Source organism: Moschus berezovskii, chromosome 15 (genome assembly GCF_049115385.1).
Source record: "Moschus berezovskii isolate FMDL1 chromosome 15, NW_MosBer_1.0, whole genome shotgun sequence".
NCBI classification, from domain to species: Eukaryota; Metazoa; Chordata; class Mammalia; order Artiodactyla; family Moschidae; genus Moschus; species Moschus berezovskii.
Genome location: NC_142474.1, coordinates 24,845,670 through 24,989,256, shown reverse-complemented (window position 1 = coordinate 24,989,256; position 143,587 = coordinate 24,845,670). Strand labels below are relative to the sequence as shown.

The window sequence follows — 143,587 nt, the reverse complement described above, 5'->3', positions numbered from 1 at the left end:
GGTCAAGGGAGAGAGCCGGGGGCAGCCATGGCTTCAGGGGCGCTGCGGGCTGCTTGGGGTTCCCCAGCCACGTCTGGTCCTACTGCCCTTGGCGGGTGTGTCCTGTGGCCGTGGTGTCCATAAGACCGTTTCAGAGGGTCATGAGAGCATGGCTATTTCATAACAGTGTACGATGTCATTTGCTTCACTCGGTCAGTATGCTGGAATTTTCCAGAGGCTATGTGATGGCCTATCGCAGCAGATAGGAGAACCCAGTTGTCTCCTATTACGCCAGGCATTAAAGGGAGCTGTAAAAAGGATAAACAAGCCGACCAACAAACAAATCCCAACCACCGTTCTCACGACGTTTCTTCTTTAGTTTTAGAAAATATGGTTACTTTTTTCATAAAATATGCTTTTAGGTTGATATGTAGTGGGTGTATTATTGTTACTTTCAAATACATGTTTTAAATGACTCAGTAATTTCTGATACAGTAATTATTGATAACCCACATAACCAATTTCAGGTTTTTTTCAATGTGAAGAGGTCCTTAGACGGAAACTTTGAGAATCTCTACCCTTTGGTGACCTTGGTCTGTCACCACCAAGCGAGTGCTCATTTACTGCATGATTAAATAGATATATGGAGGGATAAATAAATTGATAAGTACTTGAGTGAAGAATTGTGTTTTTGAAATATCTATACCCCTACGTTCACTGCAGCATTATTTACAATTGCCAAGATATGGAAACAGCCTAAATGTCCATCAACAGATGAATGGAAATATATATATATATCTCTCTCCACACATGTGTCTACATGCATATAAACAATGGAATACTATTCTGCTACAAAAAAGACTGAAGTCCTTCCATATGCAACAACATGGATGGACCTTGAAGGCATTATGTTGGGTGAAACGAATCAGGCAGAGAAAGACAAATTCCATATGATCTTATTTATATGAGGAATCTGAAACAAAAGTGAAATCAAAACACCAAGCTTAAACATACAAAAACAGACTGATGGTTGACAGCGGTGTGGGGCAAGCAAAATGGGTAAGGAAAGTCAGATTTTCCAGTTATAAAATAAATAAGTCATGGGGATGCAATATACTGCGTGACAACTGTAATTAATAAGACTGCATTGCATATTTGAAAGCTGCTAAGAGAGTAGATCTTAAAAGTTCTCATCATCAGGAAAAAAAAATAATTCTGTAACATGTCTGGTGATGGGTGTTAACTGGACTTCTTGCAGTGATCATTTTGCAATATATACAAATCATCATGCTGTACTCTGGAAGCCAATATAATGTATGTCAATTACACATCAATTTAAAAATCAATAAATTCATTTTTTAAAAGAATTAGATTTTGGATACATTAGAGGATACAAGATATACTGCTCTGAACATCCACAGAAGGAATGGGGGAGGCGAGCAAGGACAGCCCCCTCCCTCTTGACAGCTAGAGTTTCCTCTTTTATAAATGGGACAGTAAAGGGTCCCCCTAAGAATGCTATGCTTAGGTTCCCTTAGTCAGAGAAGTCAGCAAAGGGCCTGGCGTAGGGAAGGAAGGGTGGGTTATGAATACAATAGAAACCTCGATTATTTGTTACTTTACATCTACTGTGGGTACCTCCCTTCCCACCCTCAGTGCCATCTCACTTCTAGATTTATTTGCCTTTCTCCTTCTGTCTGAATGAAGGGGAACAGACGGTTCAGGGACAGTCTCTTGCGAGGTCAACGAGTCTGCCTCTGTACCTCTAAGAAGGCTGGCAGTGGTGGGAGGAGTGAGTGGGCAAGGGGAGGAATCGGGGTCAGCCGTCCAGCGCCAGCATGATGCTGGTGGCCAGCATCCCAGTGCTAAAACCCAGCACTACAGACCTTGCAGCACATCCTGTATCCTTCAAGAAACTTTTAAAATCTCCACTGACCAGACACCCCCGAGTTTTCCCAGTTGACGGAGTTGGGTGGGCAAGCACAGGACACAGTGCTCATTTCTAAGCACTAGGAGTTGGTGGAGCCCCAGAACCAAGGAGTTTGGGTGCTAAATTCCACCAAATCTTAAACCAGACCCCAGAGGAGGGAGGGGGGCGGACAGAGCAGAAACATCTGCCAGGCCAGGCATTCCCAAGCTCTTGGGGTTTGTTTGGGGCAAGAGGAGCGAGAAGCAGTATCTGGACTCCAAAGTGGGAGCTTTGACCTTAAAAGGTCACTTGGTGGTGCGCTCAGCGTCCCTGTGCTCCTGGGGCATTGGCACCTAAGAAGGCCTGATTAACTGGTCCCCTCCTGGACCAGGGTTGAGTCACCTTCTCAAACCAGCCTCTCCCCTGTCACCCGGCTCCACAGTGTCCCTCCACCCTGCGATTCCCTATCTCTGTCCAGAGTTGTCTCTTTCCATCTTTCATTCCACAGATGTTTATGGAGCGCCTACACAGTCCCAGGCCTTGTGCTGGGAAGCTCAGAGGGAACGAAAGAGGCTCCAGCCCCTGGCTTCGGGGCTTCCCGTCGCTGGTGGGAGACAACATCTTGACAAACAACCACACAGCTCATCACTTTACCGAGGCGTCAATGCCCCAGAGAGACAGGGCTGCCGAGGGGATAAGGCAGCCCAGCCTATCCTGGAGGTGAAGCAGGCGCTCAAAGGAGTCAGTGCTGAAACCGAGAGGGGTCAGAAGGACAGAGAGCCCATCTTCAGAGGAAGCAGGGGGAACGGAAGGTGGGCAAGCCCTGGGGCAGCGCACACTGGGCCTAGGACTCGGGAGCCGCTAATACGGAGTCAGAAGCTCTGTGGTTCAGTCCACACACATGCTTCCTGTTATCTCCAGACCCCACTGAGCACCATCCTACCAGAGGCAGCTTTGTAAATGAGATGCTTTTCTGAGGCTGCCCGGGTGGTGGATGAGCAGGTCCCTCCATCTTACAACAGATGCACCTTGAGTACCTCTGGGTACCAGGGGATGGTAGGGAAGGGAAGCCTCAGAGTTTCCCATGGAGACCACCATGAACCCCACACCTAAGGCAGGTCAGACATCAGGAGGAAAGGCAGAAATAGGAAGTGAAGGGGAGTGTGCCTTAGTGTGTATATGTGTCGGGGGGGACCTGCAACTGTGGAGGTGACTCCCTGGCACTGAGGAGGGACCCCAGGCACACAGAGGTTCAAGACTTATCCTTCCCAGCCCAGGCAGATAGCTCAAGGATGAGACTCTAATACCAGGTGCCAAACCACTTACCTGATGGAATCACCTTTTCAAAGAGCCAATGACTACAACCAAAGCCACTCAAAGGCTGTGGAAGGTCTGGGTGCCATGAAGTTGTGGGAGACTCTGCTGTAGAATGTAATGGAGCAAGAGCCCATAGAATCTATGGGGTTTGCGGGAAGACTCTGCAACTAATGTATGTTTAGTTTCTAAGATGCTACGGCTGGGACTTCCTGGTTGCAGGAAGGACTACTAATCCAGTGGTTAGGACTCAGCACTTTCACTACCATGAGCCCACATTCAATCCCTGGTCAGGGAACTAAGATCTCACAAGTCACAGGGCACCTCCAAAAAATTAAAAAATAGAATAAAAGGCTGCAATCAATTTCATCACACACTCCCACCATGTAGAGAAGGCCACATCCTCACAAGGTCACATTTGTACTTTAGGATAAGTATGAACGTCCTAGCCTCTCCCCACCAGTAACCTGATTAAGAAGTTTGGGAAGGGTCCTTTGAGTCATTTTTCTAGTTAAACCCGTTTTCTGCACACAATCTATAAAGGAGAGCTTATTCTTTCCTACTTGACCTGAGTTTTCCACGTGGCAATATTCTGCTATTCTTCTTCACCGCTATCTGGAGCTCCATCTCATTTTGTAGCTTCTGCACAATCCAAGGGTGGAGACAGTTTGGTGATGACTAATCTTTCCCATGTTGACTGGATTTCATGCTATTTGCCCGAGCTTCCATCACACTATCTTTTTACCTGTCTTATGTCAAGAATCCTCGGAGAATTTGTGTTTGAGGTTTCCGTTCCGTTCGGTCGCTCAGTCGTGTCCGACTCTATGCAACCCCGTGGACTGTAGCCTACCAGGCTTCTCCGTCCATGGGATTCTCCAGGCAAGAATACTAGAGTGGGTTACCGTTTCCTTCTCCAGGGGATCTTCCTGACCCAGGGATCGAACCCGGGTCTCCCGCATTGGAGGCAGACGCTTTAACCTCTGAGCCACCAGGGAAGCCCGTTTGAGGTTTGGCTATATGGAATTGTGGTGTGTACATTTGTGTGTGTTTGAGTTTGGAGGGAGAAGACTCATGTTACAGTTTGCAAATGGAGAGACATATCCATCAGCATTGATTTTTACATTCCCCCCATTTGAAGTGCTACCGCCGTCACTTCCTAGATTCCCTTATAGGCATGGGGCTGTCGCTGTCCTGCCTGTTGGTTAAATCCTCCATTCCTACCCCTGTTTCAAGACAGAGGGCAAAATCTCTCAGACTTGATCCCACACCTGCCTCATCTTATTTCCTTCATCCTCCTTGAGAGCTTCATAATCTGTCTGCTCTGCTCCAGCTCTCATCCTACACTCTTCTCTCCTCCTCCCAAAAATCTTGCTTTATGTAGAATTGCTGTAAATGTACAGACAGGTCTTGAGACACCTGAGCTCTTTATACTGATGAAGCTGAGATTAGGTCCCTTTTATGTCTAGGAAGGACAATAAAACACCAGCCTCCTGATGCAGAGCCCTCGGGTGAGAAAAATAAAAATCTGGATGGGTGACCCAGAGGATGGCCACAAGGGCATAGAGCCCTCAGTGACCCACCTGCGCTCTGGCCTCTGGCGGGCTTCCTGGATTTCTTCCAAAGGACACAACCCCGGGCAAGGGTGTGCCGGCAGGGCTCCCAGCCCTGAGGGGACGCACCCACCGCAGGGTCCCGTGCAAGTTATTTTCAGTAGCTGTTGTTTGTATCAACCTCTATCCTCATAGGAACTCTTCCTGTGGGTAGAGATGAAATAGACTTTTTTAAAAATAGCTGATTCATATATTGATCACTTGGGTTCAGGGCTTCCCTGATAGCTCAGTTGGTAAAGAATCCACCTGCAATTCAAGAAAACCCAGTTCCATTCCTGGGCCAGGAAGATTCGCTGGAGAAGGGATGGGCTACCCACTCCAGGATTCTTAGGCTTCCCTTGTGGCTGAGCCGGTAAAGAATCTGCCTGCAATGCAGGAGACCTGGGTTCAATCCCTGGGTTGGGAAGATCCCCTGGAGAAGGGAAAGGCCACTCACTCCAGAATTCTGGCCTGGAGAATTCCACGGACTGTATAGTCCATGGGGTCACAAAGAGCCGGAACGACTGAGTGACTTTCACTTTCATATTTATCACTAGTAAGTGCTTTCTTTCATTGTTCAAAAACTTTGAGTAGACTTTCATTCAGTAAATATTTATTCTATACCTCATGTCCTAGCCAAAGAAAAAAGCTATGAACACATCCAACATCTGGAGGCGAGGACCACTGCATGAAACGAAGAAAGAGGAGGAAGGCAGGTGGGGCGCTGGGGTGGTGGGGACAAGGCCTCAGGAGCCAGTGCAATTTAAACAGGGTGTCATAATGGAACAGAACATGTAAAAGAATGTGTGCATGTGTAACTGAGTCACTTTGCTGTATAGCAGAAATTAACACAACATTGTAAACCAATTATATACTTCAATAAAAAATAAGTAATAAAACAAAGAGAGAGAATGGATACATGTACATGTATGGCTAAGTCCCTTTGCTGTTCAGCTGAAACTATCACAACATTGTTTGTTGTTCTACTATACTCCAAAACAAAAGAAAAAAATTTTAAATAAATAAAACAGAGTCTCAGAAGAGAATTCACCCAGCTTATATATATAAATAATCACAACTTGCCATTATTTTGTTTAATTATAAATTTTCTATCCATCTCTTCCACAAGAGTGGGAGCTTTAGAATAGTGGGGTCCTCTCTGTGCCCAAGAACCTGGTTGATGCCTGTGGCATGTCAAACTCTCACTGTGGGTGTAATCCTTAAAGGAGACGCGTAGCTAAGCAAGATCCAGGTCTCAGGGAGAAAGTGGATTAATCCAGAGTGGGCTGGATATGTTAGTGCGGTATACATTCAATCACTTGTGGTTTTCCTTGAAATGGAGGTTTGGTTTCCATGGGTCTGGGTCTGGGATTTTGCATTTCTAACAAGATCCTGGGGATGTGGTGGCCCTAATTCTCAGATATCACTCGCTGTTTGCTTAAATGCCTTACAGTGTTGGGCAACTTTAGGTCTTCCCCTGGCCTGACTAAAAAACACAGTATGAAAGAGGGACTGGTTATTATTTTTTTTTAAGAGGGACTGGTTATTAGATGGCAAGAAATGGTTACTAATTTCTATCGGGAATAATAACCATGTTGGGGTTAGGTGATTAGAATAACAATAAACAAGCAAACAATCTTTATCTGTTTATTTTTAGGTAAAATGATACAAAGTCTGGGTTCCTTTTAAAATAATGATGGGGGAGTGGAGGAGATGGACGGGAAGGAAGTGGCAGGAAGTAGTGATGAGACTGAGGGAGGGGTGGGTCGCTGTACAATTCTCTTTACTTTGGGATGGGTTTGAAAAGTTCTCCAATAATAACAAATAAAATGGAAATAAGATGTGAGCTCCATTTTCAAGAGAAGGCAACTGAGCTAGAGTTGAAACAGGGTCGCACAAACAATAGCTGCTAGTATAAATCTAATTAACATCATTCTTATTTAAAAGACTGGAGTTCCACAAAGTCAGTGTCTCAGTAACCTGCATAACAGATCAGATTCAGAAAGAAGTGTTTCATCTGTGGATTCTTCTTTTCCTTTTTGTGGGAGGTGTGGTCTAATTCCTTTCTCCTCCTGGGGCCACACCCAACGCATAACCATCCAACTTCACGAAAACTGCTATTAACATTTTCTTTTAAAACAGATTATTCACTCACAAAGGAACGATTACAGATCTAAGGAACCACTGTTTATGCTGGCTACCTGGGAGGGCAAGAGGACATGCCTGGGTGGGAACACGGATTTGTATTCCCACTTTATAACTTTCTGTTGATTTTGTTTGCTTTAATGTATTTTTTTAAGTTACCCACTAATGCATGAATATATTTTGGTTATAAAACATTTATGAAACATATATAAATGTACAGCTACAGACATATGAATGTCCATCTCCTTGGCTTTCTCCTAGAAGTCAATCTTACTCTTAAGTTTAATCCCCAGATAACTGATATATCCTTGGAATCCTTTATCTTTATGTTGTTGTTTAGTCGCTCAGTCATGTCCAACTCTTCTGTGACCCCATGGACTGTAGTCTGCCAGGCTCCTCTGTCCATAGAATTTCCCAGGCAAGAATACTGGGGTGGGTTGCCATTTCCTTCTGCTGGGGATCTTCCTGACCCAGGGGTCGAACCTGAGTCTCCTGCATTGGCAGATGGATTCTTTACCACTGAGACCCAGGGAAGCCCTTTTTCTATATATTGAAGTATATATCTCTGTGAGCAGCTTTTATAAAGATTTCACTCTTTGCTATTTTACACAGATTTACCACCCAGTAATATAGTTGGCCATGCTTCCTCATTATTAGCTATCAACATGTTTCATTTTTAAAAATACCTGCAAAAAAATGGATTTCAAATTATTCAATAAAAACAACCAATATTTCTTTCCTGGGGTAGAGGCGTCCTGCTGGGTGACCTGAACTTGAAGGGTTTGTTGTTTAGTAACTGAGAAAATATGTAGAAGAATCTAGAACTGTCATCGTATCAGAGGGCAGTGAATCTCTGAGGCACCCCCCTCCTTGTAGTGTGGTGATGAAGGGAAGACCTGGATGGCCCAACGGGAGACAGAACCAAATGGCCTCAGCACAGGAGCGTGGTCTGAGAGAGCCCAGTGGATGACCATGATTTCTCTGCACTTCCCAGGTTCAGCTGACTGTGAAAGATGGTTTGTTACCAAGTTTAGATAAAAGCAGCCAAAATGTTGCAGGCTCTGCTCACTCACAGGCTGTGTTACTCAAAGAAACAGCACTGATGCACCACACACATGCGTAGTGGAACAGGCTTGTCTGTTACTGAAATGCTGGAATTCTGAGCAGCCTGAGAAGACTCTGCTCTGGCCACTTGGAGATAGTGCCTGTTAGCAGGCAAATGCCCTCCAGCATGTAATTATTAGCATGTCTTAAGCCTTCCCTAAGGGCTTCCCTGATGGCTCAGACGGTAAAGCGTCTGCCTGCAATGTGGGAGACTGGGGTTCGATCCCTGGGTCGGGAAGATCCCCTGGAGAAGGAAATGTCAACCCACTCCAGTATTCTTGCCTGGAGAATCCCAAGGACAGAGGAGCCTGGTAGGGTACAGTCCATGGCGTCGCAGAGTCAGACATGACTGAGCGACTTCACTTTCACTTTCAAGCCCTTCCTAGGCTCCAGGCAGTAGGCTAAATGTTACAATGCCGATCCACAAACCCTGGGAGATCCACGCATCTCCCAGGATTACAGGCATTGGGCATAGAGCAGTGAACCCAACAGACCTTGTGTCTGCCTCAGGCTTGTGGTCTCAGTCCAACATACAGAATCACAAAGTGTGAAAGCCTGATGAGGAGAGATTCCAGGCAAAAGAAACAGCCCATGTCCTGCTATGCAGCTCTACCCTGAAAATGTTCACCTATCAATTGGCTGCCTGAATTTAGAAAGACAATTAATGGCTTGAGACATCATTTTCGTCACTGGTAAATTACAGGGGAATCTTCCTGACCCAGCGATTGAACCCAGGTCTCCTACATTGCAGGCAGATTCTTTACCATCTGAGCCACCAGGGAAGCAAAAGTGCAATAGTCACAGATCATCATACTGCTAGCCCCAGAGGGGCACCCTTTCCATTCATATATAAGGACCCCTGAGAATCTTGGTGAAAGACTGGAACCCCACAGCCCCCCGCTGATCAGGGGCTGGGAAGGGCTGCCTTTGAAGTGCAGGCACCCCGTCTGGGCTCTGGTCCCTAATCCTGCCAGGAACCCTAACCCAGATGGAGGTGGGGTTAGGGGTGATGGGAAATTATCCTCCTCCTGTGTTGTGCCAACATCATTGACCATGAACACATGCTCTTCTGACAAAAATACCAATTTAATTGTGTATTAAATGATCTAGTCTTGGTACAAGGGCAATCAGAAAAGCTAATGGAATTGAATAAAGCCCTTCATACCCTATTCACGTATATATGGGGCTTTGTTGTTACTGTTGTTTAGTCATGTCCGACTCTTTGTGGCCCCGTGGACTCTAGCCCACCAGGCTCCTCTGTCCATGAAATTCTCCAGGCAAGAATACTGGAGTGGGTAGTCATTTCCTTCTCCAGGGGATCTTCCCGACCCAGAGATTGAACCTGAGTCTCCTGCTTGGCAGGCAGATTCTTTACCACAGAGCCACCACATGGGAATTTGGTAAACAGCAAAAGGTGTCATTTCACACAGTGGAAAAAGAACCTGTTATTCAATAGTGACATTAAGCAGAGCATTTGGGGGAAATTTTTAATTCCTTGTTTCAAAAATGAGTACACTGATAGGAAAGAATTAAATGTACAAAGTGTTAAAGGGGCGGGAAAAAGTTTAGTAATGGATGTGACTTTAACACCAAGACATAAAGAAAAAACACTGATGAAACTTACCACCTAAAAATTTCAACTGATATATTTTAGAGACTAAGAAATGGAAGCAAAACTCCTGTGTGTTCCCCTCCCAGTGTAGGAAGGAAAACAATATAGTAGTTACCACCCCAGGAAAACAGAAGTTGGAGTATTTCCTTCTTTGCCAGGTTTTATTCTTGAATTTCCTATACAGGCATCTATGGATCAAATCCAGGTATAAAACTCTGTATCCTTCTGCAACCTGCATTTTCCCTCACAAGGGTATATCTGGGAGCTCCACCTGTGTTGATACAGGAAGCTCGGCTGCATTAAAATGCAAAACAGCAACAGTAGCCGAGGATGGTTGCATGTTCCATGCCCAGCTCTGGGGTGTGGTCCCTTCAGTGTTACCCTTGTTGGGAGTTCAGTTTATTCCCATTTAACAGAGGCGGTAACTGAGGCCAGGGTCTAGGCAGAGGGACTCTGGAGAGCCCACAGGAAGAGGTCCTCCATGCCCCCTGGCCCACACCCTGTCCTCAGCAGCGCGGGCTCCCCAGGGAGCAGCTGAACATGCAGGTCCCTGTGGGGATGACAGTGGCCACTGCAGCCCAGAACAGAGCTGAGATGCAGCTGTGTCTCTGGAATGGTCCCTCCCCCGTCCTGCTGGAATTCAGCCCATTTGCCCCAATTGCCAACTTCCTAAACTCTAGAACCGTGGTTCTCAAAGCCTGGTTTCCCCCCAGGCAGCACCTGTAGGACCTGAGAACACATTAGAAATGCAAATTCCTGGACCCCACCCCAGAACTCCTGAAAGGAAACTGGAGGCAGGTCTCAGGGATCCCCCAACAGGTGCTGATGTGAGGTCAAGGTCACAGACCTCTGTCTGGAGTGTGAGACCAGGTTCCCTTTTAGCCTTGGCTCAGCTGTGAGTGAGCCTCATGGACTCTTAATAAAGCAGTCGTCATGAGATGAGCCAGGAGCAGGTGCTCAGTAAGTACTGCTGGTGTTGTTCAGTTGCTAAATTGTGTCTGCTGCTGCTGCTAAGTCGCGTCAGTCGTATCCGACTCTATGCGACCCTGTAGACAGCAGCCCACCAGGCTCCCCCGTCCCTGGGATTCTCCAGGCAAGAACACTGGAGTGGGTTGCCATTTCCTTCTCCAGTGCATGAAAGTGAAAAGTGAAAGTGAAGTCACTCAGTCGTGTCCGACTCTTAGTAACCCCATGGACTGCAGCCCACCAGGCTTCTTTGTCCTTCACTATCTCCCCGAGTTTGCTCAAACTCATGTCCATTGAGTCGGTGATGCCATCCAACCATCTATCTCATCCTCTGTCGCCCCCTTCTCCTCCTGCCCTCAATCTTCCCCAGCATCAGGGTCTTCTCCAGTGAGTTGGCTCTTCACATCAGGTGGCCAAAGGATCGGTGCTTCAGCATCAGTCTTTCCAAAGAATATTCAGGGTGGATTTCCTTTTTGACTGACTGGTTTGATCTTGCTGTCCAAGGGACTCTCAAAAGTCTTCTCCGGCACCACAATTCAAAGGCATCAGTTCTTCAGCGCTCAGCCTTCCTTATGGTGAGGTTCTCACATCCATACATGACTATTGCTAATGAGTCCTTAACAAACATTTCCTAAATGTTCACCCTGTGCCGGGGTCTGTGTAGGGGGCTCCTGTGCACCTAGAGGTGGGGTCCAGTGGGGACACCTATAAGCCAAGAAGCCCATTCAGGAGCCCAGTTCAGAACAAGAACCTTGACACTCACTGAATCCAACTCGGCTTTAGTGCAGGAGATGTGGGGTTGCATACGGAACCCCCCGTATCCAGTGGGAGACTGCAGATTTATATTTCCCTCTGGTCTGAAATGCCAGTGCTAATATATTTACACTTATGCATAATAAGTAGCTTTTTTTTTAATCCAAATATTTATTGAGCACTTACTATGTGTTAATCCCTGGTCAAGGTGTCTGAGATTTATCTTTGAAGTAAAGTCCTTTCTAATGATTAAAATGAAACATATGCATGTCTCAGAAAACAAATAAATAGGACAGAAGGGCAGAATATAAAGGTTAATCTCTCTATTCCCCTAGTCATTCACCTTCTAATGGTCACATATTGTTTTTAAATTCTGAAACATTTTTGTTCATTTGTAAAACAAATGGCCCACTCTTCAGAGTTTTCTGTGAATTGCCTGTTCACATCTTTTGTCTATTTTTCTACTTTCTGCTGTTGTTTTACTTGACTTTTTTCTTTTTGATTTCTAGGGTTTATATCCTGTATTCTGAAGCCCTGCACATATTATGGTCTTTTCACATCAAGTATCTTATTTTTTGCCACTTGAAATCCTCTTTAATGCAATTGACTGCATCAACCTTTTCTTTTTTAACTTTATTTCGTTTTATTCTGTTTTTTTTTTTTTTGACCACACTGTACAGCATCTAGAATCTTAATTCCCTGACCAAAAACTGAACCCACATACCCTGCATTGGAAGCACAGTCTAAACCACTGGACCCTCAGGGAAATCCCAATATTTTCTTGTAAAGTTTTGTTATTTTTTATCTTGATGAAGAATCCTCCCTCACCCTGATATCATGGTATTTTCTGTTTTCTTCTAGAAGTTTTCAGTGCTGCATTTTCATATTGAGTTATCTAATCTATCTGAATTTTATTTTGTGAATGATCTAATAACAGGAATCTAATTTATCTTCTTTTAATAGCCTGTTACACAGAACCGTTTGCCAACTAATTCACTTCCTCTCTACCAAGTTGTCACATACACATCCCCACAGAAGGGCGTTTTCCTAGTGGCTCAGATGGTAAAGAATCTGCCCTCAGTGAGGGAGCCCAGCGTTCAAGCCCTGTGTCGGGAAGATCCCCTGGAGAAGGGAATGGCAATCCCCTCCAATATTTTTGTCTGGGAAATCACGGACGGAGGAGCCTGGCAGGCTGCAAAGAGTCAGATACGACTGAATAACTAACACACACACACAGAAAGTTGGTCTTCTCTGAGTTCTATTCGAGCATATTAGTCTGATACACCTGGTGTGCTTATCACATTGCTTCTGAGGAAGTTTAAAATCTTTTAAGATGTGTTCCTTCTTGTTTTATTTTGAAAAATTGCCTTGATTCTTCCTGGCCATTTCCAAAGTAACAAAATTCCGAAATCTAAAATCCATAGAAAACATGTGCTTTTAAAATGACCCTTGCCAAGTTTAGCATATTTTTATTGGCTTCCCTTGAATTTAGACATTATTTTGAGGAAAACTGACCTTTATGTGAAATTTCTAAGTTTTGGAGCAAAGCATTATAAATTTCTCCAAAATTTTAATGTATGTTTTATTAGATTTATTCCTAGTCATTTTTTGTTGCTGTTGTATATCATTATTTTAACTATATGTTTAGTTCTTCTTTACTTTTATCTATGAACTGTATTGATTTTTAAAATATTGATCATTTTTCTAGTAATCTCACTCAACTCTTTCATTTGTTGTAGTGGTTTGTTGAATTCCCTGAATTTTTTTTACAGAGTCAGCCAAGTTATCATTGAAAAATGAAGTTTTTGTTTCTTTCCTTTTAATCCTTACAGTCTTGTTCCTTTTAATCCTTACAGTCTTGTTTCTTTTTTTTTTTCCTCAGCAGAGGATGGCTTGGTTTGGAAAAGAATATTTTAAAATGTATATAAATGTATAACTGAATCACATTACTGTACAGCAAAAATTAACATGGCATTACAAATCAACTATGGTGGTGGTGGTGGTTTAGTCACTAAGTCATGTCTGACTCTTATGACCCCATGGACTGCAGCCCACCAGGCTCCTCTGTCCATGGAATTTCCCAGACAAGAATACAGGGGTGTGTTGCCATTTCCTTCTCTAGGGGATCTTTCCGACTCAGGGACCAAACCTGCATCTCCTGTATTGCAGGCGAATTCTTTACCACTGAGCCACCAGGAAAGCCCTAAATCAATTCTATTTCAATTAAAAACTAGAGAGATGCCCGTGAACCAAATAAATCAATGTACAAGAGCACAGGAAAATGGTCTCAGGTCCCTGGGCAGGATCTTGGGTGTAGTGTTGAATACAAGTAGTAATAGGGAAATTTTTGTCATCATCCTAACTTTGGTGAAATATTTTCATCATTAAGAATGCTTTCTATAGACTTGTGGTGGATACTCTTTATCAAATTCAATTGCTCTTATAGAAACAGGTTGTTGATTTGTTTAAACTTGAAAGTATATGGAATTTTATCAAATGTCTCTTATACATCCACTGATATAATCAAAGAGCCTAAAAATATTCATCGAATGCATTGTTTTCATCTTCAAAACAGCTCAGTGAGTCGGGTATTGGCTTCCTCATCTATAAAGTGGGCAGATGAGGTGCAGAGAGGCCACCCCACCTGGTGACATCAATTTCAGAATAGTAAGCAGATCTATCGATCTTTAGATATTTTTGCCTGGGAAAATATGGTCACCAGGTAACCATGGTGACTCTCAGATCACCATGTGATATTTTTGCCTGGGAAAGTCAACAAAAACCTGGGCTTTAGTGGAGCTCCAGGTTTGTTCGGGGTGGAGAGAGGAATATTGAAAACAGCCAGAGACACTCCTGGAGGTTGGCTCCCTGCGGCAAAAAGATTTTCCAGATTAGCTTCATGGCCTCGGTCACTTCATCTGTCAAATGGGAGCCTCAAGGTGCCAGCGCCTGACACGGTCAATTCCAAGTAGTCAAGAGATCTGAAAGTCACCATCGTTACCTGGTGACCACATCTCCATCAATAACTGGTATCCAGAGAGGCCCTGCAAAGTGTACAATGGTACGTGACTTAACAAAGTTTAACAGGGTTGCTGGAAAAAAGAGGATTCCTAGTTAATTTTGAATTGTGGATAAATACAAGCCCCCTTTCTTTTTTAAGTATAAGTATTAATAGTTCTACAAATGGGCTTCCCAGGTGGCTCAGTGGTAAAGAATCTGTCTGCCAATGCAGGAGACACAAGTTCGATCCCTGGGTCGGGAAGATCCCCTGGAGAAGGGAATAGCTACCCACTCCAGTATTCTCACCTGGAGAATTCCATGGTCAGAGGACACTGGAGGGCTACAGTCTGTGGGGTTGCAAAGAGTTAGACATAACTGAGCAGCTGAAACTTTCACTTCCAATGCTAGGGCACAGGTTTGATCCTTGGTCAGAGAACTAAGATCCTACATGCTGCACAGTGTGGCAAAATATAAATAAAAATAAAAATTATTCGTTGTTCACCCAAAATATCTCTCTCTGTCAACCCTGCCTAGAAAGAATGCTTGACAAAAAGTTTAACCTGAATCTAATTAAGCCTGTAAACCCAACTTCCAGTTTGCAGAAAAGAGAAGGACTAAGTTAAAGGTACTCCATGAACTGTAGCCCTCCAGGCTCCTCTGTCTATGGGATTTTCCCTGCAAGAATACTGGATTGTGTTGCCATGCCCTCCTCTAGGGATCTTCCCGACCCACGGATCAAACATAGGCAGGCGGGTTCTTTACCACTGAACCTCCAGGTAAGCCTTCCCAGTACTACATTATTTGACTTTTTGGTCAAAAGTAGGAATAATCAGTATTATAAAAGAAAGCATTTATGTTTATGGTAAATGAAATTAAAATAACAGATAATGGGTACAATGTCCCATCCCTCTCTAACCCCACCTCCCATAGGTCTGGGGTAGGGTTCCCAGCAGGATTAGGGAACAAGAGGCAACCAACCTGAGTGCCAGCATCTCATACAGGCAGCTGTGCCCAGCCTGGGGTGCCCACAAGTCTGTGGAGCTTCTGGATGGTCCTGACCCTTTCACTGGAAATGAGGACCATCCAGCTGGCTGTGTCTGCCAATTTGAGGGCCTCACTTCCTCCTTCCCAGGCTCTGCTCTGCCGGCCGGGGTGTGGTCAGTGTCAGAGTCAGTGTCAGCAAGAGGCTGAGAGAGACTGGATCAGCCATGGCCCACTTGATGCCCGGGTCCGCTCAAAGGTGTGGGGAAGTCGGCCTGGGGGGGGTTCCATCTTCATGGACCACTAGCAAGTTCCCTAACCTCTCCAAACCTCAGTTTTCACACATCTAAAATGGAAATGAGGAACTTCCTTGGTAGTCTAGGAGCTAAGGCTCCACACTCCCAATGCAGGGGTCCCAGGTTCGATCCTTGGTCAGGGAACTAGGTCCTACATGTCATAACTAAGAGTTCACATGCTGCAACTAAAGATCCCGCATGCTACAGCCAAATAAATATAATAAATAAATAACTAAAATGGAAATGTCATTCTCAACCTCTTGGGGTTTCGGGAGTGAGAGGTAATATCTTCAGAGTCCTTAATGAGTGTCCAAAGCGGGAGCCTTGACTTTAAAAAAGGACTTGTTTTGTGGTGTGTACGGTTCTGTAGCATCAGCACCTGAGAAGCCCAGGCTGACAGGTCCCCTCTCAGATCAGGGTTGAGTCAGACATGTCATCCTCTCAAACTGCTCCCCCCTCTCCCGTTCCTCCTCCCTGTCACCTGGGGTCCACAGTGTCCCTCTGCCCTGTGATTCCCAGCACTGCCCCGAATCATCTCTTCCCCATCTTTCATTTCACAAATATATATGGAGCATGTGCCATGCTCCCCGCACTATTCTGGGCAAATAGGGAGAGCAGGCAACAAAACCGGAGAAGGCAATGGCACCCCACTCCAGTACTCTTGCCTGGGAAATCCCATGGACAGAGGAGCCTGGCAGGCTGCAGCCCATGGGGCCACCGAGGGTCGGACACGATTGAGTGACTTCACTTTCACTTTTCACTTCCATGAATTGGAGAAGGAAATGGCAACCCACTCCAGTGTTCTTGCCTGGAGAATCCCAGGGACGGGGGAGTCTGGTTGGCCGCCGTCTATGGGGTCGTACAGAGTCAGACATGACTGAAGTGACTTAGCAGCAGCAGGGAACAAAACAGACTAAAAACCCTGTCCTCTGGGGGCTTGTTCCACTGAAAGGACCTAATAAACTAATGTCAAACACAGAGAACGTCAGAAGATGCCAACGCGTCACAACCTATGAGCTGAGTTATGTTTTAGCATTAAATTCTGTGACTTGAGATACCTGATTTTCTTTAAAAGTATTCACAAAAATACTTTTGATGTTCGGACTACCTGCCCTTGGTTACAAACTTCTATATATAACCTGACTGACTCCTCCCTCCACCTCTTTGGAGCAGTTCGCTCAGGGTCACTTGAGATGCTGTCTCCTGGGCTTGAAGTCCTACAAATTCCCACCAAAGAAAACATAACTCTCCACTTTTAGGTTGTGACTTTTTTTTTTTAATCGACACCAGAGACGAGAATTATGCAGGAGGGACAAGCAGGGGGGACTTCCCAAGGGGTGTTTTAATTACGCAATTTGCAGTGCTTCACGTATCTGGCATTTTCTTATTTATTACCTGTTGGTCAATCAACCCCTCACTGCCCTGACTCTAGGATAAGAGCCCGAGGACATGGGGCACTTGTCCTTTATCCACTGCTGTATCCATAGGGGTTACCTCTGTCCCTGATGCATCCAATAACTGAGTATTTATTCAAAGAATCACAAGAACACCCATCCTCAAGCAGTGCTAAGATCTCGACAACAATAAAAATATGTTAAGGTTGGGGCTTCCCAGGTGGCACAAGTGGTAAAGAACCCACCTGCTAGTGCAGGAGACCTAGAGACACAGGTTCGATCCCTGCATCGAGAAGATCCCCTGGAGAAGGGCATGGTAACCCACTCCAGTATTCTTGCCTGGAGAATCCCTTGGAAAGAGGAGCCTGGTAGACTACAGTCCATAGGGTTGCAAAGAGTTGGGCACGACTGATGCAACTTAGCATACACATTAAGGTGGGAAAAGCTTGAACTGGCTGAAATCCTCAGAAGAACTTCATTCAAGTACCGTAACGGTACTTTGCCCATTGCTCACAGCTTCCCAGTTTTCCTTTGGCCTTAAGGAAAAGTTGAAAACTACAAGTGGACCATGAAATAAGAGCAAGGTGGCCATCTAATGGAAGATAAATGTGATTGAGGCTCACAGTCATTGTTGGTTATGAGGAAGTATTAATTCCTCTATCATTCAAAGGGACTGGGGGCTAAACGTCAGGATGGTGATGCCACAAACAGGTGCGTTTTTGGCAGGAAGGGTCAGAGCCAGCATGACCATATGATTTATCAGACAGGGTGATTTTGAGAGTGAAAGGGTTTGATATTAGGAATTCCCCCAGCTCAGGAGATACCTTTCAGGACCATCTCAAGGAAACCTAAAAACAGATCACCCATAGTCAGGCAGGCGGCTCTCAGCCAGGGGTGGGGGTGGGGCGATTTTGCCCCCAGGGAACATTGGGAAATGTCTGGACACATTTTCAGTTGTCACAACTTGTGTGTGTGTGTGTGTATGTGTGTGTGCGCGCGTGTGTGTTGGGGGGTGGGGTTTACTACAGATGTCTAGTGCTTGGAGGTCAGGGATTTGACTAAACATCCTACAGAATATAGGATGCTACCCCTCCCCCACCAGAGAATGGGGACCCCTGATGGAGTTAGACTTTTCATCTGATGCAGAATGGGGTTAGGGTTGACTTTTCAGCCTTTTTTGAAGGGGTCTGGGTGAAACTGTCACTTTAATTTAGTACTCCTAGATGGCACAACCGTCTAACTTGACCAAGGAAACATCTGAGCAGTGAACACCAGCATCCACTCACCTGCGAGGAATTTTACTGGATTAATGTCTGCTGTTACAACCTGCTCCTTCCTTGTTAGTGTCAATGCTGTGAGTTTGTTTTAAATGACCTGAGTAATATCTGAATACAATCTTTTTTTTAATTCTGAAGAGGTAACAGACTGAACTCATTTGCATTTCTAGGCTCTCCTCTGAGTGTCAATTCGCAAGCACATATGACTTAAGGCAGGCTTTGTTCTCTCCTCAGTCCCTGATGTCATCTTTGGCTTCTGCCTCATTATTTGAAGCACCTGGGAGGCATTCCATTGTATGGATCACCCTGCTGAACCCCTTCCCCCGCTAAATGGACCCTGAGGTTATTCCAGTTTTTCCTGTCGTAACAAAGAGAGATAAAAGGCACATCCTGACCTGGACTTCTGAAGATGAGGCTGCTGGGATGGAAACTGCTGAGTCACGGGGTCAGCTCCGATTTAAGTCTTGTTAAAACTCTTCTACAGGGGTTGAAATTTTAATGCCTTGATCATATATTCCCTGAATCTAAACAAATACATGCTGGACTGGCCCCAAATGTCCCCTGTGAAAAGGACTTTTTTTCTTGTAATGACCATACTTTGGGTTTGGCCCTCACAAAGATACTGCATTCAATCAGATGTGATTTCTAGGCTCTGATAAAACAGTCGTGTCTGACTCTTTGCAACCCCATGGACTGTAGTCTGCCAGGCTCCTCTGTTCATGGGATTTCCCAGGCAAGAATACAGGAGTGGATTGCCATTTCCTCCTCCAGGGGATCTTCCCAACCCAGGGATCGAACCCAAGTCCCTTGTGTCTCCCGCATTGGCAGGCAGATTCTTTACCCCTGAGCCAGCTGGGAAGCCCTTCTGATAAAACAGGGTCTCCTCCTAATAGTAACAGATGTCAAGGAATGCTTTATACCTTAGTCTTCCCTAGAGGGGAAGAAATGAATGATTAACACACATATATGTATTTATTTACTGTCCCCAGTATGGTAATTACAGGAAAAAAGTCCTTTTCACTGGGGACATTTGGGATCAGCCCAGCATATAAACCACACTTGAGAGAGCCCAGTGCGTGGACCCAGTTTCCCCCATTTCCTGGGTCTTACTGGACTGTGGACAGTGGATGATTCAGAGCCATTTTAGGTGGAAATACAATGAAAGCTCTGTTATCCACCAGTTCTCAGGGATCTATAGGGAGGCCCCCAGTGAACAGTGCGGGGATGATCTCTTCTGCTGCGGAGTGCCCTCTTCCTGCCCCGGTGGGTCTCCGGAAGAGAAAAGATGCCTTGCTCACAGTCACACCCTTTCTGGAACACTAACAAGGTAGCAGGCTGGTCATTTGCATGCCAAGGACAAATGGGAGGACCCACTGTGCTCCCTGGCATTCTCGGTACTGCCGTACAGTCACAAATGACACTGACCTCGATTTGGCTCCCATGGGGCTCCTGATCTACGAGGGGAGATGGAGTTAATCTAAAAAGCACACAGATGTACCATCACAAAGTGGCACTGGGCTGGGCTTGGGGTGGGGCAGTACTCCAGGCAGAAGGAGCCTTGTTCAGTCGCCAGTCAGGTCCGACTCTTTGCAACCCTATGGACTACAGCACACCAGGCCTCCCTGTCTTTCACCATCTCCTGGAATTTGCCCAAGTTCATGCCCATTGAATCAGGGATGCATCCAACCATCTCATCCTCTGTCCTCCCCTTCTCCTCCTGCCTTCCATCTTTTGCAGCATCAGGGCCTTTTCCAATGAGTCGGCTGTTCGCATCAGGTAGCCGAAGTATTGGAACTTCAGCTTCAGTAACAGTCACCTCTAAAGTGATGAATTCTGCCCACTCGGTCGAATGGCCTGGAGCTGTCACCTACCCTCTCTGAACCTCCCCCTTTCACCTACAGAGTAGAAATAATAACCATAGCTTCACTATATTGAATGGTCCCCATATAATTTATCATCTCCTGGACGCTTTTGAGAATAATAAAAGGACACTTTTAACAATGATGTTGGGAGAGCAGGCATGACCCCGGTGTACTGTGGGTGAACGAAGATGCTTGGCCCTGTTCCTGTGGGCACACGGGGTGTCCCGGCTGGAGCTACTGCATACGCACCCTCACTGGCGGAGTAGGAAGCATCATCCTGATTTCACGGTGAAGAAACTGCCCATCATCACCAGGGAAGTAGGTGCAGCAACCAGAATTTTTATGCTGCATTTTTGATTCCCAAACCCAAGAAGGGATTATTATGCTCTCCTGAGATTAGGCTGAAATATTTGCATGTATAGTTGTCATTGCCAAAATGTATTCAAGTTGTCCGACTATAGGAGGACAGTTTTGATAAATGGGAACTATTATTCTTGTATAGTGAGAACAAAAACTCAAATCATCCCAGTGTTAAGCAATACTGGGACCAGGTAAAAATCACTTGCTGTCTGCTCCAAGACATATCTGCTTCTGGAAGATAAGATTATGCCTCAGCTCTACTTTCAAAACACCACCACTTGGGCCCACCATTCCAAAGCTGCTGTGTCAGAAATAACCTGATTCCAACCAGTCCCTTGCCCTGCAAAACTGCTGTAAACTCCCCCAACCAGGGCCCTAAAACCCTATAAATACCATTCCCTAATTTTCCTAACTCTCAAGACTCTGTTGAAGTGGTGTCCTTTATTGCAGGAGGACTAATAAACCCAGCTTTGCTTGATCGACAGGTTTTTCTGGTGGAGTTAAGGTCTAGAAAGGCATTAAAAATGCTTTTTTGTTATTATTCTACAAAATGGAGTATGTCAAGGCTGTATATCGTCACCCTGCTTATTTAATTTATATGCAGACTACATCATGAGAAATGCTGGGCTGGATGAAGCACAAGCTGGAATCAAGATTGCCAGGATGAATATCAATAACCTCAGATATCCAGATGACACCACCCTTATGGCAGAAAGTGAAGAAGAACTAAAGAGCCTCTTGATGAAAGTGAAAGAGCAGAGTGAAAAAGTTGACTTAAAGCTCAGCATTCAGAAAACTAAGATCATGGCATCTAGTCCCATCACTTCATGGCAAATAGATGGGGAAACAGTGGCTGATTTTATTTTTCTGGGCTCCAAAATCACTGCATATGGTGATTGCAGTCATGAAATTAAAAGACGCTTACTCCTTGGAAGGAAAGTTATGACCAACCTAGATAGCAGAGACATTACTTTGCCAACAAAGGTCCGTCTAGTCAAGGCTGTGGTTTTTCCAGTAGTCATGTATGGATGTGAGAGTTGGACTATAAAGAAAGCTGAGTGCCGAAGAATTGATGCTTTTGAACTGTGGTGCTGGAGAAGACTCTTGAGAGTCCCTTGGACTGCAAGGAGATCCAACCAGTCCATCCTAAAGGAGATCAGTCCTGGGTGTTCATCGGAGGGACTGATGCTGAAGCTGAAACTCCAATACTTTGGCCACCTGATGCGAAGAGCTGACTCATTGGAAAAGTCCATGATGCTGGGAAAGATTGAGGGCAGGAGGAGAAGGGGACGACAGAGGATGAGACGGTTGGATGGCATCACCGACTCAATGGACATAGGTTTGGGTGGACTCCGGGAGTTGGTGATGGACAGGGAGGCCTGTGCTATACAATTCATGGGGTCGCAAAGAGTCAGACACGACTGAGCGACTGAACTGAACTGAACTGAACAAAATGGAAACAACCAAGTGTGCTAGACACAATAGTGGTCTCCAAAAGCTACCCACAAGCATACGACAAGAACCTGGGAATATGACACCTTACTCGGCAAAAGGGGCTGTGCAGACATGATGAAGCGTCTCGAAGTGGGGAATTATCCTGGATTGTCTGGGTGGACCCAGTATCATCACAAAGATCCTTACAAGAGGGGGCAGGAGATCAGAGGTAGACATGTAATGATGGAGGCAGAGGCTGGAATGATGGCTTTAAAACCTTCCTGGATGAAGGAAGGCAGGTAGTCTCTACAAGCCGGAAAGGTCAAAAGAATGGATTTTCACTTAAAACCTCGAGAAGAAACAGCTCTGCCAACCCATTTTAGACTTCTGCCCTCCAGAACTGTAAGACAATGAAAATGTATTGTTTTAGGTTACTGAGTTTATGGCAATTTGTTACAGCAGTCATGAGAAACAAATACGCCAAGCATTCAAGAGAGAGAAGCTGTGCGATAGTTGTCAGCAGAGAAGCTAGAACACAGGCCAGAGCTAGACTCCCTGGGCTTCTTATCCCTCCCCTGCCATTGCCAGGTTGGGAGATATTGACTGAGTTACTAAGCAACTCTCTGAGCTTTAGTCTTTCCAGAACAAGGATGATACAAGTAACAGCCTGGGAAAGTTACTGTGCTGATAAAAGAAAAGTTATTGTGGGATGAACCTAGCGCAGCGCCTGGCACAGAGCTGGGGTTAATGCATCTCAGCACTGAGGTCAGAAATGGAGGAACTGGGAATCGCTCCTCATTTGTTTTCTCAGGAAGGAGCAGAGGCAAGAGCATGGGTTCCTGGGATAACCAGGCGAATCTCAGGCACGCTGCTACCACCAGTCATCAGCATCCCTCCCACACTTCATGTCCTAATTCACATGGCCAGCTGTGTATCTTGCAAAAATGATTTCCAAGGATACGTTGCAGGTTCATCTGTGATCTGGCAGGTCTTGAGGGAGCTGAAGACCCTTGGGCCTGACCTTCCTCCCCTACGGTCGCTGTTTCCTCTCAGGCTCCAGACATACCTCTTATTTGATTTAGCTGTCAATGTTAAGCTGCTTTCCAAAATGGTGATAGGCGACCTTCCCAGACACCATGGAGGTAGATACTGCAGTGTGAGTGCCACCAAGTCGGTGCCGGTCCCTGGAGCCACACCAGCCCAGGAGGGGCTAATAGAGGATGGAAGAGCCCTTTCAGACCCAGGAGGTTCCACCCTCCCAAGGTAGTCAAGGTCAGGACTACCCAGAAGTTTAGGGAGAAGATGCAAACATTCCCCTTTCTGGTCTCCAGGCTGGTCACTGGGCTCTCCTTCCCTAACTCTGCTGAGAACCCTAACTCTGATATCTGCCTCAGGCCTGAGATCCAGTGGGTGAAGGGATGGGAGATTACTGGCTGTTATTTCAATGTTGTCAAACACTTTTTTCTTCCAGTTTTATTAAGACATATTTGACATTTTCAAATACTTTTGAAATAAGGCTACTCATTTTTAGCATTATTCCAAAAAAGATTTTTTTTCTGTAAGCAAAACACTGTTTTATGAAACAAATACTATGATTCTAGTTCACAGATAAAAAATTCAATATCTTCAAAGATTTAAAAATTTAAACAGGGGACACCTAAATATACACACTGGAGAAGGAAATGGCAACCCACTCCAGTACTCTTGCCTGGAAAATCCCATGGACTGAGGAACCTGGTAGGCTACAATCCATGGGGTTGCGAAGAGTCAGACAGCGACTTCACTTTCGCTTTCAAATACGCACATGGATTTGGTATGTGATAAAGGGTATTATTTTCCTATCGGTCAAAGAAGAAATGGTTATCCAATAAACCATATAAAGTCCCATTTGGAAAAATAAAAAATTTATAATGCAGAGATTTTTTTTTCATTTATTTAATTGGAGGCTAATTACTTTAAAATATTGTAGTGATTTTTGTCATACATTGACATGAATCAGCCATGGGTGTACATGTGTTCCCCATCCTGAACCCCCCTCCCTCCTCCCTCCCCATCCCATCCCTCAGGGTCATCCCAGTGCACCAGCCCTGAGCACCTTGTCTCATGCATCGAACCTGGACTGGTGATCTGTTTCACACATGATAATATTCATGTTTCAATGCTCTTCTCTCAAATCATCCCACCCTCGCCTTCTCTCACAGAGTCCAAAAGACTGTTCTACACATCTGTGTCTCTTTTGCTGTCTTGCATATAGGGTTATCGTTACCATCTTTCTAAATTCCATATATATGTATTGATATACTGTATTGGTGTTTTTCTTAATGCCTTACTTCACTCTGTATAATAGGCTCCAGTTTCATCCACCTCATAAGAACTGATTCAAATGTATTCTTTTTAATGGCTGAGTAATATTCCATTGTGTATACGTACCACAGCTTTCTTATCCATTCGTCTGCTGATGGACATCTAGGTTGCTTCCATGTCCTGGCTATTATAAACAGTGAAAGCAGAGATTTAAAATGGGAAAATCTAACATGAGCCTTGCCATCTTTGGGGGTCAGCTCCCCAGGTGGGCGGCTGGAAATGCAGATCCCTGAATGAACAATGGACCTCTGAGAAGTCTCTTCCATCTTCTTGCTGGGAATTAACCCATTTGTCTTATAATTAGCCATCTTCAAAAACTCGGAATTCAAGTGTTCTCAATGTCATTCTCCATTGTTAATATGCATCAGGGTCCCTGAAGTGATTGTTAAATGGTAGATTGCTGGGCATAACCCTCTAGTTTTTCTCTGATTCCGGGCTTCCTTGGTAGCTCAGCTGCTAAAGAATCCACCTGCAATGCAGGAGATCCCAGTTCGATTCCTGGGTCGGGAAGATCCTCTGGAAAAGGGATAGGCTACCCACTCCGGGCTTTCCTGGGGGCTCAGATAGTAAAGAATCCACCTGCGATTCAGGAGACCTGGGTTCGATCCCTGGGTTGGAGAGATCCCCTGGAGGAGGGCATGGCAACCCACTCCAGTGTCCTTGCCTGGAGAATCCGTGGGCAGAGGAGCCCTGGTGGGCTACAGTCTGAGGGGTCACAAAGGGCCGGACACAACTGAGTGACCAAGCACAGCTCTGATCCTGATTCAGTCGGCCTTGGTTAGGAGTTTGGTGGTGCTGATTCTGCTGTTCTGGGACCACACTTTGAGGACCGCTGGTCTAGAACTGGAGATCTGAGGGCTTGGGTCACTGTGCCTGACATAGTCATCACAAGCCAGCCAATGTTGGGTGCTCAGTTAATATTCAATTGACAGTCTTAAAAGCCCACTGTGTGAGGATCTCTGCCCAAGACCAAGGACCATGCTGTTGAACACCTGGAGGAAAATCAAGGATGCTCCTGGCCTCTGGGAAGTCGGAGTCCAATGGCACCTATAAGAAAAGGAACCCACACTTGAGCCCAACATAGGCAGTGGGAGCTGGCCCCACATAAGTAAGGTGGGCCAGAGGGAGGGAAGGGGAAGTGAACACTAGCAGGTAACTGACCAGGTGTATGACCTACAGAAGCGCCTAGTGACTATGGTCCAATAGTGTGAACACAAAAACCATAAGCATGCTGCTGTCTGCCAAGCCTTGAACCAGAATTCTTAGATTCATCCTAACCACAAACCCACAGGGACATGAAGTCCAGTCAAGGCAATTTAACTGCTTACCAAGCTGATCATGATATCTTCCCATTGACTTAAGCCTAAGTTTATGCCCTCTGGTCAAGTTTTACACTTTCTTTATAAAGATTTTATACGTCTTTTGCTAGATTTAGTGTGAGTATACTTTTTGTTAAGAGTTTCGCCAATCATCCTAGTAATATTTCCTTTATATTAAAAGGATCCAATCTCCAGGGAATGGTCATTGGAAGATTGGACCTCGGTGGCCATTTGGCCTCTCTTCCTCCCCCCCGCCCCCCGCTCTCCCGCTGGCAGGGAAAAGTCCCACCAGAGCTCTGACTATTGTGCTCTGTTCCCTCTCCCACTGCTGGAGTGTCCTTGATATACCGGTCCCTGGCGGAAATCAACCCTCTCCTAACCTCCCCCTCCTAACCTCCTGCCCAGAAACAGCAAGAACTATTCCACTGTGTCAGCACAACCTTGAGCAGATCGGGCAACCAACCCAGTCTTTCTCCCCTGCTAACTGACCTATGAAGGACCACCACTCCAAATCTTGCCATATTCAGGAAAAATTTCGCCGTTTCTTACTGTAAAGCTATATAAGTTGCCTCTTGCCTTTGTTCACGCGCAGACTTCCTTGACCTCACTTGCTTGGGTCCGGGAACCCCGCCCGGGAGCCCCTCGCCATTAAAGCCTGTTACACTATCCATCTGGTGCCTGGGTCGTTTTTACCTTACAGTCATCATTTGCTTGAGATAGGATAATGGTATTTAGACATATATATTTGACAGACAGCAATACATTGATGCATATACATGTAAAGTTTATTGGCAAAAATCTTAATATAGTCTATCAGTTTTTCAACTTTTCCATATGTTTGAAATCTTCAAAATAAAAAACAGAAAAATTGAAAAAGCATCCGATCTCAATCACACTTTGCCCCTAGTTGCCTTGTCTTTTCCGTCTTTTCCATTTGGAGACTTGCTCAGTCTTTTCTCAGCTCTCATGACCTTGACATCTTTGAAGATTATAGGACAAATATTTGCTGAATGAGGCTTCCCACGTGGCGCTGGTGGTGAAGAACCCGCCCACCAATGCAGGAGACCCAGGAGACGGAGGGTTTGAACCCTGGGTGGGTCAGGAAGATCCCTGGAGGAAGAAATGGCAGCCCACTCCGGTATTCTTGCCTGGAGAATTCAAAGGACAGAGGAGCCTGGCAGGCTACAGTTTCTTGGGGTCACAAGAGTCGGACACAGCTGAGCACGTATGCACATGTTTCCTGTGATGAGACTCCAGTTAAATGTCTGCCTGGAATTTCACACAGGGATGTTGTGTTCTTCTTGTCTCCTATCAGGTAGCACATGATTTCAACTTGTCCTGTGACTGCTGATGTGAGCACTGATCTCTAGATTAAGGTGTTTTGGTCAAGTTTCTCCACAGTAACGTTACTTTTCCTTGTCTGTATTTAATAAGTGTTTCAAAGGGATAGACTTAATTTTCCATCCCTAAACGACCAACCTAGATAGCATATTAAAAAGCAGAGACATAACTTTGCCAACCAAGGTCCGTCTAGTCTAGGCTATGATTTTTCCCGTGGTCATGTATGGATGTGAGAGTTGGACTGTGAAGAAAGCTGATCGCCAAAGAATTGATGCTTTTGAACTGTGGTGCTGGAGAAGACTCTTGAGAGTCCCTTGGACTGCAAGGAGATCCAACCAGTCCATTCTAAAGGAGATCAATCCTGGGTGTTCATTGGAAGGACCAAAGCTGAAACTCCAATACTTTGGCCACCTCATGTGATGAGTTGACTCACTGGAAAAGACTCTGATGCTGGGAGGGATTGGGGGCGGGAGGAGATTGGGATGACAGAATGAGATGGCTGGATGGCATCACCGACTCGATGGAGGTGGGTTTGAGTGACCTCCAGGAGTTGGTGATGGACAGGGAGGCCTGGCGTGCTGTGATTCATGGGGTCGCAAAGAGTCGGACACGACTGAGAGACTGAACTGAACTGAACTGATTCTACTTTCATTCACTAATTTTAGCATCCATGGATGCTTCTCGTCTGAATTATTCTTGTGATGACTGCCAAAGAGTAATTTTCTAATTGCATCATTCTCTTCACATTTAATTAGTTTGCATTGCACTGTTAGGAAGCGCTTCTCTTTTCCTCATTCACTTATTCATTTTAAAATTTATGTCAGTGTGAACTCAAGGATTCCTGTTTTGTTCAGTGGATTTTTTGTGAGTTTCTTTTGTTTGTGTGGTTGTGCTGCTGGCGGGATCTTAGTTCCCCCACCAGGGATCGAACCCACGCCTCCTGCAGTGGAAGTGCAGTCTTAACCTTTGGACTGCCAGGGAAGTCCCCAGAGGGTGCATTTTAAAGTGATCTCTAGTTTATGGGGTGGCACAAAGTACAGTTTTGATATTGGCTCTACAAAGACCTTCAACTGGACCCCAGAAATGTACAACCAGTCTAATATAGACACAAGGCACTGTGGGAGATAAAAGATGATCCCCAGTTCAAAAGAGTGGGGTGGGAAAGGGAGCACCTGAATCCATCGTCTTTCACCCCCTTACCTGTCCATCCCTTGGTTGGTCTGCAATCTGTGAAAGGGCTCCGGCTGATTCCGATCCCCAGTCTTCGTTAGAAATGCTCCAAAAGAAACTCAGAAACAACAGCAGAGCCAAACTGGGACTTTCCTGTCTACAGCACTGAGGACACTCTGGCAAGGATGACCCAAGGCTGCCAGCAGACGCCAGGTATATGGAATCCAGACACTCCAGGAGGGTCGACCCACAGAGCAGCTCAGGTGTGGGATCTGATGTGCTCCTTTTGGGGGTTCAGGCCAGAGGAGTCTCAGATGGCATCTGCCCCACCCCCCCAGAACTCCTGGGGCAGATTTTGTTCTTCACAAGAGAGAAGGGGTTGCCATTACCCTCAGTGAGCTGGGGTATTTCCAGCAAGGGATCTCCCTGCCCCTCTTCTCATGGGTGTACTGTTAGAGGGGGGAAGAACCCCTGGAGGCATTCACGCTTCCCTCCTTCCCATCCCTGGAGGCTTCATTCATCTGGGTTCTCCAGCAGGTAGAGGTGAGCAGCTGAGGGCTGAGGGGACCAATGGAAGAAGGTGCCTCTATCTGGGTCCCGAGTGTATGTAAAGAACTGAGGCAGAAGATTTATGCCAGTGGCTTGGTGTCTTTTATTTCATTTTTTACGAAGCGATGAGTGGGAGTAGTCGGTTTGCTCTGGGAGACAGAGAAGATGTGAGTAACTTCTGAGGACGGTCCTCCTAGGAGAAAATACTTCCTAATAACCTCTTTTTTTTTGGCCATGCCATGCGGCTTACAAGATCTCAGTTCCCCAACCAGGGATCAAACCAGGGCCACAGTAGTGAAAACCCAGAATCCTAACCAGTAGGCCACTAAGAAACACCTCCTCCATCTCTTTATATAACACCTTGCTCCCCAAAAGCGCAAAGCTTCTGGTGACACCGTATGTGTTAGTGGCTGTGAACCCAGTTCCCTGAGCTGAGCAGACAGGTTCATGCCTGGACCCTGCCAGAGAATCCCACTTGCCAGGCTGCTGGGAAGATAAAATGGGTAAAATGGAATAATAAGGCTGTGAAGTGCATGGTTCCATCTTCCCTCTAAGACAGCAGGTATTTGATCAGAATCAGCCACAGTTTGCTGAGATGGAGAAGCTCCTGAAAAGGCAGCCTGGTGGAGTGTAAAGTCCCTCCCCTCTCTCTTCTCCCTGAGTCACAGCTTCCTCTTCTGTAAAGTGATGGGGTTTGGGGCAAGATCTTCATTAAGATCCCAAATCCCACACACCGGGGTGCTTCCTGGAGCACCCAGTACCACTCCTAGTTCTCTGGGCACCTCCTTATCCTCACACTGAAGATGCAGCTGCTGTCCTCACTGCACTCCTTTCTATGCCCTCCTGGGACCTTCTGTCCACGAGGGTCCTTGCCGGTACCTAGAGCTTTCACCTCACTGCTAAACCAAGAAGCAGCAAGGCTGAGTCCATAGGAGTCTTGAAGAGTCTCGGCTTCTGCTTTCTTTTCTGCGGAGCCTCAGCCTTTCTCTGTGAAATAAGGAGGTCACTCCCTGTTGATTCAGTGGTAAAGAATCTGCTTGCAATGCAGAAGACCCAGGTTCGATCCCCAAGTCAGGAAGATCCCCTGAAGAAGGAAATGGTTACCCACTCCAGTATTCTTGCCTGGAGAATTCCTTGGACAGAGGAGCCTGGCTGGCTACATACAGTCCTTGGGGTCACAAGGAGTCAGACACAACTGAGCAACTAACACACACACACACACAATGACCCCCAAATCCCTTCCAGTGCTGAACATCCAAGCCATCCAGGCCTTTTATGTCCTTTTTTAAGGTAACACTGAAGGAAGATGCTCTTCCTGCAACCTCTGAAGGGCAATCCGCTCAACCACCCTCAGGAGAGTTTGCAAAAGCCAGTGACAGCGACAACATCATTTGCCCTCGAGTTGAGAGCATTTCTGGTTCCATGATTTGGATAAGAAACATGAATCCTCCTGGGTCGTACAACCAGGGTGGTCAAGCCAGGACTTGAACGTAGACCCCAGACAAGTCTGGTAGCACCCGTCTGCTGCTGCTGCTGTTAAGTCGCTTCAGTCGTGTCTGACTCTATGCAACCCCATAGACGGCAGCCCACCAGGCTCCCCCGACCCTGGGATTCTCCAGGCAAGAACACTGGAGTGGGTTGCCATTTCCTTCTCCAATGCATGAAAGTGAAAAGTGAAAGTGAAGTCGCTCAGTCGTGTCCGATTCTTCGCGACCTCGTGGACTGCAGCCTACCAGGCTCCTCCGTCCATGGGATTTTCCAGGCAAGAGTAGTGGAGTGGGTTGCCATTGCCTTCTCCAGTGGGGTTCAAATCCTGATTCCACCTCTGCGTGGAGCCCTGGGAACTAGGATGGGAGGGTGCAGTTCCTACACTAAACCACAAGATGGCGAGATGACTTCAGTCATTACCGTTAGGTGTGGGGATTAAGGGTGGGGAGGGGCTCCTTCCGGGTCACAATTGTGTATTTACACTCTCTTTGCTTTCTTTCTCCAGTTCTGGATCTGGTTTTCCAGAGGTTTTCAGTGATCTTTAAAAAGGCAAAACAAACAAAAAGGAAATCAGATAGGTGACGTGTTTAATTCCCCAAGGGCTTCTCACTACACTGAGAATAAAATCCACAAGCCCAGGTATGTCTGGCCCCTGCGCCCTGCCCCTGCCCAGCCTGCAGCCCACCTACTCAGTGCAATGCGATGGTTCAGGCAGCTCACCTGATGCATTCAGAGAAGGGCAGTGGGCCCTTGGGGAACCCTGCCATGCTGGCATTCTATGGTTCTGTGACCTGGAGAGTGAAAGCCATGTTTGGTCTTGTGGGTATGCAGAAATTAACCGCTGGAGGCTAATAACATGACACCTGGAACTCAGGTTTGAGAGTGATTTCATTCATTCACAATGATCCAGTCTGTGTGTGTATGTGTGTGTATGAAAGCAAGAGTGTGTTCATCCTCAGTCGTGTCCAATTCTTTGCCACCTTCTGGACTGTAGCTCATAAGGATCCTCTCCAGATTTTTTAGGCAAGAAATACTGGAGTGGGTTGCCATTTCCTCCTCCAGGGGATCTTCCTGACCCAGGAATTGAACCCGTGTCTCCTATGTCTTTTGCACCTCAGGCAGATGCTTTATCTGCTGAGCCACTGGGGAAGCCTATTAGATCCAGCCCCTGCTGCTACTGCTGCTGCTGCTGCTGCTGCTAAGTCACTTCAGTCGTGTCCGACTCTGTGCGACCCCACAGAAGGCAGCCCACCAGGCTCCTCCATCCCTGGGATTCTCCAGGCAAGAATACTGGAGTGGGTTGCCATTTCCTTCTCCAATGCATGCATGTATGCTAAGTCGCTTCAGTCATGTCCAACTCTGTGCGACCCCATGGACAGCAGTCCACCAGGCTCCTCTGTCCACGGGATTCTCTAGGCAAGAATACTGGAGTGGGTTGCCATGGGGATCCAGCCCCTGCTGCTGCTGCTGCTAAGTCACTTCAGTCGTGTCCGACTCTGTGTGACCCCATAGACGGCAGCCCACCAGGCTCCCCCGTCCCTGGGATTCTCCAGGCAAGAACACTGGAGTGGGTTGCCATTTCCTTCTCCAATGTGTGAAAGTGAAAAGTGAAAGTGAAGTCGCTCAGTCGTGTCCGACATTAGGTGCCAAACACTTGGAACACAATTCATAAGGAAGCCAAGGGGTGTCCAAATACGCTACAACCAACTTCTTCCTCCATTCAAGCGACAGTAATGGTAAGTATAATATGAATAAATAGAACTAGCCGAGGATATATTTACAATTCTAGAAAACGGTGTGATGATTTAATATGTGAAAGGCAGAAGCTGATTCTATAATCTATCATTTGGAAGGAACTGACCATCCATTTGGAAGGAAAAAACTTAGTTTCTATAATCCAGTGGTTGGGATTCCGAGCTCCCACTGCAACGGGCACAGGTTCGATTCTGGGTCAGGGAACTAAGATTCTCCAAACTCTGCAGCGCGACCAAAAGAAGGGAAAAGAAAAAAAGCAAAAGGAAGTAGTTCTGCAGGCTCACAAGATGCAAAGGAAGAGACGGAAGATTTGGGAGATGCAGAGAATAATTAAAAGACTTGAAATCCTGGAAGGTCACAAAAGGTGGGACCTGGAGCAAGGGGAGGGACAGGACTGAGGTCGGAAGAGGAGGTTGTATGTTTCCTCCATAAACCAGGAGAAACGGGAGGAGGAAGGGGAACCAGGTGGGGATGCTTGAAGGACCACACCCCTGGGCCCTGCATTTGGGAGGGATGCCTCTTGGCAGGACATGGCTTGTCTTTGAGGTCTGAAGCAACTGGCCCCAGAGATGAGTCAACTTGGCCTCAGAATGGAGACCAACCCAAAGTGAATGCCCTGGTTCACCTGCTATGAGGTTGGCAGCCCTCAGCTCCCTGAGAAGGCTGGGCCCGTGGGAGCTCCACCCAGCCAGAGGCCATCCAGACAGGGCCCCAGAGAACATGGCTTCCAAGAGGATGTTTCAGCAATACTGCAGGGCTTGTCTCTGCAGAGAGAGCATGAGCAATCAACAAAGGGCTTAATCCTCCCCTGATCCTGCCCAGCACCCGCCCTGCGCTCACACTGTCTGCCCTGCTTGTTAGGTTCTTACAGAAAGGGATCAACTGACTTGGGGATAGGACTTCCCTTATGGTCCAGTGGCTAAGACTCTGAACTCCCAATGCAGGGGGCCTGGGTTCAATCCCTGCTCAGGGAACTAGATCTCACATACTGCAACTAAGACTCAGCACAGCCAAATAAATAAATACATAAATGTATTTTTGAAAGGGGTTGGGGACAAAGAAGAAGGGAGGTGGGGAGGAGAGGCAGCAAATGAGGAAGAGTCCTTAATGTCAGGGTTTTATGGGGAGAAGCTTCCAGAGTGACCTAGCCCATTCTTCCATGTGCAGTTGGGTGGTACGCAGTCAAGGGCACTGGCAGTTGCTCCCTGCACAGACCCTCAGTTCGGTCTGGAGATGCAACACAACCTGAATCCTGGTACCAGGCTTGCCCCAGGCCTAGGTCAGCACAACAAGCATGACTTTCCTCTGGGCAGCACCCACGTCGGGTGCTTTCAAGTCTGCCCAACAACTCCAGAATCACCCTTGTTCTGCAGCTGGGGAACGAGGCTCTGAGAACATAAGCGCCCAAGCCTGTCCGGCTAGGCAGCTGCAGAGCCAGAAATCAAGTCTCTCTGAAGGGCAGGAGGCAGGATGCATCAAGGTCCTGTGACTCTTGCTGGTTGTGCAGTCTTAGAGAGGTTGCAAAGGACTTACCTCAAAGGGTTGTTTTGAGGTTTAAATGAGTTTATACTTGGGAAGTACACAGAAAGCATCCTAGGTGCTGTATGATGTTTGGCTATTATTATAGGGGGCTATGGAACTTCCCAGGTAGCGCTAGTGGTAAAGAACCTGCCTGCCAGTGCAGAAGACGTGAGACTTGGGGTTCGATCCCTGGGTCGGGAAGATCCCCTACAGGAGGGCATGGCAACCCACTCCAGTATTCCTGGAGAATCCCATGGACAAAGGAGCCTAGCAGGCTACAGTCCATGGGGCCGCGCGACTGAAGCAACTTAGCACGCATGCACATAGAGGGCTATCTCCCCACTCCCATCTCCATCAGCACCCCCGTAGCAGGACAGTCCAAATAAGGGTACAATCCAAGTAAAGTCTGGGCTTTCTAAGAAGACCCCGCTTCAAGACCAAACCCCCACATTTAAAGTACATTGCCACGCCTAAACCCTCCTTCTCAGGAATTAGCATTTCGGGAATCATCAGTCTTTTTTAATTTTAAACTATTATCATTATTTTATTTATTTATTTTATTTTAATTTTTTTGGCTGCGCCTCTCAGCTCGTGGGATCTTAGTGATGGAACCCAGGCCTTTGGTAAGGAAAGCTCAGAGTCCCAAGCACTGGACCACCAGGGAATTCTCAACTATGATTTTAATTAAAATAACCTGGGGTCAAAGCAAGAGCTATTTGAAGATATTCCTTGGAGAAGTTTTTAACTTCCCTAAGAGGAAAAAAAAATATTAGCCACATTTCTGCGTTACCACTCTGGAAATTTCAGCAGACAATCATAAACTGTCTTTTTAGCCAGGGAGTGAATTCTGTGAGCATCAGAGCTAAGAACAGTGTGTCAGGTTCAGTAGAATTGCATTCTCTTTGCTGTCTGTGGGCTCAGCTCTCCTTCCGGTCCAAAGGGCAAGATGTTTTGAAAGAATGTTTTTCTTATGTTAAAGATTTAAGACACTTCATGGAGTAGAAATGAAGAGCATCTAAAGGGAGGAGTATGTTTGTTTCTCTACTACTCACTGCGCACAACAGATGTATGGGGGGGACGTTTCCCACAATTTCATTCATTAGGATACTAACTCCTCAGCCTCATAAAACTGACCCATACATATGGAATCTAGAAGGATGGTACTGATGAACCTATTTGCAAGGCAGGAACGGAGACGCAGACATAGAGAACGGACTTACGGACACAGGCAGAGGGGAGAAAGGAGAGAGTGGGACGAACGGCGACAGCAGCATTGAAACATGTACATTACTAAACGCAATATAGATAACCAGTGGGAATTTGCTATATGACGCAGGGAGCTCAAACCTGATGCTCTGTGACAAACTAGAGGGGTGAGATAGGCTGGGAGGTGGGAAGGAGTTTCAAGAAGGAGGGGACGTATGGCTGATTCATGTTGATATATGGCAGAAACCAACGCAGTATTATAAAGCAATTATCCTCCAATTAAAAAAAGAGAGAGGCTGACCCCATTTAGATGCCAATCACAAACTCAGGCCTCCAGCACTTCTGACCAACTGGCTATAAATCAGGGTTCCCATGAACACCTCTTTAGGTTTGATAATTTGCCAGAAGGCTCAAAGAACTCATGAAAAACTGCACTTGCTAGAGTGCCGCTTTATTAAAAAGGATGTGATTCAGGCAAGCCAGGTAGAAGAGACAAATAAGTTTGGGGGTAGGGCCCTGAGCTACCAGGCCCTCTCCCACCTCTAGGTCTTCAACAACCCCGAAGCTCTTGGAATCCACTGTCCAGGTATTTTTATGGATCTTCCATCAGGCAGCCACCCTTGAGTACGTCTTTGGCAACCTGAGATTAACTCAACTTCCAGCCCCTCTCGCTTCCCCAAAGGTCAGGAGGTAGGGCTGGAAGTTCCAGCCTTCTAAGCAGGTGGTGGTTCCCATGGCAACCAACCCCCATCCTGAGGCTGCCCAGGAGCCCCAGTCACCAACCATCTTATTAGCATAGAGCAAGACATTTTTTACTCCAGAGATTCCAAGGGGTTTAGGAGTTATGTGCCTAGAAATGGGTGGGGGGAGAGGCCAAATACATATTTCTTATTATCCCACAGCATCTTTTTATTATTATTATTATTATCTTTAAACTCTAAGACACTTGAGTATGATTTACTAATAGGCCAGGTCACTGTCACTTAAAACAGAAGCTCCTGACCCCAGCAGTTTTATCCTTCAACTTCTACATCCTTGCTGTCTCATCTCTTGGCAGGATTTATACCCCCCGCCCCCGCCCCCACGACCAGGAAAATGCTGACTGGCAGGTGGCAGGAGATGAAAAGCTATCCTTTTTCTCCATCTTCACATCTAAGCCTAGAGGTACTGCCCTGTTTATCACCAGTCTGTATCAGAGTTCTGCCAAAAGTTCAGTTAATAATAATGAAGCTGGTCTTCCCTGGCAGTCCAGTGGCTAAGCTTACACTGCAAGGAGCATGGGTTTAGTCCCTGGCTGGGTAACTGAGATCCCACATGTGCTAGGCTACGGCCTAAAGATATTTTAAAAAATAAATGATGATTTCCTAATTCTATAATGACCATGAATCATTGTATAACCCCAGGAAAAAAAATAAAGTTTAAAACAAATTTTAAACCAACTCCAAAGTGCCCCCCCATTTTTTTTATTTTAAAGGCAGTGCTAATAACCTGGAAAATGATTATAATGATTGCTTCTTATTTCTTTCTGACTTTTCCAATCAATCCAGCTAAAAGTTGGTTGCAAGGTGACATGTGCATGTGGGGTGTTTGACATGATAAATACAGCTGTAGAGCCAAGCTTGAGAGCTTCGGCTTTTCAAACACCACTGTTCGTTCAAGAAATACTCTCTTGGCTCAGGAGGAGAAAGGCTTATATTTTTCAAGTGAAAACGGTATGAGGAAACTTGACAGAAGTCCAAGGTTATAGGGTCCAAAGATGCTAATTCCTCTTTTATGAAGAAAAGAAATACCTAAGAGGCAACTCTTTCCAAACAATTCGCTTTCCCCATTGGCCCTGAAGGGTCCCGGGTGACAAAAAGCCCCAGGTCCTCTGCAAATCCAGGTTGTGTTTCTACTTAAGAAAAGTAAACCCAGAGAAGAACCTTGAGAGTGCCCGGGAACTAGAAAAACTGGTTCAAGCTTCCCTCTTGAATCCTCCTCCTGAATCCAACAAGTCGTCTTTCCCGCCCCCACACTCTTAAAGCTTAATGTATCATGACCCCAGGCAAGCAAGGGATTCTTTAGCAAAGCTTACACTGTAATTAAGGAGGAAACTTTTCAAAGAGCTCCTTTTAAACAGTTTGGTGTGGCTGGGACCAGGTTGCAGGGACCAACAGGGACTGTCCTGGATTATCAGTACAGGACCGGTGGGATTACTAAAAAGGTGGCCTTAATTTAGGGGTTTGCAAAGTTGCAGGATCTTGGGTCCGCAGACATGACTTAGAAAATGTCCATTTTTCAGCCCTTCAGAGCTTAGAGACCAGGACTGGGGCTGGGAGAAAAGTTAGGCAGGGCTTGGGGAACCCTTGTCCTGTTGCTTTTCAAATGCAGAAGGTGTCTTCCACTGTTGGCAAACTTTTAAAGACCGTGCTGTGTGGTATGTGGGATCCCAGCTCCCTGATCAGGAATCAGAACTGGACCCCCTGCACTGGGAACACAAAGCCCCAACCACTGGACCACTAGAAGTCCCAGCAAACTCAGTTTTGAAAGCATTTGCCAGGGAAATTAAATTCTCAGTAGAACAACTTTGGAAATGTCTATGGAAGGGAAGGGCTTACCAGGTGGCTCAGTGGTAAAGGATCCGCCTGCCAATCTAGGAGACTCAGGCTCTATCCCTGGGTCTGGAAGGTCCCCTGGGGAAGGGAATGGCAATTCACTTCAGTATCCTTGCCTGGGAAATCTCATGGACAGAGGAGCCTGGCCGGCTACCGTCTGTGGGGCCGCAAAGAGTCAGACACGACTGACTAAGCGACAACAGATGGAAGGGAAGCAAAATGCAGTGACTGAAAGTGGTGGTGAGGAAGGGGGTTTACTGGCTTGCAAGACACTGGTAGTCTGTGACAGGGCTGGTAAACGGAGGGGCCCAATAGGAATTTTAGGTACATATGGTCGTAAAGCAGCCTCAGGCAGTATGTGAATAATATTGCTGCTGTCACTACAACAGAGGAGTTAAGCAGATGGGACACAGACCAGCTGGCCCTCAGAGCCCCAAATATTTACTGTTTCCGGCCAATTACAGAAAAAGCGTGTGGGCCTCTGAGTATACTGGATGGATTACAAGCCAATGAAAGAAGGAACCAGGAGAAGCAGCGTTCCTCCTCTTTCATCATTGTCAAGGTGAGAGAATTGACTCAAAGGAGGAAACCACTGGCTGCCACCACGACCTGAGCCAGGCGATCCATGGATGTGACTTGCTCTCTATGGGATGCTGGCTCATATCCCCCAGCTGCATCTAAGCTGCAAGCACCTGCCTTTGGCTCCCCAGTCTGCCCCTACCTACCCTTGAGCTTGAGCCCCACTGCTCCAGGCTTTCACTTTACATTCCCATGAAGATGGTATTTGCTGTCCCTTCCCACTTTTCCTCTGTCCTTCAATGGGGGAAACACGCGCCCTCCACACCCCTGCTCCCAATCCACGGCTTCCCCCATGCTTTTATTTATGTCTGTGGCTGCACCGGGTCTTAGCTGTGGCACACAGGAAGGATATTCGCTGCAACAGGCGGGATCTTGTAGTTGCAGCATGCTAACTCTTTTCCTCACTGAACGTGGAAAAGCTTAATGTTCACTGATAACTAGTTCACTCTTCCTCTCTGCTGCACAACATTCCAAGATGGAACATTCTATCATTTCCTTATTTATAGGACTGTGTACCTGGAAAACCCCCAATATGCTAGTTAGTGAAAAAACAACAACTAAAAACCTAGGGGCTTTCCTGGTGGCTTGGTGGATAAGAATCTGCCTGCCAATGCAGGAGACACAGGTTGGATCCCTGGCCTGGGAAGATCCCACGGAGCAACTTAACCCGTGCACCACAGCTGCTGCGTGTGTGCTCCAGGGCCCAGGAGCTGCAGTTACTGAGGCCCAACGGCTGTAGAGTCTGTGTTCTGCAACAAGAGAAGCCACTGCACTGAGAAGCCCGCACATCACAACTAGAGAAAAGCCCTCACAGTGATGAAGACCCCGCACAGCCCATAAATAAATAATTTTAAAAAATACCTAGAATAAATAAGAGACTTTGGTTAGCTGTCTGGGTCCAAGATCAATACACAAAAACAACAGCATTCCTACACTCTGGCAATAAACACATAAACATAATTTTTTTAAAAAAATGCATTCACAATATAGAGAGAAATGATGAAATACGCAGAAATACATTTAGCAAGAGAGGCATGGTTCTTTATGAGGAAAATTAAAAAAAAAAACCTTACTGGATGACAACACACAGAATCAGAACAAAGGAAGGGACATCCCATGTCCTTGAGTAAGAAAAGATAAAAATTATGATATGCGTGTGTTAGCAGCTCAGTCGTGTCTGACTCTTTGCAATCCCATAGACCAGGCTCCTCTGTCCATGGGATTCTCCAGGCAAGAATACTCCCGACCCAGGGATCAAACCCAGGTCTCCCTCATTGCAGGCAGATTCTTAACCATCTAAGCCACCAGGACTTGTACATCTGATCTTATTTGGCAACAGGGTTCTGGCAGATGTAATTATGATGAAAGTTAAGCTGAGGTCATGCTGGAGAAGGGTGGGCTCTTAATCCTGTACAACTGGTGTCCTTATAAGAAAAGGAGAGAGACTGAGGGAGGAGAGGGTCACACGGAGACACAGAGAAACCGTGTGACCACAGAGGCCCAGATAGGAGGGATGAACCTCCAAGCCAAACACCCCCAAGGATTTCCAGCCACCACCAGAGGCCAGGAGAAGGACCTGGGCCAGACTCTTCCCAGAACCTTTTGAAAGAACACGGCCCTCCTAGCCCTTGGTTTTCGACTTCTAGCCTCCAGAACTGTGAGAGAATAAATGTCTGTTGTCTTAAAGCCACCCCGCGTGTTTTGTCTCATTCCCTCAGTCATGTCCAATTCTTTGGGACGCCATGGACTGCGGGACACCATGGACTGCAGCACGCCAGGCTTCCCTGTCCTTCACCATCTCTCGGAACCTGCTCAAACTCATGTCCATTGAGTCTATGATGCCATCCAACCATCTCATCCTCTGTCACCCACTTCTCCTGCCCTCAATCTTTCCCAGCATCAGGGTCTTTTCTAATGAGTCAGCTCTTCACATCAGGTCGCCAAGGTATTGGAGCTTCAGCTTCAGCATCAGTCCCTCCAATGAATATTCAGGGTTGATTTCCTTTAGGATTGACTGATTTGATTTCCTTGCAGTCCAAAGGACTCTCAACATTGTTATGACAACCCTAAGAAGCTAATGCATGGTGGAATTACATAAATCTTAAAAGAACAAATAGAGTCCTGACTCAGATGGGTAGATCGAAATTTCCTTTGCCAAGAAAGAGGGTGTATTTGGCAAAATTTCCCCCAAACTGCAAAAATAAAAGAAAAAGCTAAACAGGGGACTACGGGCATCCTCTTCTAGGCTAGGAGAGTGGGCCACAGAGGGGAACCCCCTCCACGGGGTAACTGTTGAAGCCACCACACAGTTGGTGTCTCGGTGGAACCAGCAAGTTTCAGGAATTGGATCCCAGAAGATGGCGGCTTCTCCTACCCCCACAACCCCCGCCCGCCCAACACACCCATCTTCCCACTTGTCCCAACACCTCTCCTTTAAGAGAATGGTTCAGAGGAAGAGAAATTCCATGATGTGTCTGTGTGCTCAGTCGTGTCCGACTCTTTGTGACCCCATGGACAGCCTACCAGGCTCCTCTGTCCATGGAATTCTCCAGGCAAGAATACTGAAGTGGGTTGCCACTTCCTACTCGAGGGGATCTTCCCAACCCAGGGATCAAACTCTCGTCTCCTGCATTGGGAGGTGGATTCTTTACCACTGAGCCACCAGGGAAGCCAAGGTCGATGGTGCAAACTCTCAAAGCAGAGGTCGCTGTGGCCAAGAGGAAAGCAGTGGCTCCTGGTCACGCCTGGAAATTACAAGAACTTTCTCCTGTGTCAGCTCCTGAGCCCTCACTTCCCAGAGGCCTGACTCAGTGGGAGCTGATCCACTTCCAATCTCTCTTTTATCCTCGTGGGCCAGGCACACAGCAGTGACTCACACAGAACTCTGTGCCTGCTTGAAGCTTCCAGTGCAGGAGGAGGGGCGGAAAACCAACAGATAAGGGTAGATAAGTTGGATGATGGTGTAATGACTATGAAGGAAGTATGGGGATATGATTAAGAGTGAGGGAGATGGGACTTTCCTGGCAGTCCAAGGGGTTAAGACTCCAAGTTTCCAATGCAGGGGATGTGGGTTTGATCCCTGGTCAGGGAACTAAGATTCCACATGCTACGTGGCACGGCCAAAAAATAAAAAACAAACAAAATAAAATTAAACTGCTATATTATCTAAAAATTACTTAAAAAAAAAAAAGAGTGAGGGAGATAAGTATCCCAAAGATAGAAACAACCCAAATGTCTGTTGATGGACAAATGGATCAAGAAAATGTGGTCCATCCATGCAATGGAATGGTATTCAGCCATGAGAAAGAACAGAATACTGATACATGCTGCAGACACAAAAAGCTGCATGTAGCTGATTCAGTTTATGAGAAATGCCCAGAAGAGGCAAATCCACAGAGACAGAAAGTAGATTAGCGGTTGTCAGGGACTGGGGTAGGGTGGAAAGAGAGTGCTAAAAGGTATGGGGTTTATTTTTTATACCATTTTTTAAAGGCTGCACTGCACGGCATGCATTTGCAAGGAAGATTCTTAACCACTGGACAACCAGGAACTCCCTTCATTCTTTTTTTTATGGCTGAATAATATTCTACTCTATGACTAGTCCACACTTTATTAATCCATTTATCAGATGATGGACATTTGAGTTGTTGCCACTTCTGGCTATTATGAATAATGTTACTGTGAACATTCGTGTGTAAGTTTTTTATAAGAGTTACTTTCATTTATTTATTTATGGCTGCTCTGGGTCTTCATTGCTTCACTGGGCTTTCTGTAGTTGCTGTGAGAGGGGCTGGCTTCTCTTGTTGCAGAGCGTGAGCTCTAGGGCATGCCGGCTTCAGGAGTTGTGGCTCACGGGCTCAGCTGCTCACAGGCATGTGGCGTCTTCCCAGACCGGTGATCAAGTCTGTGTCTCCCGCCTTGGCATGCGGATTCTTTATACCCCTGAGCCACCAGGGAAGCCTCATGTACAAGTTTTATACGGGACGTATGTTTTTATTTGGGGCGGGTGTTGACCCCTAGGAATAGAATGGCTGGGTTGCACTGTAGGAGTCGAACTGACTCTGTGTGTTTAACCCTTTGAGGAAATGCCAGGCTTTTTCGAAAGTAACTGCATGATTTTACATTTCTGCTAGCAGTGTGTGAGGGTTCCAATTTCTCTTCCTCCTCATCAACCCTTGCTATTGTCTGTCCTTTAGATGACAGCCATCCTGCTGGGTATAAAATGGTGTCTCCTGGTTGTTTTGATTTGCATTTCCCTGAAGAGTAATGATGAGCATCTTTTTATGTGCTTATTGGCCATTTGTGCATCTTCTTTGAAGAAATATCTATTTAAGTCCTTTGCACATTTTCAGTTGGATTTTATTGAGTTGTGAGTTTTTCATATATTCTTAACACTAAATCCTTGTCAGATTATATGATATTCAAATATTTGCTCCCATTCTCTGAGTTGTCTTTTCACTTTCTTATAGTTTCCTTTTGGAGTGCAAAAGCTTTAATTTCTATGAAGTCTCACGTACTCGTTATTCTTTGGTTTCTTGTGCTTTGAGTTGCATTGCTTTTGTAATCAGAAAAAGAGAAAATATTCTTTAGGCATTTCCCTTGTGGCTCAGTGGTAAAGAATCTGTTCGCCAATGCAGGAGACAGGGGATCTATCCCTGGTCCACATGCTGTGGAGCAACTAAGCCTGTGCGCCACAGTTACTGACCCCGTGCTCGAGAGTGAGGAAACTGCAACCACTGAGCCCACGTGCTGCAACTACTGAAGGCCGAGTGCCCTGGAGCCCGTGCTCCGCAACAAGAGAAGTCACAACGAGAAGCCTGTGTACGGCAGCTAGAGAGGAGCCCCCGATCGCTGCATCTAGAGGGAGCATGCATGAAGCAATGAAGACCCAGCGTAACCAATCAATTAATAAAAAATATTTTTTAGAAAAATAGGCCCAGACATCATGCAGTTTATTTACTCACCAACATTCCTGTCCTCAAGGAGCTGACACTCGGTTGCTGTTTCTTGGGACTTCCTCTCAGTGGTTAAAAACCACTTCTGTTTTCCTCTTGGGTACTTTTCCAGGTTGCTAGGCAAAGTCTTTCATATTCTGATGAACCAGATGGCCCATTAAACAGCTCAGATTTAAGTGGGATGAATCATCACTTAACTGTACTTAGAAATTCTAAAATAAGTCACGTGTAAGCTGTTGCAAGGGTTTTTGTTTTCAGTGCCTAGCCTGGCTGTGCTTTCAGTGTTTGCTGACTGTGGAATAAACCCAAACACTGGCAGATGGCAGTCGTACTGCCTGAAGTGGGAAGCATCAACTCCTGCCCAGTCTGGGGAAATAGGAACCGTGTGTGTTCATGATAACGTGGCACGGGGAGCACTCAGCATCCACAAGGAGGGAACTGGTTAAGTATGGTACATCCGAACTCTAGAATAAGAATCACTCTTCTCCCCGGGGGCAGAGGAGGGGCACCTCCCGCTATGAAACTTCTGTCCTGCTTTGAGGCAGAAAAGGGAGGGCAGAGAGCACTTTCTGCCTCAGCCGCCTCCAGCTCAAAACAGTCCTCGTGCCAAAGAGTATACTTGGGGTCAGCACGTCATCAAGGACCCAGGTACAGCACAGATGAAGGTTTAATGAAGGATGCAGGCCAGCCCTCAGAAGGAAGGTGGGTTTCTCCGAAAACCTTGGGGCCTTTGCACTGGCTTCCCATCCCCAGGGCCTCACCTCACACAGCGTGTTGTTCAAAGTGTCCTCCGAAAGGTCTTCCCTAACCATCTGGCTTCAGGGGCCCCTCCTCCAGAGTATTTTTCTTCAAGCACTCACCTACTCCTGAACAATGTTGGATATTTCTGTGTTTGTGGCCAATGTTGGTATTTCCTCATTGTCTGACAAAATCCCCAGAAATACTGTAGGTAGGATTTAATTATCTTTGCATTCTCGGTGCCCAGAAGGAATTTGACCTTTTTGGAGTTGAATAATACTCAACGTATGGATAAGTCACATTTTGTTTATTGATTCATCCATCCACCCGTGGACACTGAGGCTGCTTCTGCTTCTTGGTGGCTGTGAACATCATTGCTATGAACTTGGGTGTGCAAACAGCTCTCCCCAACCCTGCTTTTAATTCTTTGGGGTGTTTACCCGGAAGTGGAGTTGCCAGATCATATGGAAATTCTGCTCTTTAAGTTTTGGGGGAAGCTCCGTCCTGTTCTCTGCCGTGGCTGCACCGTTTTTCGGTCTCTTTCCCGGGAGCAGCCTCTCAGGGGTGTGAGGAGGGTCGCCCTGTGCTCCACGTTCACACATCGCTGGATCTTCAGCACCACTGCCCTGTTCACACAGAGATGCTCCTGAGCCCTGGCTGAATGATGAACAGACAAATGACAGAGGGAAGGGTGAGTGAGTGAAGGGGAGATGGTGTTTCTGGAATATCGAGGTCGAGGGAGGTGGTCATGATGGCAAAGCTCCAGAGCATCTGCCTGAAGGCTGAGTCCACACACACTGGGAGGGGAAGGCACTGAGCAGCCTCTTCAAGCTCATGGCTCAGAACCGCAGTCCCAGCAGGGGAAGCGAGGGTCCAGGTGGGGACCAGAGACCAGACAGGGAGGGGCTCTGCCCCCAGGAACTCAGGGCCTCCCTTCGCCCCCAGGGAGATGCTTCCTAAGTCTCTGCCTCTCCCAGGTCACCACTCTGGGGCAGGTCCCTGCTGGGCCTCCCCAGGTGCTCTCAGGAAAGAGAGACAGAAGAGCCTGGGCAGCAGTGGGTGCTCCCACGGCCACTGTCCCCTCTGCTCCATCATGTTTCCTTTTCTATCGGTTTTCAAGATGGAAGGGAATCTAATTTCTTCATCTCTGGGAGTAATGCAGAGCATTACTGGGAGTAAGACTGCTTCAGAGCAGTCTTCATGTCAGCACTGTCGCTGAGCAGGGCTCAGGGCTCCGTGTAAGGGAATCATGACTCTTTTACAATATGATGATCACGTGTCAAAGACGTCACTCAGGGGACTTCCCTGGTGGTCCATTGGTTAAGGATCCATTGCAATGCAGGGAATGCGAGTGCTATTCCTGGTCGGGGAACAAAGATCTCACACGTCAAGGGCAAGGAGATCACACCAGTCAATCCTAAAGGAAATCAACCCTGAATATTTCCTGGAAGGACTGATGCTGAAGATGAAGCTCCAATACTTGGACCACCTGACGTGAAGAGCCAACTCATTGGAAAAGACCCTGATGCGGGGAAAGACTGACGGCAAGGGACAAGGGGGCGACAGAGGATGAGATGGTTGGATGGCATCACTGACTCGATGGACATAAGTTGTAGCAGGTTCCAAGAGATGGTGAAGGACAGGGAAGCCAGGCGTGCTGCAGTCCATGGGGTCGCAAAGAGTCAGATACGACTTAGCAGCAACTGAACAACAACACACCAAGATGCAACTAAGACCCAACACAGCCAAACAAATAAAAATAAATAAACAGAAGAAACAAAAATAAATAATGTCATTCATTAGTTAAGGAGAGGCCAGTTGGCGTTATCGATGAGATTCAGACGAGGCTTCAAAGGACCGGCAGTCTACAGGAGGATGACAGACAGACAGAGGCAGAGCGGCTTGACGGTCCCCTACGAGCAACCCACCTGCATCCTCATAAACTCGAACGCTCAGCATATTATCTGTTTCCTTGAGTTTACAGAACTGGTAAGTGGCTCCAAGGTGCCAGAAAAGAGCTCACGCTCAGGTCCTCCAGAAGACTCCTTGTTTCCCACAGGAAACCTCATGTTGCCATGCCTCTTGTCCCCTGAGGCCCCTCCCACCCCACCAAGGGCCCCCTGAGAGCAGAGACCAGCACTCATCCATCGGGTGTGGCCCAGGCTGGGCCATCTGGAGATACCTGGAGAAATGGGTGCATTCTGGCCTGGGGGTTTCCAGTCTCCTCTCCCCACGGCCCTCATCTCACCAGGAGGGAAACTCAAGTCCTGTTGGTGGCCTGCAAGGCACCTGCTCCCTGGGCTCCACCTCATCCCCTCCCCAACCCCACCCCACCCAGGGTTCCCCATCAGGCTGGGCTCCCTTCAGCCCCAGGGCTTTTGCACCTCCCCCTCCCAGTGTCCACCACACTCATCTCTAACTGGTCTTCAGGGCCGATCCCCTCCAGTAATGGCTTCTCAGTAGCCCTTCCGTGACCACAGCATTTAAGATCTAACGAACCATCTCGCTCACTGACCCCCACACCCTCACCTCCTGCCTTGGAGAGACTACCTACTGGACTCATGGACGTGCTTCTCATTGCTCCCTCAGTGGACAGCAAAGTCTGTCCCGGGAAGATGTTTATTTGCTTTTATCTTCTCATGCCCAGAACCTGGAGAAGTACACAGGACAAACACTTGAATAAATGAATAAATAATCAATGACAAAAGTTCATTGTTAATAAAAAGTAATGTTGCTATTATTACTTAAAAAAAATATATATATATATATAATTTATTTATTTATTTCCTTACTTATTTGGCTGCACCAGGTATTAGTGGAGGCATGTGGAATCTATTTCTCTGACCAGGGATCAAACCCAGGCCCCCTTCACTGGGAGCACAGGGTCTTAGCCACTGGACCACTAGGGAAATCCTTGTTATTACTACTGGTACAATGAATGCCAGTTTCTAACTATGATAAAAGTGTTATGACCACTATCACTTCATCTCACACATCATTTTCATCAAGGGTTTTTGGAAACAAAGTCTAGGAAACCAGAACGCTGTTTCCTGCGATGGGCTTTGTCTGCCACCTAGCAGCAATATCAGGTAACTGCAAGCCTCACAAGGCCATCTAAGACGGGTAGTTCAGGCAGAAGTGCCCAGTCAGCTGCCCACACATCCGTTAAAAAAAGAAAACAACCTATATTGGAATTTCTGATGAGAATTCGAGCTGGCACAAGCCTCCTGGAGGGAAATTTGGCAATACCTAACAAAATACTGGAGAAGGAAATGGCAACCCACTCCAGTATTCTTGCCTAGAGAATCCCGTGGACAGAGGAGCCTGGTGGGCTGCTGTCCATAGGGTAACACAGAGTTGGACACGACTGAAGCGACTTAGCAGCAGCAGCAACCAAACTACACCGGGCTCACCTTTCTCCCCCGCCAAGCTCATTCCTAGAAATCTACCCTAAAGTTATGTCTCCAACAACACAAAAACAGGTACGCACAAAGTGATTCACTGTATTATCATTTGTCATGTCAAGCTACTGGAAACTACCTGAATATTTGCATATAAGACAGAGGCTGAACAAACATGATGGAGCACTCTGAAGCGGGGGAAAAGGATGAGAAAGACCCCCTCAAAGCCAATAAGAAGGGATTTTCAAGGACATTCTGTTAAGTGGAGAAAGCAAAGCCCCAAAGAATATGGACCGCTTGCTCTCCTTCACATTAGAAAGAAGGAGTATTAAAAAAATACAGGTGTATCTGTTCATTTGTGCAAAATAAATGCAGGAAGGATAAGACAGAAAGCAACGAGGCTGATCACAGCCTTACAGGGCTTTGTGGAGGGGAAGAGGGCATGGGATTCGGGTAGCAGGAATGAGAAAGAGAGGCAGTTCTCTAGGTGCGTCTTTTTTTCTAAATCGTTGACTCTCAGTGAAAGCCAAAACCTACACTTCTCGTGTCAACCAGCGGCCATAATCCTGGACATCTAAACCAGAGAAATGAAAGTGCGTGTTCACATAGAAACCTGCACACAATTCTTCATAGCAGTCCTGTTATCATAAGCGAAAACTACAAATGACTAAAATGTCCCCCCAACAAGTGGATGGTTCAACAGACTCAGCAGCAGACAGGCATGAACTGTTGGCATATGACATCACCTGGATGTATTTGAAGGGCTGTATGGAGTGAAAGCGGCCAACCTCAAAGGTCACACACTGTGTGATTTCATTCGCATGACATTGTCATAGAGATGGAAACGGATTGGTGGTTGCCAGGGGTCGGGGGAGGTGGGGAAGGCTGTTGAGGGTATCTGCCAGGATGGTGTATTTGAGGGGGGTGTCCACGCTTCCACACCTGGGACAGAACAACACAGAACTCTCCCCACACACTGTTGCAACATCCGTCTTCTGGTTCTGTGATTGTTCTCAAGCTGCATAAGATGCAACCACTGGGGAATCCAGGTGAAGGGTCTGAGAAGATACTCTGTTACCTTTGCAACTTCCTGTGAATCTACAATTATTTCAAATAAAACGCTAGAAAATGTGATTATGGTCAAACAAACATGTCTGGGCAGGGGGAGGTTTGGTCCCTGGGCCAATAGTTTGTAACTTCCAGTTTCAAGGAGCAGGATAACCCTATTCTTGATCCCTTGCCATTATTCCTTTGGTCCCATTCCCCTGGTTCAGAGGCCAGGGACTAGGTCAGAGGGAGTGTGGACTTGTCCTCCAAGGCATTGGGAACAACAACGGTGTTCAGCAATTGGGAACAGAAAGATGGTGTGTGTGTAGGGGGGCGGGGGTACTGATTTTCTACTGCTGTGTCATAAACTATCACAAACTTAGTGGCTTCAAGGAACACGCATTTATTCTCCTACAGCTTCTGTGGACCGAGAGTCTGTGTTCCAGTGGGTGGGCTACTCTGCGAGGGTCTCACATGACAGGGGTCCCCTCAGACCATGTCCTTGCAGCTGTGTGACTGAGACTCTGGGCTTCTTTTCTAGCTGTTGATTGGGGACTGTTGATCCTAGAGGATGCTCTCACATCTCTGCCTCATGGCCCACCACCTCTGGCAGGGGTCTCTTCAGGCCGCCAGGAGAGGGTCTTGGCTACGAATCCTGCCAACCCTCCAAGTGAATCTCCTCTAATGGAGACAGCGGGTGTAGACAACTACAGCCATCTGGTGGCTCCGAGCTTCTGAGTCACCACAGAGTGCGGAAGCCCTGGGGTTTCAGCTGACAAATAGCAGAGGTGAGCGGCTTTGTGGTGTTCTCGCTCCTTGATCTATATCTATTACATTTGTGTATGAAAATAATGCATGAAATAGACCGGGGCGAGGGAAACACTATTTTCTAGGCAACACCGGGGTCTGCAAAGCTTTCTGTTAGTCCACTTGTACAGCAGATTTTGTTCAAATTATATCCCAGATCAACTTCCTATAAGAAATTTTGATGTTTTGATATTTCATAGGATTCCCATCATCAGCTGGGACAAAAAGACACAAAAATGATACGGAATTACATTTTTGCTTATCAGACAAAGCGGGGATGTTTGTGAAGGTTATTGAATATATCAGATCCCAATGAACCTATTTTCCGTTTGTTAACATAAATTAGGCCATCCCCGGTGGTTCGGATGGTAAAGAATCTGCCTGCAAAGCAGAAGACCCAGGTTTGATCCCTGGGTCAGGAAGATTGCCTGGTGAAGGGAATGGCAATCCACTCCAGCATTCTTGCCTGGAGAATTCCATGGACAGAGGAGCCTGGCGGGCTCTAGTCCATGGGGTTGCAGAGTTGGACACGACTGAGCGAGATTAGCATAAACTAGGATCAGCAAACTTTTCCTGTGAAGAGCTAATTAGTAAATATTTTCAGCTCTGTGGGTCATAATGGTTTCTGTGCAGTAATTTAGCTCTGCCACAGAGCACAAGTCACCATAGGCAACATGTAAATGATAGTGTGGCTCTGTTTCAATAAAAATTTATCTATGGTCACTGAAATTTGATTCATCAGTTGATTTTTTTTCAACCATTTAAAAATATAAAATCCATTATTGGACTTCCCTGATGGTCCAAGTGGTTAATACTCCATGCTTCCACTGTGGGTGGAATGGGTTCTATCCCTGATCAGGAAACTAAGACCTTGCCTGCCACATGGTGTGGCCAAAAATTAAAATTAAAATAGAAAAAACCACTGTTAGTTCAAGGACTGTTCGAAAACAGGCAGAAGCTGATTTGACCTGTGAGTTGTGATTTGGCAACCTTTCGGTTATCTCCATTCTAATCTAAAATATGCCCCATGTTGACATCACAGGTTAAAACTAAAGTCTTTTTTCCTTATCTGCATTTCCTCAGAATGTGCTGGGAAAATAACTTTTGCTTGAAAACACCCAGAAAGAGTGCAGGAGGCACCGAGGAGACGCCTTAACTCCTTCCAGTCTTTTTTTTCTTTTTTTAATATTCTGAAAGCTGAAATTAAGACCAAAGGCAAAGGGTTCAGGGACCACTTTTCAAAGACAGGGTGACAATGATGCGAGGGGAAGAGGCAGGCAGGTCTAACCTGAGGTCTCTCAGACACTGTGAGGGACTGGTCTTGAGGCTGGTGCTCGAACCACGAGGATTAACTCTTTTTAGCCAGATGGAAGGCAATGGAGGTTCAAGCACACTTTAATTATGGGCGAAGTGGAAATAAGGGAACCTCCAAAGCAGACGTCTCTGCCTAGGCCTGCATCTGCTCGTCCTAAAACTATCAGGCTGGCCTATATGAGGCGTCATATAGAGAGAAAGTGTAGTCCAGAGAAAGTGTAGTTTCCACTAGCCATACGAACATGCCAAAATACCCATATTTTATTTTTATTACTAGGGTTTTTTGCCACACACCAAAGCATGTGGGATCTTAGTTCCCCAACTAGGGATCAAACCCTCGTCCCCTGCAATGAAAGCCTGAAGTCTTAAACACTGGACTGGCTGCCAGAGGAGTTCCCCAAATATCCATACTTTAAACAAGTATTATAAAGAACATTCAGGAGACATGAGACGTGGGTTTGATCTCTGAGTCTGGAAGATCCTCTGGAGGGAGGAGGCATGGCAACCCACTCCAGTATTTTCATCTGGCAAATCCCTGACACAGTGGTCCATGGGGTTGCAAAGGGTCGGAAACGACTGACGCGACTTAGCACTCACAAAGAATGTTAACACTGACTGCTTTGGAAGCTCCTGATTAGCTTGTCTATATCCGAATGACATTAGAAACGTAGTTTGAGTCTTCATTTTTCTTAATCCACTTAGATACATGTAACCGTCAGTTTTGTATTAGAAAAAGTCAATACATGAGACCCACAAGATAGAATGAATAAGTTTCTGAAGGTAAGAAAATGAAGCGAGGGACTGCCCTAGTGGCCCAGTGGCTGAGACTCCACACTCCCAACGCAGGGAGCCCAGGTCAGGGAGCTGGATCCCACAGGTCGCAACTAGGACCAGGTGCAGCTAAATAAACAAACATTTTAAAAAAAGAAAATGAAGTGAATCCACCATCCTCCGGACACACACACCTCCTATTTCAATCACTTTATAATTTTAAACCTATTTATTAAAGTTGTCCTTTGTAATGTAGAGAATTAGAGAAAAAATGGTTTTGCCCTTTCCAAAAACAGCTACTATAAAGATAGCCATTACAGAAATAATATTAGCATCTTATCCCAAAATCTCCCGAGCCTTATTCTACAAAGGTCATGGCACAGTGGCCGAGATTGTCACCCAACGCGAACGTCACTTTCCTCACGCTTCCCTCCACCCTCAGCTCTGGAGGAGGTAAGAAACACAAAAACAGTAACTGCAATGGCTTCTGGCCTCACGTTTTTTTTTTTCCAGTTTTAAAAAAAAAACGAGAAAGGAAAAAGGTCACAAATTCGAGAATTGTTTTTCTTCACAACAGTTTTATAGTTTGGATACAGTTTGTCAGTACCCAACTTTTCCTCTCCTACTTGGACACACAAACCCACTCAATCGGCATAGTCTTCTTCGCCCCAAATCTCATATATTGTAATGTTATGGTGTGGATCTGCACCCCCTAAGTTCTGAAGCCTGAAGTGACCGCTGGTTGCCATGGTGACTTTCAGATTCCGCACCTGGGACACAAATTTCACAAGGTCCATCTCGAGCTGAGTTAAGGTACTGAATGCATAGTCTTTGTTGGGGGAAGCGTTTTTCCTTCCTGGAGGGCGAAATGTACAGCCCCGAAGGGTGGGAGGAGTCTGCACCTGTCAAGAAAGATATTCAGGGTGAATGATACCATTGACGTTGCTGGTTCTGACAGAGTTCTAAGAGAGTTGGGCTCGCCTGAGAGAAGTTGGCTCTAGCATTGATCTAGTCAAGGGACTGGCAAATGATGGCCAAATCTGGCCTGCCAGCTGTGTTTGTTAATAAAGTTTTATTGGAACACCACCAGGCTCGTTCATTTGCCTATAGTCTATGACTGCTTTCATGCTCAAAGGTCAGAGTTGAGTCCTTGCAACAGAGACTGAATGGGCTACAAAGCTGAAAATATCGACTATCTGGCCTTTTGCAGAAAAGGTTTGCCAGTCCCCTGCTCCCATCAGTTTGGACACAGTATCCTGGAGCATTGGGTCTGTTGAAGAGGGAACAAGCCACCATATTTCTCTTCCCATCCCCTTCTGAGAGCTCTTCAGCCACTTCATGGACAGGCTGTTACTTCTTTACACCCGACCCTTTAAGACAGATCTTTTCCTTTACTTGGGATAATGATACTACTTCCATTCAGTTCAGCAATTGGTAATAATTCAGATGCCAGGGAAATGAAAAATCAGGGGCAGTGAATCTGGCTCTGTAAATAATTTTGACCTGGAACATGTCAAGTTCTTGAATCTATCCTCATTTGAAAAAAAAACTGATTTAACAGGATAAACATTGAGCCAAGGTTTTCATTGCATAATAAACAAAAGGTGGCCTTCAACTATGAGTCCCAACCTCTGTGAGTTCAGGCTAGTTTTCTCTAAGGATATGGGGGAAATGAGTTACCCAGCACACTCAGGACGGGCAGTAGGTACTCCATATTCAAACTCGTTATACCAAACAGTCTTGCCTGTAATAACGAGAGCATCTGTTTCTCTGAGTCTTGACGCTTTTGAGATGGAATCAATGTGGAGTAAAAAACGGAGCCACCCTTACCTTATTCTTCTCACCATCTCGAAACTTCAGTATCACGTACAGCACAACAATAAAAGTGAGCCAGAGCCACTTGCTCCCAAGCCAGCTTTGGGTATGCTCTGGTAGATTCTGCCGAACTCGAAAGTGTCCCCCGCAGGGCACCTTCCCCTGGGTTTCTTTGGATTTATCTCTCAGAGAAGAAAACATAAAGGCATAGCTGCAGGAGAGACACAGAGGCAAGAACAAGCACCATTTCAGAGACTGCATGGTGAGCAGAGATGGGGCAGGATGTGGCTCACAGCGGGCTGGTATGCCCTCGCACCTGGAGACAGGGGACCAGGCAGCGCTGGATCGTTGGTGACGTCACAGAGGCACCCCCCCAGCCAGAACCCGCTCTGGCCATTGTGATGACTTCAGGGCAGAGGATAAAGGGGCTTGAGGGGATCACCTGGGAGTAGTATTTAAAGGGAAATGGCGTGATTTCCAGCGAGCAGTCGAAAAAGAGGTGGGGAGTGACAATGCCATCTCCTTGCCAGTGTATGCTTTCTGAGCCTGATGCTCTACTGGGAGGGCGGGTCCATCTCCTATTTTTATTTTTCCATTTGTTGAATCCAGACACTGTGGGGAGCAGAGCAGACTCAAGGCATGTGCCCCCATGAAGCAGAAAGCCAAATGGGAAAGAAATTAAACCAGAGGCTGCAAACTGGGAGCTACTGATATGTTTTGTGTGGCCTACACCGTTCTGAAAAATGATTGTGCTCAGTTGCTAAGTCGTGTCTCTTTGTGACCCCATGGACTGTAGCCTGCCAGGCTCTTCTGTCCAGGGGATTCTCCAGGAAAGAATACTGGAGTGGGTTGCGATTTCCTCCTCCAGGGGATCTTCCTGACCCAGGGATCAAACCAAGTCTCCTGCATCTCTTGCTTTGGCTGGGGTATTTAAATGGGGGTGGGGGAGCTCCATTTACAAAGGTCAGTTTTCTGACTTCCTTGAAAAGTATGGAAGATCTGATAACACAGGGTCCCTCTCTACTGAAGCCAAGTAGGAACCACCCCTCCGGTGGCCATGTCCTACTGTCCCCACCACTTTCTTTCACCTCATATCCACACTCGCTGACATCACCTGAGTGTACAATGCCTGGCTTAATTAAGAGTATCATTTATTTCATTAAAATTGTGATAAGGGAATTAGGAAAGACCTTTTTTGCTTTATTTTTACTATTTATAAGGTGAAGACAAATCAACATTTGCGATTAGTTTTACGTGACCAGTTATCAAATGGTCACAGTATGAAGTGTGCAGTTGTTCATTAGCAAATTATGTTTGAGTTTTAGACTAATAAGTACTAATAGCTGAGATGAAAACTGAAGAAAAATGCAAATGTGAAGTTTGTGAATAGCTAGCCTTAGAAGAGCTCCATGCGTTTAGGTGATCTTTTTTTCCTATTAGTTCTCTGGAAAAACAATGGAGATTGGACATCTCAATTTCAAATGTAAACGAAAACTAATTTTTATTTTAATATTTAATATAACTGCTATCGAAAAAAGTGAAAGTGTTAGCTGCTCAGTCATGTCTGACTCTTTGTGATCCCATGAACTGTAGCCCGCCAGGCTCCTCTGTCTATGGGATTCTCCAGGCAAGAATCCTGCAGTGGGTAGCCATTCCTTTCTCCAGGGAATCTTCCGAATCCAGGGACTGAACTATTATTACTGTGAAAAAACAAACAGTGATGAGGGGACTTCCCTGGTGGTCCAGTGGTTAAGACTCCAATGCAGGGGACACAGGTTCAATCCTTGATTGGGGAATGAAGATGCCGCAGGCTGAACGGCATGGCCCAAAACAAAAAAACTGTGGTAAGAAATGAGAGCTTTGAGTGCAAGGGGGTAGCTGGATGTTAGTTCAGGCAGGCAGGTTTTCCTGAAAAAGACATCTGGGCAGTGTGAGGGATGATCAGGAGTTGGCTGGATGAAGTGGGGGGAAAGGCTGACATCCAGGCAGGTGTGGGGACTGTGAGGTGACAGGGGTGCAGCGGATAGAGGCCGCCGCCAGGAACACAACCAGGCCCACAGGCCACTGCTTCGAAACCACCAGCTTCTAAAAGTGACACACAAAAAATCCCAATTAGTGGAACACAGGGCTTGCACCTGTTCTGCTGGGCCATCTGATTCACATTTATTCCTCGGAAAGAAGACTTCTGCTGCTCCAACCCAGGGTCCACAGGGTATCTGCACTTAGCTTCTGACTGTCGAGCCCAGGGAAGTTCTGTGAGAGGATATAAAATCAGAAGGGGAGACAGAGGAGAGTCGGACATACCACACAGGCTGACCTGGGGCTCACACTCCCCCTAGCTTCAGGGGCAGGGGGCTCCCGGGTAGAGAGCTTACAGGGGTGTGAGACCCCAGGGTTGATCAGAAATAGGCATGGTGATCATAACTGGATATATTTGTATGTAAATGTACATAAACGGTAATTTTCATGTTTCTTCTGGAAAAAGTCCGCAACAAAAATTCATTGATGTTAATACAATCTGATGAAAATGCATCTATATTCACATATCCTTGGGTCCAGCTCCCCAGACTGCTAAAGGCAGAGGACAGGGTGACAGAGCAGCCTGGCTTCGGCTCTCCAGCCCCTTCTCCTCCCCAACCCCAGGCTGCTCCCTCCCGCTTCCAACCTCCTCTCTCAGCTCCTTTGCCTGCTTTTTAAAAAACTTCATTTTCCTTAAGTATAGTTGATTTACAGTGTTGTGTTTCCTCTGCCTGCTTTTTAATGGAACCCCATGCCATGGATCTCCTATAAAGAACCATCTCAGTAATACACCCCTGTCTCCAGAAGGCAGGGCTCACAATCTTGATGCTCCTGCTTTAGAGCAAAGTTTCATTAATTATTGACTTTAACATACTTTATGCATGAGACATATCAATTTTATGTCCAGTTCCCCTTTTCATAACCTGCTAAGAGAGAACGTGGAATTGACGTGACGACACAGGATTACTGTCACTAACACTGCAATGGCTGCAAGTTTCTTACTCAAATAATAGTGGAAGAAGGAAAACACAGAGATGAGAGAAAAAGCAGACTTTAGACTTAATTTTTGTACTAAATCATCAGGTGCGCAACTAAATCTCTCTCATCACAGGGATGGAGCAAGGAAACCCCCTAAGTCCCCTGCTCTGGTGCAAAACGCTCCCTCCCACAACCCCGCAGGCAGAATGTACTTGAAACTCAACTCATCCTTTCTCAAGTTCAGTCTCACTCGGCTTATTTAACTAATTAACCATTGGCAGCAAAACCACGAAAATTTTAGTCAAAATGAGCTGACCACACACCCAGGAGGAACCTGGAGTCTTTAATTATTTTGAGCATAAATACGCAGCCAACATGCTCTCAGGGCCGTGGGAAGGTCCAAGCGCACAGAAGGTGGAAGTGAGCGGGAGAGGGTGACGGGTGAGGCCAGCGGGGCCACAGAGTCCCCACTGTGCCTTCCTACTCGAGTGGCTCCAGCTTTAAGGGGACGAGCAAGTGCACAGGACCCAGCTGAGGCCGCACCGCTGGCCTCAGAAGCAGTAGGATGTGTGGGTGACCCAGTGGGCCGACTCCTCCTTGGAGCGCTTGGCGGAGCTGTGGGTGGTGAAGAGAGACTTGTAAGCTTCTGACTCTTCGCTGTTGGCGATGGACCTCTTCACGGCTTTTCCAGAAGCGATCCCATGTGCTGCTGGAAAAATGAAAAGCTCTGAATTCTGAGGCTGGGGCTGCAGCCATCATTCCAACCATCACATTCTCGAGAGGCCACCAAGCCCAGGAATTTCCCTCCTCCTTTCTTGGGAGGAATGTTGAAATACAGTATCTCAAATCACCAAGCCCAAAAAACAAACAAAGCTACTGTATGTAAATCTGTCATTTAAAATCACCTTAATCACCACTTGCACTGGCCCCAGCTTCAGAGATTGACGTACATGAGACCCTGAGGCCAGGTGGCTGGTATGTGGAGGGGTATCTGGAACCCATGAACACAAGATGACTCACTCCTTACCTCATCCATCTGGGCTTCTCTTCTTTGTGAAATAAATACTAGTGTCTCTAAACTCTGGACTAGCTACCAAACGGTTCGTAGTCGGGAGGCAGGAGGAGGGAGGCTGGCTCCAGTGCACGTCTGGTGCACAGAGAACCCAGCCTTAAAATGGGGAATGACCAAGTCAGGTCTTTGGTCTCTGCACCCCGTTCGCCTGGCCCTATGAGCAGGCTCCACAGGAAAACTGGACAACAGCATGTGTGAATACCCTCTTCAATCCCAACAGGACTTCTGCTTCAAGGTGAATCAACTGTTTCTTAGTCACGCCCCAAGAGAGCTCAGTGAACCCCCAAGAGAGCTAGAGACACGATCAGGATAAGCTTGAGTCTTCAGAGTCACCCCAACAAACTGACACAACCACGTGGGTCTCCAGCCGTCTGAGTGGCCCACAGTCGTCTCAACGGGACCCACCTGCACTTTTGGGAGCTGAGCTGGTCTTCTCTCGAGTGTCAAGGCTGGTTTCTTCGGGCTTCCCTGTTTTCATTTTTGATGGTCCTGGGGTTTCTATGAAAAAACAAAGCAAAACAAAACCAAAGCAGGAACTTATTTAGCAAAACAGGCCGGGTCTTATTTTTGCTAAATAAGGACTTCTTTTTAGCATCTTACCTTCACTGACATCTGATTTTGAGACAGACTCTGCCGCCTTAGGTTTCTTTGTTTTCTGTGAAAAGGAAAGGAGAGGGGACATGTGCTCCAATTCACTGATTTTAGCGTCTGTGTGGCTGCCATTGGCCTGGGAGTCCAATGTGAGGCCAACACAGGTCACCCAGGGCAGGGCTCCCCCTGAAGACGACTCTGACCCTCAGCCCTGCACCCTGGTCCTGCCGAGGTGTTTCTGGCTGCACAGTTAAGCCTCACGCAGTACACATCTGGAGAGATCCACACAGCTGGACAGTTATATTCCAAAACCACCTCCTCAGACAATTTCAATGAGGAGGACAAGTTTTGGTGAGAACAGTCCGTTTTAATAGTGACCACTGCACACATAAGAGCTCTTAGCCGGATAATAACATAAAATCCAGACAGGATAACTATGGACCAAATCCTAACTGTTTTAGGAAGACCTCTTCAAAGTGGTCAAAATGCTTGACATTTGTGCATTTAACTAAGGACTTGAGGCCTGTACTAAAGAACACTTTAGCCAATTCTCAACTGTGGATTACCTCTGTTAGAATTCTGTTGCTCGTAATAGTTAAGCTGGTCAGCAAAAAATTAAAGAGATGAAACTTCTAAAAACCACACGGCTGGGCTTCCCTGCTGGCTCAGTAGTAGAGAACCCACCTAACAATGCGAGGGACACAAGTTCGATCCCTGAACCGAGAAGGCCCCACAGGCCAAGGAGCAACTAAGCCCGTGTGTCACAATTACTGAAGCTCGCACACCTCACAGGCCACGCTCTGAGAGAAGCCACTACAATGAGAAGCCCATCACAACTAGAGGATGCCCACGCAGCAATGAAGACCCAGTGCGGCCATAACAGAAAAAGAATATTAAAAACCACACAGCTGATTCAATCACAGGACAAACAGGACTCAGTTCACTGAGGGAATTTACTTTAATCATGCCATTCCCTTCAGTATGCAAAAGGTGGCGCTAAAGATACACAGCCTAACCCTTTCAGGAGGCTCCCATATCTAGAAAACATCAGAGACTCTGCTCAGGCAGGGAGGGGCCTCTTGGTCTCGTAATATATATATATATATAATGCCATGTGATTTGTAACATCTGTACAAAACACAATGTCCTGTTCATTTCACACATGCAAGACATGCATTCAACTCTGAGGACAACACATCATGGTTCAAAAATAGTACAGAAAACTGACTTCTAAACCCTCCATTCACAGGTAAGGTTATGATGTTTGAAAAGCTTGGGCAATGGGGCATTAGAAAGGAAATGCTATATCCTATTCCTAGCTGTGGGTATATTTGGGAAATATTTTGGTTTCCCGGCAGCCGTCTCTAAGAGGCATTCCCAGAAGCTCCGGGGAGGACCCTGTGGAGATGGACAGGTTAGCTCCGCTGGGCTTTCAACAACTTGGCGCAAGCCTGGGACACGGGAGACAGCTAAGACAAGAGGGCTACGGCCACACCACCATCTCTACTAAAGCTTCCTTCAAAACACAATCTTCCCCTTCTGTGCTTTCTAAAAACTGAACTTGACTAATAGTAGAAATCAAGGACAAGCGGATCCTTTTTGGTAAATGTCCTCTATCAAAAACATCTCAAACTTTTTTTTTTTTGCTCGTTTGATAATGAGATCACAGCTATTTAGAAAACCAACTTAAAATGAACGCATTTATAGATTTAATTGCTCCGAAACCTAAAGTCACCCCTTTAAAACACAGAGTAGTTCTTTATCCTCATGAATGTTGTAATAACCCCATACAAGACCACTTCGAGGAACACTTTTCTATTGGCATTTGATCACATAAGTTGGGCACAATTTCCTGTACTACAGAATAATTCACACACATTTTCTACCTAAGTGAGACAAAGAGAGGAGGAAACCCAAATGGTTTAGCTCTTTCTGAGAATTCTGGACACGTAATACCAACACCTCATTCTCAAGCATCAGGCTTTTAAAGCCCCATGAGCATGAATTACATATTATTTGAGAGTGATACAGTCCTGCACTTTCCTCTATTATGATTTTTAAAAAAGAAAAATCTGAAAAATCTTTAATTATTACATCACTGGTAGATGTACTCCAACTGCATAAAAACAGGCAGGCTATTTTTTCTTCCCCACAATTTTATGTCCTCAATTTTCTAGTATTTTAGACATTCTTTTGTCTTAGTTCTGAAGACATGAAGTTTCTCCCACATTTAACCTAAACCTTTTTTTTTAAAGAATGAAAAAAGACCATAGCTATCACCTTAAGTACTCAAGAAATAACAAAATGTATTGCTGGATCCAGAATCGATGGCATATTGAACAAATTTCTGAGCTGATCAATTGTTTTAAGCCTGGGGCACAAAACAAAGCCTGCACCCCCACACCCCCACCCAGAGTGTTGCCTGCAGTTGACGCTCACCAAGGCGCCACTCAAAAACAGGTGGGCGGGCTGACCACTCCTCCCGCCACACTGACGAGGAAGCTGAGTGCAGAGCAGACCATGGAGCCCAAGCTGCGAGGCATCTTCCTAGAGCCCAGGCTCTTTTAGGTCATAAAAGCCACCTCCATCACTGCAAACCCTGAGGGCGCCGCCAGCAGTGTGGCTGCAGGGGCCACAGCTGGGCAGGACCTACTTTTGCCCAGACTCAGAGCTGAGGGCAAAGCCCAGGATGCAGTACCTTCCCCAGCTTGGCTCGCAGCCGCCTCTCCTCCATCCTGCTCTTCAGCACTTCCACGTCTTCCTTGGTGCCATTGAGCACAATGACATCATCCTCCTGGAAGGCAGCCCCACACTGGAGAGGAGAGAGGAGACAGGTCCCGTGAGTACGCGGACAGCAGCGACCCCAGGTCCTGGCTCTCAGCCCAGCCACTAGGCCTCCTGAGGTTTTCCCGCCTGCACCTTGGCTTGATCAGCTGTGGAGGTCCCGCCCTGCTTGGGGAAGTTTCCAGGCACTGTCAGCCCGGCAGGCCTGCCTACCAGACTGGCCTTGGCTGGTGTCTGGGAACGTGCATTTCGGGAGGGTTCTTCCCATTTCCAAACTGTGCTGGGCTTCTGCTTACAGTCTCCACCCCCGACCCGGCCCCGACCTCCGGGTGCGCAGACCCGAGCACAGGGCGGGCATTTAGGCGACGCCTGCTGAGGACTCACGAGCAGCGCTTCCTGAGCACCTACTGCTGCCTCATCGCACGACAACAGACTTGACACGAGCCCGTGAGGCTCACTCACAGCTGAGCCAAGGCTAAAAGGAAAGAGACCAGGGGATCTCACACTCCAGACAGAGGTCTGTGACCTTGACCTCATAGCAGCACCTGTTGGGGGAGTACCCGCCTCCAATTTCCATTCAGGAGTTCTGGGGTGGGGTCCGGGAATTTGCATTTCTAATGTGTTCTCAGGTCCTGTGGGGGAACCAGGCTTTGAGAACCAGAGTTCTAGAGTTTAGGAAATTGGCAATTGGGGCAAATGGGCTGAATTCCAGCAGGACGGGGGAGGGACCATTCCAGAGGCACAGCTGCATCTCAGCTCTGTCCTGGGCTGCAGTGGCCACTGTCATCCCCACAAGGACCTGCATTCAGCTGCTCCCTGGGGAGCCCGCGCTGCTGAGGACAGGGTATGGGCCAGGGGGCATGGAGGACCTCTTCCTGCGGGCTCTCCAGAGTCCCTCTGCCTAGACCCTGGCCTCAGTTACCGCCTCTGTTAAATGGGAATAAACTGAACTCCCAGCAAGGGTAACACTGAAGGGACTAGAATGCCGAGTTGGGCGCGGAGCACTCAACCATCCTCAGCTACTGTTGCCGTTTTGCATTTTCCTGGAGCAGAGCTTCCGGTATCAGTACAGGTAGAGCTCTAAGACACAGCCCTCCACACCATGCTCCAACCAGCTTCCTTAGGCAGAAGCACTGCCTACCCTGAGTTCCTCATCCATGGATTCAACCAACTTCTGACTGAAAATACTGGGGAAAAATTTTTCTTCATAAAGTTCCAGAAACACTTGAATACTATTTAAATAGTTACCACAGATCTGTGCAGGGCAGTAACTATTTACACAGACCCGCAACTATTAATGTAACATTTACACCGTATTTACAAAGCATTTACATTCTATTAGTGGTAGTGTTAGTCGCTCAGTCGTGCCAACTCTTTGCGACCCCACGGACTGCAGCCCACCAGGCTCCTCTGTCCATGGGATTTTCCAGGCAAGGATACTGGAGTGGGTTGCCATTTCCTTCTCCAGGGGATATTCCCGACCCAGGAAGATCATTAGGTATTATTATTATTCTTAGGTACATTCTATTAGGTATTTTATTAAGTAACCTGAAGATGATTTGGAGTATATGGGAAGATGGATGTCAGTCATACGCAAATACTACACCATGCTATATAAGGGACTTCAGCCTCTTCGGATTCTGGTATTGGGGGGGGCGGTCCTGGACCAACCCCCTAGCCCCCAGCCCAATAAGGAGGACTGACAGTCACATGGCTGTGTTCCCCCTGCTGCGCCCCTGCATCGGGGGAGAACGCAGAAGGAAGCCTCACAGGATTCCTCTAGACTCTGCCTGAGTCTCCATCCCTCACCATGAGGGCTACACACCCCTGCTGGATCAGTGGACAAAGCTGGGCCATGAGGACAGCTGTAGGGCACATCCATTGAGTCCTACTAGTCCACTCTGCCCGCAATAGTAAGAGACCCACTGTGCCCAGAATCTCTTTGACAGAGAACATTCTCAGTACAAGACTGTTGCAAGTGCTATTCTTCTTAGAAGCTGCCAAAGCTTTCCCAGCACCTTCCAACTCTCCTCAGCCACTGCCTTAGCTGGGTTATTTACTATGGTTCTGGGTCCAAAAAGCATAGCTTCAGGTCAAAGTAAGCTCATGTTCTGGTAAGTTTTCTCAACTGAAAAGACATTCCTTTGACCCACCAAGCCCAAGGTTGGTGCCGTAGAGACAGTTCTGTGCACAGTGAGAGAGGGGTGTCCAGCCTGGTGTCCGGCCAGGGCTGCCCCCGGAGAACAGTGAGGCTGGCAGGCCAGGGGAAGGGAAGAGCCCCTCTGCAGGGGGAGAGCTCCCCTAACCCAGAAGCCCCGGGTTGTGGGAGATTTGGGCAGAGGCTTCCCCTGCAGGTGTCCTCCTTGGAGAGACAATGGGAGAGAATCTGCAGGAACAGAATCGGTTGGCAGATAAGGCCCACTGGGGCTTGGGGCTGAGTTCTGGTGTCAATAAGCCTCCTGAGCACACAACCATGATGCAGAGGTATGGCGTCTGCTCCCCCTGCTCTGTCACAGCCCTCATCACCCTCCTCTGGGGGCTTTCGGTGCCTCCTTCCACCATGCCTTGCTGCCCTGATCTGATCACGTCAGCGGCCTGCAGCCTCCTTCCCCTGCACATGACTGCTTAGTTTTCTGTGTATAATGGTGGGCTCTGCCCTGCCTACTGCTGTGGTGTGCTGCCCCCAAAGCTGTATTCTTAGAGCTGACTTAGCTGCTAACACCACCAAGTCAGGAACTGTTCACATTAAAACTTGCGGTATCTTGCTCTTTGTCTCCAAAATTTAAAAAACCCACTAATAACAAACCCACTCCTCCCTCAAGGCCTCAACTGCCTGGACTTGACCTGGCAGCCCCTGGAGACGGCGGCACCTGGCTCTCCCACCAGCTACAGGCCTGTCACCTGACCTCACTAGGTTTCTGCAGGACTCCAGGGCCCTGGGTGGAACAAACCATCCCTGGAGGTGAGTGAAACCAGGGCAGGAATCAGGCTTCTGCCATGATGCCAGCCTCTAGACTGGGACTCTTCTCTGTGGACTAAAGGGTGGGAATCACTTTAGAAGGTGGGGGGGTGTTGCTGTAAAGACCCCAAAGGGACTGATCCTCTCTCTGCCTATAAAAGTAACATGCACACAAAGCAGAAAACACCCATATTTCCCTGTGAATGCATTCTTCTATGTGTGCCGTTACCATACACTTGAAATCATGTATTCATTTTCAGTTCTGCTTGATCACTTGGATCTTAGACGTCCAAAAAAATGGGGGGGGGGGAGGTAGCTAAATAAATAATACATTTCTAAAACGGAAGAGTATATATAGCTATTTTAGAGTTTTTGACAACACAGAAAATGCTTATTATATGTTAAGAAAAGTAGGCTGGAAGTTATATATTCATACGATCTCTGGATGTTAATTTCTTTTTAAATATTGAAAAAAAGAGGCTAGTAGGAAAGTGCTGAAGGAGACAGAATTAAGAGTAATATGCTTCCATATCTGTATTTTTATATATGAGACAAATGGAGTAGTGATTTTTCAATTTTTGTTCTTACAAACAATAACTGTGATGAAGAACTGATTACATGTATCTCTGACCCAGAAATTTCACTTCTGAGACTTGCTTATTCTGTCATAGAACGCTGTCAGTTTCTTGCATTCATGGCTTATAATATTAATAAATGAATGCATGCCTGTATGTGTGTATGGACTTTTAAAAGAGGGCTTCCGTCTGTCACACCGTAAGCTCCAAATGAGAAGGTTTTTTTTTTTTTTTTGAGAAGGTTTTATCTTTCTCAGTTGTAGCCAAGTCTTAAGCCCAGGGTCCTGCACACAGTGGCCGCTCAGTAAATAACTGCTGACTAAATGAATGAGAACACAACCTAAAGAAACATTTCAAACCAGGATGAAAGGGAGTGAAAGTTTAAAGCCAAATAGCTCCCCTAAATGGCTGCCTTACACTCCCTAAAACATGTGAGAATGCCCATCACATCTTGTAAAGGCAGGGAAGAAAAAAAAAAAACTTATGGTAATCTAAAAAGGAGAAGAAGATCGCTCCTCTTGGCCTTTAAGAAATACAAAAGTACCCCCACTGTATTCATAGCACATATAAATTCTGTCATTTATATGTTTATGCTGTTTGATTAGGACTTTCATTAAAATTTTAGCTGAATCAATCTGTATGAGAAGCTGATACATGAAGCCTGTCTTTCATCCACTTATTACACCAGCTCCTCCAGCATGTTTGATTTTTATTCTGTATTTTCCTCAGAGCTGTAGGAGTGTAAAGTGCATGCAGGCATCTCGCCTTATCATTTTCTCAGCTGTTTTCTTCCACTGTTTTTTTCCCCCAGGTTAAGGTTAAGGATGTGCGATCCAGGTGAAATCTAGCACCAAGCCTCTTCCCCCAGGGACGGACCTGCCAGGCCAGTTAAGCAGCACCCACGGGACACTTAAGACAAGCCCTCAGGGTCCCTGGGGGCAGCACTGCAGCAACACTTGAACAGCTGGCAGGGTGGCCTTTCCTTTCTTGGTAAAATTAGTCTCTCGACTCAGGGAAGCCGAACAACTCCATACAAACGTACACAGGGTCTCTCCACTGAAAGGCTGCACAGATCGGTTTTTATATAAAAAGCATGCATGTCACACGCACAGCAATGCTGCAGCCCCTTAAGATCAGACAGACCAGGTTCTTTTTGCCCCATTTAGAAACCTTAAGCAACAACTGTTCTGCAAAAGAGCAACAGATATCTCGACTGACCGCAGGTGAAGAAGAGCTGGACTCGTCTGACTTAACAAAGAGCTCAGGTGTCTGAACACCCACGAGGGTGAGAGTCTCTGCGGGCTCTGAGCTGCATCTCTTGGCTTCACTATCCCCGGCAGACACACGTGGGGTAAAGCTAAAGAACGGACCAGCAAGTGGAGGACCTTTCAAGCCAGAAAAGGGAAGGATGTTAAGAGAAGTACCCATCAGAGGAGAGTAACGAAAGGGGGGAGCCACTATTGGTGGACAGAGACTCCACCTCCATCTCGTGCACAGGCTAGCCGCGGGAAGACGGGGCAGGGCCAGCTCTCTGCCTGTGTCCCTGAAGTCAGGCCTCTGGAGAGCCATGCTGAGGCACTCGACTGCTCTAATGCTACATAGGAAGCAAGTGAGATTTTTGAGTGACTTTTATTTACTCCCTGAATGAAAAAGGCTCAATAATCAATTCTGGCCTCCTACTTTTAAAAACATTTAAGAAATCTGACCCAGGACTGCCAGGATTTCACCCACCTTTCAGAATCTGAGAAGCACCCCGGCTCTGCCCTTCACCTGGGCCAGGTGTTTGTTTTGTAAAGGGAGCCAGCCCTGAAGGAACACTCAGGTTCTGTTTTTCAACCCATGGGCCAGAATCGACAAGAATAAAATCCTCCGGGGATGAAAGGGTAACAAAACCTGCCAAGCAACTCTGGTTCATGTGATTTCAGCAGGAGCCGCTGTGAGAGAAGCAACTGAAGGAGAAGAAAAGCCAGGCAGGGTGCAGACACGCCAGGACCTCCGACCCGTGTGAGGAGCATCTCTCGGTAAGTGCTTCGTGACTGCCACAGGCTGAGCAGGTATTGTTACTAATGATAAAATGAAATTTAAGTTTGTTTGTGTCTCCTCCATGCCTTTAAAGTGGAACTATTGGAATATCAGTAATATTTTAAAATTCACAAGTATCGCGCATCTTTTCCTCTCAAAAAACAGCCCTCATTTTTTCATTTAAGCCAAGAAAATTTAAAGTGGAATGTTTTTAAGAATGAGACCAATTTTATTTTTAAATTTTAAATGCTGCCATTTATTGATTCCTCATGTGGGAAATAACTAAGTCAGCCTCAAGGCCATGTCCAAACTCTCAGTTCTCAATCTGCACCAATAATAACATTGTATGCCGTGATTGTTCTGAGTGGATATCGTGAAATGCAGTTTCCCTCTTCATATCAAAGTGGCTGAAGAAACAAATACTCATTTTAGGAATTAGTATGTTGTGATTAAGACATCTATTTTACTAGATACCTAGACGGTCTGAGTTCAAAATTAGTCTAATATGTTAAAGCTCAAACAGTTCAAGAAAAAAAACGTTAACTTGTAGGATGCTCTGGACATCATTCTGAGCCTAGAGATGACAGAAAAAACACACAAAATTTTCATCGCTGCAGCGACAGTGACTTTTTTAGGACAAACACACAGTAAATGGAGAGAGAGTCGACATTCATGGTCCGAAGGGCTCACTACTCCAGGGGACTGGTGGGTACACTAAGCACCCCCATCCGACTTAAGCATCCAGCACCCTCCTAGGCCAGGCTCAGGAGGAAACACTCATCCATCCATTCCCACACCCCTGGATCCCCGGGCCTTACAAGACAAGTTCTATTGTATGCCCCCACCTGCAGTCCAGACGATAAAGACTACACTGTTTAATCCCTGTTAAGTTGACATTAACCAGCTAATATTAATGCTCTAAAACAGAAGTATACTAGACTATATGGCAAAATACTACAAGTTCATCTTTAAAGATGCCTATGATCTATTTACTAACAGGAATAACCTTTAAATAAGTGTAAGTTTCTGTAAAATAATTAATTTATACAGGATGTTGCCAACCTGCCCTGAAAAGTCTATACAACAACTTAAATCCCATCATAATAAAATTCAAAACGACTGCCCTGAAGTGTTCAAGTGGTAATACCTGGTACCAAACCCACCTTACTGGCTCTGTTTTGGGCTGTTAAGGCTTGTTAGTGGGGTGGGAGAGGACGACTACAGAAGGATAGAGAAGAAAGAAAAACAGAAGGAAAATATACTCACTGGCTCGCAGTTTGGATAGTAAGGAATTGTGAAATAACTTCTTGGAAATATTTTATGCTTGGACAAAAAACATAAAAGGTTAAAGTATTCCATTCTGAGAACTAGAATTAGAAATCATGTGTGATTGCTAATACCACAAAAAGGGAAAAATCTTAACACCATCGTTAACCATAGCCTTGGCAATTACTTCTATTGAAGGATATTCTACAAAATCTCTTAGATGTCATATGTCTTCAGTCAACTGACTGTAAAATCTTCAAAACATTATTCATTGTCTGGAAGCTATTTAATTCTACGGTACACTATATATATATTTTATTATTATTATTTTTTGGCCATTCCCCTACCAGGGACAAAACCCGTGCCCCACCCACCCACTGCCCCTCAGTGGAAGCACAGACTCTAAACCACTGGACAACCAGGAAAGTTCCATTATATATATTTTAATGATGTTTTTGCTGTGCTCAGTTGCTAAGTCTTGTCTGACTCTTTGTGACCACATGGACTGTAGTCTGCCAGGCTCCTCTGTCTGTGGGGTTTTCCAGGCAAGAATACTGGAGCAGGTTACCATTTCCCACTCCAGGGGATCTTCCCAATTCAGGGATCGAACTCGAGTCTCCTGTGGCTCCTGCATTGGCAGGCGATTCTTTACCACTGCACCATCTGTGAAGCCTTATTTTAATGAGTCTATTCATTAAAAAAAAAAAGGTCTGAACAAAGAACTTCCATATCTGCTCCTGCTCCATGAAACACAATGATAACTGCCGCTCTTTCTAAAGCCTTTAAAATACACGGTTTAAATAAAACTTTTTGCGGAAGAAAAAAAAATGGCTCAAAAATAAAAGACTGTACTTTTTTTTTAATGGGATGCATGTTCTCACTTGAAAAATACTGCTTATATTTCTTGGAAATTAGTGATAAAAAGTCACATGTTTAACAATTATAGTTTCATGATGACTACAAAAGTTGATTTCACATTACAGAAACAAAACAACAACAAATCACCAAGAACAGAGGCTAGGAAATGCCCGCAAAGTTGAAAATGGTGTTCATTATGACTTCAAAAGAAAACATTGTCAGTACCTAAATGGTTGATCCCTGTAGGAATTTTCATGTTATCCACCTCACGGAGGTTAAACCAACAGCAAGAACTATTTACATTCAACAGCAGTGGAGTCTCCAAAGGCTTCATTTCAAGGCTGTCCTGGAAAAGCTCATGCTGAAGCAATGAAAATAAAGTTGGTTTATTTGTCCCACAATGTGACATTCTAGCACTCCCCAGTTTCTAAATTTCAAAGTGAACCTGAGCTAAAAGGAAGACTGGGCAACTGTGAACAATGCACCACAGAACAAGAGGTGGAAAGGAGGCTGATTAAGCCTGACCCCACTCCACTGCCCATCTGTTTATAAGGGAGGGAAGGGACTTAGCCCATGTATTGCCCTGAAGGACAACAGGTCACACATGGGACTCTTCTTCATTTAATTATCACAAACCACTGAAAATACCCAATCCTCTGGGCGCTGCATGAGGTGGAGTCTGTCAGTGAAGCAGGGCTAACATTTCTGTGATGAGGCCAGCAGGTTCTACTTTGACCATGTTAGATAGTTAGAATAGGGAAAAGGAATCCAAAATGGCGGTGGCTAAAAGACAAGGAAGGGAAAAGCCTGCGAAAATAGAACAGAGGAAGGTCAAAGGAAGGTTCGAGGCCCAGAGTGAGGACTTCAGGTAGAACAGCACTTCTGACTAAGTCCAAGTTGCATAAGGCAGGTCTCCCTCTCTCTCTCTCTCTCTCTCACTGGGGCGCTCTTCTCTTCGCGTCTTTGGATTGATGTGCCCTCACGCCTCGATGGATTTTCCTGCTATCTTCTAATTAAATACAGCTGTAACACTGATTTGTCTAAGAGCTATAACACGGTCTGTCCAAGACACAAGAGCTGTGATACGCCGAGGGGGCTTTAATGTCCATCACTCCAAATTTTTGTTTTGACGAGACAAAAACCAAGGAGCATACACTCGTCTGACAACCATAAGCTTAAAAACATCAACCAAGACAACAAACTGAAAAATACTCCAAATCCCCTTCCCATGCTAAAGCTAAATACAGGAGAAAATGTAATTAACTATGGTACATGGTTTATCTTTAACCAAAATTCTTAACAGAGAAGCATTTATTTTCATTTCAGGAAGGTACTTCCTTCCAACTGGATTTCTGTTTTCATGATAAAGGTTGTGTCTATTTTAGAGACCAGATATGAAATGTGTTAATTATAATGATGACTCTGTACTTTATAAAAAATGTCTTTAAAATTATGCTATAATGTTTTATGTTTGGGACATCAACAAACATTTACTGAACTAGAGTAAAATGTAACCTGGCATATCTGGGCAGCAGTTGCTTTTTATTTTTGAAGCATGATGTGTAAAAAGAAAACTATACAATGAAAATGCATACATTTTAAAAATCCTAAACCCTTAATCAGCATTTATAGTTTTTCCTGGCTCACAGTTTTAAAAGCATAGAGATAACTCAAAAATGTTGCCTCATCCATACTTTACTCAAATGGCATTTGCAATAATGATGAAAGGTAAGGGGCTAATGTCAAATTTGAGATTAACCCTGGTCAAAAGTAAATGGGTTTTTAAAAACAGGAAGGAATAAGCAATGCTATGACTTTTTTACAGAAACTTAGATATAAGACTCATAAACAAGGAAAAAATTACCAACAATACAGACATTTTACCTGATCAGTTTTCTTCCCTAAATTCCCAAAGATGGTATTTGCATGCTAATAATAATTAATTAAAACACCTATTCATGCATCTCTATAGAGTTCAAAGGAGGCAACTAAATTATCAAATAATCTTATTAAAGATATCTTGTTTTTAATCACTGAAGCCTTCTCTAAAAAAAATTAAAATACATAAATTCATTTCAATAAGCTGAATTATGTGATCACAAAATTTCTCTTGATTTGTTGTTCCTTTTATTAAAAAGATATATCCTCATAACATGATACAAAATAACAGCCTAAGAAATTCTCGGTAATGCAAACCAGGAAAGGATCTATGTTCAAAATAAATATTTGAGATTTTTTTTTTCCTGCCAAGATAAAGGCAATATACTCAACATCATCAATCACTGGGGAAATGCATAGTAAAACCACAATGAATTACCATTACACACCTACTAGAATGGTAAAAAATTTTTTAAATTGACTACACCCTGTGTTGGTGAGGATGTGGAGTAAACAGAATGCTCATACTTTGCTGGTGGGGATATAAAATGGCACACTCACTTTGGAAAACAACCTGACAATTTCTTAAGAAGTTAAACCTAAACACCTGTATGTGAGCCAGCTAGTTCACTCTTAGGTACTTACCTCAGGGACACGAAAACATAGGTCTACACAAAGACTTATGCACAAATGCTTAAAGCACCTTGTAGTATCCTAAAACTGGAAACAACTTCAGTGTCCTTCAACAGATGAACAAACAGATTGTGCCACATCCATTTGATGGAATACTGCTCAGCAGTAAAAAGGGAAAATGGTGATAAATGCAATGATGTGGATCAAATCTTAAAAGCATTATCCTAAGTGAAAAAAAATCCAGGCAAAAAAATACACAAGTATAACTCCATTTATATAAAACTGCAGAATATGCCAAAGCATCTATGGTGACAAGAGCACATTAAGAGATTACCCAGAGACAAGGATGGAAGGAGGATAGAGTAAAAGGGGCCCAAGAAAACTCTATGGGGTAAAAGAAATGCTTAACGTGACTGTAGTGTGGGTTTCACAAGCACTTTCACAACACCCTAAATTCTTTCTGTTGTTCCTTCAGGAAGCTGAGAGGAGAACGTGTCAAACCATGGTAATAAGAAGGCAACTGGAGCTCAAAGCATGAGCCAGCTGCGAGCCACAAAGCCTGGTCTTCTCGTGTGCACAGCCGTTTGCATCTTCATTTTTATTTATTTAAGGAATCTGACTCCCGAGGAAGCAGAGGAGGAACCCACCCACCCAGCAGTGGTGGAATGCGGCTTCTATCCAGATGAACTGTGCTCGGCTTTGTTTGAAGGGAAAGAGGCGGCTCCCCAGATTGCAAAGTTCTGTAGAAACCCTCATGGATCTGAAATACTTGCTCATTTACACAGACCAGGAAATTGCTCCAGGATTTCCCACGAGTTGCATTTCATAACCAGACCCCTGTCTGCAGACGAGGGCAGCTTCTCTTTGGCATATATTATAACTATTCATAAGGAGCTGGCTATGTTTGTGCAGCTACTCAGGGCTGTTTATGTGCCTCAGAATGTTTACTGTATTCATGTGGATGTAAAGGCCCCAAAGAAGTATAAGACTGCGGTGCAATCCCTGGTTAATTGTTTTGAGAACATTTTTATTTCATCAAAGAGAGAGAAAATGGCTTACACTGGCTTTAGAAGACTTCAGGCAGATATTAACTGTATGAGAGATCTAGTCCATTCCAAATTTCAATGGAACTATGTCATTAATCTCTCTGGACAGGACTTTCCAATCAAAACCAACAAAGAAATCATACACTACATCAGAAGCAAATGGAAAGATAAGAATATCACTCCCGGAGTAATCCAGCCACCAAGCATTAAATCTAAGACAAGTCAGAGCCATCTTGAATTCAGCCCTGAAGGAGACATCTACATGTCTCCAAACGCAGGATTCAAGGTTGAGCCACCCCATAACTTAACCATTTATTTTGGAAGTGCTTACTATGTACTAACGAGGAAGTTTGTGGAGTTTGTGCTGACTGACATCCGCGCAAAAGACATGCTCCAGTGGTCCCGAGACATCCACGGCCCAGAGCAACACTACTGGGTGACACTGAACCGATTGAAAGGTAAAAACAATCCAGCAGAGGGGTGTCTGTGCAGGCCAGTGGCAACAACAGCGGACGTGTATCCTTAAAGATTCTATTTCAGCTCTTTGACTTGGCAAACAGCTCTACATATTCTATAAGACCTCCCACTTGGGTGGTCGTTGGCGGGGGTGGGGGTGCAGGGTGTCTCTGCTTTTAGGGATCTGGGGTTTGCCAGGTTCCCATACCAGGCTCGCTGCTTTGTTCCCTCTCCAGAAGGAAGAGTCAGCATTTTGCATCTCCCCAAATAGAGCCCTTTGGAAATTCTGAGCACAGATCACTGGAAAGTTCTTCCTTTCTTCATTTACTTATTAGATACTGCTGAATACCTGCTAGTACTGCGTATCATACTAGGGGCTCTTTAAGAATGGAAAATATTAAAACTAGCCATTGTGTGTGGGTAGGTAGGTTTTCTGAGAGGCAGAGGGAAATATGATGCTTTCTTTTAAATGGGCTTGTTTGCTCTTTTATATAAAGTTAACTGGCTCCTATTGGGGACGGGCCTCCAAGCTTGAATATCTAAGTGAATAGGTCCAGGAAGACAGTGCAAACAATGAGTCCAGAAGAAATGGGTTAGGACCTTTTTAACCACTGAAAAGCCTTTCAAATTACCCCAGAGTGCTGTCCCTTGTGCAAACGAGGGCACGCATTCTGAGTGAGGTGGGGATTTCTTTCCACCTGCTCACTGTGTGCCTGGCTGGCTTCTCCCTTAGATGCTCCGGGCTCCACCCCAGATGCAGGCTGGGAAGGAAACATTCGAGCTGTTAAATGGAGAAACAAGGAGGGAACAGTTCACGAAGGCTGTAAAGGTAAAAACAAAACCCAAGGGAGCTCCCTGGTGGCCTAATAGGTTAGGACTCCAGGCTTTCAACTGCTGGGGCCCAGGTTTCATCCCTGGTCTGAAAACTGAGATTCCGCAAGCCAAGCAGCTCAGGAAAACAAAAAAAATGAAAACAAAACAAAACACACACCATAGGATGCCTTCAAATTTTACAAAAATTGCGCAACTGCTGCCTCAGTAACAGTAGGAAAAGGCTAATGGTCATGTATGTGATGATCCAATTAGCATGGTGTCAATTTTTTTTTAAAAAAGCTTCTTCTAACTACTCTCCAGACAGAAAAGTACACAACTTCTAAGAATCTGACTCAATATATTTTCACAGAGTGAACACACAACAGGACTGCAACTTCCAATGTTTTCAGATAAAAATACATCAGCTATCAGGCTTTCCCCACTTGCTCCTAGAATTCAAACCCAAACATTTATTTAAAATGAACTCCCTGCCTCCCTGGGTCTATTAGAATAAAACAACTGAATAACACAAGTCTGTGCTCCTTGGTGGGATCAGCCAGCGATACCCCACAGTTCCAACACAGTTCCTGCTGAAAAAAAGGTCTCTTTGCTTTGCCCTCAGGAGGCTCTCCCCCCAGGAACTGTGAATTCTTTTGCCCCTTTGACTGGTGTCCCAGAGGTTTTAGTTACTGGGACAAAACACAGAAGCAAGATAGGGGGTGGAGGAGAGAGCGGTGTCTCTATGAACAGTCTGGAAGACAATTAGCAGGCTGCAGGGGAGTGCTCAGGCTCATCAGTTTGGGGAAATCACCTCCAGGTTGAAGAGCCAGAATCTGGCTCCTGGGAATCGATTCGAGCCTTCCTGGGCTGGCTCTCCCTGCCTACCCAGACCAGTGATGGGAAGATGGCAGAGAGAGGCAGACAGTCTCAGGGAGGAAATGAGGGATGACAACTCACAACATGACATGGACGAGTCCAGTAGAAAGATGGCAAGTTCTCTGGTGCACACACGGAAGGGAAAACAGAGCATGCATGACCTCTGTGGGCCCGCAGCTCATGGTGGACAGAGAACTCGCAGAGATTGGAGCAAATCTCTGTGTGAGTCAGTTCTTCGCATCAGGGGGCCAGAGTGTTGCAGCTCATGGCGAACGTGTGCTCATGAGCAGCTAAAATTCTAAAGAATTCACCTAAAGTAGCCATTAAAGACTTCAGGAATCACTAACCAAACGAATGGAAGTTTCCCTTCCATCACAAGTTCAAAGGTGAAAATAAAGGCCCCTTTCAAAGCAACTGTGGAAATCATGTTTAATCTGAACTTGCAAGAAGCAGAGAGGCCTGAGAGATGACCTTGGTCCACGTAGATGTAAACTGATGTCAAAACAAAGGCAGCTAAGTTTTTGTGTTCTCTCTGCAGGCCACTATGTCCAGGACACCTGTGTGTACGGGCCAGGAGACTTGCCATGGATCATTCAATCACCTTCTCTGTTTGCCAACCAATTTGACTCGACCGAGCCTCTTGTGGTCTCATGCCTGGAGCGGTGGCACAGACTCAGAGTTCTAGGGCAAGCAGAGGGCCCTGTGGAGGCACACTGGCATTTCCAACGGCAGAGCCATTTTAATACGGAATTGAACCGCTGAGTCAGAAGTTTGCTTTCTTATAGGTATCATTCTGTTTTCTTGACTTGAAATCAGAGAACATTCGACCAAAAAAGAATGGAAAAATAATTCCTTGACAGAAGTTAGTCCTAAAATGAATTTAGAAACTTGCTACTGACAAAGACTCTGCCACTGATGATAAGCCACTTTCACAGTTTAGAAAAAGAAATCACAAGAGAAAAAATAATTCAAAGTTCCACCGGTGACTGGATAAGTGACATGGAAGCCTGACTGCCTCACTAAACAGTTAATGGAAATCAAGATTCTCCAAACACTTAGATCCAGGCTCAAGTTAGAGTAAGAACATACCTTGTCTTAAAGATACTATTGTATATGAGATTCTAATAAAGAACAAACTCCCACTGAAAATGAAAATATGCTTCTAGCAGTCCTCTTTGGCTAGGAACAATGTAACTTTGTTCTAGAAATCCTAGAAAAACAAGGAAGAGTCTACTTCCTTTGGGTAAAAGGAAATTATGGAGTTGAAACACAACTTCTTACAAAGGCTGCCCCCAAGTTTCTGCGGGCTTGCAGCTGCGATGATGGGATGGTCTATATCTAAGCTGCCTATACCAGTCATAACCACAGGGAGCGCTGGACATCTGAAATGCGGCTGGAGTGACTATCAAGTGAACCTTAACTTTAAAAACTTTAATTAATTAAAATTTAAATAGTCACACGTAGCTGGCGGTTACCATACAGAACAGCACAGGCCAAAGGCATGGATGGTCTTACTTCTCTTTACTCACAGATTCGGGTCTTTCAAAAATCCACAAATCTTTGTTGTTTTGTCGAGGACTTTTTATATACTCTTTCTAAAAGAGCCCATAGCATCATACGGGGCTGGAAACATACAACTATTAAACAGCACAACTTAAAACAATTAAAATAAGGGAAAAGTAGGAATCACAGGACAGGACACTAAAGAAATAAATGTATAATTCAAGGACAAAGCATACTCTTCAGTGAACTGACACTTCTCAAACGCAGAAACTAAATGAGATTCCACTTAGGTCAATGAAAACAGCCCTTGAAAAGCATGGACTACACAGAAGGAAAAGAGGCTCTGAAAGCACAGCCCGCAAATCAAACTTGAGCTAACCATAGCACATTAAAATTTCCGTTGAAACAAATATTTCTTCCCCAAAGATACATGATTCCAGGGAAAGTGCACAACAGAAAGTTAAGACCACCAGAGCACGTGCGTGCCCTAGCCAGCCTGCTCATAGGCAGACACGGAGCTGATGGCCATGCTCTGAGTGGCTGCTCAGAAAGCTCAGGTTCACCACAGTAATGTCCCCTACGTTTTATAACAACTCTTTGCAAGTAAATGCAAACCCCAGTACACTTTTAAATTAAATAAAAGAAGCTCACATTGTTTCAAGATAAGCTTCCCTTCATTTCAATGTTAATTCATAGAACACAAATTCATATAACTGCCCTCAAAAGGCTCAAATACTGCAATAAGTCATTTCTGTAACAGCGAGATAAAAAATAATAATAATAAGGTAACTTAAAGACAGGGACTTCCCTGGTGGTCCAGCGGCTAAGACTCTGCCCCCCCCAATGCAGGGGGCCTGGGTTCCATCCCCAGTGAGGGAACTGCACCCTGCATGCTGCACTAAGACCTGTGCAGCCACTTAAATAAAAAATAACTAAAAGGTACAGAGGAATGCAGGGGGCTTCCCTGGTGGCTCAGTGGGTGAAGAATCCCCCTGCAGTGCAGGAGACCTGGGTTCCATTCCTGAGTCGGGAAGATCCCCTAGAGAAGGAAACAGCAACCCACTCCAGTATTCTTGCCTGGGAAATCCCAGGGACAGAAGATCCTGGTGGGCTACAGTCCATGGGGTTGCAAGAGTTGGACACGACGAAGCGACTAAACCCCACCATAGTGGAATGAAGCAGCGTGAGATTTGGGGAAGCACAAGCTGGGTTTGGTGGGGCATCAGGGCACCTCCCGGGAGGCCAAGACAAGGCAGCAGCCTCCATGGACATCAGAACCAGCGGGAAGCTGCCGCGCGCTCCACCGTGAGCCAGCCTCTGACTGTTTATTCGTCATGTAAGAGAACAAAATTAAATCACATGTAAAACAGTCTGAACAATTTTTCTAAGGATTGTGTCTTAAAGGTGACCGTGAGACAAACAGGGATCTTGAGATAATTTCTCTAAGTTTCCGAGAACAGAACCTGCTTGTGAACACGCAGAGTCTACTGTTCAATTTTCCTATTGTGTTTTCCTTACATGTAAAAATTTAAGGCTGCCCGTGCTGTATGCTATGTGATTTCCTAAGGCTTACTATTCACCGAGACCATGACGATGCCAGAAAGGAAACAACTGAAGGAGGCTGGGCCCGAGAAGCAGAATCCACCACCCGCTTTTGAAGTGCCTCCTTCTTTATTTTCTCCCCTTTCCACTCTGCTCACCCCATGATAAAAACAAAAAAAACACAAAAAACCAGTGTGTGAGTGTAAATTTTTGTTTCACTTCTGACTTTAAAACATCCACACCCTGCGCTCAGTTGTCACAAAGCCTAACTAAATAAAGCCAGGTCAGCAAGCCAAATGCTACTGCCCACACCTCTACTGATTGATGCTTTCCAACTGTGATGCTGGAGAAGACTTTTAAGAGTCCGTTGGACAGCAAGGAGATCAAACCAGTCAATCCTAAAGGAAATCAACTTGGAATACTCATTGGAAGGACTGATGCTGAAGATGAAGATCCAATACTTTGGCCACATGATGCAAAGAGCCGACTCACTGGATAAGACCTTGATGTTGGGAAAGACTGAGGGCAGGAGAAGAGGGTGACAGAGGACGAGATGGTTGGATGGCATCATCGACTCAATGGACGTGAGTTTGAGCAAGCTCTGGGAGACAGTGAAGGACAGGGAAGCCTGGTGTGCTGCAGTCTAAGAGGTGGCAAAGAGTCAGATGTGACAGAGAAGGAACACCATCACCACCACCTTTAACACTCAGGTCAGCTCCTCAAGCTTACCTGTGCATACACACCCCCCGGGAGGTTCTTGTTAAAATGAAGTTTTTGATTCCGCAGGTCTGAGGAGGGGCCTGGGAGTTTATGTTTCTTAAAAAACAAAAGCAAAACCCTCCCAGGTGACGCCAGTATTCGCAGGACCACGGCTCATGTTTTGAGTAACAAGCACACCATTTATTTTGCAACCCATGGTTACTCCAATGTGTATCTTCTTATTACAAGCAGGGATGAACACAGTGGGGAATACTATTAGTTTTGTGGCTTGTGCTTTGTTTACCATGAAAACAGAAAAACCTAGCAACTACATCTCTTTGGTCTCTGTTTCCTGAAGTCAACCGCACAGCGTGTATTTTAGAACACAGAACCAGGGCAACTTCAAACCCTGGAGTCTCTTCTGGTGAACCAGAAAGCCCAATGTCCATAGAATTACAGAGGGGAAAGTGCACACCCTCAGCATCACTCCTGATGCTGTTTTGTTTTGTTTTTTTTTAACATTCTATCATGTTTCTTTACATGTTTATTCCTTCCTGTTTCCAAGAAAGGTGCTCCTGTGCAGAGGAAACACAGTTCTAACCACTGGACTGCCAGAGAAGTCCCTGACACTGTTCTTACGACACTGGTTCCTCTAAATTTTAGACATTATCTAAAACATGAAAATACTTCCTTTAGATTTCCACACTGTGGCCTTATCTCCCTTCATTCACATTTTCACGACGCACCACAGCTCCTGAAACTGCACCATCATTCCTCCTTTGGGTACTTGGGCAGAAGTGGCTGGTGTTCACCTCTTCTTCCGGGGTGTCCAACTCGACCACAATCCCCAGGCTCTTGCAGGTAGCTGTGGTCATGTGACTAAGTTCTGGCCGATGGCATGTGAGCAGAAGCAGTAAGGACTATACCCAGGTCTGGCCCATAAAATACAAGGCTCTCAGTGTTGGCTGCGTGACTGACTGACTGCATGACTCCCACCAAGGGCACCAGGGACTGTCCCAGGCTCTCATTTCCTAAACCGTATAGTGTTATCAGTTAGATTATGCTTCCCCCTCCCCACACATGCTGAGGTCCTAACCCCCGGGATGTCAGAATGTCACCTTCTGCAGATGCAGTTAGTTAAGACAGAGTCACTGCGTGCGCTGGTCTTATTAGAAAAGAGGGGAATTGAGACAAAGACACGCTCCACAGGGGGAAGACCGTGTGAACAGACACAGGGAGAGGCAGCCACGGACAAGCCAGGGAGACAGGTCTGGAACAGATCCTCCCTCACTGCCCTCGGGAAGAACCGGCCCAGCTAACACTGTGACTGCAGACTTCAAGCCTCCAGAAGGGTAAGAAACTAAATGTCTGTTAGGTCACCCAGTCTTCAGTGCCTGCTAGGGAGCCTTAGCAAACTAATAACGCAGAGTACTCAACCTACCTCTGTGTGCAAAGGCGATTTTTAAGGAGATAACCTAAGTGAAAAGAGTAAAATATTACTCCTCTGACGACAGACTGATTTTTAACGGAAGCTGGTCCCTAAGGTTGGTTCCTGGGTTTCATAGCCAGGGTCCCGGCTAGACTGTGGGCAGTCTCAGCTGCCCTGTGGCCCCTGTTAGGAGGTAGGAGGAGCTGGCACTCCGGTTCTCACCTGGTCTTGGCTGCCGCTTGTGCAATCCTGATGAGGTCACTTCCCCTTTCCCCCTGCTTCCTTCCCTTCCCTTGAAGCGCTGGACAGTAACTTTCAGAAGTTGACTAGCACTTTGTTCCGAGACAGCAACAGAATGACTTTACAGTACCCGAGTGACACTGCCTTTCCATGAAATAACATCAATTTCTCTGCAGAGCTGTTCTGCAGAGCACACTCCTGTTCTGCTGCAGGTCTGTCACAATGGCTACCACCAAGGACATCCAAGGTCAGCCAGTGAAGAAGACAACTGCACACCGATCTAAGAGATGGTCACCCCCTGTGGGTCAGGGGAACAGCCTGATTCCTTTAGATCACTGAGCCTTCCAGCAGAAATAAAAAACAAGGAAAGAAAGAAAAGAAATATGTGGGGGCTCCACACTAATCCTGAAATCCTGATGCAGGGCCTGAGGTTGCGAGTAGGGACTTAAAAAACCACTGCGGTGACTCTACAGTGCGGCCTGGGCTGGGAACCACTGGTTTAGAGCATCTGACAGCTTTAAGATTTCAGCTTAATTTCCCACTTTCTGATATTTACATTCTTTCAAGCAAGCTTCCAGAGTGCACCTGTGGATGTGTCTGACACAGACAACACCTCACACACTACTTGTTAAAACACACACTTGAACACACAGAGGTTCCTTTCCTGGAAACCCCTCTCCTTCACGCTTCTCTCACAGGTTCTTTTCTTACTTGCTCTTGTTTAGTCTTTTCTCTCTGTCCATCCTGGACAGACCTACACATTGTTGCCCCCAGGGCTCTCTGCTGCTGTAAAGGTATCAACAGCCCCGGATGACAGCACTGCCCTCCCGCCTCCACCCCCGGGGAGCTGCTCCTCGGCCTGGTGCTCCTAGTCTCCACCAGGCATTCTGACTCACACCCCTGGCTTCTCCCTGCTCCTGAGTGGCCCGGGCAGTGATGGCACCTCGAGCCCCCACCTTCTCAGGCTGCCTGGGCATTTCCTCTCCTGAATGTGGCCGCTGCCCTCTCTCCTACCTATTCCCACCCCGACAGCGCACCCACCATCACTAATAGCATCTCTCAAACTTCAGACCTTCCCCTGCCTAATGTACTGTCAGCATCTTAATATTTTTCTTTAAATCTATCCATCGTTTTTACTTAAGTTTACTTGAAACATTAACTTGACCTTGCTAAGTATGAAAATAGTCTGTGTGTGTGTGCACATGCTAAGTCATGTCTGTCTCTTTGCAACCCCATGGACTGCAGCCCGCCGGGTTCCTCTGACCACGGGATTTAGGAAGCATAGAAATGCAGAGACCAAATCTCTGGAGGCCCTGCCTGCCCAAGCTCTGAGCTTAAGACCCATTCTCCTGGGAGCTCAGTGAGCGCTGGCGATGCAGTAAAACCATCCCAGGACAAATGGGGACTTTCTCTGCAGGGCAGGCACATGACAGAAGGCGCGGGAAATGGGAGCTGCCATCCTGCCACGCAATGGCTCATGAGGACGTCTTGGGTCCTTCCTGTGGTCCCTGCACCAGCACTCCTACACCGACAGTGATGTCCCACCAATCTCTGATGAGAACACACTCTGGCTCCAAGGCCTAGAACAAATGCCTCCTCCTTCATAAAGCCATTGCTTCACCAGCACGGCCAGAAAGTTCTCTGGCCCCTCAACTCCAAAAACGTCCTTACATCCACTTGGCAACTGGCCTCAAGAAACAAAAAAGGGAATGGCAACCCACCCCAGCGTTCTTGACTGGAGAATCCCCATGGACCAAGGAACCTGGCAGCGAGTCCACAGGGCTGCAAAGAGTTGGACACAACTTAGTGACTGAACAACAACAATTCAAGAAACAAAGTAGAATACGATATTTCATATAATGTGACTCCTGCAGGACTGTGGTCTCCTTAAGTGCAGGGACCGAATCATCCACATCCCACTTTCCCTGGGAACCCCTGTAACACTGTCTTTAACACTGGACACGTAATCAATACTGGATGATAAACGACACAGATTGATTCCTAAATGCATTCTTTAAATTTCTCTTTTTCTAGTAAAAGCTTAATGAGCAGATTCCAAATTTTGGGATGGGCTTGATCCAAAATAACCCCAAAGTGGACAAATAGACGGTCCCCAACTTCTTCTCCACCCATCACCTTCTGTCTGCCTTTGAGCCTCAAATTAATGAAATCACATTTCAGTGAGTCCTCCTCTGCATCTGACTTCTTTGCAGAAAAGTCATTCTGAAACTAAAGTCATCCAGCCTAGCTGGAAGCTGCCCCCAGCTTCCCACTGCTCTGAGGAGAAAATCCACAAGCCCCCGTGTGGCCACCCGGGCCTACGGAAGGTGACCCCTGCCTAGCCCTCCACCTCACCCACTTCTCCTCTCCTGTCCCCACCCTCCACCACACTTTCTGTTCCTTCAACTAGCAAAATCCTCTGCCACTTCTGAGCTTAGGCGCAAACCTTCCTCAGTGGGCTCCTTCCTGCCCTCAGGTCTTAACCCAAACCTGCAGAGGCACCTGCAGTGACCACTGGGAGGCTTTGCTCCCTCTGGTACCTCAGCCTCTGCGTTTCCTTCCTGGCCGCTGTCACAATCAGCATTACCTTGCTCAGTTATCTGAGTGTCTCCTCAACTGGAAAGTGGGCTCCATGAAGGCAGGGACTGGATCAATCTTACCTACCATGTACCCCATTCCATAGTTGCCAGGATAGGGCCGGCCCATGACAGCTGTCTTATGAAAGCTGCTAAATCAAAGAATAACTCACAACAGGGAGAAACCATCCTGGGAAGCCTAAGAGAACCCAAGCAGAGCTAATGTGGGTGAAAATGCAGTCAGTTGTTGGCATCCATGACATTAAAATAAATGCCAGGCTCTCCATGGACAGGCGGCACACCAAGACACAGTGGTCCCAGGCTGTGCAGCAACCCCAGACAGCAAAGTCCTCTGTACCCGCTCGTGTGAGCTGAGTGGGCACTCTTACATCACGTGTGTGCTCGCGAGTGTGAGCGTCTACTGACGACATGCAGCATGCCTGGACAGAACAAGGCAAGGGTGAAGAGACAGACAAGCCCCGCTCCCGCTTTCAAACATGTACCAACGGAGCACAGGGGATGGTGAGAGCAGTGAAGACACACCGTGTGAGCCTGCAGTGACAGACACACATCATTACACACTTGTCGCAGCTCCAGGAATGCTCACTGACAAGCATGAACCCTGACGTAAAGGGGACTCTGGTGATGCTGAGGGATCAAGACAGGGTCATTAACTGGAACGAATACACCACTGGTGCGGATGTGGATACAGCAGGAGGCCGTGCACATATGGGGGTGGAGGGCCTGTGAGAAACCCTTTACTTCCCTCTTAATTCTGCTATGCACGTCAGACTGCTCTAAAGTCCTATTTATAAAAATAAAAAAGAAAATGAGAAAGAAGAAACTCTCATAGTCCAGTGGGAAAAGTACCACACAACTAGCAAGTACATTCTGATGAGTTCTGTGGGATAACCAGGTGCCCAGGGAATGGGGAAGGAGGCTGGGTTCACACAGGAAGCAACGACTCTGAACTAAGGTTCTGGGAGCAGGCCCCTGTGCACTAGAGGGAATAAAGGCACCAGAGAGGACAGGTGGGCAGGGAGATGGCACCAGAGGTGGTCTGAGTCTCTACCTCCAAGGAGGGGATAGAAGATGAATTCAAAGCAAGGATGGGGATGGAAGGGTTTTATGCAGAGAAGCAACTGATGAGATCCATGTCTCAGAAAGAATTGAAAGATGCTGAAATAACACACGGAGGGAGGAGCCCAAAAGCCCAAACCATCTGATGTCTTCAGCCACTGAGAAGGAACAAATGGTGTCAACAACTCACCGTGTGACAAACTTCTGCTCTGATCTCTTTCAGGGCTCGCTCAGAAAACACGCAACCACAGCACCGGAGGAAGCAAAACCTGGAGAGAGAATCCAACATGGAGAATGACTTAAATAACAACTTAAAAATGACTACCCACATTATCGATTAATATTTATTCTGTTTACACGAAGGCCAAGAACCACAAAGAGAAAAATGGTTATATCTGATTCCCTTAAGAAAAAGAAAATCAGTGTGTCCTAAATAAATAAATAAGTACAGACCCACACATGAGGTATCCCCCACTTTTTGAAAGTTTGCTTTAGGCTACTTTCATTCTTTACAAAAGGCCTACACGTCCATTTTTTCAAAGGACCTACATGAGCATCTATTTTTACTAACGGAAAGAAATTCAAAGTGAATTTTTGCTTTTATGAAATAAGGTAAAAAAGTAGAAAATAAATTCAGTGTTTGGTTTTGCAGAGAGCTATTATATAGGTAGCTTGCACTCCAAACTCCTTCCAGCTAACTACATTCACTATTTCAGCAGCAAGCTGCCACAGCTCTGAATTATGTCTGTGAGCATCAGGCCTTTATCCCTATTTATTTTGTGCATGTGTAAGCAAGGTGTGTCCTAAGGTAACTGCTTCTTCATTTTATAAGAAAAATTCTTATAAAAATTCGTACAAATTTAGGGAAAGCTCTACTTTTCAGAGAGAGGAGAAACCCGTATATTGAAATAAAACCACAAACACAGGCCACAGTTCCACTCCCACCTTCCTGCAATAATCCTTTGGAAAAACACTAACGATAAAAATAAATAAACGTATTTTAAAAAAACTCCACAAAAGTCAAAAGACGGAATAGGAACTAAGGGAGAAAATATTTTAAATATATATGAGACTCAAGAGGTTTTTTTTTTGGCCACTACATGTAGCATGTGGAATCTCAGTTCCCCAACCAGAAATTGAACACAGGTTCCCTGTATTAGAAGCACACAGTCATAACCACTGGACCATCAAGGAAGTCCCAAGATTCAGAGTTTATGAATATTCAAAATGGTCTTTAAAAGCAATAAACAATACAGAAAAATGGACAAAGGGCCTTAACATGTGGTTGACAAGAGAAACATCAACAGTCAGAACACATAAAAGATGTTTAAACCCCATCCATTAATTACAGAAATGCATTTCAAACAGACACATACTGTTTTACCGATCAGGTAGTAATGAAAGAGTCTGAAGGTGACCAGTTAGAAACTGTCTGAGGAAACAGACACATTTGTGGGTGGGTGGGTACAACACACCACAACACTTCAGGAGGACAACTGGAAGCATTGGGTAAAGCATCACTCTTCTGAATTTCTCCTACAGAAACATTCCCTATGGAAACAAGTGTTCAGATCAGTCTCTCAGTTGTGTCTGACTCTCTGTGACCCCACAGACTGCAGCATGTCAGGCTTCCCTGTCTATCACCAACTCCCAGAGCTTACTCAAACTCACGTCCATCGAGTCAGTGATGCCATCCACCCATCTCATCCTCTATCATCCCCTTCTCCTCCCACCTTCAATCTTTCCCAGCATCAGGATCTTTTCAAATGAGTCAGTTCTTCGCATCAGGTGGCCAAAGTATTGGCGTTTCAGCTTCAGCAGGAGTCCTTCCAATGAATATTCAGGACTGATTCCTTGAGAATGGACTCGTGGATCTCCTTGCAGTCCAAGGGACTCTCAAGAGTCATCTCCAATACCACAGTTGAAAAGCATCAGTTCCTCGGTGCTCAGCTTTCTTTATAGTCCAACTCTCACATCCATACATGTCTACTGTAAAAACCATGGCTTTGACTAGATGGACATTTGTCGGCAAAGTAATGTCTCTGCTTTTTAATATGCTGTCTAGGTTGGTCATAACTTTCCTTCCAAGGAGCAAGCGTCTTTTAATATCATGGCTAGTCACCATCTGCAGTGATTTTGGAGCCCAAGAAAATAAAGTCTGTCACTGTTTCCACTGTTTCTATTTGCCATGAAGTGATGGGACCTGATGCCATGATCTTAGTTTTCTGAATGTTGAGTTTTAAGCCAACTTTTTCACTCTCCTCTTTCACTTTAAGAAGTTCTTTAGTTCTTCACTTTCTGCCACAAGGGTGGTGTCATCTGCATATCTGAGGTTACTGATATTTCTCCCAGCAATCTTGATTCCAGCTTGTGTTTCATCCAGTCCAACATTTCTCATGATCTACTCTGCATATAAGTTAAACAAGCAGAGTGACAATATACAGCCTTGACGTACTTCTTGCCCTACTTGGAACCAGTCTGTTATTCCATGTACAGTTCTAACTGTTGCTTCCTGAATGGCATACAGATTTATCAAGAGGCAGTTCAGGTGGTCTGGTATTCCCATCTCTTTAAGAATTTCCCACAGTTTGTTGTGATCCACACAATCAAAGGCTTTGGCGTAGTCAATAAAACAGAAGTAGGTATTTTCCCGGAACTCTCTTGCATTTTCAATGATCCAATGGATGTTGGCAATTTGATCTCTTGTTCCTCTGCCTTTTCTAAATCCAGCTTGAATATGTGGAAGTTCATGGCTCATGTACTGTTAAAGCGTGGCTTCAAGAATTTTGAGCATTACTTTGCCAGTGTGTGAGATGAATGCAATTGTGTGGTAGTTTGAACATTCTTTGCCATTGCCTTTCTTTGGGACTGGAATGAAAACTGACCTTTTCCAGTCCTGTGGCCACTGCTGAGTTTTTCAAATTTGCTGGCATATTAAGTGCAGCACTTTCACAGCATCATCTTTCAGGATTTGAAATAGCTCAACTGGAATTCCATCACCTCCACTAGCTTTGTTCATAGTGATGCTTCCTAAAACCCACTTGACTTCACATTCCAGGATGTCTGGCTCTAGGTGAGTGATCACACCATCATGGTTATCTGGATCATGAAGATATCTTTTGTATAGTTCTTCTGTGTATTCTTGCCACCTTTTCTTAACATCTTCTGCTTCTGTTAGGTCCATACCATTTCTGTCCTTTATTGAGCCCATCTTTGCATGAAATGTTCCCTTGGTATCTCTAATTTTCTTGAAGGGATCTCTAATCTTTCCCATCCTATTGTTCTCCTCTATTTCTTTGCAATGATCACTGAGGAAGGCTTTCTTATCTCTCCTTGCTTGTCTTTGGAACTCTGCATTCAGAACGGTATATCTTTCCTTTTCTCCTTTGCCTTTCACTTTTCTTCTTTTCACAGCTATTTGTAAGGCCTCCTCAGACAACCATTTTGCCTTCTTGCATTCTTTTTCTTGGGGATGATCTCGATCACTGCCTCCTATACAATGTCATGAACATCTGTCCATAGTCATCAGGTACTCTATCAGATCTAATCCCTTGAATCTATTTCTCACTTCCACCGTAAAATCGTAAGGGATTTGATTTAGGTCATACCTGAATGGTCTAGTGGTTTTCCCTACTTTCTTCAATTTAAGTCTGAATTTGGCAGTAAGGAGTTCATGATCTGAGCCACAGTCAGCTCACAGTCTTGTTTTTGCTGACTGTGTAGAGCTTCTTCATCTTTGGTTGCAAAGAATATAATCAATCTGATTTCAGTATTGACCATCTGGTGATGTCCATGTGTAGAGTCTTCTCTTGTGTTGTTGGAAGAGGGTCTTTGCTATGACCAGTGCGTTCTCTTGGCAAAACTTTTGTTAGCCTTTGACCTGCTTTGTTTTGTATATTAAATATACAGACTAACCCCCAAATCAATTTTCTAGTGTGGAGGTCCTACAAATAGCACCAGGGCAAAGCCAAAAACAGGCAAAGCTCAATGAACTGAAAAGATAAAAAGGAGAAGAGATTAACTAGCAAGTGAAAAGAAAATCTAGGGGAAACCACAACTGGAGCAACATACTGCAGGTAACCCATGCTCAAGACCCCGGAGCTGAGACTGTTTCTGCTAAGTTCCTCTTTTGGTGTGAACCATGGTTTTCTTAAAAAGAAGTGGGAAGTCAGATATAAAAGGTCACACAGTGTGTAATTCTATGGGGGCGGGGGAGGAATGGGGAGGGACTGCTTAATGGGTAGGGGGTTTTTGAACTAGATGGAGGTGACAGCTGCACAACACTCTGACTGGATCAATACTAAATGCCACTGAAACATACACCTTAAAATGATCAATTTGACGTTATGAACTTCACCTCAAAATACTGTGTATGTACACAACACACACACAGAACAAGGTTAGTTACAAGTCTCATTTCTCAGAATATCTCTCGTGAACTTTAGTCTTTCACTTTACTTTTCTTTTTTTCAGCTTTATTTAGGTATAATTGACAAACAGGAATTTTATATATTTGTGTACAACTTGATGATCTGCTATGTGTAAACTGTTAAGATAATCCTCACAATCAAGCTTGTTAACATACCCATCACCTCACAGTTCAGTTCAATTCAGTCGCTCAGTCGTGTCCGACTCTTTGCAATCCCATGAACCGCAGCACGCCAGGCCTCCCTGTCCATCACCAACTCCCAGAGTTCACCCAAACCCACGTCCATCGAGTCGGTGATGCCATCCAACCATCTTGTCCTCTCTTGTCCCCTTCTCCTCCTGCCCTCAATCTTTCCCAACATCAAATGAGTCAGCTCTTCACATCAGGTGGCCAAAGTATTGGAGTTTCAGCTTCAACATCAGTCCTTCCATGAACACCCAGGACTAATCTCCTTTAGGATGGGCTGGTTGGATCTCCATGCAATCCAAGGGACTCTCAAGAGTCTTCTCCAACACCATAGTTCAAAAGCATCAATTCTTCGGTGCTCAGCTTTCTTTACAGTCCAACTCTCACATCTATACATGACCACTGGAAAAACCATAGCCTTGACTAGACGGACCTTTGTTGGCAAAGTAAAGTCTCTGCTTTTTAATATGCTGTCCAGGTTGGTCAGAACTTTGCTTCCAAGGAATAAGCGTCGTTTAATTTCATTGCTGCAATCACCATCTGCAGTGATTTTGGAGCCCAGAAAAATAAAGTCTGACACTGTTTCCACTGTTTCCCCATCTATTTGCCATGAAGTGATGGGACTGGATGCCACGATCTTAGTTTTCTGAATGTTGAGCTTTAAGCCAACTTTTTCACTCTCCTCTTTCACTTTCATCAAGAGGCTCTTTAGTTCTTCTTCACTTTCTGCCGTAAGGGTGGTGTCATCTGCATATCTGAGGTTACTGATATTTCTCCCAGCAATCATGATTCCAGTTTGTGCTTCTCCAGCGCAGCGTTCCTCATGATGTACTCTGCATATAAGTTAAATAAGCAGGGTGACAATATACAGCCTTGATGTACTCACAGGGTCACTACTAAACGTAAACTTTAAGAGAGGCCTAAACAATTTCCATTCAGACTATCTGAAGAATATAATCTTTAATAGTAGAAGATCCTTGGGACTTAAGTTTCCCTTCTCCACAAACCCATGAAGCCTTCAGTTCAGTTCAGTTCAGTCGCTCAGTCGTGTCCAACTCTCCGCGACCCCATGAATCACAGCACGCCAGGCCTCCCTGTCCATCACCAACTCCCGGAGTATACTCAAACTCATGTCCACAGAGTCGGTGATGCCATCCAGCCATCTCATTCTCTGTCGTCCCCTTCTCCTCCCGCCCCCAATCTTTCCCAGCTTCAGAGTCTTTTCCAGTGAGTCAACTCGTCGCATAAGGTGGCCAAAGTATTGCAGTTTCAGCTTTAGCATCAGTCCTTCCAATGAAGCCTTAGGTTATTTCATTTCAGAGCTGGGTGGTCAGTTCCTCTGGTGTAGTTTTCCACATACAATGTACATATGTCTCTTAGATCGCCATGTGCAGATGTGCCAGAACACTCCAAATTAGCTGGAGCACTTCCCTAACCAAAAGACACCTTAGAGAAACCAGTGTGTTTATGAAGCTACAGCATAGTTCATAACAGCCCTGGGATTACTTACCCAGAGTTCACATCACCTGTCCACATCGACTACCTACCTATGTCGGCCGTTCATTTCCAAGCCCACGACAGGGCAGATGAAACGTGCCCGCTGGAGGTCATCATGCTTGTCACCTTTAGTGTTTCCTTTATCGCCTTCCCAGGCGGGGTTGTCAGAGAGCCTCAGTTCTGTCACATTCTGTGAAAAAACATCAACAATTCCTTTGACAAATGGATCATCCTTAGCCTTAGTTATTGTTCTAGGCCCTTCCCATCCACTTTTTCTACTTTCCTTTTGCATCAATTAACACAGAAATGAAATTAAACCATAAGTTGTGATAGAAAACAAGATTTTTTAAATGCACTGTCTAGCAAATTATTAATTTCTATTTTACAAGCATTTTGCTAAATAAGGCAAAGGAAATTTGGACATGAAAATTTATCCCACTAAGAGAAGAAAGCTTCATATTAGTATCCTCTGGAAAAGAACACCTTCTGTCCTGGCTAATGAAGCCTCAGTCAGGCTGTTCATATTACTGACCTGCCATGTTAATTTTTTTTTTTTTTTGCCATGTTAATTTAATAGCTGAAGAGACAGTAAAATACGTGAGGCCATGGTCTAATGAGTCCAAGGCAGGCTATCAGCTGGGGATTACTGTCATGCTCCAAGACCCAGATTTGGGGTTTTCAAAATTCAATTTTACAAGGAATAACTTAACAGCCTCACTTTAGCATCTGAAGCATTTCTTCATAACTAACCGCACCAATTTGATTTCAACACTCCAGGGAGCAGCTGAGCACGTCAGAAGGAAAGACACCATACAAACAGTCAACTTCTTCCTTGAGAGCTGGTGTGTGTTCACTAGGTTTTTTGCTCAGAGTATTTGTGGACTATTTACAGTAATAATAACTTTTGCATTGTTTTATTGGAATTCTTCTGTCTTTATAGAGTTATGAGTTCTTAGAATAAAAATATTTTGCATTAAAATTAAAAGTTCAACCACACACATTATATATTGGAAGTATAGACTTGTATAAGTTAATTTCAGTGGTCATCACATTTTTGAGATAAGGTAATTCTGCTACTGTGGGTTTCTGAGAAATGAATTTTCTTCTCAAGGAAATGACGACAAAAATCGACATGGATATCTCCACAGCATGACCATCAGCCACAACTCAGAACTACTGATTTATCTGAAATGAACTATTCCAAATCCCTGTATCCTTTAATTACCCCCCAAAACTCAAACAAAACGCTTATTACAGTAATAGGCTAAAAACTTAAAAAAGAAAGAGGAGGAGGTAAAAGGAAAAAACTCAAAGCCTCAGCCTGGGAATCAGGGGCTCTGGCTCTGATTTAAGCAACCCTCTGACAAGCCATGAGGCCTCACCATGTCACACACAGTGAGATGAAATCACACACAGTGAGATGACGTGTCTGACAAGCTTTGCAGTTCTCAGATTCTTCATTATTTTTTGATTTTTCTTCCACTGACCATATTTGAAAGATTTTGTCTTCTCAACAAAGTTCCTTTACTAAAAAACTTATTCTTCCACTTCTGTGATAGAAATGTGTCAATCAGAACATCTAATCAGCAGGAGATAACCACAATGACTGAAAAGTGATCTATCTCTAAAAATCTCTAATTGTAAAAAGTGTCTTCTAAATAAAAAAATTCAAGCAGCTGAGTTTTAACTTCAAAAGTTATGCCTCTTAACATTTATATAGCACACTGAGAATTTTTGAAGCTCTTTCATACACATTAAGTCACCAGAGATTTATAATCCAGAAAGTACAGGTGTAGGGACTTCTGGCTTGAACTTTAAGTGACCTGTCCTAAATCACACCTTTATTACATGGCTAGATGGGACTGGAATTCCAATTTCCAAGTTCATTCTAAAACATACATGAATTCTATACAATAAACCTTAACCACTGAGAACCCCAAAGCACTTCAGAATCACCTGTCTTACCTTAATACTTTTAATGTGAGAGGCTGCCTTCCCAAGAGCCTTTTCGGAAGACTTGTCCAATAAAAACTCAATGACTGCATCTTTGTTGTAAAGTCTGCAACAATAAAGATCAGTCATGACATTCTGGCAACAATCAACCTTCATCCAAGGGAAGAAGACTAAACTGAGTACAATTTAAAGTCATTTATGTCTGATAACAGAAATGTCCTTGCACTCCTAAAAAAGTAAATTTAATCCTGTCTCAACCATTTCCAAAACATACAAAGAAAGAAACCAGTTTAAATCAAGGGCTATGTAGACTGGCAGTCAGAGGACTGAATGTGACCCAAACCAAGATTTTTTAAATTGGGAAATTTAACATAAAACTATTTTCAGGCTTCCCTGGTGGTTCAGTGGTAAAGAATCTGACTGCCAGTGCAGAAGACACAGGTTCAATCCCCGATCCAGGAAGATCCCATCTGCCGAGGGACAACTAAGCCAGCGTGCCACATCTATTGAGCCTGTGCTCTGGGTCCTGGGAACCACAACTACTGAGCCCTGTGCCGCCAACACCGAAGCCTGAGCACCCTGGAGCCTTGTGCCACAACAAGAGAAGCCACCACGAGGAGAAGCCTGTGCACTGGAACTAGAGAGTAGCCCCCTGTTGCTGGAGCCAGAGAAAAGCCTGCTCAGCAACAAAGATCCAGTGTAACCATAAATAAATAAATAAAATTATTATTTTTTTAAAGTACACATTTTCAACTTACCCTAGGGAAAAAAAAATCAGATGTTTTGGAATCAGTCTACCTTCTTGAAATGTAACAACAAGCTGGAACTGAATGGCAGCTGCCTTTTATTTTATTATTATTATTTTTTTGCTATGTAACCTGTGGGACATTAGTTCCCCAACCAGGAACTGAACCTGGGCCCTCAGCAGTGAGAACAAGTCTTAACCACTGGAACACCAGGGAACATGAACTCTTCAGTTCACCTAGTCCTTACCATGCCCTACTGATCCCACATGGGTCCTTCCTGCATTTATGTTGTAACTTAGCTCCCTCCTATCGGCCCCTGAGTTTTCAACCCATGGATTAAACAAACCAAACTGAATAGAAAAGTGCAGAAGTATGCTCTGAGACAGGGAATGACAACCCAGGCTTCACAAATTTGCTTGAGATCACTCACATCTGATGAATCAAGAACTGCATTTACATGTTAAAATTCAACACCATGTAATAAAAACTCGTCTCCATTAACTGAAGGAACTATACCTGCCAAGTTCACAGGCAACTATTGGTCGTCTTAATATTTCCTGACTTAGAGTACAGTAGTTCCACTGGGCCACTAATTCAGCATCCTTGTCAACCTGAGAAGAGAAAGAAAAAATCCTTTCAGTTAGTTTTCTCCTCTGAAAGACACAAGCTCCACAGAATTCTACATATAAAGGCTTATTCAGTAATACCACACTTTGATGATTTTTGTTTTTTAAATCAAATTACTGACACACGAAGCTGGGATTTAAAAAGTCACAAGTAATCAACAGTATGTCAAATAAAGGCCTCTCTATATATGATGTGTACAAAGAAACAGTTTACATCAAGTCACCAAACTGCTACTGTCAATTACATATAAATATTAATATTTATATCCTAAATGGCAACCCACTCCAGTATTCTTGCCTGGAGAATCCTGTGGACAGAGGAGCCTGGTGGGCAGATGTCCATAGGGTCGCATAGAGTCGGACATGACTGAAGCGACTTAGCATAGCATAGCAATAGTAAACTAGGAAGCTCATACAGAAAAAACCAGCAGTACAGGTTGATTTCTAACAGTGGGAATAGCTGCAAAGTTGTAGCAGAATTTAAGGGCAAGGAATTGAGAAGACAGGCATTAAAAACAAAAAGAAGTTCAGCACAAAGACTGTATAATTCCTTACAAAAATCACCCATTTAACAAAAACGTTTTTTGCAGAGTACTCACTACAAGGCATATCAAGTCATTATCCACACTCTAAAGATTCAGATCTGAGACCCTCCAAAGGCCTCAAATGATATTTCCACCTATTTAATATCCCATGTCCCACTCTTCACTGTTCCTAAAATGCCAAACCTGAATAATGTAACAAGATGGCACACTTGGGGTAAAAAAAAGGAAGAAAAACTAAAGAATTTAAATTCCCTCAAATTTAATTTTTGCAGGAACTATTTAAGGGTTTACTGTGTGCCAGGTACTGTGCTAGACAGTTTCTGTGACTTAGTCTTTTCTGTGTCTGAGTCTTTGCAACCCCATGGGTTGCAGCATACCAGGCTTCCCTGTTCATCAACTCCCGGAGCTTGCTCAAACTCACGTCCATCGAGTCAGTGAGGCCATCCAACCATCTCATCCTCTGTCATCCCCTTCTCCTGCCCTCAATCCTTCCCAGCATCAGGGTCTTTTCCAATGAGTCAGTTCTTTGCATCAGGTGGCCAAAGTATTGGAGCTTCAGCATCTTTTAGCCCTCATAAAAACTTATGAGTTAGGATTCTTATCTCTGTAGTTGAGGAAACTGAGGTACCAAGAAGTTAAATTGAGTGTCAAGGTCACACACTCAAGCAGAGGAGTGAAGATAAAAAGTCAGGCAGGCGGGCTCTAAAGACCATGCTTTTAATTGCTACTCTCTATTACATTTCTATTATTTTGTATAACTTTTATATTATTTATTTTTATTGAAGTATAGTTTATTTACAATATTATGTTAGTTTCAGGAGTATAAAGTAGTTATTTGAGGTTTTTGCAGATTATGTTCAATTATAGTCTGTTACAAGATATTAGATTTAATTCTTTGTGCTATACAGTAAATCCTTGTTGCTTATCTATTTTATGTATTTGTTGTTCAGTTGCTCAGTCACATCCGACTCTTTGTGACCCCATGGACTGCAGCACGCCAAGATTCCCTGTCCTTCACTATCTCCCAGAGTTGGCTCAAACTCACATCCATTGAGTCGATGATGCCATCCAAATCATCTCATCCTGATTTTACGTTTAGTAGCTAGTGTCTGTTAATCCAGATAAATATGTCCTTCCCCTCTATAGTTTAAAACAAAACTAAAGACAGAAACAACAAAAACCCCACCACACTACTGCAGATGTTGTCCTATTCGGTCGCAAGATCCAACAGCCACATTTCGGCATCTTAAATAGCTCTTATTATCAGCCACACTGTAGAAGAGCCCCGAGAGAGACTTGTCACCAGTGAAGCTGACATACTATACTTTTTGTAGATTCAAAAAGCTACATTAAGCAAGCTTAGGATCTACTTTCTAGATCCCCCACCTGCTTCACACCACAGTTCTTCACTGCTTCAAAAAAACCACTTGGGAAAGTTAGGGACAGGGAAGGAATTACTCCTTCCCAATTTAAAATTTGGTCCACCCAAGGTCTTAAACCTGAGGAATGTCTTGGGCCAAATCAAACATACTGCATGTAATCGACAAATGTTATTATATACCTATCTGAAATGCAAGCTTTACAAGGGCTGGACTCTGCTCACTGCTATAACCCCAGGGTCTAGAATGGTGTATATTGTAAGCACTTAATATGTATCTGTTGAGTGAATAAGGATAATAAAAATCCACACTGACTGGGTACTCTAGCTGTTTCAGATCACCCTTTCTTCTTTTCTTTCCCCTTCTGACATCTATTCTTAGCCAAGCCTGTCAATAAGGTACTCCTCTTCAGTTCTGGGCTCAAGGTAACAAAACCGAGCTAAATACTATTTGTATAAAAGCTCGCTCACACAAGTGGTAGCTACCCAGCATTAATCTCTGCACACGGAGCTGTGATCAGAGGGCACACGCCATCACCTTGGGTGTTCATTCACTCTCAAATTCCACATCTGTTGGGAGTTGACTGTGTGGCAGACATGTCACAGGGGTGACATGTGACACTTACATGGTCCCTGTTCACATAAGAAACGGACAAAGAATAAATAAATATAGTGATAAGCACTATAAAGTAAAGCAGCAGAAGAGGATACAGTGATCAGAAGAGAGATGTATTTTGGCTACAGTGGGCGGGGGTGACATTTCAGTAAAGAATTAACTGATTTTTTTTTTTAAAAAAAAAACACCAAATGATATGACTGTCTCAGTGAAGAACATACCAGGTTGAGGAACAAGGCCTAAGAGCTGGAACAGAATAAAAGGACTGGAGAAGGGCAGAAGATGAGGTAAACAGATCACATCCTGTCCGATCACACAGGGTCTTGTGGGACTTTTTTTCTGAATATAATGGGAAATGACTGGAGGGGTTTAAATACTGCAGTGATTTAAATACAGTAGTGATACATGGAATTTACTTTTAAAAAAAGACTTCTCTGGCTACTGACTGGAGACTCATATGGACCACCCAGTGTGGCAGTCATTTGTATTAATATTAGGTACTTTAAACACCTTCTATTATTAAAAAGTAATCACTGGCGCTAACTCTGAAATCCTGAATAACTGGATGGGAATCCTGTCTTCATTACCTAACAGTCGTGTGATCTTGGTCATGTTACTGACTCAATTTCCCTGTTAGTAGCCTACAACTTAGCGACTGAACAACAAAAGCAGGGAAATTATAATACATAATTTGCTCAATCACTGGTGAGAATTATGGATTATTCAATCACGCGTTTATCTACCGTATTTTCAGTGCTAGTTGAGGACGGGGAAAAGATGCGGCCTCAGCCCCCAGGAGCTTACCACCTTCTGAAATTTAAGGTCGCTCAGTCCTGTCCCACTCTTTGCAACCCCATGGACTATACAGTCCATGGAATTCTCCAGGTCAGAACACTGGGAAATGTTCAGTAGCCTTTCCCTTCTCCAGGGGATAGTCCCAACCCAGAGATCGAACCCCCGTCTCCTGCACTGCAGGCGGATTCTTTACCAGTTGAGCCACAAGGGAAGCCCAAGAATACGGAGTGGGTAGCCTATTTCTTCTCCAGCGTATCGTCCCGACCCAAGAATCGAACCGCGGTTTCCTGCATTGCAGGCGGATTCTTTACCAACTGAGAAGCCCAACCACCATCTGAGACCAACAGTAATCAACTTGAACGCAGTGTACACGGTGGTCACTTTTTACGTGGAGGCCCTGACCTCAAAGGTAACGGTTCGAGAAGACTTCACTGAGAAAACGAAGTTAGCGTGTACAGAACTCAATAAACAGCGACCATTTGTATCACTGTTACTAGCAGCAGACAAACTTCAAATCCTGGTTCTGTCACTAACTACCTTTGCAACTTTCTCCTCCTGAGCCTCAATTTTCAAGTCTCAAAGTGAGGCTTCTGAAAGTATATACCCGTAAGGCTGTTTTGAAAATTATATGAGACACCCCATGTTATGCGTACTGTTGGATGAATGGCAACAGCCCGCAGTCAATAAAGGTCCCTTATTAACACTGTGGTTAATTTTGAGTTCTCTGAAAAGGATAAATAAGCACGGTTGTATGTGGAAACCCGCTAGCTCTTCCTCCCACCTCCCTTCGCTTCCTGGGAGCGTTCGCAGGCCGCACCACCCCCAGGCCCCACTGGGCCCACGTAACTCACCTTCTCAACCTTCTTCGGCCCCTTCACCAGTTCATGCCTCTTAGGGATTGTTCCTCCGTCGCAACCCATCGCAACCCGACAGAGTCCAGAGCAATCACCTACAGCACCAACTTTCGGAGTCCCTGGCGACTGTAGCACTCACTTCCGGCGCGCCGCAATGACGCAATACGCCAGTCTTCATGGAGGGGCGGGACGGGGCTTGTGCCCAGTCTTGGTTGCTATGGAGAGCGCCGCTAGGCGCTGGGCGTGGCCCCGCAGCGGGGGCAGCTGCAAAGCGAAGACTGGGTCCTGGTGCAAGCAGTTCGCAGAGCGTTCTCCCACTCTCCGGCTGCAGCCAGTCCCTTCATCTTTCCGGTGGACGTGGGATTCCTGCTGCATCCGCCTAATCGTTATTCCTCCCTTCGGGGGCGGGGTCCAGGAGGCGGCGCGGGTGGGGAAGACTCAGGAGCAGCAGCCGTGTTTTTGGGCCCCATGCCACCCCAGCCTTTCTGACTGGGGGCAGACATCCCTAGACTGGACCGCGCGAAGGAAAAGACTGCATTTTATTAGTGCAATTAGCTATGAATAGGGATGGATCCATCATTTCAGTTAACGTTTATGTGTCTAAAAGAGAACGTATCTTTTTACTGGGCGAGGGTTGTGATCGAAGCACTCACGACAAAGAAGTGATGTTAACTGAGATTGTGCGGGAGTAAGATTCTATATGGCCTTAAACTTTCTGATACTGCCATGCATAGTGTATATACATGAAATAGTTCACACAGTTTGTACATGTATGTGTTTCATTCACAGCATCCTGAGGCCCAGGCTAAATTTTTTTAAATTTATTTATTGAAAGGTTCCCCAGTGGCTCAGTGGAAAAGAATCTCCTTGCAATGCAGGAGACTGGAGATGCAGGATCGTGAAGATCCCTGGATCAGGAAGATGCTGTGGAGAGGGAAATGACACCCTACTCCAGTATTCTTGCCTGTAAAATTCCATGGGCAGAGAAGCCTGGCGGGCTACAGTCCAAAGAATTGCAAAAAGTTGGACACGACTGAAGCGACTGAGCACACATATAAAAAATTAAAAACAAAGGAAAAAGCAGGTATAGTTAACAGACACAGATATAATTATAAAATGTGCGCTGATGTTTCCATGCCTTTTCTGAGAGGCTGTATCATATCTATAATGAGAACACAAAACCTTTACAAAACCCGTTAAAATCCATGATTGTCTGCTTTCATGCTCTTGACCATCTTTCCATTTGTTCCTTTAATTATTATAAATATTAGAGGAAAGCTCATCCACTGCTAGTAAAGCAAACCTTTTATGACTGGGTGTTTCCACCTTGATCAAAATGAAACAAAAAGACTAAAAATACTCCCCATTTGGGAACAGAAAATACAGTGTATGTGGATTGGAAAGCTTCAAGGGCTGGATGATTGAGTTATCTGATAGTGCAATTAATGAGAATTAAAAAAAATAAATCCTTTAATCAGTTGGTCTCTGATTGGCGCCTGATTTATTTTTATTAACATCTCGAGAACTGTAAACTCCCTAGGGACTTTGTTTCACTCCCTCTTGCATTCTCAGTGCCTGCAAGAGTCTTTAGTCCTCCATAAACCAAAAAGTACAGATTCATTTTGAGAGGGTTGACCAGCAGACCCTAAAAAAGTTTCATTCAACTAGAATCTCATTTCTAGGGTGGGGAAACAGAAGGCTGGAAAGATCAAAAGCACTGGTTTTGAGAGCTGGGGATGTGTTCTAAGATTAGTTTTCTCTTAAAGCAATGGACAGAAAAAGAGAATAGCAAAAATAAAGGATCTTTAGACAGACTCTCAAACCAGTGTTCTTTTTGGACAATTGCAACTGCTGCTGCTGCTGCTAAGTCGCTTCAGTCGTGTCCGACTCTGTGCGACCCCATAGACGGCAGCCCACCAGGCTCCGCCGTCCCTGGGATTCTCCAGGCAAGAACACTGGAGTGGGTTGCCATTTCCCTCTCCAATGTGTGAAAATGAAAAGTGAAAGTGAAGTTGCTCACTACCTCTCACCAAATTCATTTGGGGTGGAATAAACAAAAATAGGTGCTCTTTATCAAACTGTAATTCTATGCTGGGAGAGTTGGAAGCATTCTTGCCTTCTGTCCTTTCAACCTTAGTATGGGGTATAGTGCCTTCTGTTATCCAAGTGACAAGCCTGAGGCTCAGATGTGCCAGACGTCTTGGGTCCATGGCACACATCAGGGAAGTAGAAGGGAAAGGAGGTGAGGGAGGGGATTTCTCAAATGAGGCCCATCTAACCACAAATGCCAGGATCCTTCACCTCCTCCCCCCAAAGCTACTGATGGCTCCCAGTGGTAATGACTATGCAGGCATTAAAGTTCAGACAGCTGGATGCTTTTTCTCTTCCCCCTTGGTTTCCTCTTTTAGAATATTGGTTTCTAAGCTACTCTGTGTTGCAGACTATACACAGCTAAAATGTACAGGTTTATTTTTATCATCAGTAGCAACTAGTTTGTGTTGAGAGCTGTCAGGCATTGTATTCTGCCTTTATTTCATTAGAGTATTTCATTTCCAGCCACACTGGGAAGTAGGTCTGTTATCTGCTGCTTCTTCCCACTGTCTCTGTTGAATGAGCCCGTAAAGGATATTCCCTTATGAGGATCCTTGGTGACAAGTTTGATCCCTGGATCAAGCTGTGAACTTGAAGGGCAGGAGAGGAGTGAAATCATGATAGAGAAAACCATTACCTTCTGCCAAAATCAGTATTCCTTAGAGACGTCCCTGGTGGTCCAGGGGTTAAGATTCTGCTCTTCCAATGCAGAGAGCATGGTTCCATTCCTGATGAGGAAACAGATCTCACATGCTGTTCAGCCAATTAAAAAAATCAGTATTCCTGAACCTTTCTGGGGTCATTGGACCTATTGGAGAATTTGGTGAAAACGTTGGACTTATTCCCCAGAAAAATTATCCACAAGCACCCAGGATGCTACAGTTTGTTATTTTCGTTGCTAAGTCGTCTCTGACTCTTTGTGACTCATGAACTGTAGCCTGCCGGGCTCCTCTGTCAATGGCATTTCCCAGGCAAAAATACTGGAGTGGGTAGCCATTTCCTTCTCCAGGGGATCTTCCTGACCCAGGGTTTGAACCACGCGTCTCCTTCACTGGCAGGTGGATGCTTTACCACTGAGCCACCTGGGAAGCCCAGCTGTAGTTTATACATATATGCATTTTATTCATGGCTTCCTGAAGTCCAGGCTAAGAACCAATAGTTTAAGTGCTTCTACTGCCTGTTAAATAGTTGCCAAATACTTCCGACTTCTAAACCATTGAGGGTTTTATTTCCTGTTAGCTCTGCCCATATGCTCTTCCAAAGCTGCAGTTTTTAATTCTGTCTAGAAAAAGCTGATATGCAGAATAACTCGTTCTAAGAGTCAGCATTAAAAAACAAAAACGCAAAACTACTTGTTAGGATTCTTTAAGAATTTCACAGCCTGGGGACTTCCCTAGTGGTCCAGTGATTAAGGCTCTATGCTTCCAATGCAGGTGGCGCGGGTTCAGTCCCCGGTGGGGAATTAAGATCCCACATGCCTCTTGGCATAGCCAAAAAATAAAAAGAATTTCACAGCCTCATTTAAGGTTACACTTGGGAGGGTGTCCCAAAGACAGTTAAAATAAAGTAGAAAATGGAAGTGATTGCCAAGGTAATTCAAGACAAAAGTTACTTTTTGTTTGCAGTTTTAGTGAAATATTAAAACTATTCCAGTTCTCTACAGGGCCTTACATGAACTGGGCTCCTAACTACACCTCCCAGCTCATGTCATTCATTTTTCTTTCCCACACTGGTATCTCCTCCACTTGGTAGAACTCTCCAGGTACAGGTTTACTCTCTGGGTGTACATTTATTCTCCAGGTGTATGTTTGCTCTCCAGGTGTACCTCTACTCTGCACACGCCCCTTGCTGTTCCTTTTGCAGAGCGCTCTTCCCCTGCATTTGCCAAGCTGACTCTTCAGTGATGCACCATCACTTGGCTCCTGGTCCCCTCTTCAGAGCAATCTTTCCAGACCTCTCCATTTGAAAAGGCACAGCTTGGTACTTCTCTGGTGGGCCAGTAGTTGAGGTTCTGTGTTCCCAATGCAGGGGGCATGGGTTTGCTCACTGGTAGGTGAAGTAAGATCCCCCATGCTGCAGGGTGCATTAAAAACCAAACAAACAAAAAAACTCAGGCTTCCCTGATGGTCCAGTGGTTAAGAATCTGCCTTGCAATGCAAGGGATACCAGTATGAGCCCTTGTTCAGGAAGATCCCACATAGCACAGAGCAGTTAAGCCCACGTACCACAACTGCTGAGCCCACCTGCCCTAGAGCCCGTGCGCTGCTACAAGAGAAGCCAGTACATTGAGAAGCCCACCTACTGTGATGAAGGGTATCCCCCGCTTGCAGCAACTAGAGAAAGCCTGAGTGCAGCAGTGAACACCCACCACAGCCAAAAAATAAAACAAATCTTTTAAAAAATGCACATCTAAAAAAATAAATAAATAAAAAATGCACATCTCCCCCATCACCCTACCCCACTACCCTGATTTAATATCTTCCTTGCCTTTACCACCACTGATAACCTGTTATAAATGTAAATTTTGATGTCTTGTTCACCGTGGAGTTTTGCATTAATTCAGATTCTTTTAATGTTGTATGAAAATATAATTTATGTTGATTACCAAGTGTTTGGTGTGCCCCCCTGAATTCTGCATCCAAAAAGAGCGCGTCACTGGCCTTCACCCCGACTCTGGCCCCGGTTTCCCATCTCCCTCAGCTGAGAAGAAAGCTGTGTGATGAAACCCTTTGTTTTGTCTCCTGCAGCACGTCTAGTGATCAGAAGAGGCCTGGGCATATAGGAGATGCTCAATAAATGATCGTTAAATGAAGGAAGGAAAGGAAAAGGACATTAGCAAATAACCTACAAATATGGGCAACTTGCAAAGGGAAAGCTTCAGGAGACCTGGGGTGTGTACTTGGGGAGAACATAACATTTTTAAAAGATGCTTTGTTAAGAAAAATAGTTGCCACCCAACTGGGTTCTTGGCTCCCCCAGTGCCTATCACACTGAAAGATCTCAATCGAGCCTTCTCCCCACTTCCATCTTCCTGAGGAAATTTAACTTAATTGAGGTCAGGTTGCTACCACCACTACCACCATACACCCACCATTTCCTCTTCCTACGTTGAGAGGAAACAGTACAGAATTCTGGACACTGAAGAAACAGACTTAGCAAAAAGCTGCCGAAAGCTAAAAAATGTGATTTTATCCAACTTTACAACTTTTTCAGAAGTAATTATCCTATTAAATCAATCAGTGGAAATTCATCCCATAACTGCTCTCCTTCAAAAAAAAAAAAAAAAAAAGGAAGGAAACCCATTTAGCTAGGAGCAGCAGTTTTCAATATTTTTAACCCAGTGGTTTTGCTTTTATACTTTGTTGCCAGAGTTCCCTGGTTTAAACTGATCTCAAAAGAAGAAATATGTATAGATAGAGCTCCAGATGTCTGTCTCTCTGTGGTGTCTCTGTCTCTGGTTTTGGCTCTCTTGATCATTCTATCTCTCTGCATACATAGGTCCATACATACATAGTGTTCTGAAACCATGTGGGACCTGTTCATTGCCTACTGGAGACTACGTCACTTATAAAGGACTAAATGAGTTAACACATCTAAAGCGTTAGACCAGTATCTGGAATGTAGTAATCACTTAATAGATACACCCGGTTGCTGTCACTAGTGTGTAACACATCACTTTGCCTCCTGGAGCAAACACTGACTAGTGTCTATCTGGAGCAACCCTTCCTCTTTCCAGTGCCATTTCTCACTTTGCTAGGGGCTCCGGCTGGGACACGGCGCTCCAGGGGTCTCCCGTGTTTCTGCCTGTCTTCTGAACAGAGGCATTGGCTTGATATTTTGTTCCAGACTATCTTGTCAAGGAAGTATGTAGCAAACCCCCTTGGACGACAGAGACAATGTCTCCCTCCAGAGCAGAAGGGCAGGATCGCTTGCTGTCCAGTGTCAAAAAGATAGAGTCTCCCTCGGAAGCAAAGCTTGGTCAGGTTTACACAGAGACTGCTGTAAAAGATTGGGAGCTTCCTAGGTTCAGGGGTTTTTTATGGCTTTGAGGCAAACCCTTTGTGTGCACAGCATCACATATACCCACCTTTTGCAATGCCCCTGGGACTTGAGGGGTAAGGGGAAATGATGTAAAGATGAAGCATTAGCAGACTTCCCTGGTGGTAGAGTGGCTAAGGATCATCTTGCCAATGCAGGGGAGATGGGTTCTGTCTCTGGTCTGGAAAGATCCCATGTGCCACGGAGCCATTGAACCCATGCGCCATGACCAAGAGCCCTGGAGTCACAACTACTGAGCCTGCACACTCTAGGGCCCGAGAGCCACAACTAATGAGCCCCTGTGCCACAACTGCTGAAGCCCATGAGCACTAGAGCCTGTGCTCTGCAACAAGAGAAGCCACTGCAATAGGAAGCCCATGCACTGCAACAGAAGTAGCCCATGCTCACTGCAACTAGAGGAAGACCACGAGCAGCAATGAAGACTCAGCACAACCAAAAATAAGAATAAATAAATTATATATTTTTTATTTTAAAAAATGAATCAGTAACCCTTGTGAGGCTATAAGAGGAACCGTTTGACTCTGTGCAGGAGAGTGACATAATAACAGGTCTGACTAATATCCTTAGAAAGGCCTGCTGGCAAGATTGGCTTTGGCGGTTCTATAGGAACTTGGTTTCAGGGAGGGTTTCCACCATCCCTGAGTTGATAAGAATGGAGCATTGCCTAAACTGTTTGTACAATGTGTTTCACACAGGACACCTGCTTCCCTTCAAAGAGTCTGGAACTTTGGTCCATGCCACACAGAGGCTCAACCCTAGTGAAAACCCTGGAGGCCAGGCTGCCATGAGTTGCTCTGGCTGACAACACTCCCTGTATATTGTCATGGCTCCCAGCTGGGTTCCTAGGTAACCCCTGGGAGGGGACTCTTGGCAGCCTGAGCCTGCCCTGGCGCTTCATTCCCACATGACCTTTCCCTGTGCAGATTTTGCTCTGTCTCCTTTCATTGTGATAGATCAGAGTGGTGAGACCCTATACGTGGGAACCTGTGAAGCTTCCTACCAAATCAGGGGGCCTCAGGGTGCTCTTGGGTACCCCCAACATGGTCTCTGACCCCAGAATCTCATGTCTTCTCTCAGCATCCATGAGATTATGGGAGGATGACTTGTTACTTTGAAGTAAGGGAAGACATTTCACAGTTCTTGCTAGAGCCATCTTCTTATCTGTCTAGGAACACATGGCTGTGTGTGTGTGTGTGTCTGTGTCTGTGTGTAGGAGTGAATCCCAGGTCTAGGACACCTTGGGAATTATACACCCATCTTACCATGGAGTTGTTAGGGGCAGACATCTGATCTAAACTAGTCCAAGCAGAAAACAAGATTCTTTCTTCCCCTCTGGCCACAAACCAAGAAAGACCATAACTCATGGCAGACATCTTAAAACCATGAGAGTTAACACAGAGAAAGTAGGACTCAGAAACTGGTCCTTGATTCTGCTGGGGTACCCAAAGCAGCTGTTTTTGAAGCCAGCTTGCCCCTGGATTATGTTAAGACACTTGAGTCAATAAATTCCTTTTATTGCTTAAGAGAGATGGTATCAGAAGGAGTCCTAACTGACACAGATCACGGCTGCTCCCAGAAAATGTCTCCATTCTAGTGCAGAGAACCAAGCCTCACCAGGACAGGATCCTTCTTTAGGGACCCCGAGAGTAACTCAATGTATACAATCAGTCTTTCGGTGTCAACAATTTAAAAGTGAAGAGTAGCAGACAGGAACTGCAGCTGGTACCATTTCAGGCAATTTCCAGCCTAGAGATGTCTCATGGCAGAGGGGCACGTAGAAGACATGAACCTCCACTTGAAGTGATGATGTAACCATAGAAACGTGAGCTAAAGCCCCAGCTGCGAGGACAGGAAGAGGAGGTGTTTGACTTGGCGCAGGGGAGTGGTAATTCTGGGCCACTCTCAGATCTGTGCTCAGTGATAGGGATGCTGTTTATACCACACTTCCTGGCTCTACTTTTCCCGAGCTAGCCTTGCATGTGCAAACTTGGTCTCTACTTCCTCTCCTTGCATACTTTGGGGAGAAGCATTTGCATGACACAAATAAACGTTTTGCTTTAGTACCAGAACCCAAGTGACACAGATCAAACATCTTTCCAAAGAAAAGATTGGTGCAAAGGATGTTTCAATTCATGACTGTATTGACATAATATTATAAATGGTAACACATTTGGGACTATTGAGGTATAAACCTTTTCTGATTGAACATACTAAATGTTCGATCCAGGTGTTGAATTTATCAACACAGAATCTATAATGTACAAAATAAATAGGGAACCCAATAGAACATGTTATGTTGCAAATTTACTGCTCCTTATAACATGCTTATTTGTTCAGATAAAATAGCAAATATATACATACATATTTGGTGTAAGTCACAGATACAGAATTTGTACCAGTCTCACAGAGTTAATTCTATCCAAAATTTTACTACATTTTCTAGCAGATGCAACAGACATTAATCACTTGAAAATAATCTCTGCCCCCGTTCTCATGTTCTATTTTCTCCCTGTTGTTGAGTCGCTCAGTCACATCCGACTCTCTTGCCAACCCATGGACTGCAGTCTGCCAAACTCCTCTGTCCTGGGATTTCCCAGGAAAGAAAACTGGAGTGGGTTGCCATTTCCTTCTCCAGGGGATTTTCCCAATCCAGGGATCGAACCACGTCTCCTGCATCGACTGGTGGGTTCTTTACCACTGAGCCCCCAAAGAAGCCCCAAAGTAGGCTTCTCCCTAGCACCTAATATATTGTGTCTGTATTTCTTCATCATTTGTCTGTCTCCACCCTGAGGGCAAAGACTTGGTCTGATTCAGTGCTACATGCCCAGCCCCTAGAATTTAACATACAATAAGTACCCAATAAATAAGTACTGAATGAATGAATGAACTTAAAACAGGCACACATTGAGCTAATATACAAACTGGATTCCACAACCTCATTTCATACACTGGCCCTACACGACAGGTCCTTTCTTCACACCTAACACCTTCCTGACTCTGTGGGATAAGCCAATATCCTGGAGTTGCCCAGACCCTCGGTGACACTGGGTTTGGGCACCATGACGACTGCCATCCATCATACACCCCCAGGTTGGTTTTTCCTGGAGGACAGACTGGCACAGGTTGTGGGTGTGCAACTGAAGTGAAGAGTTTAACAGGGAGAAGGAGGCTTATTCCAACGTCCCCCTGAACTGCTGCGCGTGCTGCTCCAGCTTCTTGGCTTCGGCCCGGAGGTGCTGCAGGGCGGTGGGGCTGGGGTGCTGGAGCACGGCATGCTTGGTGGCCAGCGCTAGGTCCTTAAGCAGGCTGCAGAGGCAGCTGCTGCCCCGCAGGATCTCATTGCGCACGTCCCGCTCCTGGGTCTCCCGGCACAACCTGTCCACCAGCTTCTGCCCGACCGTGATGACCAGCTTGCTCTGTGTGATGAAGGTCTCGGGGGGTTGGCTGTTCTGGAGGCTGCTGTTCAGCACACCGATGGCTTTGAAGAGCGCCCCAAAATAGAGGCGGCAATGTTCAGAAAGGCGGGTTTTCTTCTCGGGATTCTGCTGACTCAAAGGCCGGGGGACCAGGGAGCTAGGATTCTAGAGAAGGGGAAGAAGATGACAGCTTAGAGAGAGACGCGAGCAACAGGCTGTGGTTGTCTCTCTGCTCCCGTTTTTGCTTAATTTGCAGACTTTTTATAAGAAAAAGTATAGTTTTGTTTGGGAAGCCCCATGTACAAGTGCAACATTCTGCCTAACAAATTAATGTTAATTCAAAGCATGTTGTGTTGTTTAGTCGCTAAATCCTGTCCAACTCTTTTGTGACTCAATGGACTGTAGCCTGCCAGGCTCCTCTGTCCATGGGATTCTCTAGGCAAGAATACTGGAGTAGGTTGCCATTTCCTCCTCCAGGAAATCTTCCCAACCCAGGGATCAAATCCTGGGTCCTTGCCATCTCCTACATTGACAGGAAGGTTCTTTACTGCTGAGCCACCAGAGAAACACTTTTTAAAGCTTCCTGATAAATATAATCTTATATAGTGTGTTATATATAATCATACATATTAGATATACATAAAATTATATTCAATCCTCTCAACAAACCATTAGAAACCCATTCTAAGAAACTCACTGACAATGACTAAATTTATACCTTTTTTTTAAAGTTTTTTCTTTTTATGTGGATCTTTTTTTAACATTTTTATTGAATTTGTTACAATGTTGCTTCTGCTTTACATTTTGGGTTTTTTTTTTTACTTCAAGGCATGTGGGAACTTAGCTCCCAACCCACACCCCTTCCACTGGAAGGCAAAGTCTTAACCAATGGACCACAGCGAAGTCCCCTAAATTTATAAATTTTAAAAAATGCAGGAAAGTTGATGGTGAGATTTTAAAATTTACTCAAAGAACAGGTTCTAAAGCATTAAAAAAATCCTTCCTAATTCCAGTATCAGAGGTAAACTTGAATTCCCCCAAATTTCCAGAAGAAATCAAAATATACTGACCTATTTGCTTTAAGATTAAAATATTTATCTTACATGCTAGTTAAAGTTTCATTTAGAATTTTACTTTCGTGAATTTTATTTTCTGCAATGTGGCGCCAAAGCCTATTCACTAGTGAAAGATTCTCAGCATCAAATTTAGTGGCAGTCAACCCAGGTAACAATCAAAATCCCCTTTGTTAAGTGATAGGTGAGGAGACTGTGTATCCCAGAAGAGAAGAGGTCACCAAGGATCACTCAATTAGCAAAATAAAGATGGGAGGGCTGGACTTCCCTGGCAGTCCAGTGGTTAAGACTCATATTCCCAATGGAGGGACCCAGGCTTCAATCCCTGGTCAGGGAGCTAGATCCCACATGCCACAACTAAAAATTCTACATACCACAACGAAGACCTGGTGCAGCCAAATACATAAATAAATATTGGAAAAAAAAAAAGTTCTGGAGCTCTAAGCTGAGTCAGCAAGTCTGAAATTCTCATTCTTTGCACCGTTTTATCAATCTAAGATCTCAAAACTCACAGCTCAGAAGCACTCAGACTGCATTATGGTCTGACTGTGTCTCCCTAAAATTCGTATCATGAAACTCTAACCCCTCAAGGTAAAGGTATTAGGAGATGGAGCCTTTGGGAGGTGGTGCCTAGAATTAGGGCTTCCCCAGTGGAGAAGGCAATGCAACCCACTCCAGTACTCTTGCCTGGAAAATCCCATGGACGTAGGAGCCTGGTGGGCTGCAGTCCATGGGGTCGCAGAGTCGGACACGACTGAGCGACTTCACTTTCACTTTTCACTTTCATGCATTGGAGAAGGAAATGGCAACCCACTCCAGTACTCTTGCCTGGAAAATCCCAGGGATGGCAGAGCCTGGTGGGCTGCCGTCTATGGGGTCGCACAGAGTCGGACACGACTGAAGTGACTTAGCAGCAGCAGCAGCAGCAGTGGTTCACGGTCCCCAGGGTGGGGGATTAGTGCTCTTACAAGGGTCATGTGAGAGCTTGCTTCCCACCTGTGTCCTCTGCCAGGTCCGAAGCCTGGGAGGGATCTCTCACCAGAACCTGACCATGATGGCATCCTGATCTTAGACTCCTAGTCTCCAGCACAGTGAGAAATAAATTTCTCTTGTTTGCAGGCCACCCAGACTACGGTACTTTGTTGTAGCAGCACAAACAAGGACAAGTGACGAAGAAAAGATTGGAGTGTTAGCTGTGGTAGACTCTTGGAGGGGCAGGAAGCATGAGAAGAATGCATCAGAGGCTAGAAATGAGAAGCAGCCATCTGGGGAATTGGAATGTTGGCGTCTTAGCTTGAGAGTATTACCTGTAGGTAAACAAACAATGTACTGCCTTTTATCCTGGGGTGCTGGAAATCTCTGGAGGTATTTTTGGTTGTCACACTGATGAGGGAGCACCACGGGATACCGGCACTCAGGGGACTGTTGCTGCTGCTGCTAAGTCGCTTCAGTCGTGTCCGACTCTGTGTGACCCCACAGATGGCAGCCCACCAGGCTCCCCCCATCCCTGGGATTCTCCAGGCAAGAACACTGGAGTGGGTTGCCATTTCCTTCTCCAGTGCATGAAAGTGAAAAGTGAAAGTGAAGTCGCTTAGTCGTGTCCGACTCTTCGCGACCCCATGGACTGCAGCCCACCAGGCTCCTCCATCCATGGGATTTTCCAGGCAAGAGTACTGGAGTGGGGTGCCATTGCCTTCTCCAACTCAGGGGACTAGGGATACTCAATGGTTCATCCCACATGATGGAGAATTGTCCGCCCAACGGTCAGTGGTCCCTCTACCCACACGAAGAAGCAGTCAGTCTAAAGCAGGATATTTCCAAGTGTGGTCCTTGGACCACCGCACCAGTAGCTCCTGAGAACTTATTAGAAAAGAAAATTCTCAGGCCCTACCCTAGACTTACTGCATCCTGAACACTGGGGTGGGACCCAGTTCTCTGGGTTTTAACAAGCCCTATAGGAAACTGTGACATACTCTCAAATTTGAGAACTGCTGGTCCAAGACAGACTTCATGTTGAATAAAATAGCATGATTTTTAGCAATGTGACAGGCCACTAAGTTTGGGGTTTGGAGTTTGCAGAGCTAAGCATCAGGAGACCTGGGTTATTATCCTGGATTATTAGCTGGCCTCTGAAAAGGCAACGATCTTATTCATATCATTGAATAACTCTGTCCCTTCTTGCCTACCCTGATCCCCCAGCCAGAAAGTTGAGTGGGTTCACTGGTTCCCAGGCTTCAGTTATGCAAAGAAAACCTTCACACGCTATGAAGTTTCTACCTTCCTCTTGACTTCAGTTGGCTTCATCTTTGTCTTTAAACCATCCAGTTTTTACTTAAGTTAAAACTGTTTAAATTGGTAAATGGAAAACTAGTATCATTTGCCAGCAATAGGAGGTAACCAATTAAAATTAAGCACAACGATAACATCTTTGATTTTTTTTAAAAAAAGAACATCATATGTCAAAGAGGTGCTGAAGGGACACAAGCCTCAAACCAAAATGGTTTTTCTGTTGTAATCAGAAACATTAAAAGACCATGTCAGACAGATAAACAGATAGAGGGTAGATCAAGCGAAAACACAATGAGAAGATGATCACGTACAAGCCAGGGAAAGAGATGCCTCAGAAGAAACGAAACTTGATTTTGGATTTCTAGCCTCCAGAATTGTGAGAAAATAAATTTCTATTGTTTAAGCCAAAGGTGGGGGTGGGGGAAAAGAAAGAATGTTAGGCCATGTGACTTAATGCCAGGTCATTGATAAACTTGCAGAGGACCTAGAATTATTTCATTAATGGTCAAAGGACCATGTTCCACACTTGGGGGCTCACTGGGCTAGTTCATCTCCAGGGTTCCTTCTACTGTAAATAAGGAAGAACTATCACAAACCCAAGTCTCCTCCCATGTGGGTCAGGGCTGTGATGTTGAATTATTCACAGCAGGAGATGTCTCTGGGGATAAAGCATTTCAGTCAATCAGAAGGGTTGGGGAGTTAGTCAGCATCATCACTTACCTGTGTTTCTAAGTCGCCATTTTCATCTGACCTTTGTTCCAAGATGGGCTTTTCTCTCTCTTGCAGGTGAAGCAACTTCTGAAACATAAGATCCATTCGAATTACCAACCAGAATGGTCTTTACCTACTGTATAGCTGTTTAATCCGCTTTAAAACTTGAACATTCCTCTTTATGCTTTTGTTGAGGTTCTGCCTATGATACCTTTTGCCAACAAAGGAGATTTTAGCAGCTCAAGAGCTGAATTTTGCCTATCAGCACAGCCTAATAGAAGGACACAGAGTTTAACCAGAAATGAAAAATATCTAAATGTCCAGCTTCTCCAGAGTGTGTTAAAGCTCTTGCACCACCAGGCATGTCAGCAGAAAATCCCGAGACTGGGGCTGAAAGCACCAGATTATCCTGTGACACAGCCCCTGTTACCTGCTGCATCTCCTGCAACTTGCAATTCTTGAACTAAAGGTGTCTTACTATAGTGTCTCATCCCATGGAGGAAAGTGTTTCTAAGAGTAACTAGAGTCTGGAGGCTGCTAGGACCATGGGCAATTTGGAAGAGTGTTTCTACTTCCTCTTATGTTCCTAAGAAGCACACTGACAATGACTCAGTTTATAACTTTCCAAAGTGCAAGGAAACTTGATGGTGAGATTAAAAATTTTGCTCAAAGAACAGGTTTCAAAAGGTTTTCGGAATCCTTTCTTATCCTAACATCAGAGGTAAGCCTGTTTGTCTTAATATTAAAACACTTATCTTTCTTCTTACTAAGATCTCATACAGAATTTTACCTTCATGAAAATTTTATTTTCTGGAAAATGGAACTCATGCCTCCCCAAAGATGAAATAATAGATTCTCATCATCTAACTTATGGGTGACCACTCCAGATAAAAATGGAAAGCCCCTTCATATTTTATTAATACCACGTGGAACTCTGAACTCACCTGTTCACAAATATTTGTCCTATTCTCTGATAGTTCAGGAGCGTGTTTGCTTTCTTTTTGCTTATGAAAAGGAGAGTTCCTTTGATAGGATTCAATCTCCCTTTGGGGAAGCTGGATGGATTTGGCAAGCTTAAACTCTGCATTTGGGGTCAATTGCACAGGATCTTCCTTTTCACAGTTCGGCTTGAAAAGGAGCCTCCCATTGGCAATGATGATGGAGGCGAACCTCTTGACATCTTCTGGAACCATCCGTGCCACCTGGACAAATCTCTCCAGGTCATCTGGGCTGTTCTGGATTTTGTCAGTCACAAGGACTTCCAGGGACCAATCGCAGCTCTCCAGACTTTCCTTTGTTTCAAGCAGGATTTGGTAGGAGTTGGAGATAGTCTGTAGCTGATCCCTAATTCTAGCCTGAAGGTTACTGTTGGTGAGGTTGCAGGCAGTCCCACAGACTCCTCGGGCAAAATCCAGGAATTCTCTCAAGGATTCCTCTGTGCGGTCAGCAGCCCTGTGGATTGCATCGATGTTGGCCTCCAGAGAGTCCCTGAACCTCCACTTCCTACTGACAAAGAGCATCAGGCCCCCGACGGAGTTGGCCACCTTGTGCTGCAGAGCTGTAACCGTCTCTCTGACCAAGTCCAGGTCCAAGGGAAGCTCTCTGGCTGACTCCTCTGAGAAGGAGCTGGATGAAGAGTCAGTGGATGTGGAGGAGCAGGAGGAAAGAATGCTGGCTCTACTGTCAGAGCTGGACACAGACGAGCTGTCTGGTTCAGGGGACAGCGATGCTGCCTGGCTGGGAAACCATGGGCAGCTATGGTCCGAGGAATTCTCTGAAGGCACGTTGGCTTTCCCCAGCTCTTTCCCAGCCTGGGGGTCCCTTGGCCTTGCTTTAGGGATGTCGTAAATGTTCGGTTTGGTGTTCTGCTGCTCCACTCGGGGAATCAGAAAACTTGAAGGAACCTTGTAGCTGACACCTTCATCCAAAGGGAATGCACCGTTGGCTGGGGGAAAGCTATAAGAAGGAATTTCTGGAAGGCTGAGTTTTTTCTGCATGGGCATGTTTTTCTGTGGGTGTGGACTGAGAGTCCCTGCTCTGCTGCTCGGAGGGCTGTGGAAGCTGGACATATGTCTCGGGAGGGCGTGGTGGCCCGATTTTTCCACAGAGTTACTTGAAGATGCATTTCTTACATCAGCCTTTTCCAGAGACACTGGCGTGTCATAAATCCATTCCGATTTCTGAGGACTTGGCAGTGTGTTGCAGCCACCCCTCCTTAAGGCGATGCTTGATGTCGGGGGAATATTCTGCCTCTGTGAAGAACCATACAAAGTCACCCGTTATTTAGTTTAGGGAAAAGACAGTGTGAGTGACTCGGGGGATGCATGTGTATTACACTGAGGAGCCACCAAGCACTGGGAACTGTGCATCTTAAAAACCTGATGGTCACTCCTCTGCTCAAGCTTCCGCAGTGGCTTCCCATTTCCGCCACCACTCAAGCCCTTCACAGTCTGGCTCCAGCCTCCTTCTGAGCCTCCTTGCTCTCTGCCTCTGCCACCATGCCTGGCACTCCCCTCCTTCAAGGTCCAGCAACTCAGGCTGCTTACCTTTCTCTGAACCCAAAATGCTCTCCTGCATGGCTATATTTAATTCTGTCCAAGCTGGTTCCTCTGCTCTCAGTGTCCACTCAACCCCGTGCTTTCCATCTAACAAATTCCCGTGCATCCCTCATGACACTGCTGAGAAGCCACCTTGGGCATGAGTGCCTGTTTGCTGAGTCACTTCAGCCATGTCCCACTCTCTGCAACCCATGGACTGTAGACCGCCAGGCTCCTCTGTCCATGGGACTCTCCAGGAAAGAATACTGGAGTGGGTTGCCATGCCCTCCTCCAGGGGATCTTCCTGACCCAGGGAGAGAATGTCTCCCTCATTGGCAGGTGGGATCTTTATCACTAGCGCCACCTGAAGAGCCCACCTTGGGCATAGGTGTATTTATTTTATGCATGTGACAGAATCCATTGATAAGCATGGATTACAGATTTCAAGTTAAGTCACCTTCCCTCCATACAAATAAAAACCTACCTCAACGCAACATGTCTCCAAGGTAGATTGCAAGAAGAAGCATTTATCTCAAGTCTCCTGAGCTCTCGCTCTGTGCCAAGCACTGTACTAGGTCCTTTGCAGGGATTATGTCAATTCTCACAGTAAGTTTGTAAAGAGAAATGGAGGTGTACAGAAGTCAAAGGATTTATCTAGACCACATGACTTGTCTGGTTCCTGAACACCGTCGCAGTTACAAGTTTTGCCTCCAGTGAAGTGAATTCTGCTATGAGGGATTTGCGTTCCTAATTCTGACCAAGCAAACAACATTTCCCAGAGGCGGTTCAGGTTTGCACAGTCTCAGATCTCAGTGCCGATCATACTTACATTTGTTTGGCTGGCCGGGGGACCCAGTGCTGCCTTTTGGGGGCTAGGGGGAATATCATATAGCTGCTGCATGCCTGGCTCCTGGGAAAAGACCACGAAGAAGGTCAACCTGGAATTTTCCTTCCTGGTGGCAGCAAATCACAAACCATCTCAACGCTGGTGTTTTGTTTTTTTTCCAAGTTAAAACACAAATCACTGAAGACTTTGGGGCTTTCAGTCATGATGGTTTTATGGCGCAAGTGTGTGCTTTCTGAGTATATTTTCAACAATGGGCTTTGTGTTTTAAAAGAAAAGGCACCTTCTCAATCGAAGGTGGGGACAAGCTATAGAGAGAATTAGCTGCAGTTGTCTGAGTTAAAAACAGCAGTTCATTTCCTTGTATAAGTTCACCTTAAGATTGAATTCGTTCCGTTCCGTCACTCAGTCGTGTCCAACTCTTTGCGACCCCGTGGACTGTAGCCTACCAGGCTTCTCCGTCCATGGGATTCTCCAGGCAAGAATACTGGAGTGGGTTATCGTTTCCTTCTCCAGGGGATCTTCCCGACCCAGGGACTGAACCCGGGTCTCCCGCATTGGAGGCAGACGCTTTAACCTCTGAGCTACCAGGGAGAAGACTAAATATGAGGTTGGAATTTACTGTTTTTTTTCTTTCTTGTTTTTCCCAGTAGAAATTTTCCTGTGCTTATGACTCATGTATTAATCCTGCAAATATTTACTAAGTGCCCACTAATGACTAGCCACTGAACTAAGTGACATATGTACACCCAGTAATGAGCAAAAGACATGGCACCTCTAGAGATAAAAGACATTTGTGGGGGAGGTGCAATAATTAGGAAATACATATATTAGGACGTGCAAAATAGGTTCCATATTGCAAGGTAAGGTGAAAGAGCACCAGAACAGGTTTTGCAAAGAAAGAGAAACGAAGCTGAAGTTTGGAGAGGGTTTTTGTTTTGAGTTTTTTTTTTTTTTTTAGCTGCACATCATGACTTGTGGTATCTTATTTCCCCGACCAGGGACTGAACCCGAGCCCTTGGCAGTGAGAGTCCTAATCATTGGGCCACCAGAGAATTCCCAAGAAGGGTTTCTTTGGAGAGAGTCAGGCTGTGAGTCTCCTCCAAGTCTCCTCCTTTCTCTTTATAGGCAGGGGGAAGTTTGGTACTGCCTGCTCGGAACATTAAATTCCTCCACCAAGACGTCTTACTACCTGTGAGCGACCAGGAAGTCACCGAACCAGCCTGAATTTTAATTTTGACTGAAGCTGTGGCTCTCAGCCCTGGCTGAGCTTGAGAACCAGCTGGGAGCTTTAAAATTCCTACTGCCCAGGGCCCACCCGAGATCTCAAACCTCAGTCTCTGGGCATGGTTCCAGGAAGCAGGTGTGGCTGAAGCACCCAGGCCATTCTCCTATGCTTGGTGGGCAGGGGAGAGCATGGCCATGGGGCAGTTCTAATGGGCTAAGAAGTGAGTGAAGTTGTTTTCTGATTATAGGAAGTATGTCTTACAAAACTGATGTACCAGTTACATTCAAGTAAGGTAAAAAAAAACAAGAAAACTCTGAAATTCCCCCCCGCCCAGAGATGATCAGTGTTAAGATAACCAACAATAATGTTAAGACTATGATGTATATCCTTCATGTTACTATTACTTTTTTGAAAATGCAGATATGTGTATATAGGTGTGTGTGTATATTGTTGTATTAGTCACTCAATCGTGTCTGACTCTTTGTGACCCTATGGACTGTAGCCGACAAGGCTTCTCTGTCCATGGTATTCTCCAGGCCAGAAAACTGGAGTGGGTTGCCAATCCTTTCTCCAGTGTGTATATATGCATGGATATAAAGTATTACAAATGAGAAGTGAAACATTTTTAAATATTTAGAATTCAAATAATAGTAATATTCTTCTGAGCATGTCTGGGTTCCCTGGCCACAAAGCTGGTTTCTGAGTGGTGATGGGTCCCTTGGAGTCAGAACTGAAGCTCCAAAGATCTCTCAATGGTAAAACTGAAATGCAAGTTCAGCGTGACGCTGAGAGCCCACGATTTAGACGGAGAAACTGGGGTGGAGCAGGGCCACAGATGAGGCTTACCTTCAGGATTGGTGGGCACCGGCTCTGGGCAGGCACGTCGTACACCTGGCAAGCCAGGGCTGGTAATGAGGTCCGAGCAGGTCTGGGAATCATGAAGACAGCCTTGGGGAGAAAAAGAAGAACAGAAGGAAAGAAATGTTACCACCGCATCCATGGACCATGAAACAGCAAAGGCAGCACTAATGTGCTAGGACATTCTCTGGGCACCTCTCATTGGAGACCCTTTGTTCTGAGACTGGAGACAGCAAGACACTGGTGGGGAGGTCTGTGATGGGGGGTAGTCTTTCTCACCATGTGGATCAGCCTCATCTGGGAAGTGGGTTGGAAATGCAGATTCCTGGGCCCCATATCCATTGCACAGAATCTCTGAAGAGCCTGGGAAACTGCAGTATTGTCAGGGCCCCCAGGTGATTCTGATGTTCTCAGAATTTTATTTATGGAGCTGATTTTGTGGGTCACACTCACCCAAGGGACAACCTACAGCCTATGATGGGACTTTCCTTGGTTTGGAATTGTAGGTGGAAAGAAGCCAGTTCCGAAATGCCCAGTTTTCTTGGAAAACGTAGATGGGAACTAAGGAACATGTTTTTGAGAAACATGGTTTTGAAAGGTTTAGGGGACAGAAGGAAACTCTAGTTCAAGAACTAGAGGATCTACAAGCAATTTAAACCTAAAAGTAGATTTCATCAGGAAATCTGATCTTTTTACTTGAAATACAAAAGATTACCCTTTCTGAATTTAAACCAAAATCAAATATCTTCTTTGTATGGTCATTTTTTTTTTTAAGAGAGGCCAGTGTATTATATTAAGGAAGTTGGAATAAAAAGTAAAACAAAGCTCAAGATTGTGGTTACCCTGGGGGGAAGTGGCTGGGAGAGGTGGGAGGGGGCTTCTGGGGTGCTGGTTTCATTGTTTCTGGATTCGGATACTAGTGACTGAACTATGTACTCTGAGGATCTAGAGGTTAAACTTCAATAAAACATTAATAGATAGTATCAGCCACAGAGCCAGGTGAACTAGATCAAGAGCGTGCCAAGGGCTCTGTCTTGGTTGTTGGCAGGCCAGGGGTGTGGACAGACACAGACACAACAAAGAAATTTTAGTTTCTGGTGTTCATCAGGATATGACCTTGGATGTGTCTCCCACCTCCCAGGGAATCAATTTCCTCATTTGTAAAATGGAGAGTTGTTCTCATCTAAAGAAAGAGGTCTCTTTTTCTCTCAGATCTACAGAGGTCTCTTCCAGCTAGAAAGATGCAGAGTCCCTGAGAAGGACAACTTGAGACAAGGGACATATTTTCACCTTCTTGGTTTTTAATTTTGGCTAACATAAGTCTAGAGATGTTCAACCTGAGTATAAAGGGAATCTCTGAAACGGGTCCCCCGGGCTGTGTGCCAAGCCTATAAACTCCCATTGGAAAACAGCTCAAAGCTACTGGCTAGGCTTGCTTAGTTTTACCAACGTCTGCTTCTGCTCAGAATGTTATTTTCTCAGCGGTCTCAGAGTCAAAGCTCACCATTGGATTACCCAAGTGGGGAGGAGATGCCTGCCTTCTGTAGATCAGAAGATTCTTAAGTTATTATTACATCCTTCTAGCTCCTTCCTTCTTGTAGTAGAGGAAGAAGCAAGATTACTCAGAATCACCAAAAGCTACAGTTTGAGGTGAACTCAGAAATGATGAGATGGTTGGATGGCATCACCGACTCAATGGACATGAGTTTCAGCCAGCTCCAGGAGTTGGTGATGGACAGGGAAGCCTGGCATGCTGCAGTCCACGGGGTCGCAAAGAGTCAGACACGACTGCATGACTGAACTGAACTGAACCCTCTCTTGATACAGAGTAAGAAAGATAAGTCCAGAGGGCTGCTGTGATGTCTCCAGTCACCCAGCATGGCCGTGGCTGCCGCAGAAACCAAGTGAACCTGGATTCCTGATTTCTAAGCTGCAGATGACATTGCTTGCTTTAAAAGACCCTCAAGCACAGAGAAGGCAATGAAAAAGGGAGTAGGGAGAGTGCCAAAATATAGATAGGGCAGTGATGGAGGGAGCTTAGGCAGGAATAAAAGGCAGGAAAGTTCCCCAAGTGTTCTACTGGGGCCACCTCAAGACCTGCTTGAGTGGTGAGGAGCCCCTGGCTTCTGAAATCCCCTTCAGTGGCTGTGGTTTCTGTCCATGGCCACAGCCTGCACCAGTGAGGTCTCCAAGCTTCAAGTCAAGAACGAATCTTACAGCTAACGCCCTGACCCTTTTCTGAGTTAGGATGGTCAATTCATCTCTCTTTTTATACCAACATCAGTCTAGAAGTTGACAGTGAGCCCATGGTTATGTTGGATCCGGTCATTTCATTCATTCCACAAATGTCTATGGAGCATCTCGCAGGTGCCTGGCACGGTCCTGGGGGTTCAGAGTCCCCAGCAAACTGCAGACTTTGCACCTGCTGTGCTTTTAGGGGGCAGGGAAAATGACTTTAGATTAAAAAAATTTTTTTAATTGGAGCATAATTGCTTTACAATGTTGTGTTAGTTTCTGCTGTACAACAACATGAATCAGCTATATATATACATATATCCCCTCCCTCTTGAGCTTCCCTCTCACCCCCATCCCCATCCCAGCCCTCTAGGTCATCACAGAGCACTGAGCTGAGCTCCCTGTGCTATACAGCAGCTTCCCACTAGCTATTTGTTTTACACATGGTAGTGTATACACGTAAATGCTACTCTCTCAGTTTGTCCCACTTGGCCTTTGATTTATTTTTTTTCTTTCCTTTGAAAGTGAAAGCCGCTCAGTCGTGTCCAACTCTTTGTGACCCCATGAACTATACAGTCCATGGAATTCTCCAAGCCAGAATATTGGAGTGGGTAGCCTTTCCCTTCTCCAGGGGATCTTCCCAATCCAGGGATTGAAGCCAGGTCTCCCACTTTGCAGGCAGATTCTTTACCAACTGAGCCACAAGGGAAGCCCAAGAATACTGGAGTGGGTAGCCTTGCCCTTCTCCAGCAGATCTTCCCGACCCAGAAATCCAACCAGGGTCTCCTGCATTGCAGGCAGATTTTTTACCAACTGAGCTATCAGGGAGCAACTCAATTAACTTCAGCCCAGGCCACTTGCTCTCAGAGGAGCCAGCACCCAGGCCCCACTCTGGGTCAGCTGCTCGGGTGACAGCTGAGCGTGCCAGGCCTAGATTTGGGCCAGTTGTTCCAGAAAAGGGACTTCAGGCCCACCTCACGGATGGCTGTAGGACAATCAGCCACCTCTTTCTGGTGTTCGTAGTCGGCACCTAGAGGGGCAACTGTTCTGTGTAATGCGGGTCATCTGCCTGGCAGCCCGGGGAGGCAGGCAATCTGCAGTGTTCAGAATCTCTTAGGGACTTCCCTAATGGTCCAGAGGTTAAGACTTCACCTTCCAGTGCAGGATGAGCAGGTTCCATCCCTGGTCAGGGAGCTAAGATCCCACGTGCCCCCCCACTCCCCCAAACCCCCCAAAACATAAAACAGAAGCAATATTGTAACAAATTCAATAAAGACTTTAAAAAAGTCTCTTAAGGAATCAAAGAGGAAGCTGGTGTGGAGGAGGCCTGCAGGGTAAGTGGGACATTCCTGGGAGGAGGGGCAGCACATACATGGGAGGAGTGGCCTCTCCTGGCCTAGGGCCTCATCAGGACCTCTGTGCAGAGCTGAGGCCAGATGGGATGTGTCATCTGAGCTGAAAGCGAAGTGTGTGATGGCAGGAAATGCTCGCAGTGACTGAAGACCATGCAAGACTGTGCTGCATTCTTAACACCTCATGAAGGCCGGGGCTTAGAGGAAACAGTGCATTAAATTTTTTCAATTCCTCCTTCTTTCGTCTTTTTTTTTTTTTTTTTGATGTGGACCATTTTTAAAGTCTTTATTGAATTTTATACAATATTACTTCTATTTTACGTTTTGGGTTTTTAGCCCCAAGGCATGTAGGATCTTAGCTCCGCAACCAGGGATTGAACCTGCATTCTCTGCATTGGGAGGCGAAATCTTAACCACTTGACCACCAGGGAAGTCCCTTCCTCTCCTACTTTAAAAAAATGTTTCATTCTTCATTTACGAAGTGCTTCTTTTCCTCTGCTTTAAAAAAAATGTTGCTTTTTAAAAATTACAGATGTAATACATGTTCTATATAACACACACATCAACCTCTTAGTGTCTTTGTTCATCAAATATTTATCAAGTACCCACCCCAGGCTAGGCATGTCCAAGGTGCAGGGGACACCGAAGCAAATACAGATCCCTGTTTAATGACTTCTTTCACTTTCTCCTTAACCAGTTCCACTTCCAAAGGGTGACCACTGCTGGTGTGTGTTCTTTTCAATGCACACATATATACACACACTTTTTAAAGTTTCTTTTGCTTTGTTTGTTAGGTTTTTATTTAAATGGCTCTTTCTCCCTCCCTTATAAATACCTTATAGAACTAATTTCATTTTCCCCCCCACAACTGCAGTACACACACACACACACACATAGTGGCTTGTCGTAGGGTACTGCCAAAAGTTATGTAATCAATCCTCCATGAATATTCCTTTAGGCAACTAGAATTTTTCTCTATAACAAATAATACTGTAATGGCTATGACTTCCTCATTCAGATATATTTCTGCTTTCTTGTATATTTCTGCTTTCTTGTATATTTCTGCAACAATTCTGGAAATTCTTTCTAGGTTGAAAGGAACACATATTTTAAATCTGATGAGTGATTTCTTGCCTTTGACCCATGGAAATTCAACCCCTCCATTTAACTAATGTTTCTTCCTAGTGTAAAAAGAGACCACTGTGCATGTTGTCATTCTTTCAGACTCAGCTCAACTAAGCATTCAGTTTCCTGCAAAGTGTGGGTGTCTTGACAAGCCAGGAACCACCAGGGTACCCAGAGTGTTAACGACAACCCAATCACCCCAGCTGTCTGGTTCCTATCCTATATGTTTGCTCTCCTGATACCCACAATTGAAGGTTATTTAGGCCCTGGGTGCTGCCTACCTTTTGACCTATTTCTTCTGTCTGGAAATGTACTTACCTGTTTTGGAAAACTTAGGGTCTTTTCACAGACGATTCTGGCACAGGCAGGTGGCTCAGGGACTTCGTAGACTTGGACTGTGGGAGGCGGGGGCCCCTCTACCCAACTCTTCATCTGTTCGTACACAGGAGATGTGGGGTTGAGCAGGGTAGGCACCTCGTAGGTCTCCTGGGAGATGGCGGGAGCATTGTCCAGGCCTTTCAGGAAAGGGGGACGAGGCCTGTCTGTGGGGGCCTCTGCTAAGATTTGGAGGCGGTTGGCAGGGGCCAGGCCTTGCCTCCCGTGGAGCAGACACTTCCACCAGCCTTCGCTTTCCGGCACGTTTTGTTCCAGAATGGTCAGGATGTCTCCTCTGCAGAAAGCCAGCTCATCGGCGCAGTCAGGGTGGTTGTCATAAAGTGCCTTGGCCAAGAGGGTCTGGAGATGGGAGAGAAAGAATTCACAGTCATTGTTATTGCCAAGAACCAAGACTGCCACACCACTTGCTTAGAACACAGTCACAGATGCTCCTTTATCTCATTTCCTCCCCTCCCACCGCACCCCCCCCCACCCCGCCATAGACTCTCGTCCCTGCTGTTTGTCCAATTTATCTCTAGCCATACTTGGGGAGGTGAGGAGAGTCTCAGGTGAAACGTCAGAACTTCCAGGTAGTCTTACTTATCACTGACTCAATGGACATGACTTTGAGCTAGATCCAGATGATGCTGCAGTCCATGGGTCACAAAGACTTGGACACCACTGAGTGACTGAACAAATGACCCACCTGAGTTATAAAGTAGATGGCAGCCTAGCGCAGAACTAGGTTGAAATCCTGGCTCTGACTTCCTAGCTCTGTGCCCTTAAGTAAATTAGCCACTATCTTTGGGCCTCAGTTTCCTTGACTGTAAAATGGGAATAATAGCATTATCTACCTCATGTAAGTGTGCTCAGTCACTCAGTCATGTCTGACTCATTCAGACCCTTTGGACTGTAGCCCTCCAGGCTCCTCTGACCATGGGATTCTCCAGGCAAGAATATTGGAGTGGGTTGCCATTTCCTCCTCCGGGGGATCTTCCTGACCCTGGGATTGAACCCATGTCTACTTGAATCTCCTGCACTGCAGGCAGATTCTTTACCACTAGTGCCACCTCTGCCTCACAAAGTTATTAATTAAATGGGTTGACAGGTATAGAAAGCTCACTGAACAGCGCCTGGTGCTCAGTAAAGCTTGGCTGCAAACTGTCAAAACGATTCTCTTGCTCGTTGCCTGGTTGCTGCTTTTCTCCTGGCTTGGCTTGGAAGCTCCATGACTTTTGGGACCACATCTTGCTCGACTTGCTGTTCTCTCGCAGCATTGAGCATGGACCCAGGCTCAGAACAGAGGCTCCATTAATGCTCATTTATTCACGTGCAGTGAAACAAAGACACAGAGGGTGAGTGACTAGTCTACATGGCCAGGATCAAGATACAAACAATCTCCTAACTCTCAGACCCAAGCTCTTTCTGTAAGCTACACGGTTCTCAAAAAATCCCAAACAACAACACAAAACCCCACCTGTTATAATGACAGCAATGGTACTGTACTGCCTACAAATAGCTAGCTCCTCAAATGCCCCTTGACCTGATTTTAACCTTTTTCCGGTTCCCTCATTAATTAATCAGTTTAATAAAATCCTTGACGTGAGTTCACTTCATATTAGAATGAGAGTTATGATTTTACCTTTTTGAAAATGAGACTTTATTCACACTGGGGAGAAAACAGAAAGCGAAACACAGTCTCCAATCTATCATCACAATTCCCATGAAATACATCTAACGCAGTCTAAGAAGAAAAAACCCATCATCTGAAACGTGCTTGCATTTGTCTGGAAATAAGATAGTGTGTGTGTTTAGGCAGAGCAGTTGCTTTGACATGGTAGTTGCTTGGAAGCGCCCAGATTGGCAGCAGCTTAGCTGGTGGACTTGCCTGTTGCAAAAGGGGATACTGTCTAGAGAACAATTGCCTTGTGTGATCACCCACCTAATCAGGCACCCACAACTGTCCAAAATGGACATCAACAGTCTTGCTCTGGAGACATGGTTTACTTTCCAAGGACAGTCTGCAATCTTCAGAGCAGCAGCTCACACCCTAAAGGGCGTAAAGTCACAACAAAGGAAAACCCTGACTATATTGCTAGAACAGGATTCCCATCAGAATAGCATTTTGTTATAACTGGTCCAGAGACACCTTCTGTAGTCAATTAATGTCTCAAAGTTTTGATAACAAAGACTATCAATATTTACGTTATAAAAGAATTAAATACATGTAAGAAATCTTGGAGAATTCCTCTCCCAGAAAAGGGAGCTAACAGTAGACTATACTGAATGGGGAATTATTTTGTGTAGGGGACACTGAAGTTATTATATCAGTTAATTCTCAGGTGCCTCAGAGGTAGGTTTTCTTCTTCTCATTTTACAGATGAGGAAACTGAGGATCAGAAAGATCAGATGACTTGTCTGAGGTTCCACGGACTCGAAGTTTTCCCCTCATATCCATTATTGCACCCTTCTCCTTCCAATTCATTCTCTAGACACCAATCAGAAAGACATTTTATGTGATATTTCTCCTTCTCTGTCTGGTTTACTTCAATTAGTATGATAATCTCTAGGTCCATCCATGTTGCTGCAAATGATAGTATTTCACTCTTTTAATGACTGAATAATATTCCATTGTATATATGTACCAATCTTCTTTACCCATTCCTCTGTCAATGGACATTTAAGTTGCGTCCATGTCTTGGCTATTGTGAATAACGGTGCAATGAACACTGAGGTGCATGTGTCCTTTTGAATTATGGTTTTCTCCAGATATATGCCAGGCATGGGATTGCAAAGTCATATGGTAGCTCTGCTTTTAGTTTTTTAAGGAACCTCCACAGTGTTCTCCTTTGGCTGTACTAATTTATTAATAAATCCCCACCAACAGTGTAGGAGGCTTCCCTTTTTCTCCACACCCTTGCCAGCATTTATTGTTTTCTAGAGTTTTCAATGATGGCCAATCTGACTAGTGTGACGTGATACCTCATTGTAGTTTTGATTTGTATGGAATGATATTTTACACATAAATCAGACTGTTGGTCTGTTGTTTAAAAACGTCCAATTGCTTAGAACCACCTTTAGAACAAAACCTAAACTCTCTGCCTGATTGCCCAGTTTGAGTGACTTCCTCCTGTTAATTTTAGTGTTTCTTTCCTATTAATTTTCCTTCAGCTTCCTTGTTTTCTTTCTCCAATGCGCTGATTACTTCCACCTCAGGACCTTTGCCCTTGTGAGTCCTCCTGCCCTGAACACTCTTCAGTCATATATTTGCACAACTAGCTCCTCATCCTTCAGATCTCAGCTCAAGTCACTTCCTGTATAGGCTGTCCCTGACCACACGGGAAGGCTGGGCTCCTCCTCCACGTGCATCCATGGGACTTGGAGACGAGGGCTCTTTGGGCATGTTAAAAAAGAACCCAGTTGGGACCAAGCCAGACTTTTATGGACAGGCTGGCAGTGTGGGGAGAAAGAGAAAGAGCAGCCTTGGATTCCCCTGGTGGCTGAGGGGTGAGGAATCCGCCTGCCAGTGCAGGAGACATGGCTTCCATCCCTTGACCAGGAAGATACCACATGCAACTGAGCCCATGTGCTGCAACTAGTGAGCCTGTGCTCTAGAGCCTGGGAGCCACAACTACTGAAGCCCATATGCCCTAGAGACTGTGCTCTGCAATGAGAAGCCCTCAAACTGCGACTAAAGAGTAGCCCCTGTTTGCCTCAACTAGAGAAAAGCAACGAAGACCCAGCACAGCCAAAATTTAAAATTAATTAATTTAATTAAACAAGAAAAGAAATAGCAGCCTCAACAAACAGGTGTCGAGCTCTTATGTCCCTGACACTGCTCTGAACACTTTACAGACAACAGACCGAAGGGACTGATGGGCTACTGCAACAGCATTCTGATTACAACCATGATCATCACTGAGGCCACCCCCAAGATATTCTTTGTGTGTGAATGCTCAGTGGTGTCCTACTCTTCAAGACCCCATGGACTGTAGCCTGCCTGGCTCCTTTGTCCATGGGATTTCCCAGGCAAAAATACTGGAATGGGTTGCCATTTCCTCCTCCAGGGGATCTTCCCAACTCAGGGATTGTACCTGAGTCTTCTGCATCTCCTGCTTTGCAGGGGGATTCTTTACCCCCAGAGTCAATGGGGAAGCCCAAAAGACTTACAGCACCCGGTATGCCCATTGGTCTCTCATGCAAGTACTAACCAGGCCCAACTCTGCTTAGCTTCCAAGATCAGGTGAGATCAGGGGCTTTCAGGGTAGTATTAATTTGGGAACATTTGCGTAGACAAGAGATGAAGGAAGGCATGTATTTATATTTTTATTCTCTTTGGGCACAAAGACAGTTAGATTCTAGGTACAAAAGAAGAAACCTTCCTTGCCAATTTCCAAAAAGGACCTTTCCCCCAAATGCCCATCTTCATACAACAGTTGGGAGAAGGGAAAGGCAACTAGGGAAACAGAGGCAAAGAATAAGAGTTTCTGTCTCTGGGGAGATGTTCATACGATGGCCAGATGCAAAGTGCTAATCCATACTGAACCAGCAATGAGCTACGGGATTAATTAGCTAGCTTCATTTATTCATACATCAAGTTTGAGCATCAACTATATGCCTGGTGCTCTGAGGAGACAAAGTGGTGAAGAAAACAGTTCCTGATCTCATGTCCGTGTATATCCTAGCAGAGGAGACACACTCCAATCACAACAGAAATAAACATAGCGTTTCTACTTCTCTTAAGTGCAGCCAAGAAAAATACAGAAAGTTATGAGGAATTCTGAGTGCAGTTGGGAAGTGGGGATGGATAAGGGCTTGGGGAACATTTTCCTGAGAATTGGCCATGGAAGTTGCAATCTGGGAGTGAGTAGAAATTAGTTGGATTGAGAAAGGGGGAGAAATCATCCAGGCAGAGGAAGAGAAATGGGTGAGGGAGGGAGTGAGTTTGTGTGTTTGTGTGAAGTGTATGGTGAGTCAGGGAAACTGAAAGATGTCCAGGTTGTCTTGTTGCTGCTATTGAGTCGCTAAGTTGTGTTCGATGCTTTTGTGACCCCATGGACTGTAGCCCAACAGGTTCCTCCGTCCATAGGATTTCCCAGGCAAGAATACTGGAGCAGGTTGCTATTTCCTTCTCCAGGGGGATCTTCCCAACTCAGGGATCAAACCTGTGTCTCCTGCGTTGGCAGGTGGATTCTTTACTGCTAAGCTATCATGGAAGCACTGACCAGGTTGTCTGGAGAGAAGTAAACAAAAACCTATGGCTTCCTTCCGTATTGGCTGATGTTTCTCTCTAATTTCTGGATGGGAAGGGAATTAGATGGAGCTGGTGTGAAGCCAAAGAAGCTCATCAAAGCCAGTGGTGATCCAGTCCAGGTGGGAGAGGCCTGAGGCTCTGATGGTGGTGGTTGTCTGTAGGAGCACAGTTGGGAGGAGCTGCTGAGGGATTGTGTGCAACCCTGAGGTGAGTCTTGAAAGAAGGGCAGGGTTATAACCGCTGAGAAGGAAAGAGAGTTGCACTGTGGATCAGGGGAAGTAAGTTGCAGAGAGAGAGAGATTTGGTCCCATACTCTGTCTTTTGCAGTGATATGAAAGCTGGCAGAAGCAGCTAAGCAGAGGCCGGTTAGAGGAGCCTGTAGAAATGCCACCTGCTGAAGCTACCGACTTTTGTTTCTGCATCATTCCCACTGCCAGGGTGGTTATCTCCTCTCTAGACCAGGAGAGTGGGCACAGCTCCTCGGTGACTGCCCCACACTGGCTCTCCGAGAGCCCAGCTTGCCTTCCTGCTTGCCTTTCCACTTTTCTTCAGTTCACTTGAAAGAGCAAAGTGGCAGAAACTCAGAGTGTTCGAGCTGGGTCTCATCTATAGTTTTTGCCACATTTCAGAGCTTTATGGTGCCTGCGTCTAGGAGAGGTTAAGGTCACAAGGCAGCAGGCAGAAAAGTAGGGATCCAAATGCAAGTCTCTCTGACTCTGAAGCCTGCTATGGCCAGTTCACCGCACAGCCTCCCAAAGTCCAAGTCAATTCCTATTCTAATCTGCTAGTCTCTGTGCGTTTGTGTGCTTAATCTCTCAGTTATGTCCGACTCTTGGCAGCCTCATGGACTTTGCAGCCCACCAGGCTTCTCTGCCCATGGAAGTTTCCAGGTAAAAATATTGGAGTGGGTTTCCATTTCCTACTCCAGGGGCTCTTCCCAACCCAGGGATCAAACCTGGGTCTCTTGCATCTCCTGCATTGGCAGGCAGATTCTTTACCACTGAGCCACCTGGGAAGCCATAGGCAGGAGAGGCAAACTCAAATGATCGTAAGAACCAGGCAAGAAGTATGGGTATGTCAGGGAGGAAGGCCAAGTGTCATACATTTGAGAGTGGTGGGGACTTTGGCATGCTCAGATAGATTTCAAAAGATAACTATTAATACGTGGTCAAATGAAGTACTCTACTGCTGAGTCCAGCCCACTGCTGGGGTCTTAGAGGCCTCACCTCACCCTGGTTTCCTTTGCAAACTGGGCATTAAAACTAGGGGTCACTGGAGCATTTATGCCCAATGCAGGACTCCTCTAATGGACATTCTGTTCTGAAGCCTCCCACCCATCTCATTATATTATCCATGACTGTGCCAATTGCTCACAGTCTGAGGCTCTCTCTATCCTCCCCTGCTGGCTCCCCTCTCTCCCTCCACAAGGGTCCAATCAGAAGCATCACAGCCCAATCCTTCTCCCTCCTCGCTTTATCCTTCACAAGTCTTCCCCCACTCCCAGACTCTTGTACAGCTGAAATTACAGAGTTAGTGGCAGGGGATAGGAGAGTAAGGACCCTGGGATGTTTCCATTAAAGTAGCCAGAAAATGATCTTTTCCTTGGGAAGGTAATTATACCATGGGCATCAGCACACAGCAGGAAGTAGTAAATAAATAAATGCCACAAACAAGGAAAGATAGAGATCATAAATGTGCAAGGAACTCCGAGTAGCAAGTGGTTGCTGGGTCCCTGCTCTGTACAATGTCATGGAACCCCATTAACAAGATGAGTGTTTTTCTTCTACTAAAATCCTTCTTTGAAAAGTGTCCATGTTTAGCATGTTAGCTTCCTTCTCACAGATTCCATGACTTACTTCCAAGAATTCTTAGTTAGTTTTAGGGGAAGGTGATGGAATGGTTCATACTTCCCTTCTGAGGTCCATAAGAGAGAACAGTTATACAGAAGTCACAATTTTTAAAACCACATATACCGTAAATATTTCAAATCCTGTGGTGTATGGGAAATGTGAACCCCTGAGGTTCACGAAGGTTTTCCCTGGATGTAGGAACTTCTTTGAGATCCATGCAGTGTTCTTTCATCCATCTTTATGAGGCTGCTGAGTCCAGACTCAGAACATCAGGAGTAAATGCAGAATGAAGAAAGCTCTTTGATCATCTTTAAAGACAAAGGTCTCCCCTTCAATGTACTTGGAAGTATTTCAAATCATGTAAATACATAGATAGGCTTAGAATGATCAAAGCAGAGAGAATGGTGCTATCTGTTGGCTTGTGACTGTTTATTTTTCATCATATTTTAAAGCATAATTTTTTTTTAAAAAAAAAGGAGAGAGAGAAAGAAAAGTTTCCAAAAGCATAATAAAAATCCCCTTACCACCTCCATTTTTCCTTTCCCACCCACATTCTCCAAAAAGGGAAGAAAGACAGAGGAAGAATGACAACCCTGAGGGAGAAGCACAGTATCCACATGACATCTTTTCATGGGAGATGCTGATGAGTGACAACATTCTGCAAGGTAACGTGAGGAGAGACGAGGGAGGGGCAGACAGGCTTTCAAGGAGTCACCGCAAAGACTCTCTGGGGAGGCTCCCCACTTTGCAAAGTCCATATAACAATGCAGAATTCTTACACACTGTGTGTCAGCTAACATTGAGTTCCTGTAATTAATCAAAGAGAAAAAAATTTCTCTCTAATCTTCCGGAGGTATACTGAGTCATGTTCATGCTGTTGTTTACTAATTTAGCCAATACCTCATTAATAAGGATTGCTCATAGCTTTCAACTCGGTTCCAGGCACTGGGATAAGCAATAGTATTGATTATCTCACTTGGTGGTCAAATCTGACCCTGGGGTCTTCCCTTTTAGCCTACAAGTCACAGTGGTTACTGTCCATCACACGATGTCATGCGCATTTCTCTGGATGAGGAAATGACCAAGGGTGCCTCAAGAGAGAGGGATGGCAAGCTGATAAAAAAAACATTTTAACACAGTTGGATAAGTTGCATGGTTAGAGCATCAGAATTAGATACTGCATTAAGAATTCAGACAATGATTTCAATGTAATTACTGACAAATAATGACGCATTTGTATAATGGAATACTATACAGTCACTAAAAAGAAAGAGGTAGAGTTTATATGAGCTGAAGTGGAACAGTTTCAAAAACAGAGTATTATTATTTGACTATGTCATGCAGCTTGTGGATCTTAGCTCCCCGACCAAGGGTTGAACTTGGACCTGGGCAGCAAAAGTTCAGAGTTCTAACCACTTAACCACCAGAGAATCCCTGAATGCTAATATTTTTAAATGAAAGATGAGAAACTGTGCAGATGGACGACATCTTTCTGGAAGAAGACCTAAGTCATTGGGGCTCCCCCTCTAGCTTGGGGAACCGGAAGCCAGGAAACCCTAGAGATCTGGGATTAAAGGAAAGCATGCTTTCAGCCCATGTTTACTGGTACATTTTCAGTTTTTAAAATCACACGTGCATGTTTTGATTTTTCAATTCAAGAATCTAGTATAAAGAGGGTTCTGTTCTGTTGGAAGAAAATGGCTTCTGTGTTGGTGAACTTGCGCTCCTACTTGTCATGATCATTGTTCTACTTCCAGACTTGCTAGATGGGGACCTTGACCAAGCCAGTCTTCATCTCAGCCCAAAGCATTTTGTCACATAAAAGCATCTTGCACCTGGGGAGACCCTTCATGAACTTCCGGGATAACTCACACCATCAATGGCACTCTCATTGTCCATCCATTCAAAGGACCATTTACAGCATGAAAGATGCTGAGAAGTGTTTGGACCATTGTCAAGAAGTAGCTGATTTTGTCAGTGTTTTTTTCTCCCCAGCTCCTTGAGAGTAGGACTACAGCACGAAGATCCCCAGGGAAGGCAACAAAGACCTACCACTTAGATGCAACAGGGTCAGGGACTTCCCTGCTGGTCCACTGGTTAAGAATCTGCCTTCCAATGCAGGAGATATGGGTTCGATCCCTGGTTGGGGATTAAGATCCCACATGTCACTGGGCATCTAAGCTGGTGTGCCAGAGCTAGAGAGGACTCTGTGTGCCACAATGAAAGCTCTTGCATGCTGCAACTGAGACCGGATGTGGCCAAAAAAATCAATAAATAATATTAAAAATAAATGCAACAGGGTCTAACTGCAGGTGTGTTAAGAATCACAGAAGTTGGGACTTCCTGGTGGTCCGTTGGTGAAGAATCCACCTGCCAATGCAGGGAACACAGGTTCCAACCTTGGTCCAGGAAGATTCCACATTCTACAGGGCAACTAAGCCCGTGGGCCACAACTACTGAAGCCTATGTGCCCTAGAGTCCATGCTCTGCAACGAGAGAAGCCACTGCAATGAGAAACCCGCACACCACAACTAGAAAGCAGCTGTGCTCGCCACAACTAGAGAAAGCTCGCGGGCAGCAAAGAAGACCCAGCACAGCCATAAATAAACAAATAAAATTTGAAAAAAAAATCACAGACGGTTAGTCTGGAAGAAGCTTTAAGGTTTTTCTGGGCTGGCCCAGGCAAGTGAGAGAGGCATGGAATGAGTTTCTAGACAAACGGGGGAAGTGGGCTGCCTTCGTCCCCATCACGCCCCCTCCCCTGTGGTCAACTGCAGAATGACATGTCCTGGGCACAAACACCTGGACCAGATGGGAGGCTTCCTTTGAGGGGACTGTTCCCAAGACCAGAAATGAAGGATGAGCAGCCACAGGACACTGCAGCTGTGCACTTCATGCATCTAATATAGGGGAAGGTGTTTAACCATTTGTTACTTTCCCTGTGCGTGGAGTTGTATTATGAGGCCATCGGGCCTCCTCTTCTTTCTCTTCTTTAAGTTATCTTAACTTTTCTTTCCTTTCATGAATTTCAGTAGCTCTCTGTAGCCACAATTACATTGAAAAGTAGAATTCCACAAGTTACAGGGAACTGAGAGTCACTTAACGTAGCAAGATGGTACATTTTGCAACCAGAACTTGCCTGGAGATTGGCAACTCTATTAAATTATTTCCTTTGAATGTGTCATGCCTAAACATGGGTGCTGCAGAACTTGAAACACTGTGGCTGCAATGATCTGCATTTCATTTTCAGAAACTTTTAGACTTTTTTTTTAATGAAGTGAGAGCTAAGTAATTTCTTGCCTCATCCCCACAGTATAAAGAAGAGTAGTTTCTCTTGTTTTTTTTTTTTTTTTAACTTTGCAAAGTAGTTAAATGAGAGATGCTGAGGGAAAACTGCTGTCTTTCTTGTGCTTAATATTAATTTGCTTGGATGGACTAGGAAAATAACTGGCTTCCACTCCACTTTGAGGAAAAAGTTGAAAAGTACTGTATGGAAAGGCTCCAGAATGCAGAGAAAGTCATCTGAAGTTATTTAACTGAGATATTGAAATACCCTTTTCCAGATTAAGAGAAACAGGACTTTCCTGGTGACTCAGTGGTAAAGACTCCACCTGCCAATGCAGGGGACACAGGTTTATTCCTTGGTCTAGGAAGATCCTACATGTCAGAGAGCAACTAAGCCTGTGAGCCACAACTACTGAGCCCATGCTCTAGGGCCCGAGAGCCGCAACTACAGAAGCCCACTTGCCCTAGAGCCCATGTTCTGCAACAAGAGAAGGCATCACAATGAGAAACCTGTGAACAGCAACAAAGAATAACCCCCACTCGCCTCAACTGGAGAAAGCCGGAGAGCAGCAATGAAGACCCAGTGCAACCAAATAAAAAAAGAAAGAGCATGGTAAGAATGTATCAAAAATATTAAAAGAAAAAAGAGAGAGAAACAAATAAAAGAAAGTTTCCTTGTTTTCTCAACATCTCTAAAAACAATCCTGACTATGTGAACAGGCACAAACCTTAACTGATTTCTCCATCATAACGTTGAACTCTGATCTTTTCAGCTTTGAATTCTTCCTGATGGTTCAGGAAGATGTAAAAGTCTCTCACATGGGGACTTCCGTAGCCGCAGAAGGCATTGTCGACTAATAAGAGTTTGAGGAAGAGACAGTGGCCAGAAAAAAATTCCAAAGCCACTGAGTGGAAATGAGGTGTTTTCTTCCCTGATGCCTGAATAGTGTGGTTATCCAATAGATTTGGGTCTTCACCAGACCCAAATGTTTGAATATACTTCTCCTATTCATGGGAACTTTGCTAAAATATGCTTTCCCTGCTTCACTGATTTGACACTTATTAAGCACCAACTGTATGTCTGATGTGTATTGGGGGAGCAAGGTGAACAAGTTTCCTTAATCTAAGCTCAGGGTTGAAATGATGCAACAATGAAGATCTCCCAGATCTTCTAAGTAATTGATCTTTTTGGATGTGGCCCAAGACAGGTTGGTATTGTACCAAACTGTTTTTGTAGCCTGTAGTGCCCTAGAGACACAGCATATTTGATCATCCATTCCCCAAAGCCCCTCCCCACCTCCAAGTTCATTCCTTGCTAGACAAGTCCCTGAATTTTTGTTTAAGATACTTGGTTTGGGGAAAAGAGTTGTTGAGAGCAAAGGTGGGCCAAGGTAAGTGGTTGGGATTCAGCCTTCTCTTGTGAGAAACTTGTGGAGGGAGGAGGGCAAGCAGCTGAGAATTTCCTGGATCTCAGGACAGGACCCTCATCTGAAAGTGTAGGGTTCCCATCCAGCTCTAACCCACACCTCCTGCATTTTGCACAGTTTCTTCTCTTCTTCTTATCTCCTATTTCGTGAAAGTCATCAGAGGAATTAAAGAAAGTGACAGGTGGGATCTTTTCCTATCTCATCTTTTCCTTCCTTCCTTTTTTCCAGCTTTCAAAGGTAAAGGGAAGGAATGCCATGGAGACCAGAAAAGGTGTTTCATGGCCTTTGAGCAGTCTGAAGCAATTACACCACCCCTATTAGGGGAAAGCTTTGTCTAAGACTGTGCTTCTTAAACTTCGTGTTCTATTAACTGCATAGGAAAGGAAAAAAGGAAAGTGAAGTTACTCAGTTTTGTCCAACTCTTTGCAACCCCATGGACTGTAGCCTACCGGGCTCCTCCATCCATGGGATTTTCCAGGCAGGGGTACTTGTGTGGGTTGCCATTTTCTTCTCCAGGGGAACCTTCCCGACCCAGGGATCGAACCCTGGTGTCCCACATTACAGGTAGACGCTTTACCGTCTGAGACACCAGGAGGGGTGACTATTAACTGCATGCTTCTTATCATATCTGTGTGCTGTTTGTATACTTTCTAACTTAAAGAACAATATTAAATTAAGCCAATTAAAAAAAAAAACACTCTCCCAAAGCAATATGACCTATGAAATTAAAGATTTGATAAGCCAGCCTTTAGTTTTTTCCCAATGCACATTAGAATACATAGCTAACATTAGCAAATGTTCCATCTATGGACCACACCTAAAATAATCTTGTGTGACCGAGGTCAAAGTCCCTGCAGGTTGTGGTTTTTCCATTTGATTGATCAGGAAGAATTCAAAACTGGCCCAAGTTATTTAATAGATTGCAGAGAAATAAGTGAAGGTTCATACTTGTTCACGGAATTCTCCATTGCCTAGGGTCATTTTTAGGATTGTTAGGAAAACAACAAGACACCTGTGCTTTAAGTTCTTCTCCCATTCTGTTAGCAGGAATTTTTTCCGGGTTACCAGGTTTATTCATTTTGTTGTCAGTAATGAGCCACAGACAAACCAATTGCTAGCCTTACAGGAGACACCACAAGGAAGGTTATAGACAATGTGCTCTGCACCTGTCTCTGTTGATTTCTTGATCCCTTCATTTTGGTGTTTCCCAAAGTATAGAAGCCACTTGATGTTTTCGCTGTTAGTAATTGATTCTCATGCTCTTTGAACCTGTGAGTTTAAATTCTCAACCCAAGTGAACATTCTCTTTTAAAATATTTCTTTCTTTCTTTCTTTATCTGGCTACAACAGGTCTTAGTTGTGGTGTGCAGAATCTAGTTCCCTGACCAAGGACTGAACCAGGGTCTGCTGCCCTGGGAGCTTGGAGTCTTAGCCACTGGACCACCAAGCACCTTTCAGCTTTTGTTAACCAGATGTCAAATATCTCCAACAGAGAAGCATCCTACTGCTTTCTTACACCAGTTCTCCCCAACTCCAACCCCCAAATGATAGGCTGCTGTAACAAATGTGTGACAAACAAAACTGCTGTTGCCCTTGTGAAGCAAAGGTTAGTTCCCTGACCAGGAATCAAATCCATGACTCCTGCCCTGGCAGTCCAGAGTCTTAACCACTGGACCACCAGAGAAGACTTGAGAAGCAATGGTTTAAAGAAAAAAACAACCAGTTCACTAATTTATAAACTCATGGCAAACCACTCTGAATAGGCAGATGGGTCGCCTGGACTCGCCCAGGATTAACACTTCCTTGATGCACCTTAAGACAAGGCAAAGCCTCCCTGGGAGGAGCCGCCCTCTCCCGCGCAGGCGCACATGCTGCCCTCTAGGTCCTAACTCTCTCCTGGCCGTGGGCACACAAGAGCCCTCGCCCATTCTGCTAAACACATGGCTCATGAGCACTGCATTTGGAAATGGTTCCTAACAGATGACTTCCCCTTTTTGCAACTCATGTTGAAGTCTTCGAGTATCACTCGTAGGGGCATTTTTTTTTGTTGTGACTAGCCTCCCACCTTCCTCCTTTGAAGTTATTTCCCCTCTTGTCATTTCCTCCCTGAGTCATCACGGTTCCAAGATGACCACACATGTTTCTACAGCCGCTTCCCCATTCCATTATCATGCAGGCCACTTTCCTTTGAAAAGTCTCCTAGCAGATGTTTTTAACTTTAGGGGTAAGCTCGATGGTGTTTTGTTTTGCTTCCTCCCCGGCTCCATTGCCACCCCCCGCCTACCCACCCCCACCCCCCCGCCCCAGCAAAGTGAGCTCTTTAGTAAATACCCTGTTAAGGGAATTAAAGGTTATCAAACAGGGGAAAGAATAATATTCTGTACTGGATTTTTAATGCTAATGATGATTTAATAAGTATTGAGAAAGGGGACTAAACCTTTTTTCTCTGTGGCATTAGAGCAACATATGGCTTAATATTTGTGGAATGAAGGAAAGGATTTTCAACAGAAAATGGAAATAAAGTTGGTGAAAAATAAACATCAGTTTCTTGGGACTTTTCTGGTGGTCCAGTGGTTAAGATTCTGAGCTTCCACTACAGGGGGGCAAGGGTTCAATCCCTATTCTGGGTACTTCTCTCTCAGGCCACTCTGTGTGGCCAAAAAAAAAAAAAAAATCGGGGGTGGTGGGGGTGGGAGGGAGGTTCAAGAGGAAGGGAATATATGGGATATATGTCTCCTTAAGGCTGATTCACATTGTTCTATGGTAAAACAATTATCCTCCAATTAAAAAATTAAAAAAAAATCAGTTCCTTAAAAAAGAAAACTGTTTAGCACATGCAGTTCATTAAAAGCTATTTATACCTTTATTTACTCTTCATTCTGTTCACATTTCCTGACACTTTCGAACACCAAATGTCTTATTTTTTTCAAAAGACAGAGCGAATGATGCTTCTCTGTGTGCACTAAGAACAGCAGGGTACCATCCGAGATGGAAAAGGAAGCCCTGCTTGGTCTCCTGACTCACCTCCTGTTTCTGCTCTCTCCTACTGACTGTCCGTGGGCACCCAGAAGCCTGAGTGATCTTTTAAAAGGTAAGACAGCTCGTGTCACCTTCTGCTTTAAACAGGCCACTGGTTTCCGCTGCAGTCCAAGTTCTTAGTCCAAGTTCTTACAGTGTCGACGAGACCCAGTGTGCACGGGACACTGCTGACCCCTCAAATGTTGCTTCTGACACTTTCTCCCCTTTTGACTCTTCTCTAACATCACTGGCCTTTTCACCGGCACTCTGCTCTGCTGAGTTAATTCCTGCCCTTGCATTTGCTGTTCCCTCTGCCTGGAATACTTTCCCCATCATTCCAGTTTCCAGAAAAGCCCTTTCTGTCTATCACCTCTGTCCGGTCACCCTGTTTTGTTTTCTTTAGGGCAGTTAGCAGCATCTGAAATCATTGTGTCCCTTTACTGACTTACTGACCTTCTGACCCCACAGGAATGTTGGCTCTTTGTTGATCACCCTGATCCCCAGAGCTTGATAACCATGTGTTGGGTGAAAGGATGACAGTGAACCATGAGCTGTGTTTTCCACTGGGTGCTGTGTCGGCTTGTCCTGCCTTGGGAGGCAGGTGAAGGGGTCACGCTGCTGGATAAGGTCAGAGGGAGGCCACCGGTGCTTATGTCTATGACTTCGGTTGCAAAGGCTCAGAGCTAAGGCAACATCTGATCACGGGAGAAGGAGCGGGTGATCTCAAGTGTCCAGGTTGAGAGGTAGGTCAGGTTGGGGCCAGGAAGGGGTTAGGAGAGCTGAGAGTCAGGGATGACCTCTGTTCTCAGACATCTGATAAGCAGGAAGTACCATTCCTGTCCTCAAGGCTGTGTTGTAAGGGCTCTGCACGCCTGTTAACCTCCCATTCATTCACACACATACATACACCTAGGTGTTTCTTGAATACCTACTATGTGTAGGCACTAAAGATGCACCACTGAGGGTCTCCCTGGTGGCTCAGTGGTAAAGAATCCACCTGCCAATGCAGGAAACACAGGTTCTGCCCCTGATCGGGAAGATCCCACATGCCATGGACAGCATAGCCTGTGTGCCACAACTATTGAGCCTAGAGCCTGGGAGCCACAGCTACTGCAGCCCGTGCATCTAGAGCCCATGCTCTGCAAGAAGAGAAGGCACCATAATGAGAAACCTGCACTCCACAACTAGAGAGTACCCCCGCCACTCTCTGCAACTAGAGAAAGCCCTTGTGCAGCAAAGAAGATCCAGCACAGCTATAAATAAATATATAAAGTTGCAGCGCTGAATGAGAAAGCCCAGATCTATCCTTGATGGAGTTGACTTTCCAGAGCGGGACACAATCAATCTCTCATCTGGATAAGAGAGGCTGAGATGGATGGTGAGATGATGCAGTGGGTGTGTAAAGGGAAGCGGTTTAGATAGGGTGGTGCAGAGAGGCCTCTGGCTGGCAAGATGCTTGAGAGGAGTACCCAGTGGTCCAGACACAGGAAGAGAGGAGCACGCCCGGCCAGGAACAGCAGGGGAGAAGGGGAAGGAATTCGCTGAGGGAGGAATTCATCTCCAGCGGGGGAGCTGGTGGGAGTGGATCGCTATGACTTCAGAGCTTCTAAAGGTACAAGGAGAGCCTGCAACTGCTCCCCACTCACAGAGCCTCAGTGAGCATTCTTGCCGAGAAGCACCAGAGCAGGAGAGTCTCAGCGACTGCTGGACACTCTGACACCACCCTAGCCTATCAGGGTCTAAACCAACCCCGGAAATGTTGGTGGTTTTTTTTTTGAAAAACAATTCAAAATCTTCCTCCTTGACTGAATCTGGAACCATTTTACTCAGAGGTGCAATGGAGCAGGACCATTTGCTTTTCCACTGAAGCTGAAATCTGAAATGCTGAGAACATTTCAGGACATTTAAAAGCTCTTAAAACATAAATATGATTTCAATCAGTTCTCTGGACCATCCACCTTTCAGTAACACAATGAAGACACTTGTCTTAAAATTCCCTTCAGAAAACCAAGTGAGCAAACAGCCTATAGCTCTACTCATAAGAGAGGACGTCTAGACTGTAGAGAAAATACTACAGAAAGTAGGTTTTCAAATAGTCGAGATTCTCAGAAAATGATGGAAAATAACCACCATGCTTATTTGACCCAGGATTCCTCTTTCGATTTCTGGACATTCACTCCAGGGAGGCAAAGATGCTATTTTCAGTATTCACTTCTAAGTGTGTGGACATGTGCATGCACGCACACACACACGTACTCAGAAGTAAACACAATTTGCATTACATTTAATAAAACCACTTATTCATCTTGTCTTTTAGACCTAATTTTCTAGCTTTTCTTGAATGAGTTGAACATGGAGCCAGTCAGCTACAGTCCACTAAGAGGCTGGATTTACCAGGTTGGCAACGCATCATGGTCTCTATTTTTGTTGCAGTCACACTGTTTGAGGTCAGTGTTTGCTAGCTCTAATTTTATCACGTTTATTTTTCAGTTTTTCTCTTCATTTAATAAGACAGTTTGGGGAAACTTAATAAAAGTCAGACAGTTACACAGAGTCTGCTGTGCACACAGGTGAAATTTTACTGACGAGGAAGTCCAGGTTGGCTGTTAAGCAGCAACACTGCGGGACAGCCTGAGAGGGCAGGCTCTGCTCGCCTCCCGACGTGCACAGGCAGACATTGGGGCATGAGAGGTGTTGGGGTGACCCGAATGAAAAGCAGGGTTGCTTTAAAGTCAGATGCCCTGATGCGGGGGACCACTCCCATGGCATGACCCCTTTAAGTACTGTGTTACCATCTAATCAGAAGCTCCTAAACAACAGTGTAGGCATTAAAAATACTGAGGTAGATCAACAGTGCTAAAACAGACGGCATTTTAATACATAATTTTCACTGTGAAAGACAAGAAGCCCCACAGATATTCAGTTACTCCCCCCACTCTTGTAAAGTCATTTTTAAAAGTATATTATTTGTGTATTGGTGGTTTTGTAGGAATGCTGGGGAAACTGTGAGGTGAGGCTGCCTTAGGACTGGGAGTGGAAGACTTGGGTTCTTGCCCTGGGACTGCCCTTACCGGGTGGGGGCATTTGAACAAGTTCACATATCATTCATCTAAGACTTGGGTCACCAAGTCTTTGGCCTTTGGACCAAATCCACATGACCAGTGCAAGAGTTCAGAATGATTTCATATTTTTAAAGGGTTGTAAAAACAAACAAGAATATGCACTGGAGATCAGAGGTGGCCCACAGAGCATAAAACACTATCTGGCTCTTTATGAAAAGAGTGTAGACCACTTGCCTAAGGATCAGGATATAGTGAGGTGGTTAAGAGCTGGGGCTTGGGTCAGTCTGCCTGGTTGGTTCCTGGCATTCTGCTTACTAGGAAATGACTTTGTCAAGTCGTTCCAAGGTCATCTGTCCTCATCTGGTCTACTTTCCTCATCACCTCATGGAGATGGCGAGAGGATATAATAAGAAAAAGCCAGCAGAAAACTCAGTGCCAGCCTGGCAGATGGACAGTCAGTAAGGGTCAGCTGTTACTATCTGTATAATATCGATAATAGAATTTCATGGGGATGCTGAGACTATCAAATATATGTTACATGAATATATATATATATATGTTAATCACATGCTGCAAAGTGCTGTAGAAACAGGACAGATTTAGCGGCCCATAAATAAAAATAAGTCTAAATCATAAAAAATATATTTTTATCAGAGAAAAAAATATTCATAGAAAATATTCATATTTCTGGATATTCATAGAAAATGTCAATGTTATAAAAGAAATAAAAAGTAGTGGATTGTTCTAGATTAAGGTTGACAGAGACCTAACAAACAAAATGTGTGATCCTGGAATGAGTCTGGGGTTAGAAAAACAAAACACACACACACAAAGACATAGTAATAGCCAAAAAAGCTAGAAAGGATATTTTTGGATTTCTGGAAAATGTGAATGTAGCCTGTGTCTAAGTATATATAGGTTTATATATAAATATAAATAGATCACGAATGTGATAAAGTGCCTGGAATCAGTGAATCTAGGTAAAGGATAATGCACAAGTTTACTGCATTTTTGTTTCTGTTTTCCCAGTGCTTTAAAATGTTTTTAAAGAAAATAGTTGAGTACAAAACTCGAGGATAGCTAATATACATAAGAGAGGCTGTCATGGGTTATTCAGCTGTAACTTTCACTAATGACACCTATGATTATTATTGTAATAATAAATATCACATATTTAATCATATAAGCAAGCTTCCCATTTCATAATTGCTTCATTTCTTTTTCCTGTTCTACTTAAAATTTTTAAAAAGATGTAGCAAAATAACCCTGACCTTCACTTTCCTTGTGTCTGAGCAGTTTTTTTTTTTTTGTTGTTGTTTTTTAAGCAGTCATTTCAACTTTCTAAATAGCAAAACCTTTTTGATCCCTGCCACAGACTTGAGCTCTGCTCAGGCATAATCAGTACAGAAGGTAACATGAAAACAGCATAGGAAGGCCTGCTGAGGGCTCAGGGCCGGAGCAGAGACCCGTGTCTTGCTCAGAAATGTGTTAGAAGGTGAATGGGCACAAAGAGATGGGTTGTGTTATCAATCATGTACACTGAGTTTTGCTAGAAAATAATTTGCATCCATCTCTGAGTCAGACTGGTAAGGAGCTTTACAGCACATATATTTTCTGCACTTAAACTCCCATGAAACTTTCCCCTCTAGAGCTTACACGTTACTGTTACATTTTTTACTTCATCAGAAACTCAGCACTCAAGTCAGCCGCTGTCCTTAACCCCAACAGACAGCTCCATCTTCTGCCCCTGCAGACCGCCCGGCCACTCACCTTGGGCGCTCCGTCCAGGATGCCTGCTCCTTTCATGTTGCTCATGTGAACCAGCTCCTCTGAGCCCAGCAGCTGATATCTCTGACTTCAGAGGCGGTTATGCAATGTCACTGCATGCCTCTGGCTGGTTCTCAGAAACTGAATTCTACGGAGCTATCTGACAGCACAGGAAATTGTCAGAATGGTTCTCCCAGAAGGCAGACTTTCTGGAAAGGAGGAGAAGAAAAGAGGTGAAGGAGGGGAGATGAGAAATGGAGGCCACCCTCACTCCTCAGTGCCTAACGTCTATGAGTAGAGACTGTCACACATCTGCTCTGCGAAACCGCAAAAGGGGAAAAAAATAGTCTTCTCCTTTATAGGGTGAAGTTCCTACTTTGAAAAGCTGAGTGTATGAACGCATGGCAATCTCATTCCCTGAACGTCGTGGAACAACTCCCACTGGACAGACCAAACTTATTTCTCTGATTAGAGGCCGCCAGGACAAATTTCTGATAGTGGTCAGTGTTTCTTTCCTCTTGCCCCTTAAAACTTGCCCTGCAACAGCCAGAGAAAACGAGTCTGGGGATGGGGGAGCGGTACCCAGGAGACCTCCTCCCACATCTTTCCGGGTCAGGCACACACTTCCCCTTGCTCCAACCCCCATTGCCCACCCCCTGGTCTTTGGGTGCTGTCTCTGCAGCAGGGCTATGCTGAGCATTTGTCAATACAAGTATATTATCTCTTAAATCTCACCCGCCCACCATCTGAACTTGAAGCCACAATGCTAGTTCATCATGCAATTCAGTACAACTTGCTAAATTGTTCCACTTTCCTTGTGTGAGTGCATGTTTAGTTGCTCAGTCATGTCCAATTCTTTGCCACCCTTTGAGCTGTAGCCCACCAGGCTCTTCTGTTCATGGGATGTCCCAGGCAAGAATACTGGAGAGGGTTGCCATTTCCTTCTCCAGGGGATCTTCCCCATCCAGGAATCGAACCTGAGTTTCCTGTGGCTCCTGCATTGCAGGCAGGTTCTTTCCATTTTCCTTAAATTCAGAAGAAATATCCAGAGAGGACCTACAGGGGCGCAAATGGCTTGCTAGGCATGTTGGCATTTTTATTCCATGTAAACAAACTGGTGTCCATCCTTCCGGCCAGGCTCAGGTTCCATCTCCAATGAGCTATCTCTCTTCCCATCCCGTGATTATAGCACTTACTGTCCTGTCTGCTGGTTGTCCTGTCTGAGCACCAGGAAGGATTTATAGGTGGAAAGAGCTGATTTCCGGTGGGAGACAATCTATATTCTAAATTGTTACCTTTGTTGGAACTTCCCTGGCCAAGTGGTCGACATGTTATCAGTCCAGTTCAGTTCAGTCGCTCAGTCGTGTCTGACTCTATGTGACCCTATAGACGGCAGCCCATGTTATAGATGAGAGCAAATAAGAGGGAAGGAACAACGATCACACAGACCGTCACAAAATGACTGAGCAACAAGCTCAAGGTGGAGAGGAGGACAGAGATAGGAGAAGAGGGAATAATCTAGGAAAGGCGTCACATGGAAGGCAAGGTATGAGAAGCAGGGGCCGGTCAGTGCAGAGCCTGGACTAACAGATGCTGTTTATCTTTTACAGGTACATATCCTGTTGATCCTGTTTGTCTTTACAGATGAGACAAATCGTTAAAATGGTACTACTGCAGGTGATACTTGTGAAGCAAAGGCTGCTGCAAAATAGCAGATGGTTTTAAATATGAATCTGGACAGTCCGCTCAGGTGTACTTGTTTGCTCCTGCTTTCTTCTGGCTTTACCAGCTCCTCTGTGTCGGTGACCTCGGGTCATAGAGCACCTTATAAGGAAGAGGCAAGCACTGTCCAGCTGAGGCTGAGGTTCGTGTTTTCAGAGAGCAAATCTATGAAACCCAACTCTGATGCCTCTTATGTTTAGAAATGGAATGATGTTATGATTGCATTTTTAAAAGCCCTTATCTCTCAGAGATATACACTGAAATATTTACAGACAAAATTTGAAAGTTCAAAATAATTCAAGGGGAAAGTGGATAGAGGTAATTAGAACAATACTGGGCATGAGCTGAAAACTGGGGAGTCTGAGTGATGGATCCATGTGGATTCATTGTACTGTACTGCTGATATTGAATTTTAAAAAGTAACAGCTTTATGAACATATAATTCACATAGACCCCTCGGAGAAGGGAATGGCAACCCACTCTAGTATTCTTGGCCTGAAGAATTCCATGGACGGAGGAGCCTAATGGGCTAGTCTATGGAATCACAAGGGGTCGGACTTGACTGAAGCAACTAACACTTTCACTACTTTAACATACCACAGAAGTACGATTTAGTGGTTTTTTTTTCTTAGTATATTCAGAGTTGTGCAACCATCTCCACCGTTTAATCTCAGAACTTTTTCATCACCCCAGTGAGAAAGATGATACCTATCAGCAGTCACTCCTTTTTCTCCTCTCCACACTGGCAACCACTGTTTTCTATTGTATTGTTGACTTCTGCATCTATTTGAAAAAAAGTAGAAAGGCTAGACAAAGGCTAGACACTTCTTGCTCAAGTGATGAGCAGATACAGACTATGAACCCAAGTCTCCTGGAAAAGACAACAGATAAGATTTCACACCAATTCAAGTTTGGATGGTTCCCATCACCTTGGCAAATTCCAGACAGCAATTCTTCCCAGTACTGAAGGGATGACCCTGAAGGTCCCTATACAGATTGGAATGCTGTCATTTTCATGTCTTTTTCAAGGAAAAACAGTCTGAACCAAAAGACAAACCTAATAGGATTTGACCCTAAAATTAAATACTCACCCCTGCATAGATATTCAGTGTGGTATTTTGTGAATGAGGGGCTTGACTTCTCAGACTCGTTTGATCAGCTATGATTTTTCTGAATGGAAAGCTGTAGACATTTTGCTGACGTCCATTCATGTTCACATTTTAACTCAACATTGCGAGAGTTGATTATTCTAGGAAACTGGGTTGTTTTTGCAATATCCCACAGACCAAAGGTTGAAACAGCTAGAATTAAGAGAACCAAGTGAGAGAGCTTCTAATAAGGTAATCCCCCTTCTCTTAAGTAATATGCTGCTAAGAACAGTATTTTAATTATTTGGACATGCCGGGTCTTAGTTGAGGCACACAGGACCTTTGATCTTCATCGCGGCATGCCAGATCTTTAGTTGTGGCATGTGGGATCTAGTTTCCTGACCAGGGATCAAACCCAGGCCCCCTGCATTGACAGTGTGAAGTCTTAGCCACTGCACCACCAGCAAAGTCCCCAAGAACAGAATTTTGAGTTGAGTTTCTTTTCAGAACTTAGGGAGTCTGATCATTTTCATAACTCTTAATAAATGTGCAGGAAGGCATATTGTTTTGTGTACTGAGCTCTTTTTCATATGCTTTTATACTGTTTTTGTGTGGACTTTCAGCCATCCAGCTGTATGAGTGTCAGTTCAATACCTGATTTATTAAAGTCCAGCCAAACACCAGACTCAGAA

General features: G+C 45.2%; 4 protein-coding genes across 6 annotated transcripts; 1 reads left to right on the top strand and 3 right to left on the bottom strand.

The window, feature by feature from the left end:
• Positions 1-50,946: 50,946 nt before the first annotated feature.
• LOC129561724 (protein FAM209) lies at positions 50,947-55,880 on the bottom strand. The gene is made up of 2 exons (XM_055434412.2): positions 52,725-55,880; positions 50,947-51,796 (listed from the first exon to the last, which is right to left on the bottom strand). Exons 1-2 carry the CDS (start codon positions 52,968-52,970, stop codon positions 51,539-51,541), a joined length of 504 nt encoding a protein of 167 aa, XP_055290387.1. The 5' UTR covers positions 52,971-55,880; the 3' UTR covers positions 50,947-51,538.
• Positions 55,881-56,030: 150 nt separating this feature from the next.
• RTF2 (replication termination factor 2) lies at positions 56,031-96,383 on the bottom strand. Of its 2 annotated transcripts, none has more exons than XM_055434402.2 (9): positions 96,227-96,383; positions 91,932-92,026; positions 90,682-90,775; positions 88,767-88,906; positions 82,795-82,873; positions 60,068-60,181; positions 57,379-57,433; positions 57,184-57,276; positions 56,031-56,415 (listed from the first exon to the last, which is right to left on the bottom strand). In XM_055434402.2, exons 1-9 carry the CDS (start codon positions 96,293-96,295, stop codon positions 56,258-56,260), a joined length of 897 nt encoding a protein of 298 aa, XP_055290377.2. In that variant the 5' UTR covers positions 96,296-96,383; the 3' UTR covers positions 56,031-56,257. The 2 variants fall into 2 exon arrangements, with proteins under 2 accessions (XP_055290377.2, XP_055290381.2); XM_055434406.2 differs by having other exon boundaries at positions 56,031-56,412.
• LOC129561695 (putative beta-1,3-galactosyl-O-glycosyl-glycoprotein beta-1,6-N-acetylglucosaminyltransferase 7) lies at positions 65,624-74,733 on the top strand. The gene is made up of 4 exons (XM_055434396.2): positions 65,624-65,708; positions 70,820-71,848; positions 72,580-72,675; positions 74,074-74,733. The coding sequence occupies exons 2-4, from the start codon at positions 70,879-70,881 to the stop codon at positions 74,295-74,297; spliced, it is 1,290 nt and encodes a 429-aa protein (XP_055290371.2). The 5' UTR covers positions 65,624-65,708; positions 70,820-70,878; the 3' UTR covers positions 74,298-74,733.
• A 6,435-nt stretch (positions 96,384-102,818) lies between the features above and the next one.
• CASS4 (Cas scaffold protein family member 4) lies at positions 102,819-143,295 on the bottom strand. 2 transcript variants are annotated; one of them, XM_088843894.1, is made up of 9 exons: positions 142,899-143,295; positions 142,516-142,590; positions 140,089-140,294; positions 120,366-120,782; positions 115,324-115,425; positions 113,235-113,315; positions 110,813-112,120; positions 109,878-109,955; positions 102,819-105,960 (listed from the first exon to the last, which is right to left on the bottom strand). In XM_088843894.1, the coding sequence occupies exons 3-9, from the start codon at positions 140,131-140,133 to the stop codon at positions 105,550-105,552; spliced, it is 2,442 nt and encodes an 813-aa protein (XP_088700020.1). In that variant the 5' UTR covers positions 140,134-140,294; positions 142,516-142,590; positions 142,899-143,295; the 3' UTR covers positions 102,819-105,549. The 2 variants fall into 2 exon arrangements, with proteins under 2 accessions (XP_088700020.1, XP_055290397.2); XM_055434422.2 differs by lacking the exon at positions 142,899-143,295 and having other exon boundaries at positions 142,516-142,604.
• Between the last annotated feature and the right edge of the window lie 292 nt (positions 143,296-143,587).

Coding starts and splice junctions, on each gene's coding strand:
- LOC129561724 (XM_055434412.2), bottom strand. CDS start 52,970: ATGCAGTCTCTGAAATGGTGCTTGTTCTTGCCTCTGTGTCTCTCCTGC. Junction 51,797..52,724: donor GAGATGGTGAGAAGAATAAG/GTAAGGGTGGCT, acceptor CTTTCTTGACAG/GTGCAGACTCCTCCCACCCT.
- LOC129561695 (XM_055434396.2), top strand. CDS start 70,879: ATGAGCCAGCTGCGAGCCACAAAGCCTGGTCTTCTCGTGTGCACAGCC. Junction 71,849..72,579: donor GACACTGAACCGATTGAAAG/GTAAAAACAATC, acceptor CTTCTCCCTTAG/ATGCTCCGGGCTCCACCCCA. Junction 72,676..74,073: donor AGTTCACGAAGGCTGTAAAG/GTAAAAACAAAA, acceptor TTCTCTCTGCAG/GCCACTATGTCCAGGACACC.
- CASS4 (XM_088843894.1), bottom strand. CDS start 140,133: ATGAGCAACATGAAAGGAGCAGGCATCCTGGACGGAGCGCCCAAG. Junction 120,783..140,088: donor TCCTGGACGGAGCGCCCAAG/GTGAGTGGCCGG, acceptor TCCCATCTCCAG/ACCCTCTTGGCCAAGGCACT. Junction 105,961..109,877: donor ATGGCGACTTAGAAACACAG/GTAAGTGATGAT, acceptor CCCCTTCTCTAG/AATCCTAGCTCCCTGGTCCC.
- RTF2 (XM_055434402.2), bottom strand. CDS start 96,295: ATGGGTTGCGACGGAGGAACAATCCCTAAGAGGCATGAACTGGTGAAG. Junction 92,027..96,226: donor GGCCGAAGAAGGTTGAGAAG/GTGAGTTACGTG, acceptor TTCTCTTCTCAG/GTTGACAAGGATGCTGAATT. Junction 88,907..90,681: donor CTCACATTAAAAGTATTAAG/GTAAGACAGGTG, acceptor GTTTTTTCACAG/AATGTGACAGAACTGAGGCT.